Source organism: Grampus griseus (genome assembly GCF_964374135.1).
Source record: "Grampus griseus genome assembly, chromosome: 3".
Lineage (NCBI taxonomy): Eukaryota > Metazoa > Chordata > Mammalia > Artiodactyla > Delphinidae > Grampus > Grampus griseus.
The window spans coordinates 93738598-93861667 of NC_139019.1; the positions used below are offsets into that span (position 1 = coordinate 93738598).

The following is a 123070-nucleotide window of genomic DNA, read 5'->3' on the forward strand; positions in this document are numbered from 1 at the left end:
GCTCAGTGGCCATGGCTCACGGGCCCAGCCGCTCCGCGGCATGTGGGATCTTCCCAGACCAGGGCACGAACCCATGTCCCCTGCATCGGCAGGCGGACTCTCAACCACTGCGCCACCAGGGAAGCCCTGATGCCATTTTTAGATTCTTGCTGGAACTTGATTATTTCTGGTACTTTCCAATCAGTTTAAATATCACCAGAAAACTAAGCACATCTACCTAACATTTTCTTCCCTTTCCATAATATGCTTTTTGGTTTAATTCCATAAAATGTTAACTGTTAGGAAGAAAGGCAGTAATACATTAGCCAGAGTTGTCTGTTATGGAGATATGTCACAATATACCTTTCCTACGTGACTTTTCAACACCCATTTGGGATAATTTTTTTTTTTTTTACCATACAAATGCTATGGTTTATTTTCAGTATAGATCTGTATTAACCCTGAGAATGTGGGGCAATAGATCTCCATTTTTTTTTTCTTTAAGTCACAGCTACCTGAGATTTTATTTTTTTTATTTTTGGGGATAAATTCTTTAAATTTCTTCTTAGAATGAACCAACTTGGTCAGCTACCAACATTTGTTTTCTCCTCTGCATCAGAATAAGGATTTTTTTTTCCTCCAAATGAAATGCTGGTTACCTCAGCAACATTAAGAAGAGTTTTCTTTTTAAGTCCCCTTTCCCTTGAGGTGAAAAGGATATTGTACTTTCTAGCAGTTTCTTTTCTTCAGAAGTTTATCACAGACAATCTTCGGCCCAAACAGGGGGGCAAACTGCTTTGGGGTGGTTTGTTTAAGGACAGAGGATCAATTCTTGTCTCAGAGTTTCCCAAATTGCAAAGTTGGAACTGCGTGCACATATCCTAAATTCGTCCTCGGAGGACACTATTATTTCTCTAGCAAGCAAGACTTGGTCCAGGAGGAAGCCTAGGATGGCCAACTCAGGCTATCTTAGGAGACTGCGGTCGTACAAGACATGCTGCTGAGCAGAGACTGCACTGCCTGCATCCCACGTCCATTCCCTGAGTCTTGATATGTATACCAACAACATTCATTCATTCATTAAATATGACTGACCGCCTACTGTGTGCCTGGCAGTGTTCTGGCAGTGCAGATTCAGCAGTGAACAAGATAAACAAGATTCTTAAAATATAAATGTCCTTTTAATACCATGCTGTGTTTTGAAAGCTTCAATTTTGTATTAGATTTTTTGATGCTGAGGTAATATGATCTTGGTAGGGAGGGCAGAACCTTTTTTTCCTGCAAGGTACACTGTGAAATGATATACCATTTCTTTCCTAGGAAATGAGATATGCAAAGAGATCATTGGTTTGTTTGTCATTAGATATGCTAGAACTATATTGGATAACCAGGTTTCTCTTAACTAAGGTCCTAACCACTAACCCCACCCCTATCCCCCAACCTGCTCACATTGGGGCATAATTCTTTGGCGGATGACACCTTCTATAGGTACGGGGAAGGGAGGGTTAAGAGAGAAAACTGCCTCTGATCAATACAGCTGCATCATCATCATAAATAATTTAACCACATACTCCGTTTTTAGTTTCTTTGATCTGCTTCTATCATGATGCCTGGTTGTGTTACTGCCACAGAAGTTTGCTCTTTGCGAGGCTAAAGAATCTCCTTGCAGGACCTCAGTCATCCTCCTGGGGCAAAGGTCCACGTTGTATTATTCCTCCTGCCTCATAGCTCAGCATCGATGTTTTTTTAACCATCCTGAAGGATCCTGAGTGCATTGTTGCTTTGAGATGTTATAAGCCAGGGATAAAGGAAGTTACTTATTAGTGTTGGGAATAAGATAAATGGGCTGGTTCTCACGACCATCTTCCTCTAATTCCTTGTTTATTTTAGAGGGTTGTTTGTTTTGTGAGAGTTAGGGGAGTAACGATATAGGAGGAAGGAGAAGGGATCATTTTCAGGACCTCATATTCAGATCTAGTATTGGTTTTGGCGGCAGTGAGTGAGGAGATGGGGGTGTATTCTGAGGAAGAAATTAGTGTAAGATTATCATATAGCAGAGTTTATTGGCTCTGGCAAAAGTGATAAAGTGTGTCTTTGTTTTATTTTGCCACAAAGACATATTTTTAAAATCTCCTTCTTGTGTCACTGGTCCTCAACAAAGAACACAGCTCATATCTCCATTAATTTGAAGTTAAAAATGTTAACAACATCAATATTGGCCACTGACTTATTGCTTAATCTAAGTATTTGCTAGGGCTTCGAGCACTGCTGTTCTATTACAGAGGGGAGAAATATCTGGGAAGGAATTTGCAAAGTAGAAGAAAATGCTAAGAAAGGGATTCTATAAGCATCGTACTATAAAAATAGTGTCGACTTTGAGCAGTAGGAAGGACAAGCTTTTGGCCAAGAAGCAGCCACATTTTCACCTACAAACTGGCCAGCCAAGGCAGAGGGAAGCTATGGTGTATGCTTAAAAGTTTTAAAACAGCACCTTTTTCTGAATAAGATTAATGGCACAACGGGAAAACACACTGAGAATTGTATTTATTAACCTGTCTGCTGCTTTTCTGTAACTACGATATGTACTCCCTTCCCACAGAACATCTCCTTCAGAGTCTGGCTCTTCTTGCTCAGTTCTCCTCAACGACTCGGCTTTACTTCAATCTGCTTCTTATTTGAATCCATAATTGAAATGGAGGGATCTGAGTCTTTTGTGATGTGAAACAGATATACTCTCTTTTAAGGGCTCAAACCACTTTTGCGGCCCCTTTCCTAATGCCCACGTATCTTCAACTACGTCCCGAAGCTCCCAGGAGCTCCAAGGTTCCCCCACAGACACTGCTGCCCATGTACTCTGGCAAAAGAAAACGGGGAATTCCATAGTTTGACTGGTGTGGCCAGTGTCAGAAGGTAATTACAATCAGTAACAAACTGAGAATTAAACCACAATACCGCAGGCACAGCCTCACGCTCTGACTCTGAACTCCTATCTCTTCATTTACTGAGACATGCACAATTTTGAATTCTATCAGGGGAAACATTATTATGACACTTCCCATTATAGAGGATTCTACTATGATTTTCTTTCTAACATCACTTCTGGAACACAGTGACACTATAAGTATTTCCCTAGAGAAGTAGCAATATAGCTACATTAATATAAATGAGAAGAATATTTGCTGCAAATATATCTATTTTAGAGTTCCGTCAGCTTGCTAGGGGGGAGCGCTGTATTTCACATTGGCATTTCATAGTATATTGTTTACTCTTAAAAAGGAAAATTGTTAATATTTATCTTCTAGTATCCTTTCATGTAAAGATTCACAGTACGCGTTTTACTACGTGTAATGTGTACCTAGCTGAAATCTTTCTATCTCATGATTCCAGAAGGAGTTTTAAATTTCTTTTTTCAATATTACAAATTTGGTTTACCTGTACGAAACGAAGTACTTTCTATTTAACTGTAAAAGTACTCACTGAGTAACAAACTCTAAATAATTTGTTACGTTACCCCATTATTTTGTTAACAATGAGACAAAAATGACTATCATATATAAAGTATCCAACACCTACTAAGCCCACAAATATATATTCAATGAATGAATGAACATATCTACCTTACAAATGGAGAAACTGAAGTCAAAAGAAAGGTTTTAGCCATAATCATGTATAACTCAAGAAATCCCCTGAAAATCTGATTCAAATATTCTTTTCCCTTCTTTTCTTAAAAGACAAGTGAAAGTTCTAATAATGGACATTTACTCTTTGAAAGGGAAATCTGAGAGTAATGTTTTTTGTGTGTGTGTGTGTGGTACGCGGGCCTCTCACTGTTGTGGCCTCTCCCGTTGCGGAGCACAGGCTCCGGATGCACAGGCTCAGCGGCCATGGCTCACGGGCCTAGCCGCTCCGCGGCATGTGGGATCTTCCCGGACCGGGCACGAACCCGTGTCCCCTGCATCGGCAAGCGGACTCTCAACCACTGCGCCACCAGGGAAGCCCAGAGAGTAATGTTTTGTAGATAAAAAACCTTCAGATTAAAATTTCAGAAAATAAGGAAGAAAATTATTTCATCTAAACACCACTTTTGTCTTTCTTTTAATTGTAAAATATTGAAAAGACCATTTAAATACTATGAAGTTACAGAGTCTCATCAATTATAACTCGAAATTGTGGATAAGAAAAAGCTGGAAATCTTCGTCAAGTTCTAACTTTTTAAAAATTGCATATACCACCTTGTCTTTTCTAAATGACTACTGCAAGTGGGAAATAAAACCAGAAATACAGCCTTGTCTTCACCTGCTACCAGCACCACAGTTCTAGTCTGAAAAACTATTTTACGGCACTTCAGTCCAAAATTTATTTTCTCCCCCTTCTTTGTTACAAAACCTTGATTAATGTGCTCAACTTAACAAACAAATGAACAAACAAAAAACAAGCAAAAACACAGCCTTCTTTGTAGCTAGGGGTAGCCAATGAGATGTCACTGGAAGTTGTTAGGTGGGGCTCCTGGGAAAGCCCTCTGCCCCCTCCTTCCTTCTCTTCTAACTGAAACACAGTTCTGAGGCCTGGCATTCCAATCCCCATCGTGGACTCCTGAGGAGAACCTGAGGATAGAAGTCATGCACTAGGACGGCTAGAGAAGAGAAAGAGATGAGCCCAAGTCTCTAGGAATCATGGGGCTTCCATTCTAGCCTTGGACTACCTACCACCCACCTTCTTTCACTCAAGAGAAAATAAAACTCTAACTTGTTTAAACCATGTTATTTGAGTTCTGTTACATGCAACCAAATCTAGTCCCAACTGATAAAGCCACATTATAGCTATTTGACCTTTAGCTATTCATTTAACTTCTCTGTATTTCAATTTATTCATCTATAAAAATGGGCACAATAATAGAGAGTTGTTATAAGGATTAAATGAATTAATACATGTAAAGTGATTAGAATTGTAACCAGAGCAGACTGACCACTCAATGAATCCCCACTCAATGAATAGTAACAGAATCATCTGTTACTATTATTCACTTGCACCATCTATAATATCATACCTGGAGTTTAAATGTGAAGGGAGAGGGTGTGTGAAGAAACGAAATCACTGCATTTGTTTCTTGCCCCATTCTTCAGGGACGGAGACCTGAGCAAAGAGCAGAACAGAACCCTGATAATACGATAATGCACGCTTCTCAATTAAAATCACTTTACAGATTACCAAGCACCTTCACATAACTGAGTTCCCCTAAGCCTTACCAGAGCTCTGAGATGAGGGTGAACGTTGAAGCTTGTTTGTGTTGGCAGGTTATTAGCTGACTGTCTCAGTGGCCAGAGTCCAAGTTCACTGTTCCAGTGAGGGCCAGTTGGCTGGATTCCATTTCATAGCCCTCGATTGTGCAGCATACTTAGCCGTGGTTAACTGCTCTCTGAACATGATTCCAAGTTTAAATCGTGTGGGAGAAGACATGAGGGAGTATAACTCAGCCATGCTGGAGAAACTGAAACTAAGTGTCTGCCTTCTCCACCAGCCAGCAGGTACATGTGGGTTGTAAGTGAGGCTTTTTTTTAAGAGAGAGATTTCCTGAATCTTTTTCAGAAATCTGACGTTTTTTTCAGCTAGTTTATTTAGAAAGCTTCTGAGCCTTAGGGTTTCTTTTTTTTTTTAAGAATTTATTTATTTATTTATTTATTATTTTTGGCTGTGTTGGGTCTTCATTGCTACGCGCGGGCTTTCTCTAGTGGCGGCGAGCGGGAGCTACTCTTCGTTGCAGTGCACGGGCTTCTCATCGTGGTGGATTCTCTTGTTGCAGAGCACAGGCTCTGGGCACGCGGGCTTCAGTAGTTGTGGCATGCGGGCTCAGTAGTTGTGGTTCGTGGGCTCTAGAGTGCTGGCTCAGTAGTTGTGGTGCACGGGCTTAGTTGCTCTGTGGCATGTGGGATCTTCCCAGACCAGGGCTCGAACCCATGTCCCCTGCATTGGCAGGCGGATTCTTAACCACTGCACCACCAGGGAAGCCCGAGCCTTAGGGTTTTAACTTGAGAATGCCTCTCAGATTAGCTCCACTCTAATCTTAATATAATAATGATAACAGCTGATATGTACTAAGGCACTCACTCTGAGTCAGCACTATTGTAAGCGCTTACTCCTACCATCCCATTTGATTCTCATGAAACTCTACAAGGTAGGTAGTATTATATCCGCCCTTCAGAGAAGGTCATCCTAAGCCACAAACAGTGGAGTGACTTGCCCAGCATCACCGGGAGAGGCAGTGGCAGAGCCAGGAGAGAGCCCATGCTCTTAGCCAGCACCTTGTATCTGTCTTGGAGTCATAAATTCTCCACTTTCTGTCTTTACACTCCAAGCTTCAGTCCCTGCGGAAGGAGGGCAGAGGTGTGATTCTTTGACCAAGTGCCTTTGATTGTGGCCATATTTTTATCACTTGTCATTCCGTATTCCACTCTCTCTTTACTCACAAAGGATGGTAAACTCTCTCAGGCAGTGCTTCTACCAGATCAAATACCAGGATTGTACTGTTTTCTGTGCTGGGGGCGCTTACTGCCTTTGGTTGACCCTTCATCTGAGCTCACTATGAAAAGCCCATGAGAACCTCTGGTCTGCAGCTCCAAGTCAACTTCTCCAGGGAGATTTTTTTCTGAAGAGTCCATTCCTGCTAGTGATACCCAGTTGGGGAAAAGTATTTCCTGTAACACACACAAGAACAGAGCCTATTTCCTTGATCCTAATTGGCACTATCAATGTAATAACAGTGTTTGGGCAGAGTCAGGGGGCGATAAGGAGGAAGTGACACAGAATTTTTAAAAATCAGAAAAGTATAAAAATGTACTTTACTTCTGTGATATTCCTCCCAAAACCCATAACCCCAGTCTAATAATGAGAAAAACATCAAACAAATCCCAAAGGAAGAACATTCTACAAAATACCTGACCAGTACTCCTCAAAACTGTCAATGTTATGAAGAAAAGTCTGAAAAACTGTCACAGCCAAGAGGTGACATGATAACTAAATGTAATGTGGTATCCTGGATAGGATCCTGGAACAGAAAAACAACACCAGGCAAAACCTAAGGAAATCTGAATAGAGTTAATAATGATAAGAATGCATTAATATTGGTTAATTAATTGTAGCAAATATACCCTGCTAATGTAAGATGTTAATAATATGGGGAACTGGGTGCAGAGTGTTTGGGAACTCTCTGTATTTATCTTTGCAATTTTTCTGTAAATCTAAAACTTCTAAAATAAAGTTTATTAAAAAAACAAACATGGGCAGTGTTGTCAAGTCCTATTGTATATGTAAAATTCTACTGGGCTGGCTGACATACTGTCCTCACATTTATGGAAACCCTGAACCCAACACCCCTCCTCTCCTCTGAAGAGCTTTGGGCAGTTTATAGAGAGAGACACCTTAGTTTTTGTTTTTGTACCAATCTACATGGCACATTTTATGATCCCCATGTTATAGAGTAATGAGATCCGGCACATGCAATGGCTTGCTCAAGGTCACCAGGATGGGGGCAGAGCTGGGCGTGGAGCCCTGTTTACCTTTCCTGGTATCACTGCAGGCTGGGCAGGGAAACCGGCTTAGATGAATTCAATTCCATTCAATTCAACCGACGTTAGCTAACACGTACTAGTATTGTGAGCACTGGGAATTTTAAACTGAATGAAATTCAGCTCCCTGCTCAAGGGCCATGTTGTGGTGCAGTGGGGAGAGACAAATACATCAAGAGTTATTTTCAATACAAGAAGCTAAGTGCCAAGCAGACATGTGGAGAGTGTTGAGGGAGCTGGGAGGAAAGTCTCCCCCAGACATGAGGTGGCTATTTAGCCCTAGGAAAAATCTCAGCCTGAAGTGCAGGTGAGCCCTGATTAGGGAAAATGTGTTTCTTGGTTCCTTAGGGCCCCTGCTGCATCCGATTTCTTACAGTCCCAAAGGCTCTTCTGAAAGTTCACTTGGTGGCAGGAGTGGGACTGCAACACTGAAGCCCATTTTCTGGCAGGGCATAAATCTTACATTCAGTGGCCCAGATCTTGTGAGAACATGAAAGGGCTTTGATTATACATGAATAGCAAAATAGCAAAAAGAAGAAAAAAGGCAAAAAAAGTTACAGTCCAATTTACTCAGCTTCCTCCTGTGTCTGTGAGGTATAAATGAAGGGAGATCCGTGCAGGATTTTCTGGACTGTGAGGTATGTTGGCATTCCTAAGAGAGTGTGACAGCCTGAATTTTCTGTTTGTGCTTTTAGTGACTGATTAGCTAGTCGGGACAACGTAAATTAATGCTATTTTCTTATACCCTTTGATAGTGGGGCATAGGCATTTCTTCTGTAGGTTGTGAACCACTTCCTGGGCCGACTTCCTCCCTGTGGGAGATGTGAGGAGCCATGGTAACTCGTCAGTCCCCTAGGCCATGATCTGAGGCACTGTACAAAGCCCATTTGGCAAATGCAAGAGATTTTTTTCTTTCTTTTTAATAGTGAGTGTCTGAATTAAAGAAGCAATTTCCTAAACTGGAGGTTCCAAATCAGTTGTTTCTGCTAGTTTTATTCTGTATATTTTTGAAATTATTTGCTCCCTTTCCATGTTTTCTGAAGATGGCGAGCAGCCAGCTGTTGGGTCCTCTTCTGTCATTGCTTGGAGTCTTCTCTGTCACCACCAGGTCCTCTCTGGTGTCCTAGAAGTTCCTGCTCTCAAAGACGATGCCCACATCATATCCTGAGAGAGTTAACATCCTTCCCCTCACACTCATTTTCCTAAACTCAGAAGAGAAGAGAAAAGAAACTCTATATGCTTGGCTTTGTTCAGCGGCTGGTGTGGTCTCACAGGCTGCAATTCCTTGGTAAATTACCCCAATGATTCTTCAGCCATCAGGGGGAAATTCGTCTTTTATAACATCTTCCTTTAATGAGTCTTCCTAACACCGTGAAATGACCTTAACACCCAGAAGAGGATTTTAAAAATGGTGTGTACGTGCCGCGGAGCGGCTGGGCCCGTGAGCCATGGCCGCTGAGCCTGCGCATCTGGAGCCTGTGCTCCACAACGGGAGAGGCCACAACAGTGAGAGGCTCGCGTACCGCAAAAAATAAATAAATAAATAAATAAATAAATAAATAAATAAATTTAAGATGGTGTGTAGAAAAGGCTGGCTGAGGATGTGTGTGGACATAAGTTCACCATACTTGGGGAAGAAAAAGGATACAATACAAGAATGTGATTTTTAAAGTGGATGCAGACCAACTAGGAGTCAGGATTTTTTTTTTAGTGTTTTTAAGGAAAAAGTGATCAGTCTTTAGTGTTACATTTTTGGAAAATAAGCAATGAACAGTGATTTAGTAGACAGTAGTCATATCAGAAGATGTTTTTTATCTATAACTTATTTGATATGATTTAATTTCTCTTTTCAATAACTTCGTTGCATTTAAAGTATATTAAATTGTGCAAAGATAGAACATAATTTTACATCTGGCCTGAGGGATAAGAAATGGGTTTACATGCTATCCTGCATTTCATGAAACTGGCCACAAATCAGAGGAATAAAAACAGAAATATTTTGAAATGATTTATACATACAATATGCACTACTGTTTTAGGAAAATTACTTTCCAGTAAAAATGGCCAAGATTCGCTGATTGATTTTTCCAATAAGCATGACTTTCACACCTACCATGTGCTGTGTCACAACTTAAAAATTCAAAAAAAAAAAAAAAGAATAAACCAAAGCTGCTGACAGCAAGCGCTCACGGTCTGCCTGAGACAAGGGACAGTAAACAAGTAATTACTGCCCAGCGTGCAAAGTTCTCTATCAGAAGCACATAAGCAGAACCAGGGAGCAACAGGGTGGGAGCAAGACTATAATGGGCCAATGTCTTGCTTTGTCTAATTCAGCTGGGCAGGTGAAATTGGACTTTTAAGTTGACAGTTGAAGGATAAGAGTTCAGAAGGGCAGGTAGAGGACGTTCTAGGCTGAGAGGCGGTCTGAGCAAAGTCAAGAACAGAGAGAGCAGAGTGCCTTCAGGTATCACGGGTTGAGCAGAGGGGAATGACCAAAGGTGAGGCTGGAAAGGGAGGCAGGGCTTAGGTCTCCAGGGCCTGACACGGCATTATGCTAAGGAGATACATGTTACCCCGTGGACAGCACTTCTAACTTTAAGGTTCACAAGACTCACTGGGGAGCTCATTAAAATAGATGCTGATTCTATGGGTCCGAGCGTTACCTTTTCTAACAAGTGCCAGGTGATGCTGCTGCTGCAATGAAGTGGTTTTCAGGCCTCACTGAGGTAGCAGATATTCGCCAATTCCAATAGCTGAAATGGATCACCTGTGTGCTAAGATATGCCACCTTTAATCCTTTGAGAGGAAGGGTTTGGGGTGGGACCTGGGCCAACAGAGCCTCTAGGATTGTGCCCATAAGCTGCCTCCTGGGCTTACTGTGGGTGCCCTACCATCTTTTCTGTGTTCTATGATGTGAGGAGGGTGGAGAAGGCAAGTCAGTCCAAACAAGCAGCTCTGCACTGTAAGAACCACAATCTGGTTTTCTACGGAGAAAACACAGTGCTGCAACAAATAGCCCGTTACCCAAAGCAGCTGATATTGGTTGTAGGCGTGGCCCAGAGCCTTCCCTCCTCAAGCATTAAGCATTAGGAGATTGAAATCTTGGTTCTAGTTCACCTCTGCAGGGGACTCAGTTCATCCAGGCTGTGGTGGTGTCTGTGGCAGCCCAGGTCTACCAAGCTCAACGTTTCCACTACGCAGGGGCAACAAAGGAGTGGTGGAAATGAGAAATGAGAATCTTGTTCTATGACTTTCCAGATATAATCGTTTATTTTTTATAAGTTATTTTAAGTCATTCCTTAGTCCTTTCTCAAATTATAACAGAGATGATTAAATTGGCCATTTTTCCTAATAACCGGTAACAGAAATCTGGAAAAGGAAAATGCCAGGCTGCGTAAAATAAATGAAAACTTGAATTTCTGCTGAGTTGATTGGTCTTGAGGTCACCATCATATGTAAGCATGTGAATATAAACACATTCACACATATGTGGTTGCATGTGCAGGTCCTTTTATAGAAGCTGGTCACACATGTTGCCTCTGCAGAGGGCTGCAGAATGGGGGTTGGTGTGGGAGGAGAGTTCCTCATCAACAGTACCCTTTTTGTCCTGTTTAAAGTTTTTCTGATATAACTGCTTACCTTTTAAAAAAAAAGAGAAGACAGATGTCTCAGTGGTTGAAAAGCATGATGACACTTGCAGCACCCTTTAGTCTGCTGGTTTGGGCAGTAACACTTTCCTCCTGGGCCACCTCGTCTTGAAGCTCTTTTTGTTCTGTGTGTTTAAGGGGAAAAGATGAAAGTCATCAGGTCTCCTGAAGCTAAATTACCCAGAGCCTGAGTAATTTATTAAGGAACTAAACCTTTGAAATAAATTCCCCGAAAGTCAGAAGTTTTTTCAATTGTGTCCTCAGTTGACAGTTTCTGCCCTCTCTTCAGAAAACGGTGAAACATAATAGAAATGAGATGTAAGATTACAAAATAAAAATGAACTGGAAGGAAAGACATATCTTTTTAACACAGGGAAACATCTTCATTGATGCCCTTCCTACCACCTTCTCTTCCCCAAACACACTATGACAGATCTCTGGGGAAAAGCATATTCCAGATAGATGCCATACTGACTATTAACATTTAATGGATAACTTTCATTATGGTATTATATATTTATAAGCAGAGAAGAAGCATCGTGTCTTCCATAAACACTATGAGTATTAAACATACAAGTTATAACCCAGTTTGCAACCTGCTCTGACTTAAAATCTCATTTTAGTGAACTGGAGTGAGCTCTCTGAAGTCATTTAGACACTAAGGTAATACTGGTACATGCCTGTTGTAGAAATGAAAGCTGAAATAATTTGGTTTGGAGCTCTATGTTCTGTAATCTGTATTTCCTCTCCTCATAGAAGGTAGTACAATGTTTGAAAAAAACTTAGAAGTAGTGCTTCCTGAAACTCATTTGTCTACTTACATATTAATAGGCCTTCCACTTAGAAATTCTCCCTGCATTTTTAGGTTTCATCTAGGAGGGATTTAGAGATAAAATCTAAATATTTCAACGTAGTAATTAACATTGAGCCAGTCCCCACTTCCTCAATGTTTTCAATAAAAACATCTTCCTTCTCCAGTGTTGGACATAACCGCATCGAGCTAGGTCTGACAGAGAAAAATCCAAGAGCTGCTGGGATCCTTACCTCTTTTGTTCTCTTCCAAATCTTCAGGCTTCTTAGTACTGAGGAACTTCTGGTGTTGGGCAGGGTGGGGCGGGGCCGCGTGGGGAGGTACATACATATACTTTGCCTCCTAAAGACCCTACTCCCAACTACCATTTAAAAGACATACATTTGTCAACCTGAAGTCACCTTAAGCTCATCTACTCTCCATGTTAGAATGGACCTTTTGAGTTATTTAATAGTGATTCTTAAACCTGGCTTCTCATCAGAATTACCTGTGGAACTTAAAAAGATTCCTGTCTCTACCATAACCTTCTGAATGAAAAGCTTTGGAGGTGAGTCTCACCTTTTTAAAGTGCAGTTCTGAATTTGTCAATCCAAATTCTGAATGTATCTCTATAATATGAGAAAAAAATTTTGTATAACACAAACCATTATCACAACTAACAAAATTTAAAATAATTATTTAATATCACTAAATATCTAGTTCATATCAAATTTCCCTAGTCCTCTCAAAAATGTCTTTTGAAAGTTAGTTTGCTTAAATTAGGACCCAAGCCCAAGTCAGGTCCATGTGTTCCTATGTCTCTTACATTTCTTTTAATCTAGAACAGTCTACCTTATCCCTCTCCTTCCACTTCCTTATGCCATTGGCTTGTTGAAGAAACCAGATTTATCTTTAGGATGTGCTACCTCTGACACAGTAGGATGCTTCCTCGTGGTGCCATTTTACTTTTCCCATTTCACTGGTGAGATCTAGACATTAGCTCTAGCAGATTGATTAGCTTCAGTCTCTGCTGGTTTTGGCAAGGATACTTTGTAGCTAGTACTGTGTACCTCACTCTGCATTAATCAGGAGGCTCTTACTGATGGTTCTCCTTTTAGAGACAGCAGCGTTGATTAGTGGATTCAGGTGCTGGCATCATGAGCCTTCCTTTTTTTTTTTTTTTTTTTTTGTGGTACGCGAGCCTCTCACTGTTGTGGCCTCTCCCGTTGCGGAGCATAGGCTCCCGACGTGCAGGCTCAGCAGCCATGGCTCACGGGCCCAACCGCTCCGCGGCATGTGGGATCTTCCCGGCCCGGGGCACGAACCCGTGTCCCCTGCATCGGCAGGCAGACTCTCAACCACTGTGCCACCAGGGAAGCCCGAGCCTTCCATTTTAACATTCTCCATCACCTTTTCTCCTAATGGTTTCAGTATCCACTGATGGTTTTAGCTTAGAATCTATGAGCATTTTCAAAATAATTCTTTTCTGCCATCATTCCTTTTACATTTAAACTGAGAATTTTTCTGAAAACTGGAACTTTCCCTCATCAACTAGGATGATTTGTTTACTCTGAAAATGCAGGTTGTTCAAGAACAGGCAATAGGAATGCTGACTTTTAGAGAAATGAGGTAATGCTCTAAAATAATGGTGTCTGTTTTCCTGTTTGACACTTCCCTGTCCAAACTGTCAACTGAAAGTGAGTCTAGCTATGCACTGCCAGCCTGCAGTCCTCTGCTTCCTCCCTGGCTCCCAGCTGAGCTTACCTTCTCCAGGGCAGGGAGCTTACTGGTTCCATTCCAGCTTCACACAGCTCTGACGTTGCAGTCCTTTATTTTTCTCACATACGGATTCATTTATCAATTCCACTATTCGAAAAATATTATTTGTTGTGCATGTTTAAAGTTTTGAGCAGTCCAGTTACTGGTGGAGCCAGAATGTGACTAAGGAGGGGTATATGCTAAGATTAACCCCTAATCCTCACATGCTCTAAAGCCAGCTCAAATGATCACACAATAAACAGAGTTCGGTGATATGCAAATCAACTCCAAGGCAAGTCCCCTAGGCCTCACCTTCTTAAGATGGCCACCCCCTAAGCCCCCACTAAACAGAAATTCTAGAGTTGGCACTGAATCTAAACCTTACTCCACAGAACGGCTCTTCAGCTATTTGAATATGATAAATATGGCCCATTTCTCCTTGCCCCCCTAGAAAGCCTGATCTTCCCACTTCTGACCTTTTTAATATGTGGTACCTTGAAACCAACAGTACACAGTGGTGTCATCACCTCCTTCATTTTAGCTGCCCTACTTCTATTAAAATGATACTTTAATAGGCAGGGATAGTAACTTTGAAAAACTGTTGATTTTTTTTGCCTTTGCATTTCTTGTTCCACCAGAGGCACTCATTTACCTTGAGAGGTTTAGCATATTACAGCAATGAGGAAGGGAGGGAATAAGCAGCTTTAGAGTTTGTAGCAAAGTAAGAATCATAAAGCTAGCCTTTGTCATTTGAGAAAGGATTTTATAAATTAAACTGCAGTTTAAGGACTTCCCTGGTGGGGCAGTGGTTAAGAATCTGCCTGCCAATGCAGGGGACACAGGTTCCAGCCCTGCTCTGGGAGGATTCCACATGCTGATGAGCAACTAAGCCCGTGTGCCACAACTACTAAGCCTGCACTCTAGAGGCCACGAGCCACAACTACTGAGCCTGTGTGCCACAGCTACTGAAGCCCATGCGCCTAGAGCCTGTGCTCCGCAACAAGAGAAGCCACCACAATGAGAAGCCCACGCACAGCAACGAAGACCCAATGCAGCCAAAAATAAATAAATTAAAAACAAAAACAAAAAAAAACCCCTCCAGTTAACATGTCAAGGCAATGGTAGAGAGAACTCAGAAAATGAAGAAAGTCCCTGCCACAAACGAAGGGGAGAAATCTTATTTACTCCCAGCCCTGGGAAAGTGTGGAAAGGATGAAAGAGATGGGCAGAGGAGAGGAGGTGCGTGGAATGCCTAGTTGCAAGGTCTAGACAGGTGTGAAGGAAACTAAGGACATAGGGCCTGGTAGTCTGTCAGTACAGCCCTTAGATCCAGGCAAGAGCACCCCATTCCAATGCTCCCCATAAGACTGGTGGGTCCCCTTTCTAGAGCATGCCCCCAGCTACCAGAGATCATGGAATTCCCATGTGAGCCCACTTCCAGGGCCTCCATGGGGTTCTCTCTTGGGTCCCTTTTGGACTGTGCTGCCAGGGTGTGTGTTCACACTTGGGTCCAAGGTGTGATGATGGAGCAGCTGCCTGGGGGAGGTGGAGATGACATAGAGCTTGTCAAGGTGTGGGAGGGGGCCTAGGGTGGGGAAAGAGGGCTGGCCATGGGCTGGGAACCCTGAGGAGGCCAAGATTTCTAGATCTGAGCCTGAGTTTCCTTTGAGATGCTTGATAGGGTGATGTTGGTAGGGTAGGAGGCTGGACATGTATGTGGGCAAAGATCACCTGACTCAGACTGTGTGGGGTAAAGAGAAGCTTGTGCTCAGATGGAGGAGGTGCAGGGGGGTGGAGAGAGATCAAGTGGGTGTGAAAGAGCCACCCCCTACACTCCCTCCAAGAAGAAGAAGTGGATGTGGAATCTGTGGATCTCTCTAATGACTGCAGGGAGCCAGGGCTGGCAGGCTAGCAAATCAGGGAGAAATCTTTCCCCTTTGCCTGCTCTGCTCCAGCCCAGCAGCACCAACTGCCAAATCATGGCCTGGGGTGGAAAATGAAGTTAATTGTGCATTTATGCTATTCACAATTATTTGGTATGACTTGCTTTCCCCCCACCAAATCTGTTATTATATTTGTCAGTCTAGGAGGATAGAACATAATTTTCTGGTGTGATTTGTAACTCTTAAATATTTAGACATGTGGTACATGAGGTGGCCTTCTGACCTGCTTCTCCAGGCTTCCTAGAAGAGGCTGCAGTCCTAGGAGAAATACTTTTAGCTTACCTCTACACCCAGGGTGGCTCAGTACCATTAAGTGGAAGGGGAGGTTACTAGATAAATGAAATGACAGTGTTTCAGGAATAAAGACCTAGGAGCTTCTGCATAGGCCGAAGAGATGGGGTGGGGTGGGGTGTGTGTGTGTGTGTGTGTGTGTGTGAAGGGGACAGGAGGGTGCAGATACAGTGTCACTAAAATCAGGGAGATGGGCGGTGGCCTGGGATTAGAGCAAAACGGCCATAGCGCTGGGACTGTGCAATTAGCGGCAAGTGGCAGCAACCCACCTGCAAAGGCCACACTAGACCGGCGGCAGACACCTTAGTAGACACCAGATCAGAGCAGCAACCTGCAACAGAGGCCCCCACGAACTGCCAGGAGGCACATATACTCAGCCAACAAGGAGCAAGAGAGAAAAAAAAAAACACTGATATCAGAAGAGACTGAGATTGTTAGCTGACAAATTTAAATGGCCCCGCTCCTTAGCCTCCGCTACCTCTTGATAGATGAAGATACGGGCAAATGAAGATTGGGTCCATTTGAGAAAATAAATGTCATATTTTCTTTGCATAGCTGAGCATTCATTACATTTCAACCCTATTACCACAGACTAAGATCACATTAGCTTTTTTGGGGTGGGAGCAAAGAGCACATTGTTGAATCGCACTCAGCTTACTGTTAACTCAAACTTTTTAAAATTTACATTTGCAAATAATTATGGGGCTCTTACTTGCTTCTCCTGCGCAAGCTGCTTTTTCTAAATCAGCGATTGGTTCTCAAATTTCAGTGTGCATCAGAGCCATGTGAGGGCTTTCAAGAGTTTTAAGATTTTCTCATACAGGTTTTGGACCTCAAGGTTACATATACGTTTCTTGTTTTTTTTTCTTTTTTTGCAATCATAAAAGGGATCTTCTCTTCAAGAACATCTTCTAACTAGTTTAGGTTTATATACATATATAGTCTTTTATTCTTTTTAGTAAACATTTTTATTGAACTGTAATTATACGTACAGAAAAGTGCACAAATCATAAGTGTACAGCTTGATAAATATTCATAAAGTGAATGCACCTATGTAACCAGCACCTAAATTATGAAACAGAACATCGCCAGCACCAAAGACTCTGCATTGTACTCTTCCAGTCCCTGTGGAGCAAAAGAAGCCAGTTGAAAACTAACGCGTTGATTATGATTCCACTTAAAGAAAGTTCAAAACCAGACATAACTGATGGTGATTTAAGCCTTGATAGTGCTTACCTTTGAGGAGGGAGGTAGTGATTGAATGAGGGCACTGATTTCTGACACCATAGACAATTTTGCCCATTTTGAACTTCATCTAAATGGAATCAGAGTATGCACTCTTTTGTGTCTGGTGAAGGCTACTGATAGTTGTATGTTAGTTGTATGCAGTTGCTACTTTACTAAGTTCTCTTATAGCTTTTCAACAAATTCCTTTGTGCTTTCCAGATATAAAATCATATTTTAAAAGTTTTCCTCTTCCTTTTCAATTCACCTCTTTGTTTTCTTTTGTCTTATCTCATTGACTAAATCCCCCAACACAAAGTTAAATAGTAGAGGAGATAGTGGGCCTTGTTCCTGACTTTAGTATCGACATTAAGATGCTGGCTTTTGGGCACAGGTACACTGTCAATGAATTACTCATCAATTTCTACTTATTAAGTGTATTGAACATAAATGTTAATTTTGTCAAGTGTCTTTTCTGCAAAGATGGAGATAATCATATGATTTTTCTCCTTAACTCTTTTAATATGATGAATATTAATGGATTGTCTAATAATATTCTTACATTCCTATAATAAATCCAACTTACTCATGACAATATTTTTTGAAAGTGCTGAACTGATTGTTAATGTACTGTTAACATTTATGTACTGATATATTCATAAGTGAGAGCGGTCTATAATTTTCTTTGGTACAAACTTTGTCAGGTTTTAGAAACAATGCTTATCATGTTCACTTTACAAAATGAATTTAGAAGCCTTTTTTGTGTTTTTTTGCCCTCAAGAGTCTCTTTATAGCCCCTGGAAATGTTTAAACAACATTAGGATGATTTAATCATGACAGTTTGGTAGAAATACCCTTGAAACAATCGGGGCCTGATTTTTTTTGTAAAGAGTCCATTTGTTTTGAATTTCTGTATCTACTTTGGTAATCTTGGCAATTGGCATTTTTCTAAGAAAGGTTATCATTTTCTAATTTATTATATAAAATTACTCAAAGTAGTGTTATAATTTTGAAAAATTTCCTGTTTTATGTTCTCTCTCTTGTCATTTAAACTTTTGTGTTTTTGCTTCCTCCCTTTTTTTCTTGAAAAGATTGTCTGGTGGTTTGTCTATCTTGTCTTCCCTCCTTCCCCCTTTTAATTAATCCCTTCCTTCTACTTCCTTTTGGTTTGCTTTTTCCTCCAGCTTTTAAGACTCGATTGTGTAATTCTTGGCTTTTCTCATTTTTATTGATATTGCTCTAAAATTATAAATTTCCTGTCATAATGGCTTTTTTTAAATCAATAAATACTAGGTTTTCATCAGTCTTGTGGTCATGTCCTGCTGGTGTGCTTCCAATGTCTGTGGGGATATTGGGCTGCTTATTCTTTTATTCCTTAAAACAACTTTGAATGGGCTTTGACTGTAATCCTCAGGTTTTGGTTTTGTTTTTGGGTGAAATGAGTTTTCCTGTACTTTTAGGAGGAAGGGGTGCCCTAGGACGACTTTTCTTTGCTCTACGGCCCTAAAGTTCCTCTTTCATTTTCACAAAGTGATTTAAAAGATTATCTATGTCCACATATAATGTCTAGGTATATTGACTTTCCTTCCCAACATTTATCTGGACTCTCTCTTCTCTTTGTCCTATTGTACCTATCCCAATTTGGATTCTCATTCTAGCTAGGCTTTATCTCATTAGTCTTAAGATGTATACAGGACGGGCCCAGACTGCTCTTAGCACAATCATCAGACCATATCATATTGCTCTAACACTTACCTGCAAATGGGGACCTGTAGAACCCCTCCCAGTTTCAGCTTTTGTTCTCAGACTGGCCCACTGTACTTTCTAGTGAGAAACTGGGGGCAATGCTATAGTTCTATTCTCAAGGCTGTCAGAAACCAGCTGCCTGCCTTTCACTTCCTCCCACAGAGATGCTGAAACTATGTTGGTCAGTGGTTTGTCCTTATAAAACTGTATTCTAAAGTTCATGGGGACACCCTGTCATCTAGTTTTGTAGAATAGCTATCCTAGTTACTCTGGATTCGAATGGGGAGATTCAGAAACTACTGTGCTGCCATCATCTTCCTCGAGTTTAAACTCTGTGGGATCTCTATTACAGAAAAGAGAGGTTTTAAAAACAATTTTATGATGGTTATGACAAATTATAATTAGGAATTTACTTTATTTACTTAGTACTATGCTAAGTACTTTATATGTATTACCTCATTTGATCTTCAAACAATCTTGTGAGTTACATTTTTCCCCCCTCATTTTATCAAAGGGGAAGTTAGGGTCCAAGATTACACTGGTGAACTGGCAGATCTAGGATTTAAACCCAAGTCATCTGACTCCAGAGCACCTCCTTACTACACTGACTCTCAAATATTATCAGGCCCAACAGTTTCAAACTATGTAGCACTGTCGGCAAAACTTCTATTTGAATTTGAATATTTATAAATAATTATTTAAAGATCTAATTAAAATGTACACATAGTATAGGTCAAATCTAAAAGCACTGTAGATGATAAATAGGTTGAATTGTGTTATATGACCTGATGAACCTTGTTTTCATGCATATGCTCAAAACAAGGCCTCTCCTACCATAGTCTAAAAAATACCATACTGGAGTTGGCCGTAGAGCATAGGGAGCAGAGTTACTGAGACTTCATATTCCCCTCCTCATTCTATCACCACTGCTAAAGAACCAAGTATATATATGAAATAGTGCTTATAATTTATTTTATTAATACTTTTCTTGTAGGTAACTATTTAGAAAAAGTTGGGAATAGTTTCTCCACAATTCACAATGGGCTGGTATGTTTTTGGTCAATATGCTGCTGTGGAATGTGAACATTCACTGGCCCATAAAGTTTCACAAGGAGGTCTCTCACGAGTATATCAATTAGAATCATATTGTAATATATAATCTTATGCTATTAAATTACACAAGGAGTTAGAAAATATTTAGTATTTTGAAATACTTTGACCTTGGAATTCTCCTTCATACGAATACGGTTACTATTACTAACTTTTTAAGCTTCCAACCACTAATGGCAATTCAGGAAAAAAAAAAAAAATGGGGGCTTTTTGAATAGTTCTAAAGCCGTTACATATATGCCATTTTAACTCCTGATGTCTACGAAATGAGTTAGTTTGAGATGTAGATGTCTTAATTTGTCAGAATTTAAACTGGTACAAACTGGAATAACTCATGGAAGGATGACATCTGTTGTTAGGCTTATTTTATCCCCACCATCAGAAAACTGATTTTATTTCTAATTAAAAAAAAATTTTTTTTTGACTTTGGCAAATTGAGGTTTAAAACTAAGCATGCCAATAATAAATGCATCATTTCTCCAAGTATATACTACGTTTCCTTTGGGAAGGACCATTGTTTAAGGGTATTTTTTCTCCACTCTAGGAAAGAAATTAAAAATTTAAATATTACAATACCTAAACAGTGATATTAGTAACTTAGTTTTTATACTGATACTTGTAAAACTAACAATCCAACATTTATTATCACCAAGACTTTAAATGAAACCCAGTCCCTCTGGTGAAGAGACTTCCTTCTCCATTTCAGCACTACTCTCATAACTTTGAACGTCATAGAGCAACAGTGACAGATGTAATTTATTGATAAATTGACTACTAATAAAAATGAGTTTTTATACTAATTCCTTTACAATTAGCTAGGTCACAGAATGAAGAAAACAAAACAAAGAAAAGCAAAACCCCAGTCCTTAACCCCTAAATGGTACATTTCCTTCCCACTTACCTGAAAATACAAAAATATGAATGACCGTGTACGGAGCTACACCATTAACTTTACTTGAGCGGTGCTATTTTTTTACTTAAATGTTTACTTATTTCATTTGAAAAAATTAGAAAATCATCAGTTTGAAATTTGAGCAGCTAACACACTGGGGCAACAAACTAAAAATAAGAATCCAAATGGCTAAAAATAACTCAGTTATAAAAGTACAAGTATAATTTACAGTATCACATATCTCAGAAAAAGAAACAAAACCATTAAATGGCTTTCCTTCTAGATAAGACTGTTTTCTCTGCAGAAAGGGAAAAAAAGGAACTAATGATTTGAGATTAACATCAAACATAACTGTTATTTACCCCAGCAACATCTAAAATAAATGACCTGCACAGCACAAAACTTCCCCATTCACAATCACATACAGTTATATTACTTGTCCCTCAGTTACATAATAGTCTTCTTAAAACAATCTCCCTTTAGAAAATTATTGTATTAGTTAAGCCTATTCATTCTTGCTATGAAGTTAATTTCATTTGTATAGGCCACAAAAGTTTAATTGGCACATTTTAAGTCAAAATAAGTCTTCTTTTTAAAAATTATGGGATCATCTGTTTTCAAAGAATAATCCCAGATACTTAATTCATTAAAGCAATGTTCTACCATCAGCAGTCAAGCTTTTTAAATGATCACTAAGTGTTCACCTGAAGATTATCAATGCTATGTGAACTGTAAACTTCTTTTGAAGATTTGTATTTATGATACAATTTTGTACTGAAGAGCTTTTTAAAAAGATAACCTTCATACATACAGTTAGTTTGCCTCAGAGAACTTAGAAATACAGTATATAAACATTTAAGAACCACAACAGAGTCCACTGTGGTTCAAACTTCAACAAAGATTTCCTTGAAACCTAGTACGAAGGTTACTGGCTCAAGACCATATACCAAAGTGACATCAGCACAAGATTCGATTGTAAGACTCTACCTCTTAAAAAAAAGAGCACACTTGGTTATACATGGCTTTTAACCTTGAGCTACAGTTAGGCTACAAATCCCCCCACCCTCCCAATCTAAAGTTAGTCATGTGGAGATGTGTACATTCTCTGAGCACTGTTTAGAGTCCTTGGTTTTCCAGCTCTGATGGAGATCTCGAAGGCGCTCAGAAGTCCGTGTGCTTACGTTCAGGGCAGGATGAACTTTACAAATGCCACTTTCCTCCATTAGTGACAGGCCACAAATTCCAAAGTATGCATGCAAAGCATCTGAAAATAAGGCAGTTTTATCATAACAGGCATTCTTATTTGTACAAAATATTTTAGCTACTTATCAGCCCATCACTACATTAAAAATAAATTTAGAAAAATACTAAATACAGTTTTTGAAATATTTGCTGTCTCAAACCCCAAATTTTTAAAAACCAGGTGATCAAAATCAGATGATACATTATTCAAGAAAACATCACTAACAAAGGAGAACAGTTCCTAGCTGAAGAAGTGACACTACCAACATCCTCTGTGATTAAAGAACAAAAAGGAAGAGTACCAGTGATATAAAAGACTTCTCACTCTAATGGGTTTTCCCTTTTGCTTACTACAGAATATGGAAACAAGGAGCTTTATATCATAAACAGAAATTTTTTCTTAAAAGTGAAAATAAACCTCAGAATCTAAGTAGCATTAGCCCTCCCCCCTAAGTTTTACTTCTGACAGTTCCTACACCATATATGATGACAATACTATGTTAAATGAAAGAAGCTTAGGCAAAATAATCCATTCTGGAACGCTGTACCATATTTAATTTCCCTATTTCAGGTAATGTCAGTCATTCTAAAAATATATGACCTGACAATAAAAACAAACTCACACATTCTATTTGGTCATAATAATGTGAGTGTTCATACCATAACAATTCTTCTACAGTGGCCTCACTACTGTTTCCCATCTTTCAGGGGGCAGCAACTTTCTTCCATTAAATGGCCACTGAAATCACAAGACTGTTGCTTGCCTGAGAGCCTTATATGACTTCTGAAAGGGCTCAGAGCTCTGCAGTTATGGGAACGCTACAAAATGCAGATTTTGTAGCAGTCAAAATTTTTTTCTGTTTTTGAGTTCGTCATCATTTATGGTCTCATGAGCTATTAAAGTTCAAAACATCTTTTGTGTCAAAAGAATTAAAGAGAAAGTTTTACTCACAAAAGTATCATTTACTTTTCAAAAAAGGAATGACAGATAGTTGTGCTTACTCAATGTCATTTGTGCAAAAGTTATTTCACCAATGAAGGTCCATGTTAATCCCCTTTTATGTCTTTTTAAGAGAATACTTAGGTTTCTTCTAGCTCATTTTCCTCTAATTTTCAGACCACAAAAAATAAACTTGATTTTTCCTATACTATTATAGTTTTCTTGCAGTTTTTCTAAATTAAAAAGCAACATTACATTTTATTGTACAGAAATAAGGAAACTTTTCTAGGAAAAGAATGCAACAGAAAATACACTTAGAATAAATAAAATAGGATCTTACACTTTCCAGTAATGTAAGAATTTTTTTTTCTCAAAAGGATGTTTTGTAAAAGCTAATGAAATAGAAGGTAATGTTTCAATCCTCAAAAACAAAAAAAAAAACCAAAAAAAACCCTCTTTGTCTGTAGGTGATGACGTATTCAAGCACTTTAGAGTTGAAATATATATTTTCCTCATAATAAAACTTCATTTTTTCGTAAGTTTTTCCTATAAATGTACATAAAATCTCTGTGTGTCAAATCTGCTACTAGATTGATTTATTAGAACCAAGAATAAGCTAATTTTAAAAACTCTTACTAAAATGACTTTTATAACAGCTCTGGGAACAGATCTTTTCCACATAAATTCAATTTATCATACAAACACTTCCTATGCTCTGTAATGTACAGGATCTGAAGACATTGTAACATATCTATAAAAAATATTACATCCAAGTATTTACTCAAATGTTAAACAACTGATCTCTCTAGAAAAAAGCTCCAATAATTTTCTTTTAAAAAAGCTACTGTAAAAAATCAAAATGTATCTCAATATGTTTATATAACAAATGCTTTTCAAGAGACTGTCATTTCCTTATTCCCATTATTTGTTAAAACAGTACATTATTTTTTAAAATAGTACCATGTACTGATTGAAAACAATGGAATCAATACCAAAAGAACTGTTTTCTGGAGGCACTTTTCAAACATATTTACAGCTATGTGTTATAGATATCAAAATTTAAAAATATTATTTTGCTTTAGAAATTAAAAGCATTGTACATTTTTTAAAAAGAAGCATAGTTTGCATGAAAATACACGTAAATATGGATGTCAGGAAATATTCCTGACATGATTCCATGAGCCCCTTATTTGTACTTCAATTCAGGTACATATTCTGACCATAACTGTTTTATGACAAGAGAGGACGTGAAGAGGTTCTAGACTAATAATAAAAACCATGACACTACTGCAATGCTGCAAAAACAATCATTCCTTAAATCTAGTGTCATATATTTATAGCTAATACTTGGTCAATTTCCTTATCAAAAGTGTCAGTGTTCTGACTTATTTTTAACAAAGTCTTGAATTGAGTTTTTTGGAAGCTATAAATAGATTCATTTTGTTGGAGGTGAAACCTAAGGGGGAAGGGCAAGCAGCTTGGAGAACGATGCTAGCGGTGGGAGAGGAGCCAAATCCTGGGAGGGCCTTGTGTGCAGTGCCAGCTGACTCTGAGTGCTAAGAAAGTTTTTCAACAATTGTAACAGACTTAACAGAAGAGTTTAGATTAGAGGTTCTCTTTTGCATCAGAGATCCCTTTGGGAGTCTGAAAAGAGCTTTGGTCCCTTTCCTCTCATTTAAGCAAATGTACATACACACACACAGTGTCACTAGGAGGGGCACTGGACTAGAGGAAGACTGGTAAGACATTTTCAGAATCCTAGGCCTGAACTTGGGCCTAGTGCCACCAAAGTTTTGGGGCAGGGCAGAGCGCGGAGATGATGAGCTGTGTTGGCAGGCTAGGCCTGAGGGGTCTGTAGATGGCATCCATGTAGTTACTGACTTTATTATATTAGAGCATGCAGCTTAGACTATGGCCTGTCTAGGTTTGGAAAATAGAATTATCCACATATTTTGAAGAAATGTCATTATTTCTGAAGAACCCTTTTAAAAGTACTTATGAAATACAAGAATCTTTTGTTCTTCACATCTATGCCTTTCCTGAGCTGGGAAAGCATGGAATATTGTATTGTCTGAATCTATTTGGTTCCTGAGTTTTAGAGAGTGAATGGTTTGAGAGTTCATATAGCAAAAGTATTCATCTAAAAAAAATAACCTGAATCTGCCAAAATTCAGAGAATAAGAGTATGGACAGTGAGGGGCACCTGTATTCAGGATTTGAGATTTCTGATTTAATGACTTATGAAAAGAGTAAGAACTAGCTCCCTTTTGGATTTAAGAGTAATTTATTCTGCAGAGCTCAAGTGATAGCTAGTAATCCTAAAGATCTTGGATGAACCAATTCTATTTTGGACAGGGACCATTCAGACCATCTGCCTTACTGCCCGCAACAAGATGAAACACTGCTAAGTGAAATATATGGAAAAAAGGGCAAACTATACCAACACATCTTGATAATCAAATCCTTCCTTTACACCCCAAAGACCCTAAATCTACCATAAACTTAAACAATTTACCTTTTTAAAAACATTATTTAAAGTAAGTTTACAACTGTGCCTATATTTTCTATCATATGCCCTTTCTGACAAAGATGCTTGAAGATCTACTCAAAAAATAAACAAAAGTTGCTCTGGATTTATACAAAAAATAAATTACCTGGATGACTATCTGGCCACTTGGCAAATCCCCCTACGAGGCGATCTTGAGTTGATAAGATATAATTTCTATTTTTCTCGAAGTTAGTATACTGGAAAATTTTCAGAAGCTGAAATGACATGACAAATATAAATTTATTGACATAAAACTTTCATATTGACCTTTGGCTCAATTTTCAGATATATGTAATTTAAATATGCTTTTCTCTAATTAAGTAAGGCTCTCAGAACAAGCCTAGGGGGCTTGAGCATTTAAAATTCTCAACCACATTAACTTTTTTTTATCATCTTATCAAATATACTCTCCTTTTCTTGACCCACTATTTCCTTCTTTTGAACCATACCCAACTGACTTCTCTGCATCACATTTAGCTACATTCAAAACACAACTTCCCAGTATGCTCAACTTCATCAGTTATTTTTAAAAGGGCAATTTAATTAACCTATATCCTAACTCTTATGACAGGCTTTTTTTTTTTTGCGATACGTGGGCCTCTCACTGTTGTGGCCTCTCCCGTTGCGGAGCACAGGTTCCGGACGCGCAGGCTCAGCGGCCATGGCTCACGGGCCCAGCTGCTCCGCGGCATGTGGGATCCTCCCGGACCGGGACACGAACCCGTGTCCCCTGCATCGGCAGGCAGACTCTCAACCACTGCGCCACCAGGGAAGCCCATGACAGGCTTTTGAACTATTAGTTACAAATTGCTGGTAATGAAAACTAAAAATATTTCAAAAAAGAGCAACAAAAATTATTAACCACGTGCTAGAGACAGTTTTGTTTGAGAATAGTAAAAAATTAAAGCTCTTTAATTAGGAAAGATACAAGGTGAGACAAATACAATTTTAGCATAAAAAATTATGTAGCTTAAAGATTTAGGACATGTATTTGTCCTTTCTCTGAAGATCCCATTCAATAGAAAAAAATAAAGGATTGTCAAACTGTGAAGAGAACGGAGTTGGGGAGTGGTGAGCAGTAGATAAGAAAGTTCAAGAAGTGTCACAAAGCAGCTGAAAGTGTGTCAATAAATCAGAGAGCCACGAAAGGTATTAATGATTAATAAAGAAGCATTATTTCTCAAAAAGAGAAACAAACCCAATAATAAGGTTATGGTACAAATAAGAAACCAACTTATTCATTCATTTGGTTTAATTAATAGAATATAAGCAGAGACTCTTTAGACTCCTGATGCTAGAAACATTTTTCATCAAGTGGCACATAAGTCATTACATAGAAAGAAGGAACAATAATCTTAACACTGTACTTGGTTTAGCAATAAAAAGTATTTATACAGCCCTAATATGTGATTACTGGTTTTCAAATTTTAAAATCAACCTAAAGGCAAAGCATAAAATATTTGATCATTGTTACTGAACAAAATATGAATGTCACCTAAGCTGATGTTGTAAAAGTAAAGGTAAGCTGAAAGGTTTAGAAGGGAGAGGAAGAGAAATGGTTCAGAACTAAAAAAAATATATACCAGTAACAATCTGCTGGAAAAAGGGGAGGCCAAATCTTCATTTTTTATAGTTGGGAATATGTTTTCATAGCTGGGATAATGCCTAAAGGTGTTAAGTCAAGAAATCAGCATATTTAAAGTTATTATTTAAAGTTATCCATAAGAATTAAAAATTTTAAAAAGGTTTAAAAGTAGTTGCCTTTAGAAAGTTGTCAAAGACCACCAAGGTCATATCAAAAAGACTCAAGAAACAACTTGAAGGGGCTCCTACTGGCTAAAGATGGGACAATTTGAGCATTAAAAAGAACAATGTAATGGACTAAAATGGATAAATATATTAAAATCTATGAGTTCACAGTGATACTCAAAGGTTAAAAAAAAACCCCTAAAACCCAATTATTTTATTGGAAAACTTTAGAGGATGCTAGGGAACCAACTCACTGACTGAATGAACATTATTAAAATTAAGAGAAAGAATCATCTGCCTTTCTCTGTATAACCATACCTTAAGTTAAAGTGAAATTCTTCTTTATAAAAGAATCCTAGTTAATAAATTTAGAGGGAATGATAGAATATCACCATATAGCAACCCCCAATGACATAATGGACCTAAGTAATGATCCTCAACGGCTGCTAAAACCATTCCGTAAGAAGATGATGAAGCTTTTATACATCGGCGACAAACAATCCAAAGAAAACTAGGAAAGCAATTCCACTCATAACAGCTTCCAAAAGAATTTAAATACTTAGGAATAAACCTATCTAAGCAGGTGAAATATCTGTATGCAAAAAACTACCAAACACTGGTGAAAGATTAAAGATCTAAATAAATGGATAAACATTCCATTATCATGGATAGGAAGACCTGACATTGTTAAGATGTCAACAATACTCAAAGCAATCTACAGATTCAATGTAAACTCTGTCAAAATTTCAACAGCCTTTTCCCTAAGAAATGGTAAAGCCAATCCTTAAATTCACATGAAATTGCAAGGGGCCCTGAAGAGCCAAAACAATCTTTAAAAAGAAAAATGTCAAGAACTCATACTTCCTGACGTTGAAATTTATTACAAAGCTACAGTAATTAAAACAGTAAGGACCAATGTAATAGAATGGAGAGCCCAGAAATAAACAGATGATTTTCGACAAAGGTGCCAAGACAATTTAATGGGTAAAGAACTGTCTTTACAACAAATGGCATTGGGAAAGCTGGATGCCCACATGTAAAAGGATGAAGCTGAAGCTCTTGCTTTATACCATATACAAAAATCAACTCAAAGTGGATCAAAGACCTAAGTTCAAGAACTAAAACTATAAAACCGTTGGAATAAAACATCGGGGAAAATCTTCATAACATTGGATTTGGCAATGATTTCATGGAATAACAACCAAAAGCACGGGCAACAAAAGAAAAAATAGATAAATTGGACATTTCTCTAAAGAAGATACACAGGATGGCCAATAAGCACATCAAAAGGTGCTCGATATCACTAAATCATTAGGGAAATGCAAATCAAAACCAAAATGAGATGTCACCACATAGCCATTAGGATGGTATTATAAAAGAAAAAAACAGAAAAAACAAGTATTGGTGAGAATGTAGAGAAATTGGAACGCTTATACATTGCTAGTGGGAATGTAAAATGGTGCAGCCACTGTGGAAAATAGTTTGGTGGTTTCTCAAAAAGTTGAACATATAATTACCATGTAATACACCGATTCCACTCCTAGGTAATTATCCAGAAACAGATATTTATTTTACACCAGTGCTCACTGCCACCATATTTACAATAGCCAAAAGGTGAAAACAATCCAAGTGTCCATCAACAGATGAACAGAAAAACAAAATGTGGTATATATATAAAACAGGTATATTTACTCAACCATAAGAAGGAACGAAATTTTGATATATGTGACAAAATGGATGGAGCTTGAGAAATATAAGCCAGACACAGGACACAGTAGATTATATGATTCTACTTATATGATGTACCTAGTATAAGTAAATTCACAGAGACAAAAAGTAGAATAGAGGTTAGCAGGGGCTGGAGGGATGGGAGAATGGGGAGTTACTGTTTAATGAGCACAGTTTATGTTTAGGATGATGAAAATGTTTGGGGTATAGACAGTGGTATTGGTTACACAACACTGTGATTTGTACACTTATAAATAGTTAAACTTTATTACATTACGTATATTTTAACACCATAAAAAAAAAGTGAACAAAGAAGGCTCATGGGGAACTTTATAATGGATGAATCAGTTTTGACAACTCTGGAGCCCTTTGATCAAAAGGAGAGACAGCCAGAGATTATATTATATGCCTCTTGATGTGATGCAATAGGAAATATATATCATCCTGACTTGATATTTAATGATAAGGAACTATGGCTGATTTCTTAGAAGTGATACTATGGTTCCATTTTTTAAAAAGCTCTTTTTGTTTAGCGATTATACTGAAAATTTTCCAGATAATATAAAAAATGGTATCTGGGATTTGCTTTAAAATATTAGTCAGTGAGGGTGAGGGAAGTGGATAGGTATATGGATGAATGAAGGCTGGCTTTGGGATGACAACTGTTGAGATTGGTTGATGAACGTATTAAGGGTTCATTATACACTATTCTCTCTTCTTTTGGGTATGTTTGAAATTTTTCATAATTATAAAAATTAATATGGTGCACCTGAGGAATGGCACTAAAAGTGAGGAGACAGAGGCTATTGCCTTCATTTTAAATTGTTCTATTTTCCCAATTCATTTCAACCACATGTATGAATTTTGTTTAAGAGAAAAAAATTAGGATATTATAGTAAGTCCCCACATACGAACCTTTAAGTTGTGAACATTCAAAGATGCAAACGTGCATTCACATGTCCAATCGCGTAAGTCAGTTCACATGTCTGGCGTACATTGTCACATGCGTGCATCCTCTACAAGTGGTTGTGCTTTTTGTGTACTCTACTGTACAGTACTGTATAGAGTACAGTAGTACAGTATCTTTATTTCAAGCTAGATCTGTAAGAGGACGACTTCATTGAATTCCTTGGTGTGCAACAGGAGAAGTTTACTAATGAAGACCTGATGGAACTGGAGGCCCAGAGAAAGGATGAAGAGAGACAAGAGGAAGAAGTAACTGAAGAACCGAAGAGATTCATGATGCAGGAAATGGCAAGGGGATTTTCTTTATTTGAGGAGACACTGTTAGTTTTTGAGGCACAGGACCCGAATGTAGAACGGTACACGAAGGTTGCAGCAGCCATTCAGAATGCAATCCAGTGCTAGCGTGTCATCTATGACGAGAAAAAAAGAGCTACTAACCAGACATCTCTGGATCGTTTTTTCAAGAGGGTAGATAGAACTGAATCCAGCAAGGAACCAGAACCTGTGCCATCCACGTCAGGCGTGAGTGAAATTGCAGCTTGCCCTCCGTCTCCTGTTGCTGACGATCCTTTGGCTCTACCATCTCCCACCTCCTCTCCCTCCTCCAGTCAGTAACTCTTCTTGCCTGTTCACTCGATGCCAGCCCCTGTATGCCAGCTGTGGTACTGCACTATAGTACTTTTCAAAGTACTATACTGTAGGATTAAAAATGTTTTACTTTTTGTGTTTGTTTTTTACATATTATTTGTGTGAAAAGTATTATAAACCTATTACAGTACAGTACTATACAGCCGATTGTGTTAGTTGGGTAGCTAGGCTAACTCTGTTAGACTTACAAACAAACTGGACTTACAAACGCACTCTCGGAATGCAACTTGTTCATATGCAGGGGACTTACTGTGTATAGATGATGAACATAGACTTTTGTTAGATTCCTGAATATCAGGCCTAGGTGATATGTTTTAAAGACAAAAAAGGCGATTTTAAGGTATTGAAAACTTGTGGGTATACAATGGCTAACAAGCTTATATATTTAGGTACATCAAAAGGTAGTAGAGATGGGGAAAATGTATGAACATATTAATCAATACATTTCAGAAGGCTGACACAAATAAATTAATACAAAATAGAAAACCTTAGATGGTTTCTAAAGGAATGACCCATGGTTTATCTTTTAAGATTAAATTTTCCCATAAACCCTTTACTGGTATGTTCAGACAGATCTCCCCACTAGACAGACCACCGATCAGTTTCAGGTAAAAGTTTTTTATGACATTACACCTACTTTCTTACATAGGTTCTGGGACACTAGAGCTTTATAAGAATAGAAATTTCTAAGTAGTACAACAGATAATTGAATTCTGTGGAAAAACCATACAGAGACTAGCTTTGCCAGAGCAACAGGAAAAACCTTTTGCCCTAAACCTAACAATATTTAATGAACATTACAAAGACCAAACCCTTTACGCACAGTTTTTTTATTAACAAAGAGTAAAGGTTTCTCATTTTTATTATTTCTCTTACCTTTAGAGTTGCTCCCACCCAAAAAGAATAACAGGTGTCGACAGGCTTATTAGGTCTTCCATGATAACCATTTTGTTGTCTCATTATACACCACCTCTTTATCCTGTTCAATTCTTTTTCTGAAAAAACTTCTTCTAGTTTACCCATCAGGCACAGTGATGCAATGCCACAAAAAGTTGATCCTCCTGTTAATTAAAACCACACAATACTTTAAACTTATTAGATGTCTAGGAAAATAATATGAAATGATTGAAGAAAAAAAGGGTTAAATAACTCTAGAAAATAGTGAAATAAAATTAAAAGACAATTAATTTTACTTTTATTTCACTATTTTATTTACCTTAATTTCACTATTTAAAATAACCACTAAGCACTGGAGTCTTCAATATGAACTTGATGAAATAGAAAAAAATTAAAATAACTTAAGGCCGTAAGAACAATTTTTTAAATGAAAAAAGATTTAGAAAGTAGTTCAAAATTATATGGTTAATGGGAGAGTTGAAACTAAAATCTAGAACTCCTACTCCCTGTCTACTACTCTATCACCTGAGTCTGATTTTAATTCCCTTAAAGACAGTGTATTGATTATGAATTGAGGTTCCATCTGCCTAAAGCTACAGACTGATTTTCACATATAACATAAACTAGAAGTTTATATGTCAGCTTAAGAAATTTAAGGAAGAAAAGTTTTAGCAAAGGGCAAGTGTGTGTGTGTGTGTGTGTGTGTGTGTGTGTGTGTGTGTGTTGGGGATGGGGGTAGTGTGGAGAAGAAAACTGTATCTGGAAGTAGATGCACAATACAGGTCCATGCTCACTATGGTAGACTGACTAATGCCCCCCAGTGATATCCAGGTCCTAATCCCTGAACATGGGCATGCTACCTTATATGGCAAAAAGGACTCTGCAAATGTGATGGAAGTTAAGGATCTTGAGACGGGGAGATTATCCTGGATGGGGTGTACCCTAAGTGTAACCACAAGTGTCCCTATAAAAGGGGGGCAGAGGGAGATTAAACCACAGTCAAAGAGGAGGCATTGTGACTATGGAAGCAGAAACTAAAGTGATGAGACAAGAAGTCAAAGAATGTCAGCAGCCACCAGAAGCTGAAAGAGACAAAGGAACAGATTTTCCCCTGGAGCCTCCAGAAAAAACCTGCTCTGCTGACATCTTGATTTGAAGCCCTGTAAGATGCAGTTCAGACTTCTGGCCTCTGGAACTGTAAAAGAATAAATTTGTGTTGTTTTATACCCCTAAGTTTATTAAAATGTTACAGCTTCAATAGAACCAATATAGTCACAAAGGTAATTACTTTCCTTGGGAAATGAAAAGTCAGTATTTTTCCATAAAGGAAAAAACAACAACAAAAAAACCCCCACCACTTTCCATTGGCGTTATCTGCTGTCAACTCCAAACAATTTGAAAATACTTATATTTCCAACTTATTACAACTTGACCTAGTGATTTTTATTAATTCCATCTCTTTAAATAGATTGTTCCTAATATGCCTCAACCTGTAACTTTCCTTTTGGTGTTACAAATCTTGGCTGTATTCTCTGGCAAAGGAAAAGTGAGCATTCTCTCTAGAAAATGCAAGGCAGCTATCACATTAAAAGGGTCACTGTCAAAAAATAAAAATAAATAAATAAAAGGGTCACACTGTAAGAACTATTTAGTCTTCAGAATTTTTCCCAATGGAAAAAAAAAGGGAGATCTATGTTAGTCATGAGTGAATTAAAACAAAAGTAAAACAAATTTATCATAACCTTTTAGAATAATTTCTATTCAGCAACTATCAATCTTATTTCCCCTTCAATGACCTACTAGTTTCAATTTCTCTTTCATGAGAAGCTGGCCATGACTTCAGGTATTATTACATCATTAAATATAAAGCCTCTAAGAGAAAGTACATAATCTTTAAAACTATCTACCAAGAAATAAAGACACACTTAATTGTTACTCTCCAAAATAACTGTTCGGATTTTTTAAAGCAAACTGGCACAATTCAAAATAAAAATACTCTTTACTTTGCCCAAATGACCAGATTTTGAAAATGACAATTTCTGAAGTAAGCCTGGTCTCTGAGTAGCCAAACACAGTCATTACAAAGTCTATTCTTTAAGCTAAAATTCACTTATCAACATTTACCCCTGAGAGGTTCCTGTGTAAACAATTTTAGAACACCAGTTCTAAAAACCTGGATTAAAAGTAGGATGTTAGAAGAGTGTTAGAGGCAGACAAAAACAGCAAGAAAAGACAGGTAACATTATGACAATAAGTACAGTAAGAAAAAGCAGGCACAAGACCTCAACTAGAATATCCTTTTGGGGCTAAATAGGATTAGGTCAATGATTCCTACAAGCTTCAAAAATCTTCGAGAATGTTATATCACTATATATATTAAAGTACAATTTAAGAATTCCTTCTCATAATAATGATCTGAATTCATCAAGAAAAGATTAAATTCTGTTCATTATGCCCTGGTTGAAGAAGGTTATGAAAATAACCTTCTGTATCGAAGGCATGTAAGAGTACGAGAATATTAAGGCACATACAAATAAGAGAAAGATTTCCACCTGAAACTGCTGAAAGTTTGCCACCTAAAGTGGAATGCTTCAGTTATGTGGATAATTAATGTACACAGAATACCACTGTCATAAAAAAATCACAGCTGGGAGGGACTGGTTCTCTCTTTACAACCTACCCCAGTTCTTCCAGTTGCAGGGTAAAGGAGATGTTACTGACTCTGGTTCTGTTTGCTATGCTTTACTTATGTTTTAACTTATTGTTCCCGTAAGGTTTTAAAGCTCGTTTTTAAGCATTCTCTTAGTATCTATTTGTATATACCAAATAATTTGAAAGAATCTATGTGCTCTGAAATGTGTAATTTAAGATGGTCAACAAACATACAGCTAAAGTAGAAAGCTAAGTAAACAGGTACACAAATAAGTACATCATTTTACTCTTAAACACCACATGAAAAAGGTAAAGTGAGGGAGATTCAAGGGAGTTGAATGCTTAGACGAAATCAGGCCAAGTAAAGTTTAATACTTCTCTTCTGGATTAAGGAGTAGAGATATTCTAAAAGAATCATGGAATCAAATGAAGATATGTGAACTTTTACATTATGAATCTCAAGAGGAAAAGTAGTTTCAATCCTAGCGAAGTAGGAAAATCTAATTCTTCCAAAACACATGAACATTTTCCCTTAAAACTGTACTATCATAAAAGAATCACTAGGATAAACAGAATCATAACATTTGATAATCATGGCCTAGAAGGGTACAATGTGCCTATTTAGTTCTCGTGACAAATGGACTCCAGGCTAAGCAGGTGTTGGAGAACAGCAGTTGAGTTAAAAAGAAAAAGAAAACAGTGTATTAAGCAGCATTTAGACTGCGGAATTAGGACAAAGAACACATGAAAAAACTTGATTAACATCAAACTGTAGCAGAAGTACACATTCTAAATTCAGCCTTCCCAGCTTTCGGATGCAGAGTGGAATACAGCATAACTAACTCATCGAATATGTACTGGACAACTACAATATTCAAGGGCATATGGAGTATGACATAAATAAGACACGATCAGTTTACAACCTAGCAGAGAAGGTAAACAGAAGTAAATGGTACGAACCAAGTATTACGGGAATATAAGAAAAGGGAGAAATTGCTTAGGGCTGGGGGGACAAGAAACAATGAAAGATTTTACAAAGAATGTGACAGTGAAACTAAGCATAGAAAGATGGGTAAAATTTGAAGTTTAAGGAAAGGGAAATGAAGAGAAGTAAAGGGGAAGCATTTCAAGTATAGGAAAAAGAACATTAGTAAAGTCCAGGGGTGAGAAGGCATGTAAGAACATTTGGAGAATACATTTTCTCTGCAACCTAGAGCACATGGAAGGGATCTCTCACATTACAAAGCTAGGCTGGCACTGGACCACGGAGAACTACACTAAGAGATTTAAATATGGGCAGAATGGTACTGCTGAACAAGCATAGGGTTTCAAGACACTTACCTGATATGTGAGCCTAGGAGTTAAGTTACTTACCTTCTCTGGGTAAAACGACAATAATCACTGTGGTGGTTTTATACTGTGTTAACCTGGCTAAGCGAGAACTGTTTCCCAGAATCCCCTTCTTTATATGGTCTGAAGCTAGAGAAATCTGTGTGAGATCTCTAAGGTGGAAGTGAAGCAGTAGCCATTGCCCTGGTTGTGGGCACAGAAGGTAAGAGACAAGGGTAGAGGTGCTGTGAGAGTCTAGCTTGCCCTTATTCTCCCATATACTTGGAATCCAAGTTCTTTCTACTTCTTGCTCTAGTGACACCAGGCCCACGAATGGATGTACGAACAACAGCCTTCCAGTTACATTCTGGCAGCTGCATGCACCTGGCTGTCCAGATTCCCCTGCAAGGTCTCACTTGTCCACCTGTGCCAGTGCCTCAGGAGAGCTTGTCAGTGACTCTTTCCTGATCCACCTGCTACCCCTTTCAGGGCCTTACTTCTCCATCTTCTTCCACAACCATGTAAAATCTTACTCCTATAATAAATTCCTAGTCTTTAATATTCATAGTGATTTTGCTTCTGATTGAATCTAACTAATACCAAGATGTCCACTCTCGGAGGGCTAGTGTGAGGATTAAGTGAGAAAACTGTTAGCTGGCACAGAGCAGCTGCTTAATAAATAAATTCTTTTCCTTTTAAGTCTGTAAAAGGTTATAAACTGGTGACTAATGGAGGACTGGTGTGACTGGCAAGTTAAGAACAACAACAACAAAAAACAGAACAGGAGATTAAACACCCCTAATTCTGGATTTCTGGCTCTCTGAAAAATCAGTAGATCAGAATAGTTCCACATTCCTGAATAGCAAAAACAGACTTGGAAGGAAGGAAAGAGCAGAATGATGGTTTTTAAAAATGTGCAGCTTGAGAGATATAAAGGTAGCTAGCTCTGCCTGGCAGGCACACAGAAAGGCAGTATGCAGCTCAGAAGCAACAGTATAGATTTGGAAACAAAGTGTGGGTGCCATCACCCCAGGGATGATTGACAGGGAACCATCTGTTAGTTCATTTAACTATGTGCCACGTGTTACAAGTGTGGGAGATAAAACAGTGAATAAAATAGGCCAAAACCTCTGATCTCATGAGGCATATATTATGTGGAGACAGACAATAAACAAATAAATAAAATAAAAGTGATATGGAGAAAAATAAAGCCAGAAAGGGGGACAGAGAATGGGGTATGTATCTGTGGTTGGTTTGCAACTCTAAACAGGAGGTGTGTTTGTGGGTGGTTTGCAATTTTAAAAAGGGGGCTTTTCCAAAAATATCATTTGAGCCAATACCTGAAGGATGTGAAGTGAAGCCAGGTGTTTGCTAGGGATGGGAGTGGAGGATTCTATATAGAAGGAATAGCAAGTATAAGAGTCCTGATATTTAGAAAGATGAATGATCCAATGAAAAGAAGGAAGTTGGACTAAGATAAAGAGGTGAGAGGAAGAAACAAAAATTGTGAAGGAGCCAGAAACAACTTGTCAGGAAGAAGGACAAGAGGAATTGATACTTCAAGAAAGAAGGGGAAGAGGCTAACAGCTTCATTTGCTTCAATAAATAGAAGATGAGGAATGAGAAGACACTGGATTTGAAATGTAGACCATTCATGACTTTAAAAGAAATATTTCATTTAAGTTGCTGAATCTTACACAGAAAAATTAAAGAACAAGCCATTTGTGTAGAAGGGCAAATAGTATACCTGGACCACTATTCTAAAAAGATTAATAAAAGGAGAAAAAGGGAGAACACCATGACTTCAGAGTGCCCAATCTGCAAGACTACTTTTTAGAAAGAGGTTTCTCTTGCCAGTGTAGACAGTGATAAGATAGGGAAGGGAGGTATACCAAAGCCTTCTAGAGTAGTACTTCTCAGCCTATCTAACCTCACAGCACACAAGAACATTAAAACGTCTGACATTTGCAGAACACACAGCGGTGACCTGAGGAGCGAGCTCCTGGTACCTAAACGGGAGCTCTAGACGCCTAGGTCTTGGCTGCTCCAAAGGCTCAGGCAGCAATAGCTTGGCATGCCTATAGCCCATTTGCAGCACACCCTGTACTGTGGCACCCTGCGTAGGAAGCCCTCCTCTCGGGCTTTAGACCTTAAATCTACCAAGACAAAAAGAGTGTAAAAGGAAGATGTAAGCTTTTTGGCATGAACCACAGCCCATCAATGATGATCTTGCTGGGTGTGATCCTACTCGAGTCATACTGACTCCAAATCACTACTTGTGTGACTCAGCAAGACTTTTTTTCCATCAGAGAGTATCATGTTTGAGCGGCCCTCTCTGTTTCATATCCCAGAGAACGTAATCCCATTTTCTGGGGAACAACAGTGTTTGTTCCACAGGTCTCCTGCACTGCAAAGTATCTCCTCCACCTGAGTGCCCATTAACATCCTTTACAATAGTGAGCCCAGACCTCGTCTTCTCAGAAATTCTTATAGATGCCAGATTTCCTCTTTGTGCAACTACAAGTATATCCCTCCTTACCAAGTAGTGATGACCAGTGACATAATTGCTACTGCCACCCCCAATCTCATATAGACATACACAAGAATTATGATGTCCTAATTATAGTATGGCTTCAGAGGAAAATCCAAGACAGTTTTCTATACGCCCCTTAGTGACACGTATGCTCTACAAATACCACCGAAGGAGGGAGTGAAAATGTCAGAGAGGGAAGAGATACCTGATAGGATAGGTCCTAGGGAAAGCACAAGGAATGTGTTTTAAAAAAATGTTTATACATGGTTTACAGTTTACAAACCAGTTTCCCTCGTATCTCTAAAAATAATTTTAAAGAAAGATATAATTATTTCTACTCTGTTGATGAGGAAATCCTCAGAGATTAAGTAAGGGGCCTAAGCCACATAGCTAGTGTTAGGGCTGAGACCTGAATATTGATGTGTTCTTTCTACTCTATCGTGCTAGCAGAGGGATGGACACACAGGTGAGCACAAAAACACTGCTGTGATGAAGAGGAAACAAGGATTTCACTCAGAGAGCCTCCCTGATCTGGGCTCTTCTTTAAAAAAAAAAAAAAAAGGAGCAAGGAAGTGCATTTACTTCTACACGATATATTCCACTTGAAAGAGTTCAGGCTATTGATGTTTTGACAAACTAAGTGACTATCGCTCACTCTGGTTCTGCCAAAATTGAGGAAAAGTGTGAAAGGAGAAACTGTATTAATGTACGCAGTGAACATATGCTATGTGGCAAAATGTTTTATCACTATGACTTAGGACAATTATATTAAGGAGGTAAAAAAAATTTTTTCTTCACAAATTCATTGATTCATGTTTAATATTCTGTATCTAGCTTTTTAGTATTACACCAAAGAAGAAAACGTGCTGTTTTCTAACAATATTTTAAATCATCCCAAGATGTTTTCATGCAACTAACAGCTGAAATGATCACCAGAAAGTACTGTTTGAACATTCTGGTCTGAATAATCTCTGAATGGTTACTGACCTAGGAGAGGCTCGAGTTGGCACAGCAGTGTCAACAGAGAGAAGTAGGAAAGAAGACAGTCAGGCTGCACCAAGAGTTGAGACAGACTTCTGAGGTCCTACATGTTGAAGATACCATGATGTTATTTGAAGGAACAAAAGAAACTACATGTCCATTTATTTTAAGATGCCTTACCATGAGATTCAAGTCCAGCTCCCTGTGCCAACCCATTGTCATAGGACTGAAAAAGAAAAATATGTTCAGTTTAACAGGGAAATAATAATAAATAAGTAAGTTGTCATTATGCTCATTTTTTGTCTCTTGATCTAATTTTAGTTCTCCTTTATATTTTTCAAAATATGCACTCTTTCCCACAATGAAATAGATCTAGGCATTTTCAAGTACCTGCTCTTGTCTTATTCACCAAGCCAAATCAGTAAATGTATGCACTAGGCATATTCTGAGAATACTGTCCAAAGATGGCACCTACATATTTAATTTCTACCCAATAAGAAGCCCCAACCTTTATTCCTCTCTCACTTTCAAGAATATATGAATTTAAGGAAAATGTAAGGATTTTATACTCCTATAACATTATAAACACAAATCTATTTTGAGGCTCTTAGGTAGCCAATGATAATGGTGCCTGCCTAAATTTGAATCTCCCCACATATCCCACAAAATCAAAACAGGATAAGAACAATACAACTACATAAAACTGAAACCTTGTCAAAGCTAGAAGACATGCTCAAGCTTCAAATTTCCTTTCTACAGAAGAAGAAACATCAAATCCCACACTCCTGACATACTTTTGCAGAGAGCAAGGGCAATCTATGAAAACTTGTGAGGAAGAGAGAGGAGGGGCGCTAATGGCAGGTCTGAGATTACCTAAAATCACTAGCTTAAATCACTAGGAAAAGCCTCAGTGTGAAATACAGGTAATCCTTGCTTTGCACAGTTCCAATATACACAAATTCCAGGTACCCCCGCTTAGTTAAGTAACATAGTATGGTTCAAATTTCAGTAATAACAATATATTAACAGTTAGCAACTGCATAAAGTACAAACTTGCTGCTAGCTCCTCAGTCCACAAACCATTACATACATAATAGATGTGTATCACAATCAGTGACCAATCACGTCACCTTTTTCAAAGTCTGTAGTAACTGGTCACTGCACATGTTTTTCAGTTCACACAGACAGCAATGTATGTGGCTGTGCTGTCTCTTTGCCTTTTAGTGATAAACCCACATGATGTTTTAAAAACAATCAAAAAAGGAGATTGGCTACCAAAGATGAAAGTGCAGTAAAGAAATGAAAAGCAGTTAACACTGAAAGTGAAATTGAGATCAAACAGAGTAATATAAGAAACAGCTATCATGACAGTGCTGGCTGATTGAGACTAGATATGCAGTCAGAAAAATCAAGTGAAGGCGAAAGAAATATCTACATAAATGAGGAAAGTGGCTCTGATGAAAAAGATGGAGATGTTCTAGAGAAGAGATGCTGGCAAAAACTTCACATAAAAGGAACTCTCAGATATTTCACAATGAAAATGCAAAGGACAGAATGTTGGAAGCTGATACAAACTTAGAAAGGAGTATGATCATTTACCAAGACAGAAAAGATGCCTGCTCCATATTATAAATTATATAATGAGAAGACAAACAGTGCTGTTCAAGCTACTACTGATGAATGTTTTTACACAGAAAACACTTTAATTTTCAATATTGCTAATGTTTTAAATTATGATGTACTAATAAATAAACATTGGTTTTACCATTTAAAAATTCTGTGTACATTTATAACGGTAATAGTTTTTAATGTTTTGGCAAAAAATTATAAAGGTCACAGAACAAGTGTCATTTTTCCCACTGATGATTAAAATCACTGTGCATCATTTCAGCCTGCAAGACCATCATTACAGCCTGGCACTACCAGGCAAAGTGAGGATGCTGTACTGTAGGAGCTCTGGTAACACTGAACAGTGACTACAGAGAAAAGACCGAGGAGAGTGTGCAAGTCAAGGTGGCAGCATTCAATGGGCATAAGTCTGGTGAAGACAGTTAAAAAAGGAAGGGAGAAGGGCCCACTGAAGACCAAATAAATGAAAACTCCAAAGAACAAAATGCAAAAACCCGGGAAACAAAAGAGAACCTTTCTCCTACCAGAAAATGACAGAACTCACAAACCTTCCCCAATCACTAAATAAACAAACAAACAAAAAGACACTCTAAATTAAAGAAATCATACTTTGTTTCTCTGCACTGAAAAGAGGGCACTCTTAAACTAGGAATTCTTGTAAGAAAAAAAAAAATCCACTAATGACTAAACAGAAAAAGACAAATCTACACAAAGTAACTCTGAGATGAAAACACAACAATCAGAATGAAAACATCCCAGTATAGGAAAATCTGCCTTCACCTCCAAAAAATGGTGATAAAGCAAAGGAAAACTGTAATACAGCACCCCAAACTCAACTGCATATCCTCAAATAAGCATTCGGGAATATGAAAAGAGATTTAACGTTAAAAAATGAAAAGGATAAACAGTAGGAAGAAATAAAAATTAAATGATTTCAGGAAAACACAGTAAGTGACATTTAAGAAAGGCTGAAAACAGCAAAGAGAATAAAAATGAGATAAAGAAGTAAAAAGGGTCAGAGAGAAAGTGGTTGAAATGAAAGATAAGCAAAGAAAGAAAACACACTAAATTGGAATACCTAAAGAAAAAGGAAAAATAATGGACTACAAGTAGGGGTCAGCAAACTGGGGACTACAGGTTAAATTTGGCCTGTGGCCTGGTTTTGTACAGTCCTAAAGTTAAGAAAATGGTCAAACTCATTCCTAATAAAATAAATGCAAATTAAAAACACTGAGATACCATTTTTCACCCATCATATTGGTAAAAATAAAAACCGTGTGAAAACACATTCTATTGGTGACACTGTGTGGACACAGGCACTCTCATACACTGGTGGGAATATAAATTGGTTCATACCTTTTGTAGAGAAAATGGGCAATATCTGATAAACTTTATGTATGCATTTACTTTTTTTATACAGCAGGTTCTTATTAGTTATCTATTTTATACACATTGGTGTATATATGTCATTTCCAATCTCCCAATTCACCATACCCCCTGCTTTCCCCCCTTGGTGTCCATACTTTTGTTCTCTACATCTGTGTCCCTATTTCTGCCTTGCAAACTGGTTCATCTCTACCATTTTTCTAGATTCCACATATATGTGTTAATATACACTATTTGTTTTTCTCTTTCTGACTTCACTCTGCATGACAGTCTCTAGGTCCATCCATGTCTCTGCAAATGACCCAATTTCGTTCCTTTTTTATGGCTGAGTAATATTCCATTGTATGCATGTACCACATCTTCTTTATCCATTCGTCTGTCGATGGGCATTTAGGCTGCTTCCATAACCTGGCTATTGTAAACAGTGCTGCAATGAACACTGGGATGCATGTGTCTTTTTGAATTATAGCTATCTCTGGGTATATGCCCAGCAGTGGGATTGCTGGGTCATATGGTAATTCTTTTTTTTTCCTTTATGTTTATTTTTTCATTTTGAAAAAAGCATAACATATGCTTTTTAAAAATTATTAAAATAAAACCCTAGAAAAGCATAACATTTTTTAAAATTTATTTTATCAAAGGTATATACATTCATCATTTAGAAAGTTAAATGGTACTGAAAAATTTATAACAAAAATTTATAACAAAACAGTGATTCCCTGCATCATTCCTCACACTCCTCCAGTACCCTTTTCCAGAGGCAACCACTTTTCAGTATTTGGCCATTTCTTCTGGAGTATACATCTTGGTGCTTCCAAATAATATGCCTAGATCATACTGTTTTAAATTGTGACTTTTAGACATATTCTATCATTTATTATGGTAGATAAGCATCCAACTCTCTTACACCCCATTCCCCTCTGTTCCTGTGCCCCATGCTCCGAGGATACTACACTTTGCTTAAATCAACTTCTGTGATTATGTAACCTGTCTACGAAAATACAATTCACAGTTGAGCATTGCGGACTATGGTTGTTTATTTTCTTATTTTTCCTGAAATTAACTGTTACCTTTTCCCCCATTTGTGTGTTTTACTTTGTACTGACCGTCTAATAGACACAGCTTCTGATAGACACAGTCAACCACCATTAGACACCTACCAATGTCTGTCTTTGTCTTGAACAGAGCCCCCCACTCCTCCATCCTTGTCCTATCTGGGTTGAGTGCTCTCCACACTGTTGCAGAGCTGTCATCTGGGGACTTCCCTTCACTATCAACCTTGGAACTTCCTATGTTTTTCACCTGAGTTGGATTTCTTATCTCTTCCTCTTTCTTGGTTTACTCTTTTGTTTTGGTGGAGAACATCCTCTAAGAGTCAAGGCAAAGAAGGATCTTTCCTTTGTTCCAGTGTTATGAAATTTCACAGTAATGTTCCTGGGTTTGAGCCTATTTTCATCCACTATAATGGGCCCTCAGTGGTCCTTTCAGGATATCTGGAAACTCAGATCTTTCCCTTCTGAGAAATCTTCTTGAACTTTTTTTTAACATCTTTATTGGAGTATAACTGCTTTACAATGTTGTGTTAGTTTCCGCTGTATAACAAAGTGAATCAGCTATACGTATACATATATCACCATATCCCCTCCCTCTAGAGTCTCCCTCCCACCCTCCCTATCCCACCCCTCTAGGTGGTCACAAAGCACTGACCTGCTCTCGCTGTGCTATGCAGCTGCTTCCCACTAGCTATTTTACATTTGGTAGCGTATATATGTCAATGCTACTCTCTCACGTCGCCCCAGCTTTCCCTTCCCTCTACCCGTGTCCTCAGCTCCATTCTCTATATCTGCATCTTTATTCCTGTCCTGCCCCTAGGTTCATAAGAAACATTTTTTTTTTTTAGATTCCACATATATGTGTTAGCATACGGTAGTTGTTTTTCTCTTTCTGACTTACTTCACTCTATGACAGACTCTAGGTCCATCTACCTCACTACAAATAACTCAATTTCATTTCCTTTTATGGCTGAGTAATATTCCATTGTATATATGTGCCACATCTGCTTCATCCATTCATCGGCCGATGGACACTTAGGCTGCTTCCATGTCCTGGCTATTGTAAATAGTGCTGCAATGAACATTGGGGTACATGTCTCTTTTTGAATTATGGTTTTCTCAGGGTATATGCCCAGTAGTGGGACTGCTGGATCATATGGTAGTTCTATTTTTAGTTTTCTAAGGAACCTCCATACTGTTCTCTATAGCGGCTATATCAATTTACATTCCCACCAACAGTGAAGGGTCTTGCAGTGCACTTATTGTTTGTAGACTTTTTCATGATGGCCATTCTGACCGGTGTGAGGTGATACCTCATTGTAGTTTTGATTTGCATTTCTCTAATGATTAGTGATGTTGAGCAGCTTTTCATGTGCCTCTTGGCCATCTGTATGTCTTCTATGGAGAAATGTCTATTTAGGTCTTATGCCCATTTTTTGATTGGGGTGTTTTTTTTTTTAATATTGAGCTGCATGAGCTGTTTATATATTTTGCAGATTAATCGTTTGTCCATTGCTTCATTTGCAAATATGTTCTCCCATTCTGAGGGTTGTCTTTTCGCCTTGTTTATAGTTTCCTTTGCTGTGCAAAAGCTTTTAAGTTTCATTAGGTCCCATTTGTTTATTTTTGTTTTTATTTCCATTACTCTAGGAGGTGGGTGATAAAAGATCTTGCTGTGATTTATGTCGAAGTGTTCTTCCTATGTTTTCCTCTAAGAGTTTGATAGTGTCTGGCCTTACATTTAGGTCTTTAATCTATTTTGATTTTATTTTTGTGTATGGTGTTAGAGAGTGTTCTAATTTCATTTTTTTACATGTAGCTGTCCAGTTTCCCCAGCACCACTTACTGAAGGAATTGTCTCTTCTCCATTGTATAGCCTTGCTTCCTTTGTCACAGATTAGTTGACCATAGGTGCGTGGGTTAATCTCTGGGCTTTCTATCCTGTTCCATTGATCTATATTTCTGTTTTTGTGCCAGTACCATATTGTCTTCATTACTGTACCTCTGTGGTATAGTCTGAAGTCAGGGAGTCTGATTCCTCCAGCTTCGTTTATTTCCCTCGAGATTGCTTTGGCTGTTCGGGGTCTTTTTTGTCTCCATACAAATTTTAAGATTTTTTGTTCTAGTTCCGCAAAAAATGCCATTGGTAGTTTGATAGGGATTGCATTGAATCTGTAGATTGCTTTGGGTAGTATAGTCATTTTCACAATATTGATTCTTCCAATCCAAGAACATGGTATATCTCTCCATCTGTCTGTGTCATCTTTGATTCCTTTCATCACTGTCTTATTGTTTTCTGAGTACAGGTCTTTTACCTCCTTAGGTAGGTTTATTCCTAGGTATTTAATTTTTTTTGTGGCAATGGTGAATGGGATCGCTTCCTTAATTTCTCTTTCTGATCTTTCGTTTTAGTGTCTAGGAATGCAAGAGATTTCTGTGCATTAATTTTGTATCTTGCAACTCCACCAAATTCATTGATTAGCTCTAGCAGTTTTCTGCTGGCATCTTTAGGATTTTCTGTGTATAGTATCATGTCATCTGCAAACAGTGACAGTTTTACTTCTGCTCTTCCAATTTGGATTCCTTTTATTTCTTTTTCTTCTCTGATTGCCATGGCTAGGACTTCCAAAACTATGTTGAATAATAGTGGCGAGAGTGGACATCCTTGTCTTGTTCCTGATCTTAGAGGAAATGCTTTCAGTTTTTCACCATTGAGAATAATATTTGCTGTGGGTTTGTCGTATATGCCCTTTATTATGTTGAGGTACGTTCCCTCTATAACCACTTTCTGAAGAGTTTTTATCCTAAATGGTGTTGAGTTTTGTCAAAAACTTTTTCTGTATCTATTGAGATGATCATATGGCTTTTATTCTTCAATCTGTTAATATGGTGTATCACATTGATTGATTTGCGTATGCTGAAGAATCCTTGCATCCCTGGGATAAATCCCACTGTATCATGGTGTATGATCCTTTTAATGTGTTGTTGGATTCTGTTTCCTAGTATTTTGTTGAGGAGTTTTGCATCTATATTCCTCAGTGATATTGGTCTGTAATTTTTTTTTGGTAGATCTCTGTCTGGTTTTGGTATCAGGGTGATGGTGGCCTCATAGAATGAGTTTGGGAGTGTTCCTTCCTCTGCAATTTTTTGGAAGAGTTTGAGAAGGATGGGTGTTAGCTCTTCTCTAAAGGTTTGATAGAATTCACCTGTGAAGCCATCTGGTCCTGGACTTTTGTTTGTTGGAAGATTTTTAATCACAGTTTCAAATTCATTACTTGTGATTGGTCTGTTCATATTTTCTATTTCTTCCTGGTTCAGTCTTGGAAGGTTATACCTTTTGAAGAATTTGTCCATTTCTTCCAGGTTGTCCATTTTATCGGCACAGAGTTGGTTGTAGCAGTCTTTTATGATGCTTTCTATTTCTGCAGTGTCCGTTGTAACTTCTTTTTCATTTCTAATTCTATTGATTTGCATCCTCTCCCTCTGTTTCTTGATGAGTCTGGCTAAAGTTTTATTAATTTTGTTTACCTTCTCAAAGAACCAGCTTTCAGATTTATGGATCTTTGCTACCGTTTTCTTTGTTTCAATTTCATGTATTTCTGCTCTGATGTTTATGATTTCTTTCCTTCTACTAACTTTGGGTTTTGTTTCTTCTTCTTTCTCTAGTTACTTTAGGTGTAAGGTTAGATTGTTTATAGGTTTTGGATCATCGTGTTTTTGTTGTCATTTGTGTCTAAGTATTTTCTGATTTCTTCTTTGATTTCTTCAGTGATCTCTTGGTTATTTAGTACATATTGTTTAGCCTCCATGTGTTTGTTTTTTAAGGTTTTTTTTCCCTGTAAGTTATTTCTAATCTCAGCGTTGTGGTTGGAAAAGATGCTTGATATGATTTCAATTTTCTTGAATTTACCGAGGCTTTATTTGTGACCCAAGATGTGATCTATCCTTGAGAATGTTCCATGTGCACTTGAGAAGAAAGTGTAACCTGCTGTTTTCAGATGGAATGTCCTATAGATATCAATGAAATCTATCTGGTATATTTTGTCATTTAAAGCTTGCGTTTCCCTATTAATTTTCTGTCTGGATGATCTGTCCATTAGTGTAACTGAGGTGTTAAAGTCCCCCACTATTATTGTGTTACTGTCAATTTCCTCTTTTATAGCTTTTAGCATCTGCCTTATGTATTGAGGTTCTCCTATGCTGGGTGCATATATGTTTATAATTGTTATTGTCTTCTTCTTGGATTTTGGTCCCTTCATCATTAGGTAGTGTCCTTTCTTGTCTTTTGTAACATTCATTAATTTAAAGTCTATTTTATCTGATATAAATATTGCTACTCCAGCTTTCTATTGATTTCCACTGCATGCAATATCTTTTTCCATTCCCTCACTTTCAGTCTGAATGTGTCCCTAGGTCTGATGTGAGTCTTTTGTAGACAGCATATATATGGATCTTGTTTTTCTATCCATTCAGTGAGCCTGTGTCTTTTGGTTGGAGTATTTAATCCATTCACATTTAAGGTAATTATCAATATGTATATTCCTATTTTCTTAATTGTTTTGGGTTTGTTTTTGTATGTCCTTTTTTTCTCTTGTGTTTCCCACTTACAGAAGTTCCTTTAGCATTTGTTGTAGAGCTGGATTGGTGGTGCTGAATTCTCTTAGCTTTTGCTTGTCTGTAAAGCTTTTGATTTCTCTGTCGAATCTGAATGAGATCCTTGTCAGGTAGAGTAATCTTGATTGTTGGTTGTTCCCTTTCATCACTTTAAAATATCCATGCCACTCCCTTCTGGCTTGTAGAGTTTCTGCTGAGAAATAAGCTGTTAATAACCTTATGGGAGTTCCCTTGTATGTTATTTGTCATTTCTCCCTTGCTGCTTTTAATAGTTTTTGTTTGTCTTTAATTTTTGCCAATTTGATTACTATGTGTCTTGGCATGTTTCTCCTTGGGTTTACCCTGCCTGGGACTCTCCGCGCTTCTGGGACTTGGGTGGCTATTTCCTTTCCCATGTTAGGGAAGTTCTAGACTATAATCTCTTCAAATATTTTCGCGGGTCCTTTCTCTCTCTCTTCTCCTTCTGGGACCCCTATAATGCAAATATTGGTGCATTTAATGTTGTTCCAGAGGTCTCTTAGGCTGTCTTCATTTATTTTCATTCCTTTTTCTTTATTCTGTTCTGTGGCAATGAATTCCACCGTTCTGTCTTCCAGGTCACTTATCCATTCTTCTGCCTCAGTTATTCTGCTATTGATTCCTTCTAGTGTATTTTTCATTTCAGTTATTGTATTGCTCATCTCTGTTTGTTTGTTCTTTAATTCTTCTAGGTTGTTGTTAAACATTTCTTGCATCTTCTCGATCTTTGCCACCATTCTTTTTCTGAGGTCCTGGATCATCTTCACTCTCATTATTCTGAATTCTTTTTCTGGAAGGTTGCCTATCTCCACTTCATTTAATTGTTTTTCTGGGGTTTTATCTTGTTCCTTCATCTGGCACACAGTCCTCTGACTTTTCATTTTGTCCATCTTTCTGTGTATGTGGTTTTTCATTCTGCAGGATGCAGGACTGTAGTTCTTGCTTCTGCTGTCTGCCCTGTGGTGGATGAGGCTATCTAAGAGACTTGTGCAGGCTTCCTGATGGGAGGGATTGGTGGTGGGTAGAGGTGGGTTTTGCTCTGATGAGCAGAGCTCAGTTCAAACTTCAATCCACTTGTCTGCTGATGGGTGAGGCTGAGTTCACTCCCTGTTGGTTGTTCAGCCTGAGGTGACCCAGCACTGGAGCCTACAGGCTCTTTGGTGGGGCTAATGGTGGACTCTGGGAGGGCTCATGCCAAGGAGTACTTCCCAGAACTTCTGCTGCCAGTGTCCTTGTCCCCATGGTGAGCCACAGCCTCCCCTCACCTCTGCAGGAGACCCTCCAACACTAGCAGGTAGGTCTGGTTCCATCTCCTATGGGTCACTGCCCCTTCCCCCTGGGTCCTGATGCGCACACTACTTTGTGTGTGCCCTCCAAGAGTGGAGTCTCTGTTACCCCCAGTCCTGTCAAAGTCCTGGCATCAAATCCCGCTAGCCTTCAAAGTCTGATTCTCTGTGAATTCCTCCTCCAATTGCTGGACCCGTATGTTGGGAAGTCTGACATGGGGCTCAGAACCTTCACTCCAGTGGGTGGACTTCTGTGGTGTAACTGTTTTCCAGTTTGTGAGTCACCCACCCAGCGGTTATGGGATTTGATTTTACTGTGATTGTGCCCCTCCTACCATCTCGTTGCAGTTTCTCCTTTGTCTTTGGACGTGGGGTATCTTTTTTGGTGAGTTCCAGTGTCTTCCTTTCGATGACTGTTCAGCAGTTAGTTGTGATTCTGATGCTCTCGCAAGAGGGAGTGACTGCATGTCCTTCTACTCCACCACCTTGAACCAATCCCCCCGTATGCATTTACTTTTTGATTAAGCAATTCCACTGCTTGGAATTTATTCTGAAGTTATATCCCCAACAATACATAAGCACACATGTAGAAGGTATGAATTTCAACACTGTTCGCATTTGGAAAATATGTAGCCTATATATAGAAGAGCTGGAAAAAGCTATGACGTGCACGTGATGGAGTACTACAAAACTGTTAAAAAAGAAATGAGGAAAATTTCTATGACCTGATAGAGTGGTTTTCAAGCTATATTGTTAAATGTAAAAAGCAAACTGAAAAAAGTACTCTTTTGAGTAAGAAAGCAGAAATAAAAATGTACATATCTGTTCATCAAAAAGAAGTACAGGGAGGCCTAACCAAAAACTAATGAGAACGTTTACCTACAGAGTGAATGGGAACAAGGTGGCAAACATGGGAGTTAGGAAGGGGGTGGAGATAGAAGGAACAGGAAGCCATGTGAGTTACACATCTCTGAATATAACTTTTTGTATAGTTATGACTTTCAAAACCGAGTTAATATTTCACATATTAAAGAAATAAAATCAACAAAGTTGGGGGGAATCCTAAAATAGAATCCAAACAGAAACAAATAAACAACTTTATTTCAAATAAATTAACATAAACAAACTAAAGGTTGGGGGTGGAGGGAATAAAAGAAGTAACTCAAGTGTTTCTTAAATATAACATTTTGACTATATACCTTCAGGCTCTAAACAAAAAGAACCAATGCATTCTGGATAACAGGAGACAGGTTTGTCACTCTCTGAGAAGGGAGTTACAAATGAAAAAAGGAAGGTTAAAATGAACCTAGTGGTATTGGATTAAAATTTGAGGTATTAGTGTGAACTCACGGTTTTTGATTGATAGATAGATAAAAAGATATAGATGTGTATAAGTGTGTAAGGGGGATGTCTGTGTATATATATATACATTTCCTACCTCTGAGAGAGGGGCCAGAAGCAGTGATATCCCAGCACCAATAAGCATATTTTGTGCCCAAATCGTGGTTTCTAAACATCATCCTCCAATAAGAACTAGAACTCCTTGAAGAAATGACCAATTTCAGAACTGAGGCTGGGAAATTAAACTATGAATCTGGAATATCTTGTACCAGAAGACAAGGAGGTGCTCAAAGAATGAAGGGGACACACCAAAAGGGCACAAGGGGTTTTTGCTGGCTGAAGGGGTGAAGGGGTTTTTGCTGGCTGAATCTGGGACAGCATCAAAATAAATCATGATAGTTACAGATAATAACCCATTGAGTAAAACAAGAATCTAGAGTGCCTGTTTAAATTAAATAAATAAGTAGATAAAGGTGAAGGGAAAGCTTTCCATAACTATAGAATTTTAACTGATAATTACAGAATGAATGATAGAGCTGGAAAATATCAATGCATACCAATACTAGTGGATAAGTTTGATGAGGGACAGGATATTTATACAGTCTCCAAGTATCTCACCATGAGATACTAAATAATTACAAAGGGAAAAATGCTAACTTTACAGAGGAAAATCTGGCATACACCACCTTAACCAAGTGATTAAAGTTAACATCACCAATAACAGAGCAAATTAACATGTTGTACCTCCAAATACAATGCACTGAGAAGAACATGGTGTTATTTCTGCAATATTCATGCCAAAATGTATATCTCCCACCTTTGTCTATAACATAAACCTCCTTTCCTCTTAAAACTCCTTTTATAAAGCACATCATTGTAAAGCAATTATACTCCAATAAAGATGTTAAAACTCCTTTAAAGGTTTCGTCTTTCTGCCTCCACAGGCTTTTAAAAACCTGTGCTATTATAGATTCTATAAAATCTGATTCACATTCACACATTCAATTAAAAATAACTCCATTCCTCTAAGAACTTACATTTTTGTTCTGAAATATGGACTAGTAAAAGTTGAATTAACAGCCTAAAATATTCTAATCTATAAAAATTTCATATTTAGGAAGTAAAATAGACCTGGGAAGCAGCACTTCTATTTCTCTGGTTGTATATGAGAGACTAAAAAGTAGAGCAAAGGATAGTTCTGGCTGAGACTAAACTAAGTTTTCCTTACTATTGTTGATAAAAAGATTAAATTGTATTGTGTGAAAGAATAAAATTTCTACTTGATATTCTCCTTAAAATAAACCTTAGATTAAAAAAAAACCCCACATAAAAGTATTAAGAAACCAAAAGTGATCCAAAAATCTACTGTCAGCCTAGTCAATCTTGCTAGTCAAAATAGCTTAAGGAACTCACACCTCACACCCAATATAGGAATAATCTCACCAAGGGCACTGTAATTCTCCTTTATGCTTGGCTGCGACTTCCCAATGATCCCTATTAAGATAGGTTCAACATTTACCTTTGAGATTTTACTATTTTTTGCTTCTAAGGCTGACTAATGTCTTTCTGCTAAAGACAGTTTCTTTGGACACAATCAGATTACATTTAAAATTTAATGGCTAAAGAGTCAAACTTTCCTTGAATATTATTCTTAAATGGCTATTCTGATATATGATGTACCCAGAAAGCAATCTTATTATCCTTATTTCCAAATTATTGCTAGAAGAGATGAGGCATGCCCCAGTCCCCATATATCAGCAGTAATAACTTAAAACAAAGAGTCAATTTATCAACACAACTCACCATACTTCTTCTAATATAGTTGATGGCTTTTTTCATATCCATGCCAGACCAGTTGTTGAGCATATAGCAAATACAGGAAGCACAGTATACAAATCGCATGTCATTTTCACTGCCTTCAGGTACTGCACAAAAACTGAAAATAATAACCATATGATTTACTGTACTATAATTTATTTTTTTGTAGGGGGGTTAGTTAGAAACACCTACTTCATGTCTTCACTCACAGAAAAAGCTATCACTAAATACAGATTTAAAAACCATATACTACTTGTATTATTCAATAAAGGACTATTAATTTGAATAATATAAAACTATCTCTAAATCAACACTGTACTCCCAAGTTCAATTTCTGGGTAGCTTAACATACTACCACAGTTACTCTTTCCCAGATGCCACCACTCAGAGTAAGTTTCTTTGCTCTCAGCCATGGAAAGCTATGGCACAGTGGCTTGAGAATTAATAGCAGAAAAAGTAGCAGGGACCTATTGGGTAGTAAGAAATTCTCAAGCCCAAGTTCTGCTTATGTGAAATTTCTTCTCAATGTATATATAGATAACCATTAATTAACTGATCATATTGGTTTTTGTTTTTGTTTTTGTGGTACGCAGCCCTTTCATCATTGTGGCCTCTTCCGTTGCGGAGCACAGGCTCTGGACGTGCAGGCCCAGCAGCCATGGCTCACGGGCCCAGCCGCTCTGCAGCACGTGGGATCCTCCCAGACCAGGGTATGAACCAGCGTCCCCTGCATCGGCAGGTGGACTCTCAACCACTGCGCCACCAGGGAAGCCCCGATCATATTGTTTTAATTTAATTTTCACATATTTAATTAGTTTTAGAGAAGTACATAATAGTTTGTATTTCATATCTATTCTTTTATTTATAAATAAGGATAAGACAGCAGTGACCAAAGACTATAATGAATTATTGAGAAATTAGTCACATGTACTTGCTGAGGTAAATATTTAGTTTTATAGTATTTCCAATTAATGTCAATTTATCTTATATGTTTCCACTAATTTTCCCCTCATCAACAGCAGTGTTTTTAAAATACTGACAGGAAAATAGACACAGCAGTAGATGGACTACAGCTATAACAACGTGGCAGGATTTGTTTGCAAAGTCTTTTCTTTAGATAGCATCACTACTGCTTTATCACTTCCTAAACGTAAAAAAAAGTTTCACCTTAAAACTTTTTTTTTGTTAGACACACCACTCAAACCATCAAATATTAATGAACTCACTACTTTTTCTATCCTTTAATAATATCACAGAAACTACCTACACTAGAATATAATAATATTCAATGTTCATCCCTTTTTCCCCCATCACTATGTCTTAAGGCATAAAAGTTTAGATTAAATGTATGTCTGCTTCAAAATGTCCATTTTTTTTACCCAGAATGTAAATTAAAGTAGATCCTAATCCTGAAACTATTAAACCATTTATTTATGGATCTATTATCGCCTTTAAAAAAAAGAAAAATGAACTAAGAAAAAATGGAACTGTTATTGTGATTACTTTTATTTTCATTCACATAAGAAATATTTCACTGATTAGGCACTTAAACCGTATGTATACAGTGAACTCTAGGTGGTTCTAATAAGAGTTTATGATAAACTCTACAATTCTAGTATAGGATTATATCTATTTTTAATTCCAAATGATTTTTCCTAAAAAAAAAAAAAGACAAGTAACGAAGAATGACCCATACCTTCCATCTTCTAGCTGAAGGGCTCTCAAGCCTGCTAAGCAAGCTTCTTTATTTACTCGGCTTAGGTCATCTCCAAGAATAACTAAGCATGAAAGGCCAGTGTAGGTCATTGCTATGTGGCCACTATCATAAGGATGAGCTGTTCCAGGATTCTAGATTCAAAATTAATATAATGTTAATTAGAAAACTGAAATGAGATCTTATTTCATTATGCAATTTGACAAGAGGTTTTAGTAAACAGTAAAATTAAATGTTGTTTATACTGATTTGCATAGACATCTGATAGAGACAAACAAAACTCAATTTCGTGTATGTCTCAACATAAGTATTATTGCATACTTTCCAGGCTACATAATTTTCAATTTTATCCTCAAGTTTATGGAAGTAGATCTGATATTCAAATAAGCCAAATTATTTCAACTTCCTATTTGACCAACCATATCACTTATAATTTAAGTCTTATAAAGTTAGAAAAGCATGTAGAAATAATTATTTTTTATGCTGTACAAATTCAAATTAAATACCACAGTAGTGATCACCATTTAAAAATCCTACAAAACAATACAGTTGAAAAACATTATTCTATTCTCATATGGTTTAATTATTTGAGTCTCTAATAATATTAACACTTAGAATGACAAAAAAATGCAAAGAAGAGCTCAAGATACTAATATTGAAAAATTCTCTAGAAATAAAACAATCTAATTTTTAAAGTTTAAATTACCAAATGAGCATTGATTGCAAAAAGTCTTTTGTGAAGACTGTTAGACTAGTAATTGCCCAGGCAGAGCTGGGGAGTCAAACTAGGAAACTCATATAACCAGAATATTTATTAGATTAGCTTCACTGATTTGACTGTTTCAACAAAACTATCAACAGTTATCAAAGTCTCTTAAGGTTTATAAAATATGTGACGCCTTGTAGGAAATCCTGTAGACTCTAGCTGGCACTGGTATAGATAAAATTAATTAAAAAACTTATTAAAGTAAAAGTAAAAATGTAAAACCAAGTAACTTTACATTCTGCAATACACAAAGCATTTAAAGTTTTATAATTATTTTCAAATAGCCAATCCTGTTTGGTTATTTTAAAAAGATGATTTCACTTAAAAAATGTAAAATTTCACATTGTACTATTTCTCAGTTTAAGAAAGTTTTAATTTTGATAGAATAAGAGTGTATTTTAAATTCATCTTTCTCACAGGATTTCCTTCTGTTTTAGTTTGGGCTCATCAATAATTGCTTCAAATACTAGAATAACTGCCCATAACATTAGAAAGTTAAAATGAAGCTTGTACCAAGATTCTGGTTAAAACAGACTCCTCTGCTTTCTACAATAAATGTTAGCTTCTACACTACTGTAAGGCATCAAATCCTGGCTCTACTACTCACTGCTGCATTTTCTCATTCTGGAAAATGGAGATATTAGTACCTATTTCACAGGGTTACTCTGAGGATTAAATAAAATTACTGTCTATACAGATGCTAGTTATCTTACTGATGATGATGCAAGTGCAAGGCAAATATCAAAAGGGCCACTACTTCTTTGGAGTCACGACTCAAGGGTCTTGAAACCACTAGTGACTTAATCAGAATACTTTGCTGCTCACTGACCTTCTGTAGTTCTTCATAGAATAAGTTTGCAAAGGTGTTCAATATCCTCTATAATCTGAACTCACCCCACCTACCCAGCCTTACATATACAATTCCTTATATGGTCTCACAAATATGACAAGCAAATTTTTACCGTGGTATTTCTTTTATTCTGAGCTCCTCCTTAGAACTCAAGCTTTAATACTCCTGGATATCCTATTCCACATTTATAACTGCCTTCTTAGAAATCCTGTAACGTTTCATTTTTTGGTACTCACACTAAATATCTGCTATGTTAAAAACACTGTGCGGAATCCGAACAGAAATCAAATGTGGACCTTAACCTTGAAGGGAGAAGAGGGCTACTTGAATAAGTACAGTACAAAGTAGAATGCTGTATGTGTCATGATGGAGATACAATAATACCTGGATAAAGGATTGTTTTCTGCAGCAGAAGAGGAGTTTGGTTAGGTACAGATGAAGAGGCGGCGTTACAGGTAGAAGAAAAAGTAAAAGGAAAGCAGAGAAGGAAGATTCCAGGCTATGTAGTATGTGTTAAGGACAGTACATAATTTAATACAGAATATGGGATTTGTTGAAGGAAAACAGTGAGAAAAGGGGGTTGAGAAGATCCATTAGTGTTTCTCAAAAAGTGTTCTATGGCCACTAAAGGTCCTGGACATTTTTCAGGTAAGTGAATGGCCCATAGGTGGTTTCAGACGAAAAAGCGAAGATACTATTTACATACTGTATTGAAAAATCATATGTGCCTCCTCAGATTCTCTTGGCTTCATCTGTCTCCTGGATTCTCAGCCACCACCCTAAGTGACAACTCCTTGTGGCCCTATATGATTCCAGCTAGAGTCTCTAGCTCCCTCTAACACTCAAGATTCAGATTAATGCAACACAGAATGGAGTGAGACCTAGCTTCCCCAGAAAATGCCAGGGTCTCGATGAATTAAGGGCCCAAAATGGGTTTCAGGAGACTCTGTGAATCAAAGGCAAAAAATGTTTTCTCCTTACATTTTATCCTTTTGTTTCGAAAATGCCTTGGAAGGGGGTGAGGGGAGTAAGGGGGCTGTCTCTTAAAAGTAATGTTATCAAAGAACTGTTTTACCCCAACAAGTTTAAGTATACATCTGTATAGGGTATGGTGCTGTATAATGGTCATTATTATCAGTGTCATGACTTTTAGATATCCTGTCCATTATGACTAAATGGAGAGTTACCTCTATTCAGGACTGGCTTAAGTTGGAAAGTATTATATGTATGGGGAAAAAGGACAATTTTTATGGATCCTTAGTTTCTAGATTCTCTGTTAAAAGCAATTGGCATACATGATTGGAGACACCTTAGCAAAGTCATATGACTTTGACACAGGCATGCTGGTCTACAGCTTAGGGCAGAGGAAGAAAGTTGAAGCAGTGCCTCTATCAAATCATGTCACCTTTTCCAAACTCACTGCTATTTATTCCGAAATTTTGAAGCAGAGTATGGAAAAATTGGCAACATGTCATTTACCTTCAGCTTGGAAAGGGATATAAATCTTGATGTACTCAGTGTAGCCAGATATTGGCTTGTAACCATTATATAAGCAGACTGACCCCCATCAAGGAAAAAGTTTCTATTTTGTGAGGTCTCTTTCCACAAAATGATGAAGTTTTGCTCTGCTTTCTATTGTAGAAAAATATTTTACGCACAGATGAAACACCTACAAAAGTTTGTTTGGGGTCTGCTTCTTTGAAGAAGAAAAAAAGCTTCTCATATGTTAGGATTCACTGCTTTCTATACCTGCATGTGCTGGTACCAAAGCCTCTGCCTATAAGTCTGAAGACAGTCTGCCTACCGTCAGGAATGTCATCATAATTCATCACTACTTGGGTCTCCAATCACTGCTTAGCAAGAGCTTTCTCTTTCATTCCTAAGAAATGTGAACCAAATATAAAGTCCTTCTGTAACACACGGTTCATTGGTTTCTTAGAGAACAAGTATCATGTTCTTGAGTGCTTTATTTCCATTTTCTCCAAGAAATCACCAATAATTTTTACACAAACACACACACGATAGTAAGAAAGACAATTTTTTAACAACAGGAATTTCTGTTCATTTATATATTGTGCATTCTTCCAGAAGTAAGGTGGGTATAGCTTTCCCTTAAAAAGTTCCAGTTCACAACACACAGTATTAGACAGTATTTATCTACACTGAAACTTGGAGGCCTGGTTCTTTCTGTTACTTTCTTAGTTTTCTTTCTTACTAAAATCTCTCCACTCCCTCTCCTCCTTCCTCCTAATGCAAAGAGAACTAACCTTTGATGGATTGAATGGAATACCCAGGTATGAAGAGCCTCGGAAACCACAGCGATTTAGATTTGATCCTGGAAAATAAAAATAGGTACTTATTTTAAATGTACCTTATTTTTGTACAGATTCTAAAGCAGTTCAGTTATACAGTCTCTCAGAAACAGAGTATTTTAGTACCAAAGTTTTGTCACTGTCTCCATTTTCATGCTAGGCAACACTGAATGTCTGCTCTAGGAGCTTTATGGGAATTTCTTCATTTAATTTCCAAACCAGTCCAAACCAAACCAATGACCTCCTACCAGGTACCTTTAATTTAAGCCTAACTCACTGAGTACAAAATGCTTTCATACTTTTCCTAAATGACCATTTTCATGTCATCAACATATTCAATCCCTCATGTTACAGAACAGAAAGCAGAAGCCCAGATGTTAAGTGACATGTTCAAGGTAATAGCTGGTTAGCAACATAAAAGGATCTAGAAACCTAATGTCCCATCTAGTGCCTTTTTACTTTAACTCATGGCTTCTTTACAGGGGAGCAAGGTAAAGGTATAAACTGCTCTACAGTCACAGAAAATATATGTACTTTGTATTTTAGTATTAGACCTTCATTCTAAGTCCAATACTTTGCTTTGAAGTACAAAAGAACACTGTAAGTTAGCACTTAGTCTCTAGTTATTCAAACTATGTTTACTCACACTGATATTTTTCCTACCTAAAATTTTTCAAGATGTCAATGGAATATAACTGGGAACTTAACAAAGAAAATATCTACATCGATGAAAAGGGAACTCTTGTGACTACTGCTGGGAATGTAAATCGTTGCAGCCACTATGGAAAACAGTATGGAGGTTCCTCAAAATATTAAAAATAGAACCACCATGATCCAGCAATTTCACTTCTAGGTATATATATCCCCCCCAAAATGACATCATTATCTCAAAGAGATATCTGTACTCCCACGTTCATTGCAGCATTATTCACAACAGCCAAGACGTGAAAACGACCTAAGTGTCCAAAGATGGATGAATGGAGAGAGAAAATGTGAGCTATATACAGATAAAATGTCATATGTGTTACACATACACAGACACAAACAGACACACACACACACACACAGGAATATTATTCAGCCATCAAAAAGACGGAAATCCTGCCTTTTACAACAACATGAATGAGGCTTGAGGGCATTATGCTAAGTGAAATAAACCAGACAGAGAAAGACATATAGTGTATGTTCTTACTTATATGTGTAATCTAAAAAAGCTGAACTCACAGAAATAGAGAGTAGAATAGTAGTTGTCAGGGCTGGCAGCGGAGATGTTGGCCAAAGGGTACAAACTTTTAACTATAAGATGAATAAGTTCTGGGGATTTAATGTTATGTACAGCATGGTGATTATAGTTAACAATACAGTATTGTATACTTGGAAGTTAAGACCTTAAATAGTAAATCTTAAATTTTATCACCACACACACAAAAAGGAAATTATGTAAAGGGAATGGAGGTGTTAACTAACTTTATTGTGGTAATCATTTCACAGTATATATGTGTATCAAATAATCATGCTGTACACCTTAAATTTATATATATGTCAATATTATCTCCAGAAAGCTGGAAAAAAAATTAAAAAATATAAATGAAAAAAATGGTCATACCCACAATAAGAAAATAATTATGGTTTTGAGAACTATTATAAAATCAGCATGATAAAAATAGAAGGTAGGAACGTAGTACCAACAGACTGTACATGCATTGCTAATAAAAAAAAAAACCAAGTTGGGCTTCCCTGGTGGCGCAGTGGTTGAAAGTCTGCCTGCCGATGCAGGGGACACGGGTTCGTGCCCCGGTCCGGGAGGATCCCACATGCCGCGGAGCGGCTGGGCCCGTGAGCCATGGCCGCTGAGCCTGTGCGTCCGGAGCCTGTGCTCCGCAACGGGAGAGGCCACAACAGTGAGAGGCCCGCGTACCGCAAAAAAAAAAAAACAAAAAAAACCAAGTTGACTTAAAAACAGGTTCCGAGGTGAAGAACTAGCTTCATATCTCTTATGACTGGTACATGACTAATCATAATAACTGGTTTTCAGGTACTATAAACTATTCAGCTTTATACACCTGAAATACTTAGAATAGTAGCTTATACATTAATTCTTTGAGTAATTTAGGAAACTATCCCTAAATTTAAAACTCTCCACCAAGCATCTTCCCCCATTAACAAAAAAATTATTTAAAAAAGAATGTTATCTAATGGTGATAACGATTTTGATGAACGTGGTTCTCTTATCTTTGCTTAAGAATTTTAAATTGGTAAGCCATTTAAGACTTGCCAATATATAATGAGTTATACAAAGGCTCATACCTTCTGACTGGTAATGATGCACCTGAAAATCCACTCCAGTAACTTCAAATATGAGATGGTCATATGCACAGAAACACTCACTATAGTATTGTGATGGTAAAAATTTTGAAGTGACACAAAAATCCAACAGGTTAAATATAACATACTATACTCAAAAGAACATTATACTGCTATGAAAAGTAATGATTAGGGAAAACTACATAGTAACATAGAGAAATATATATGCTCAAGTTAAGAGAAAAAGCAGGATACAAAAATATATGTGTATTATGTTTATAATTAGGCGAAGTGGGCTTATCATCGAAGCCTGGAAGAGAATAAATAAAATAATACTGTGTAGGAGGATACGATTAAAGGTGAATTTTGTTCTCTTTATTAGTCATTGTTGTCATCACAAATTACTACAAACTTAGCAACTTAAAACAACACCCATTTATCATCTCACAGCTCTGTAAGGTCAGAAGTCCAAGGCAGGTCTCACCAGGCTAAAAATCAACGTGCTGGTAGGGCTACATTCCTTATTAGAGACTCCGGGGAACAATCTGCCTTCAAGTTCATTCAAGTTATTTGGCAGAATCAAGTTCCTTATGGTTTTAAGACTAAGGTCTCCATTCCTTTGCTAGCTGTCAGCTGGGGGACCCCCTTAGCTCCTAAAGGGCACTCTTGCCATTTCTTGCATCTGGGCCTCTGTATCTCAGAATCAGCAATGGTGCTCAAATCCGCCTCATGCTTAGACTCTCTCTGGCTTCCCCTTCTGCAGCATCTCTCTTTTGCCCTCTTTAATCTGCAGTTCTCTGACTGACTCTTCTGCCTTCTTTACTAAGGGCTTATGTGATTATACTGTGCCTGTATGTATAACACTCATCGACCATCTCCACATTTTAAGGTCAGCTAATTAGTAACCTTAACTTCACCTGCAAATTCTGTAGAACTCAGTGTTTGATTAAATAACCAGGGAACAGGAATTTTGGTGGGAGAGGGGGCAACATCTTTAGAATTCTGCCTAATACTCCTTCCAATACTCCAAATTGGATGTTAACACTGTACTTTTAAAATCTAAAATTAAATTATCCCTTCCTTACCAAGCCATGGGTGCCTTTATCCTTTTATCGTCACTTGTTTTAATCCATCTTTAATTGGGCGAGGGGTAGCGTCAAAAGGTATATTTTCCTAGGCTCTATATTTGATCTGATGCCTAAAATGTTTTCCTATTATGACTTAAAACTTTTGCAATCAGTTTTATTTCCTTCAGACTGCCTTTTTAAAAGTTATCCTTTCAAGCTACTGATTTGCTGATAGTTTTCTATGAAAATCAAATCCTATTTCTACTTTTGATGGAAGAAAGCTCTGATTCCACGTTTCAGGTCTGAGTTTATACTTCCCTTAGGAAGCCTTTCTGGAGCCCCCACTAAGTTAGTTAGGCTAACTAAGTAACTTAGTTAGCCTCTGTCAGCCTTACAGAGGCTGACATACAGTAGGGGTTTAATAAATATCTGTTTCTCAATGAAATTATTTCCTTAGAAATAAATGAATGGAATTTCTATTTGCTCATTTCTGTGTTTTTATGTCACTTAAATTATTAACTTTTCTGAAAACTAGCAGAAATATTGATGCTGAAAAATACCACATAAGGTTAGGAGCTGTGGCATGGACACTTGGAATCAAACTCAATATCCTATTCTTGCTAGCACTGTGTTCTATAGGCAAGTAACAACCTCTCTGAGCTGGTTCCCTCCATTTTTGAACTAGGAACAATAATATACTACAATCAATATTTAGCAGGGTTCTTCTAAAGGTTCAAGGGCATGTTTAGATGGTGTTCAGCACAGTGACTAAGGCTCAATAAACAGTAACCATTTAACATCAGCTAATTAGATGTTATCAAAAGTGAAATAGGAGGAAATTAACAGCTTCTGTTACAATTTATCAAGGAACGTTTTCTTTAAAATAAAAATACCTTTTCTTCCATTTTCAAAATGGAGTACATATCATCATCTTAAAAAATTCATTAGGCCATTCTTTCTGGTTCCTGTCAAGATCTGTCTGCTATTGTGCGTTCTTTTATAATTCTAGTAAGCTTACCTATTCATGATAATTATTAAAATATAAACATGCAATTTATTCCAAATTTAACAACTGCATGCAAATTCAGGATACAGTTTAAACCTCTTTGGAGGTTTTTAGATAGCACCATCTAGTGTTCCTATTCAGTAATAACGAAGCGAACGAAGTGTGATCCGGCTGACCAACAGAATCAAGTACAGTTTGGAAAAATATAGATGCTCTTGGGTCCTAACCTCGGCCCACATCAAAACTCTCACAGTAGGGCCTGAACAATCATATATAAGAAAGAAAAATAATCCCTGCCTGATACACAGTCAGAATTGAGAACCACTGATTTGGTGAATGCATACATAAAGTCGAACTAGTTTCCTTGTTTTATGGAAGCAGTCTAGATAGCTATGTATCAAAAAAACCCAGATTACTTTAAAAAAATGAAACTGGGTCTATGGAAAGAAAAGGAAAATAGCAAAAATGGGCATATGCAGATGGATATAATACATATATGTGTATTTATGTGTGAGCACGTAGAGGGATGTGTTATTAGAGAATATAACATGTTTAGCTATCAACCATAAGGAAAACAATCCCTTTATCTGCATGCTTGCACATGAAAGTCAATTATTAAGCTACAAGGCTGACTCCTGCTTGATGACTGCGTCATATCTCATTTACAACCTAGGATTTTACTACTAAGCTCATATAAACACCAATTATATGTCAAGCATCAAAAAGACAATGCATTTAGATATTCTCTAAAAAGCAAACAAAATGATTATAAACCCGCAGAATGTAAAACTTTAATGAGTTTAAAAAGACATTTTAATCAGCAGTTATTTTGCTTTTCATAAGAAAATGTGTTTCCCCTCTTTTAGGAGAAAATTTTATTGTGAATGATAAAATAAAAATACATTAAAAATTATATTTAGGTGCTTCTAATAAAGGACAACTCTTGGGCTAAAATATCATATTACTAATGGTGGTCATGCTGCTTAAATATAGTTCAAAACTTGTTTTGGTCATCTTCTTAACTTTCTAATTCTCATTTTGAATGTTAGGTTTTTGCAATAAGCAAAGAGAATTCAAGAGAGGAATGTGGTGATTTAAGGTAAAAATGGACGTTTATATTTTATGGCTATAGAAGTAATTCCTCACAGGTCTCAAGAAACACAAGGTTTCCTAGTAAAAGGACACACCTTACATAACTGTTTCAGGATGTCAAGAGAGACCCAGACAAGGTACATAAAATATTATATAATTTAAAAAGTGGTTTTTTTTAAATCTATTTTCTAAATTTCACAGATTAGTTTTAGAACAGGGCAATTAAACAGAAGGCAGGTGGGAGATTTTCTCTCATAGAGATTAGAAATTAGTGTTTCATCCAACCAAATGGTAAACTGATTATTTGGAATTGCAGGTGGACTGTGAAAAGACCTGTAGTACAGCCTACCAGACATGTGACTAGGGGCAACTGGGGACATCAACCGACCAACCACTGTGAGACTATCTTTGCAAAAAGTTCTTGATCTACAATGCTTCCCAAACAGGTGCTCTATAATTTCTAAAATCTGCAACATGCTCAATTTAGCCACATGAAACTATACTTACATTTTCAGCATGTTGTTAAAAAAAAGGCACAAGCTGACTGAAAAATCTACTAAAAAACTGAAATCATTCAACATTTTACCTTTTAATATTAAACCACCTTATCTACAATTCCAAACACTTAATTCTAATGTTTTATGAGCTCTGTTATGGAAGAGATGCCAGATTTATTTTCCTTTATCACCATAAGACAGCCTCAGAGTTCTCATGAAAAAATCCATATCTTACAGAAAAACATACATGATAAACAGAGCATCTATTGCATGGGACTAGTATTAGAAAAACTGAAAATAAGAAACGGAAAACTGTATTCTAATTTTGCCCCTAGCATTAACTAGCTGTATGACTGTGGACAAATCATTACTCTCTCTGGATCTTAATATCCTCATTTGTAAAATGATGGACTATAATATTCCTTGTTTGGTTCTAGTTCCAAAATTCTCTGGTTGTGTCCCTGATCAGAGAGGGTAACACAAAATTCCCAGCCTGATCCCTTGTGTTTCCTAAATACTTCCTGATATTGATGAAAAGGGCCCCAACTCTCCAATGGTCTGACCACACACTTATTACTAGGATACCACAGGGTCTTTACAACCCTGGAATTAAGTGGAAGGCCAGGGTTAATTGTGATTAAATATTCACAATGTACTTAAGTTCCATTCATGATAGTCTCCACTAGGGCCCTATATACTTCACCAGTAAAGCAGCACTGGGGCCTGGAGTCAGAAGCCAGGGATTTCAGTCTGACTCTATTACTTTCCATCTGTATATGGCCTTGGGCAGGTCTCTTAATCACTCTGCCTCTCATCTTCTTCTCCACTTCTGGGGAAGGCAGATTAGGGGAAGAACAAATTTGATGATGTCTTTGAAAATTACAAAATATTAAATAATGTACAGCATTGCTTCTGCCAGTAGCAAAATATGGATATTTGTGTATAATCATATAAATGGGTTTAGTTTTTATTTTTGTTGTGTTTTGAAGAGCGGTTAAGCTAAAATTTTTAAAGTTGAATTTTAATACAGAAACATATTTATTCTAAGCATTCAAACAATGCAGATATATAGAATAAAACTAAAGTACCTTATCCTGCCATCCCCTACCTCTGTTTTCATCTACTTCCCCCTCCACAAAGACTGTCTATGCACGCTTTCAGAGTTTTTCCTATACATTGATGTTAATAGATCAGTAAAACAAAACACCCCTGTACATGTTGGCATTTATCATTTAACTATATTTGATGAACAGTTTCATGTCGGTACATATATAGATCTACCTTAGTCACTTCACTACTGGGCTGTACTCTTTACTGAACCATAGTTTATTTAACTGTTTCACTTTTGGTGGATATTTGTTTCTAATTTCTTACTGTAACAAACAATGCCAAAACATTCTTCTATACAGATTTTTGTGCACATGTATTAGTTTCCTGAGGTTAGTAACAACTTACCATAAACCTGGTGGCTTTAAACAACAGAAATTTATTCTCTCATAGTTCTGGAGCCCAGAAGTCCAAAATCAAGTTGTTAGCAGGGTTGGTTCCTTCTGGAGGCTCTAAGGGAAAATCCATTTTATGCCCCCTCTTAGTTTCTGGTGGCTGTGGGGAGTCCTGATGTTCCTTACCATGTGGACCCATCACTCTAATCTCTGCATCTGTCTTCATATGGCCTTCCCCTCTGTGTCTCAAATCTCCCTCTCATTTCTCTTGGAAGGACACCAGTCACTGATCTTGAGATCCTTACTTTAATTATACCTGCAAAGACCCTTATTCCAAATATGGTCACATCCTGAGGTTCTGGATGGGCATATATTTGGGGGGCCATTATTTAACTAATTACAACACACACGAGAATATGTGAGGATAAAAAGTTACACTGCTAAAATGCTCTTCAAAGGCTGCAATAATTTTTACTTTCACCAAAAGAATATTAAAGTGCTCTTTTCCCTACATTCCTACAAACTTTTAAAAACTTTTTGCTAAATTGATTTGTTAGATAAAAAAATGTTAACATCCTTGTTTCTATTGCATCTCCCTAATTCCTAGTATCCATTAATCCTCTTTTCATGTATTTAATGACTATCTGTACTTCTTTTGCAAACTACCTATTCATAAATTTTGTCATTTTCTAAATCGCAATGTGTCATTTTTTTTTTATTGTTAACAATTCCTTATAGTTTGGATATTAATATTTTGTCTGGTATATATATTGGCACAATTTCCTCCAAGTCCGTCAGTTATCCAACTTATTCTTTCCCTACATAACATTTAAAAATATTTATTTAGTCAAATCTACCAAATTTTTCCTTTACGGTCTCTGGGTTTTGTTTAACACTTTTAAGATTTTTAAATTCCCTAAGATTTTATGTGATATCACAAAGTAGGACAAATACAGAGCTAAGAGTTACAGAAAGCATGTTCTATGCAGTCTGCAAATGTCTTATGAATGAGAAAATATTTGAGGAGCCAGAGGACGCTCTAGGCTAAACGTGAAAATAGAGAAAAGAAGAAAAGTAGGAAAAGGTGTAGGTAATTTAGCAGTCCAACAACTGTTGATAACACAAAAATGCTCTAGGCACCAAAAGGGAAAAGAAATGTAAGACTGACGCATTCACTGCCCTCCAGAAGTTTACAATTCAGATGTAAGCAAAAATATTTTAAGCAACAGTTAAGCAACAATGACTAAAAAAATTAAAAAATTAGCAATGGGCTTCAATCCAATAAAGTCCATGTAGTTGAAAGTACAATGGGAAAGAGAATTCTGATGGATCTTAAGAGATGGTGAGTACACCCTAATTCAAAAAAATTTTTAACTTTCATCAAAGTTAACTTTCATCAAGTAATGAACTTCTGCAAAGTAAACTCACCTGTATAACTAGCACTCAGCTCAAGAAAAAGTGCATGACCAGCAACCTAGAAGCCCCATCCTACTTCCTTCTTGTCACTCCCCAAAAGCTCAGATTCGTTTTACCTACATTTTCACTTTGTATTAATAGAATAATACACTATATACTTCTTTATCTCAAAACATGTTTGTGACATTCATCCAAATTTCTGCATGTAGGTCTAAATTGTTCTTTCCCATTACTGTATACTATTCCATTGTGTGAATTATAATATATCATTTATCTATTATACCAATGATGGGTAGTTTGTATATTCCTACTCTGGACTCCTGTGAAAAATACTGCTATCAACATTCTAATACATATCTTTTGGTGAATACATTTTTTCATTTCTGTTGGATACCTACTAGGGAGTAGAACTGCTGGTTCATAGAATGTACATATGTTCAGTTTTAGTAAATATTGCTAAATAGTAGTTGTAAAATAGTAGTTACAGTTGTGCAACATTCTCATCAACATTTGATATTTTCCATTTTGGCCATTCTAGTGAGTATGTAGCAAACACAATTATTAGGGATAATATGAAAGTCCAGATAACAGCAAAGCTCTCACAACAAAAGATCAAATAATGAGAAAAGTAAGAAGGCTTCAAAAAGAATATGGATATTAATTAGCTGGAGCTGGCAAACAGTCCTTAAAGGTAGATAAAAATATAAGAAAAGACAGAAAGTAGGAAGCATAGTGAATAAGTGACTAGTGTTCTGGTAACTGTAACCTATAGCATGAGTCTCTCACTAAAATGCTATGGTCCCTACATTTCTAGAGAGACAATAGCTATTTTATTCCAAGGAAATGAATATCATAAATAATTTTAAAAATAATATATATTTTAACAAAAACTTATACAATAGCTTTCCTATGTACCACAGTGTATAATTTCATATCTGTATCAGTAATATATTTAAGAAAATACAATGTATAATTTGATTAGGACATGTATTTTTAGTAAATAAAAATTATACATAATCTATAACAAAACTACCTTACATCTGTCTAATATCTAAGTTTTTAAAAAGTTCCAGACTTTCACTTAAACTAGTGAAAAAAAAATCCTGATTAAAAAAGGAAAACACAAATTATTCCCATTTTGTAGGTGACTAGAACTGTGACCTCACCGCAGCCACAAGCTCTCAGGGAATGAGAACCATATCTTATAATTTATCACAGCCCCTCTCCACAGGTTTAGCAGAGTACTCTTAGCAAAACATTCAATAAATCCTACTCACCAACATGTTAGAATCTATAACTACTCAGAAATATATCATATATGCTGCTTCATGTAGTTGGTGAAAAATGATTAGATATTTATGTAATAAAATTCTGATAGATCTAAAAATGCTTAATCATTTTTTAACAAGAATTCATCAACAGGCACAGATTTTTTAAATTATGTATTAAAAACTACTACAGGGCTTCCCCGGTGGTGCAGTGGTTGAGAGTCTGCCTGCCGATGCAGGGGACACAGGTTCATGCCCCGGTCCGGGAAGATCCCACATGCCGCGGAGTGGCTGGGTCCATGAGCCATGGCCGCTGAGCCTGCGGGTCCGGAGCCTGTGCTCCGCAACGGGAGAGGCCACAGCAGTGAGAGGCCTGCATACGCAAAAAAAAAAAAAAAAAAATACTACAAACTTCAAGAACAATAAAGTAGAAAGTCACAAACCATGTCCAACAGCATCTGCTAACAGATCAAAGCACTTTATTTCTAAATAAAGCTTTAGCTTATTATTTCCCCAAAGTTCACCTGGGTGAGATTTATACATGATTACTCCAACCAATGAACCACACAGTTAATTTATAAATGCTGACTCTTAAAAGAAAGGTAAGTAGTGACCACAGACAAAAATTGCATGATTTTCTGTGAGTTTATCTGCTTGCTCTAATTCAATTCAATGTTAGAATTTCTAACATTCATAAGTTAAATAGATATTAGGTATTTTACACTTAATGGAGTGAACAACAGAGTTTATAAATTTGTGTGTATTTAGCTGATCAATAATTTATGAATTTTGAGAATTTATTTAATTGATCAAAATGTATAAAGTTTTAAGAAGCATAAAAATGACTGAAGTATAAATAAGAGCTCTAAGAAACCATTAAAGAAATATTAATGGAACTTTAGAGGGAAAATGGCCAAGAGATTGGAATGAAACTTTTTGACAGCAATGAGTTTTTCACTGAAGAGACAAAAAGAATGGTTGGGAATGAAAAATAGAGTGAACGCTACAAAACTAATCAAACATAAATACGGACTACAATACTGCTCAACAAGCAGTCGTGAGCATGGAAATATGCAACACAGCATGGTGTACAACTGTGAATCTCCATCCAACCTTAGACATCGCTAAACTGTTCTCTCCAGAGATTAATGACTAACTAGACTTGGTCAGCACTGTGTTTGAACAGAAAGAGAGTGTTACAAGGAAAACACAGATGAATAAAATATGTTAATAGTTTAAGAACAAATACTAAGATTTCCGAGTGCAACACATGTTATGCCAGGTACAACTAGTCACACTAAAAACAAAATGCTAAAAACTCACTCACTGTCTTCTGTGGGAAGGACCTGCAGGGAGTAAATCCACTCGATTATATCATCCTTGTTCACCACATCTAAGGAGTCCAACATATCCAGCCCGGAGAGCGCAAAAAATGCAATAGTCAATCTAAAAGAGAAAAATATAAAATTCCATCTTAAGTATCAAACCAATGAAGTCTTTCTGGTTCAGAAAAATAATAAACTCATTCCAACTTTACGATAATTTAAACAATATTCCCAACTTGCAAAAGCCGAAAAAACCAATTTATTCTTATAAGTTAATAGTATCAATCAAACCTTTGTTTTAATTTTTAATAAAGGGACATTTAAGGGTTAAGAAATCAACCCTACTCATCTGAAGTATACATGAATTCACTGAAACCAGTTTATGAGCAACCTGAAGGCTAAAAGTAGATTTGAAAAAGAGAATTCCCTGCACCTAATCAGTATACATAAGGCCAAAAAGGTGGAAAATATATAAAAATCTCAATTTTCACTGATTTGCCAAGAGCAATTATGCTTGTAGCTGGTACTTAATTCTTAAGGATGTTAGAATAAATCTATCATTATTCAAATTTGTTTATGAATAATGTGACCCCTTGGAAAAAATTTATAATGAATTTTGGGGAATAAGGAACACTTTTAAAAATGCAAATGCATTTCAGTTTCCATTTTCCTAGAGACGAACATTTTTCTTCATTCTTTTTTTTTTTCTTTTTGCTGTACTCAGGCCTCTCACCGTTGTGGCGTCTCCCGTTGCGGAGCACAGGCTCCGGACGCGCAGGCTCAGCAGCCATGGCTCACGGGCCCAGCCGCTCCGTGGCATGTGGGATCTTCCTGGACCGGGGCACGAACCCGTGTCCCCTGCATCAGCAGGCGGACTCTCAACCACTGCGCCACCAGGGAAGCCCGAGACGAACATTTTTGATGAAATGGAACACTATAAAGCAATATTTTTCCCCTCCAAGATTGTGCACTAAATCAGAAATCTATGCCTTGTGCTTTCATATAAAAACTAGTCCCCTTAGTGGTAGCTTTTTACTTAAAGAGTTTGTTTCATATATTTCCTTTCCTGTTGAGATGCATTCTACAATGTTGTTTGATTGAGCATGGTTATCTCGTTTCCATATTCTAATAATTCCTATGACTAATACTGATAAACTAATACTTCAAATTATCTGGTCTAAAATCTTCTAGCAGAGCCACTTGATGCATTCTATAACCTTCTAAACAGAGATTCCAGGAGAAAATTAAGCCTTAATGCCCTAAGGCAACCATTGTATATAATTAACTTCTCTGCATCTAGAATGGTATTACCAACTTTAGGAGAAATGAGAAAATAGTCACTCATTTTTTTAAAGGGTATAATTCTCTCTCTGATCCCTGGTTGAAAAGGCTGGCATCCATTAGATAACAGGAGGAGAAATCAGAGAGCAATTTAATTCCAACCAAAGCTTAAAGGCAAAAACTAAAACTGAGATACTGGTACACTCAAGAACAATACATTTTAGGGCTTCCCTGGTGGCGCAGTGGTTTAGAGTCCGCCTGCCGATGCAGGGGACACAGGTTCGTACCCCAGTCCGGGAAGATCCCACATGCCACGGAGCGGCTGGGCCCGTGAGCCATGGCCACTGAGCCTGCGCGTCCGGAGCCTGTGCCCCGCGATGGGAGAGGCCACAACAGTGAGAGGCCCGCGTACAACAACAGCAAAAAAAAAAAAATTAAGAAAAAAAGAACAATACATTTTAGGAAACTCACATTATCGAGAGAGTATTACTATGTATTAGGCACTGGGCTAGGAAATTTCTCATATATTATCTCAATTTAATTCTAACAACTCACTGAAATCCACTTGAATTAGGGAGGTGATTTATCTAGATAAGATCAGAAATAAATTAAGGGCAATGGAACACCTTTATGTGGGGAGCAGGAGTTCAGAGCCCAGATCTGCAATAAAATGAGCTAGCCTCAAATCCTAGGTTGGTCAATTTCTAGCTATATGTAATCTGGTTAGGTTACCAAACCTTTTCTAAGTCTTTTCTAAGTCAGCTTCCTTATCTGTAAATCATTAAACTTCACACAGTTATTGTGCTTACCTGCTCAAAAGCAAGCACTAAATAAGTGGAAGCTATTATTATTGGTATTTCCCTGATTTGAAGGGACAGGACTAACTTACACCATACAGGCCTTTTCATTAGTTGCCAACTTCCACCATCCCCCCAGTTGCTCTTCTCCAAAACAAAATATTTTAGACATGGGGAACATTTCTACCTAACAGTACTCACATGCGAAAATCACTGCTCTTGGTGCTAATTATGTTTCATGAGATAAGGTCTGCCTTGTGCATGATATGCACTCAATTTATTGAATTACCTAACAAATAAAAGACCTGCAATACTACATCTAGCCCTCCTGGAGAGCTATCATAGGGTTCAGTTTGGCTGTAATCTATAAAGTGAATGACGACAGTCTGGTAAAATTAAGCATCTAATATTTGAGTTTATTAAATCATTATTACAGAGAAAAGCAAAAGGAAGAGAGATAAAAGTGAGGAACAACATGAGGTGTTGATAAAACAATCATCTTCCTGTTACTAAAAAATGTTGTAAGAAAACATATCCAAAGGGCTATAAAAATAAGTAGGTATTATTTCCTAAGTTAAAAGCAGAAATTATCTAGTCCATCTCTTTAATTTTCTAGTTCAAGATAAGAAAGTCCAAAGAATTCAAGTAACTTGAGATTTCAATGCTAGATAACCAATGAAAACTACTCAAGGAATTCTGAGTCCAAGGGGTGTTTCTCAAATGTGGCGCAATTAGAATCAGCTTAAAAACAAACAACTTAATACACCACCAACAAAACCAGGAGAGGCCTAGGTCTTACTCCACGACAAAGGTATCATAAATTCTAGATGGAAGGTAGGGTCTGGGACCTGGTGTTTGGGTAAGTGGGGACGGGGTGGAGGATGGGGAGCTTCCCAGATGATTCTAAAGGGCAGCCAGGCTTTAGAAGCACAGCGATTCTCCACTAGGGCAATACTGTTCCCCAGCGGACATTCTGAAGACAATTTTGGTTTTCACCACTAGGGAAGGGTGCTATTTGGCATCTAGTTGGTGAAAGCCAGGGATGCTGCTAAATGTACTATAATGCACAAGACAGCCCCAGTCAACAAAGAAGTGTCTGGCCCAAAATGTCAACAGTGCTGAGGTCTAGAAACTCTCCTCTAAAGTCACACTGTTATCTGTATATAAGAGATACCTGAATGATCTGTTTTTTTGTTTTACTTGCTCCACGGTATGGATGCAAACACCAGAATTCAGTCATCCAATGGTAAACTATTTTGAAGTCCTGCATACTTAACTATTAAAAGCTTCTCGAGGTCCAGCATTTTCAACTCATAGCAGTTTAGACTAAGGTTTATAGGATTAACAACACTATAGTGAAAAGCCTGTTTATCAAGTTAAGCACCCAGCAGTGGCTGGCAGACAGAACCAAGAAGTCAGTTTGGAGCAAACATCCAGACTTCCTCTAAGGATAATAAGAAAGTATTCCTTTTCTGACCACACTAGAGTTCTCAAGTAGTCCTAAAACACTGAGAGGGAGAGAATTAAATAAGTCACATGGAATAAAAAGGAATTCTGGGCTGTGGGCCTCTGGGAGAAATAATGTAGGGTTTTGTGGTGCCCAGTTGACTGCTGCTTGGGGCAGAGACTGCTAGGCAACCTGCCTTGGTTCAGGCATCTAGAGGGGTAATCTTGCCAATGCATGCACCTAAAATCAGGCCAGTGAAGTGATTTTTACTTTATTACTTCTTTGGAGAGCATCTGTCTGTTTTCTTCCTTTCTTCTTTTCCCTAGAATTGAACTCTGAAAAACTGAACTAAGTCATGTCTTCCTGCCCCTTCTCCTCCTCTGGACAGTATATATAAAAAGTTTATCTTACTTGGACGAACAAGTAACATCCCCCCCACCGCCCCACCCCCACAATCAAGTTGCTTCACCAATAGATCAATTTGCAGGTAAACTAAATGATGTTTCTAAGCGCTACTACAGATAACATCCTCTTCCTTTCTAAATCTGCTCCTTTTGCCTCTTGTTCTCTAGACCAGTTGCTAGTTTCAACCCTAGAATTCTGGGACTCCTCCTTCTTTCTTCATCCCCTCCTTTCTGTCCCTAATTTTGCTGTCCCAGCACTTGACTCCTGGACTATTGCAACAGCTTCCTAATTGGTGCTCCTGGTTCTGGTTTTGTCCCACTTGATACAATAACCAACCTCAAATCCAATGATCACTCTAAAATGCATATCTAACCAGAAAGATCCACTGCTTGGCAACTGCCCGTCACTTACATGATATCAAATTCCCAGGTTTTGACATGGCAAAGAAAACCTATGTCTACCTCTCCATACTAAATTCCTACCACACCTGCCTTACATTTTGAACCACTGTCAGAGAACTGACTGGTGTTTCCCTGCTCAGTACTCACTTATCTATCTTTATTGTCTTTATTTATTGTCCTTTTGCCTATAATCCACTCACCCATACAAAAACTCAACACATTCTTTAATATTTAGCTCCAGGGTTACTTCTTCCAGGAAGCCTCAGACTCTTCCTCAGAGTCTCTCTTCAGGTTGATTACATAGGTGCTTCCGGAATGCCCTGTGAATATCACAATCACCGTGCAAACAAAATCAACGTGGGCCAGGGGATCAGCAGCATCAGCCTCACCTGGGAGCCTGTCACAACTGCAGCATCTCAGACCCTACCCAGACCTACGTAATGAGAACCTGCATTTTAACAAGATCCCCAGGTGATTCATATGCACATTAGAGCTGGGAAGCACTGTTGTATTAAATCATCTGTTTGTACTTTTGTTACTCCTATTAGGCAAACCGTCTCAAACTTTAGTGTGCATCAGAACTACCTGGGATGCTTATTATGAACCTAGACTCCCAGGCCCATACAGAAAGTCGAATGCAGTAGATCTGGGGAGGGGCTCAGGTATGTGTATTTTTATAAGTACTCTGTTATCACTGATTAAAAGCCTCCCTCACCAACACACTTTGAGAGACACACTGCCAGACTGTGATATACTTCAGATAATGGAGAGAACAAAAGGAGAAGTTGCTGGCTGGTAGGCAGCTCAATGGTTACAACACAGGATACAAAGGGGATACGGAGGAAACCAGAATAGAAAGATTGTGAATGTCTTGGGGCGGGGGAAAATCATCTAAACCCTTCCTCTAGAAGAGCTGGGTCTGTAAAAATAACATAAAAGAAAATGGTCAATATTTTGCTCCCCAACTTAAAAAGGCCTACTCTAATGCCCACTGCCCAAACACAAATGACAACAATATCACATAACCAAAAAGCTCTCTAAGCCACTCATGAAAAGAAACCTGTTAACTGACAAAGCTCACAATCCAAGGTCTATATTCACTTGAGTTAACTAGTAACGATCACTTTTCAGAAGTTAATATAAAAGAAAAACTCGAGTGAATCAACAAACAGTATACCTTATAATTTTCATAAAGCCACTGCTATTAGAAGAATTAAAATTATTCTATTGATCGGGCTAAAAGAAGCAGGGAAATAGAATAATTTTGTCAAAATGGTGGGTCAGAAAATAAGGGTCTAAATGTCTAGTTCAATATTAGCCTTCCTAGGAGTCAGCTGTTTCACATCTATCAGTAAAAAGAAATGAACACAGGAAAACCTGAATCATTGCTTTATACCTATCCCCATACCCAGATACATGGTACCCCTCAATAAATGCTTGTGGAATTGAACTATAATACTAGCTAAGAATTATGACTCAGTTAATACATTGTTTTATCTTAAAACTCTATTAGTAAAAATTTCGTGACCCAGTCACCTTTGCTTAAAAAGTTGGAGCTTCTCCACAAGCATCTTAAAGTCAATTATGAGTCACATACACCACAAAAGGACTTAATGCTGAACTAAGGAAAGTAAAGAATGTGAATCAGGAAAGACAAAAATTGAAAAACTTAAAAAAAGTCACCACAAAACCCAGTATGTGCATATTATCTTAAATGTGGTTATGAATTGGGCCATTAAAAAAACCAAAATGATAAAACATACTTAAGTGACAAACATGAGGCATAAAAAGGATATAATTAATATCTCTTAAACTAGTGCACTGTGATATTACATATCTACTATCTAATATACAATGCCTGGTGTAAATCCTAAGATCATACTAAGTTATTAAATCTATTGTTAAGTTAGTTGTTTAATCAGACAATTTATGCTGTGAGCAGGATTACAGTTTACTGCCAACATGCGTTAGTCTGTATGATTTTGTCCTTGCTGAATTTTATAGACCAAACACACTAGCATTTTGAAAATGCAACCACAGACCTGTGATAGCTACAAGCAAAGTTCAACTGTTTAACAGTCAAAATAGGATGGATGTTTTTCTTTATTCAAATGCTTTAAATTAATATAAAATTAATCCTCGTAAAATATGTGATTTATCAATGTATTTCTAAACAACCCATATCATTACAATCAATGACTGAGTCTTGGAAATGTTAAATTAGATCGAGGTATGGGCTCTGCTAGTCAATCAATATACATAGATGGAGAAAGGAATATAAACGATGCTTCACTCTTTCTTTAGCAAAAATCTGTTCCTCCTTCAGGGCTCAGCTCGGAATAGTTATTCAACAAATATGTCCTTATTGCCTTCTCTTATGCCAGATATTAGTCAAGGTTCTAGTGCAATGCTGTCCAGTAGGACTTTTTGAGATGACGTAAATGTTGAGATAGAAACAAAAGCCACAGGCCAATGTGGTGACCGAGCACTTGAAAAGTGGTATCTACTGGAAACAGATGAAGTGAATTTTTAATCTTATTTTATTTTAATTAATTCAAATTTAAATATCGAAATGTGGCTACCAAATTGGACAGGGCAGCCCTGGTATTACAGAGATAAACAAGAAAGACAAAAATCCTGCCTTCATGAAGTCTACAATCCTGTGTGAAAGAAGGGTATCATCAATATATAATTTCAGGTGGTGACTGGAAGTAGTCTCCTTTGGAAAGGGTGATTAGGGAAGGTCTCTCTAAGGAAATCCGGGTTAGGAACCTGCCCTATTGAAACTGCCTGTACGTCTTGTTCAGCTGTCCTCCAGCACCTACCATAATAAATATTTCTTGACCATGCATGCGAAAGTAATCTATAAAACTTCCAAAACTGAAGTGTTCAAAATACACCACAGACTCAGTTACGAAAATACGGAAAATATTAGAGCAAAACCAATTGGCTCTCTCTTCCAAGCCAGTCCCATGAAGCTTTGGAGTCTCACTTCAAAACACAACAGTGCAAAGCAAAGATCGCCGCCTCCTTTCGTTATTCTCATCCCCAGACGTTTACTCTTAATGACTAACTAACAGTTTCTTAGCCTCTGCCAGATCACAGTCCTCAGACCACCCCAACTCACAATGCTATTGCAAATAAACTTTAACAGGCTGCTTCCAGCAACACTGCACCTCTTTCGCCAATCCTATCATTAGATTTACGATTCCTGGAAAGTTCTTATCTACGCAAACCTTAGAGGCTCCCTACCGCTCCTATACACTGAACACCATACAGGCATTCAATTAAGAATTAACGACTTTATGGACGAAAGGGAAGCACTGGAGAGGCTATTTAGGTAAAATACGATGACAAACCCTTTGTCTTTTTCTGTTTATACTCGGAAGCGAGGCCAAGGGACTCACAGGTTCGGAGCAGGGTAAAAAGGAAGCTCAAAGTTGAGACGAAAACATGGTTGAGAAGTGAAAAGGGCGAAACCTGTAGATTCCAAAAGCCCTCGACTTACAGCTCGCCCCAGCCCTCTCGCCGTAGCTCGCGGGAGCGAGGGTGACTGCAGCCCGGCCCGGGAGGGTAAGCAGTGCCGGGTGGTCGGTGGCGCAGCCCTCATGGGGCGCCCACTTAGCCATCAGGCTCCGCAGCGCCTTTCCGGGGGGCCGGGCCCTGTGTCGGCCTCGCTGGCTGTGGCCACCAGTTACCTGCTGGTCTCGAGCGAAGAGTAGCGCTCCGGCAAGACCTGGAGGCAGCGCTGGAAGAACCGCACGTGCCGGTCCCGTAGAAAATCCAGCCGCTCTCCCTCTCCACTCCCAGCCGGCCGCTCTTCCTCCGTGGCCGCCATGCTGCTACGGAAACGACGTCCGCCGCGACCCGGAAGCAGTTGCCTCGCGGCGCGAAGGAAACCCAAGGGGCAACACCTGGGGGTCGGGCGGGGAGGGCAAGTGCGCCCTCCGCTTCCCACATCGGTGATTGAAGCTACACGCTGTCAACGGAAGGCCTTACGCGGCGCTTTCTCCCTCCCATTTCTCCGTAGGTAGCGCACGACCCCGCCTTTTCTACGCTAAGCTCCAAAGGTTTGGAAACACCTCGCAAGCCTTGTAAAATTCAGCCCACAAATCCACACATCCTTCTAGAACTTTTATCTTGGATATTTGGGAGGAAGTGCAAGGTCAGTAGCTTCAAGTTCGCTTTGAGAAAAGTAAGGCCCTAAAGAACATGAAGATGGTACATATGAAAATAGAGATGGGCCAGTATAAATTTGCCAACAGACTCATTTTTCGAAGGCCACAGTTTTAAGCTGAATGGATGGAGAAAATCTACAAATCAAATTATTTGGTTATGGGGATAACCAAATGCTTATTAAATAATTATCGACACACAGACACACACACACACACACACACACACACACACACACTCCCTGTTCACTAGCATGCGAGGATTTGTATCATTTGCTTTTACGGGACAAAGATTTTACTCCTTGAGTCAATGTGTCATCCAGCATCAATGTTGGATCAATTTGCAACGGAAAATATGCGCAACGTGTTCTCTACGCATATGCTAAAAAAATGAAATAACATAGGCTTCTAGCTTTTTTTTTTCTTCTTCAAAAAGAGGGATTTAAGTTGCTTCAACCATATAGTCTTCCCTTTAAGTTTACGATTCAGTCTTGGGGGAAAAAAATCCACGCAAGGATCAGGCCTGAACTTGGTTTTTATAATCAACTAATAGAAGTTTGGGCATAATTTCAATTGTTAGCTTTCTTAGAAAATGTATTTCTTAAAAAACATACCATGTGGGCTGGAGTTATCCTAATTCACCAATCCAAAGCACCTTGCATAATGTTAGGTACTAGTAACTAATTATTCACAGGTACTCCTGCATGTCTTTAACAAATACTGCATTAACAACTGCCAGGTAGGGGCAGAGGGCTGTCCTTGGTGCTTCCCTACAAATACAGAGGCCAACAGTCCTTGCCCTTTAGGTATGCCCAGTTTAGAGGAGTTTTCACTCCATTATTACAATGAAGATCTTTCTCTCTCACTTACACATATACACCACAAAATGTCTGAAGATGTTCAAAGTGAAATTACATCACACACATATAACTTACTAGAATCAATTATGCACATTCTATATAAGCTCAGAAAGACAATCCTATTCAACCTGGCCCTTAAAGGGGAGCCAATATTTCATCTGATTCTCAGCCCAAGAACCACTAATCTGATCCAAATCTGGAGGAAATACTTCTATGGTGGACTCACTGAGAGATAATATACCTCCTAGGTAAGTAATCACCCACCTTTTCATGGGTGATTCTGACCATACAAGATTTTTGACATACATGTGACAGAATCTAACCACCTACATAAAATGTCACTCTACATTATTAGTTAAGAAGTATAAATAGCACAAGTCTTCAAAGTATAGGAATGATAGAGTATCTATAAAATTGAATACTATTTATCCATTAAATGATAATGTTTGAACTATACAGAAACAGAAAAATATGTGATGTAATGTTAAGCGATTACAGTGTAATATCTAAAATGTATTCTAAGACTACCTATTTAAAATATGTAGGTGTATTTCTGGAAGAAATTACCTTAGGGTAGTGGAATTATGGGTGCTTTATAACATTTTTCCTTTAGTGTTTTTTTCTAAATTTCTTATTAATATACTTTTTAATCTGGTATAAGAAATGTTTATTTGACATCTCTTCTATGAGCCTGTAACTGTAGACATTATTATGTTTATTGTACATCCTTTATACAAAGGATCCATATGATAAATTCCTCATTTATTTTATCAATAGATTCAGTTAGAAGGACTAGTTTCTTCAAAATACTTCCATACTTACTTTTATTTAAAAAATAAATAAATAAATAAAACAAAAAGCTATAAGAACCATATCACCCAGTAAGCTTACCTTAGATGCAGGAAACTAAAAGCTGTATTTGTGTACAACAAAAAGCAACATGTTAGAAAGTAATGTATAAGAAACCTTTACTTTTCTGTATCTTGTCGCTGTTCAATTCTGTTTTTAAATTTCCTTGTCCTGTTCTTTGTTTTATTTCTAAACTGCCTCAAATCATTTTAAAAAGTTAAGGAGAACAAGTACAATAAATGAAATGGGCATTCCTGATTAAGGATGTTTTATATTAATTCTCTCATTTTGCACCAATAATTGTATAATCAGAATTCAGTTTCCATAATTTGGAGGCCATCTACTTTGAATATTAACTTTGAAATATGAAAAGGTTTTGACTACTACTCATAGTAAATTTCTGAGTCATTTGACCTAAATGTATCAAATTACAATTAAAGATACTCTAATATAAAAGTTATAAGAAATGAGTTTCTATATTTATTATGTATATGATGCCTTTCCTATAAGATGGGAACTAATTAAAGTTAGGAACTAAGATTTTTTTAATAAGAAAAGTTGAGTCAAATTAAGTTAAATTGTGTTTTCATTTACAAAAGTTTGGAGATTTTAAAATTAACTCTTTTGACCAAATATATTAGTCTAGCAATTTTAAAACATTTTAAATACCACTAAGAGAAATCATAGTATTCTAAAGCCAGCTTATTTCAGATAATGTTTGAAAACAGAAGATTTTCATATTTTGAGGCAAACAAAGCAGAAAAGAAAACTGCATCAGCCAAGAAGATGTGAAAGACACAAGATTTTATAAATGTGTGGAGTCCAGAAAGGCTGAAAGGAGATTTGGAATAGCTAAAGGAAACCAAAAAGATTAAATATCAATAATACAAATAATAGGGTATATATGAGATGAGAGGCATATTTTTAAAATAAATATTCTCTATATAAAACAAAGCATGCTTCAAACAAATACAAAATATTTGGTACACAAAAATGTAGTAACTGACAAATTACCGATTTGTTAAACTTAGAAAAAGTACCAACTTATTTCATAACTCAAAAAAAAAAACTTTACATTTTTGTTACTCAGGCTAATTTAGCTCCAAGTTATAAATCTTACAATTTTGGTTTAAAAATGTTACTGTATGATTGTCTCAATTTATTTTGCTATGCAGTGACAAAAACAAAGTATCTTTCAAATGTTCTAAGTATTTAAATGAAATACTGTTTCTAACATAGACTTATTCAAGGAACTTTTACATCAATAATAGGCCAACTTGTACATTAATTACCCTCTTAGTGTAAACAGGAAACACTAATGACAATGCCTCATGGAACTTAATACCTGCCAATTCACATGCAACACAATAATCAATCTGACTAGGCTAGTAATATTTCAAGAACACAGTCACTCTCTCCTATAACAGAATATGCTAACTTTCTCATCAACTGAATGCCAATTTCATTATCCCATATTCTTTTCTAAACTCCTTGTCTCCAGGTTGGAATAGCCCTAAGGAGAAGAAGAAAAGAGCAATTACAAATATATAGGATATTTTTTAAAAGTTCTGATTAAATGTTAACTTTAAAAAAGTATATAGATTTGTTTCATCAACTTTTTATTATAAAACACAATATACATACATAAACTGCATAAAATATATACAATTTATATGCAGTTTATTAAATTATTATAGAGTGAACACCCATTCTAACTCCTTTTTACCTATGTGGGATATGTAGAAGTGGCCCAGAGCCTGTTGGTCCTATCTTTTTGGTGCGTTCTTCCCAACCTTTGGTAGGTTTGTAAACTCTAGAGGGATCTCTACTAATGTTGTTTTCAACCTGTAATCAGAAGTAAAATGAGTGCCAGTTAATTTATATGAACTATTAAGTTTGTACTTGTAAGATCCTTAGTAACAGACAGCAGTTTTAAGGAAAATACTTGATATTCGCTAGACAGAAATAAAACCGTTTCAGTAAACTTATAATTGTGCTCATATAGCTAAAATAAAATTTGGATTATATCAATCTATTAATAAAGTGTTAATTTAGGGGTTTTTTCTAGTTCAATTATTTTTTTTTTTGCAGTACGCAGGCCTCTCACTGTTCTGGCCTCTCCCGTTGCGGAGCACAGGCTCCGGAGGCGCAGGCTCAGCGGCCATGGCTCACAGGCCCAGCCGCTCTGCGGCATGTGGGATCTTCCCAGACCGGGGCACGAACCTGTGTCCCCTGCATCGGCAGGCGGTGGGAAGCCCAAGTTCAATTATTTTATTCTACTTCCACTGTTGTATTTTTTTCTATTTCTATCATGAGGGAAATGTAATGCAGCAAAGTATGATAGTGATATAGCCAGACAATAAATTTAAGATAAATAAACACCAGTAAGTCCTTTGTTTTATCCATGAGAGTCACCAGTATCTTTATCACCAATGAAATTAAACAATGCTCATAGCTGCTATAGGTCTAAAATATAGGCTCATATAGGAAGAATGAAGAAAAGAATGAAGAGTAGGAAGAGAGAAGGAATTTAGGGTAAAAGAAAATGAGGTGCTTATAATGTGAAATGGTAGAATTCAAACAACAGCTGCTTAAGTTGTACCAAGTTATTTTTTGTAATATGTAAATAAATAAGTGTGAAATAAAGGAGATGGATAAAAAGAAAATGGATTTTATGTTTGTATCCTTACAAATCAATGAATTAGGATAATAACAATGAAAATAAATTAATCTCAGGACTGAGTACCTTTTCTTTTAATTTTGCCAGTTTTCTTTGTTTTTCTGCCTTTTCATCTTCCTTTGATTGTCTATCTAGAATTTTCAATTCAAGTTTATGTAAATCCTAAAAGACATATACCAACAAAAAAGATAACATTAAGAAATTAAAATCAGCTAGAATCTGTTTCAAAGTTTATTAAAGTAAACTTTAATAAAGTTTAAAGTAAAATTAAATTACCTTAAGTAGCAATACTCCTTTAATATCAACTTTTTCCAAAAAAGGTAAGAGCTTTATTTTCTGAATATAAATGTAATACATGCACATCCTTTCTGAATCACCTTCTTTTAGGCGTTTCTTGTTTTATTTTATGGCTCAGTCTAAAACTTCCTTTTAATGGGTGAGTTAGCCTATTTTCACTTATCAATACAGATATGTCTGGTTTTAGACCTCTCATATATTTTCTGTATAACAGGTTTTCTTTTTTTTCCTAAGCCTTTAATTATGTGACCTGCTTGCCTTTTTGGGGAGTGGATCTTTTGTTATTTAGGGAGATTTTTATATATGAACCAAAAGAAATCCCACTAGTAATGTGGTTTTTTCCTATTATTTTTCTTTGTATTTCCCTTATTTTTGCTTTATGAGTGTTGTTCCTATGTATTCTGATGCATATAACAATTCATAGCACTTACCTCTCATTTGTACTCTTTTTCATTTTAAAGTACCCTTCCTTGTCTTTTTTAATACATTTGGACTGAATTCCACCCTGTCTGATAATAAGATTGCAACTTCTTTCTTTGATTAGGATTTTTCTTATATACATTTGTTTAAAATCACCTATAATCCTCTCAGCAATAACCTTGATTCCTTTAAGTATATGTTGAGTATCTATAATGTGCTAGACCCTAGGGTAAAGGATGAACAAAAAGGGCAAAACCTCTGCCTTCATGGAGCTTACATTACGGTAGGGAGATGGACAGTGAACTAGTAAGCAAATCACCTATAGGGAAAAGCCAGCCAGTTCGGCAAAGGAAACAAGACATTCATGGCCTGGCCTGTGGCTACCTTTCCAGCCTTGTCTCCTGCTGGTTCCCATCTCCCAGTTGATGCCCTAAAAATACTGAAGTGTTTACAGTTTCCCCCACAAACTACTCTGTTACACTCCTCCAAGCTGCCCATTCATGTTCACTGTACTAAGAAAGATCTCCCCTTTCCTTCCCCTTTCTTCTCTTCCAAGACTCAACTCAAGTATCACCTTCTGTCTCACACTCACAGTTATGGTAAGCTTTCTTTCTTGCACATCCACCTCCGAAAGTTCTCTGTCCACACCTCAATCACCACACTGTTTACCATATTATACTGAAGTCCTCTATTTGCACACCAGTCTTTCCCAGTAGACTATAATCTACTAGAAAGCAGGGAGCATGGCCCACTTATTTTGGTGTACTAATGCTAGGTCCAGGCCAGATATATAAGAAGGATTCAATTAATTTTTGCTGAACTGAACCTGGAAGTAATACCTCCATGTGTATCACTGAAAAATTATTTAGGAAATGTATTTACTCACTCTTTCTTGAAACCTGGAAATTTCATCAGCAGCGGTTTTTCTTTTTTCTGCCTTTTCTGTCTTTTCCCTAATCTCCTTTTCAAGTCTCAAAAATTCTTCCTGTTCTTTCTTCTGCTGGGTATAAGTTTCTAGCAGCAATTTTAGTTTACATTGGCGTTGACGTTCTTTCTGCTGCTTTTTCTCCTTCTCTTGCTCTTCTTTTAACTGGGAAGCATATTTCATTGACATTTCTATACTTTTCTGTTTTTTCCAAGCTTCAACTGCCAATTTCTGCTTCTTTCTTTGTTCTTCTTTTTGCTTTTGATTATCTTCCTGTTTATTATGAAAAAGCATTGGTATGTTCTCCGCTTTTTCCTTTATCTTGAAAATTTCCTCCTTTTTTTGCTGCTTTTTGGTTTTCCAATTCTGAATAGACTAAATGGTTAAAACATAGCAAGAAAAAATACTTTTAATAGCCAAAAGCATTTTATTTTTTAATTTGGCCACACTGTGCAGCATGCGGGATCTTACTTCCCCAACCAGTGATTGAACCTGGGCCCCGGCAGTGAAAGAGCTGAGTCCTAACCACTGGACTGCCAGAAAATTCCCACCAAAACCATTTTAAAATACAACCTCAAATCCATCTTTCTTTCTAGAATAGTGATGCAGGATGCTAGTTGCTTAGTTTTTAAAAGTGTTTTTTTAAACCAATGCAGGTTTTTTCTATTTCTATTTGTAAAAAATTTAATGTATCTTTTAAAACACTGAATAATGGCTATTCCATCAGCCTTTCTCTTCCTCTTTTAATCCCCAGGTACACAAGGACAACACCTCATTAAGTATCTTCCTCCCCTTTACCTCCTTCATTTGTGTTCAGGGGAAACATCCCTTTCCTCTGATCATTTCACTTCTGCTTCCAAATCTTCTTTCTAGGCTTAGAATCCTTTCTGAGTGACCTATCTCTGGTCAAAATATCAGAAGAGGAATTAAAAGTGGGGTAGTTGAGAGTATGTGCTCTGAAGCCAGGTATTTGGGACCAAATCCTGGTTTTGCCATTTACTAGGTGTAACCTTGGACGAGTCACTAAATGTCTCTGTCCTCATTTTGCTCATCTGTAAGTGGTAGGCAGCACTTCTCAAACAGGGTTGTTGTGAAGTTTAAATGAGTAAATGCCTGGCACATAGTGCTTCGTAAGTGTAAAAAAAAGTAAAAAGTAAAATAGCTTCAGATCTTTATATATGGGTATGTAAAGATTAGTTAAAATTCTAGCAGCCTTCTCTGACATAAAGGAAACATCCACTGAATTACTTTCCCCTCAAGTTGGGAAATCATTTCCTCATCTTTCCTTATGGTGTATCATTCATTTTCATTAAATAAATCCTTATGCTATGTGTACTATACGCAAGACAATGTGACGGGAACCATAGAAGATTAAAACAATACCAAATGCCATCTAGTATAGTGCTACTCAAAGTACTGGTCCACAACAATATCAGGAATTCATGCCAGGATGTACATCAGTGTACTGCTTCCTCAATGAGAAAGTTTTCTGTGAAAAAACAGCCACCTGAACTAAATAGTGTACTTACTGGGTAGCTGATTCTCATGCAATCATGATAACTCACTGAAGACCAGAATAGTTTGCAAACTAACATCCAGTCCATGCACCAAGTTTGAGCAGCATTGCTTGAGGTGAGATATGTACATAAATACTAGAATGCAGAATGTGCCATCACACATCACACAAGACATATAAACAAGTACTAGTGAAATTCTGAGCAGACTATTTATGTTTGAGTGAGCAGAAAGGAAGCAGCATCTGATCTGGGCAGATTTGGGCAGGTTGATAGTGGAAGGGGGAAGAAAGAAGGAGGTTCCAAAAAGTGAGAACAAGATAAGCAAGGGTAGTTGGGCCAGAAAGTTCATGGAATGTCTGAAAATAAGTATGTTCATTTAGGCAAAACACAGGATATATTAAAGGAAATGGGAGATAAAAATGGTAAATTTCCTACTCAACATTTTAAACTCAACAGATTTGAAACTGCATTCCTGATGCTTTACCCCCAAACTTCCCTCTTCTCTTCCACCATGTCCTACTTCAGTAAATGACACCTCCACTTTCACACCCCCTCTTACCTCACCCCTACATCCAATCAATCATCAGATATCAGGAAACAGAGTGGCTGGGAATAAGAAGAGAAAGCCGGAATCCAGGTGGTTTACCTTCATTACAAGAAGCACTGTGTCTGTTCCTTTTCCCTAGATAGGTGGTTCTCAAACTTTAGCTTGTTAACATAATAACCTAGAGTACTTGTTTAAACACAGATTTTGGGGCCCCGCCCCCAGAGTTGAGATTAGGTCTGGGGTTGGGGCCTGCTAAATTCTAACAAGTTCCCAGGTGATGCTGACTTTGCTGGTCCACGGACCACTTTGCTGGCCTGTGGACCTCAAGTTTTCAGTATCGTGGAGAAAAAAATCCCAAATAATTCTTAATTGCTTGTTATTTTGAGTTTTTAAAAATGACTTATGTTTCAAAGTTTTTCTTAAAGTTTCAAGTCTCAACCTTACGAACATTCAACTTATTTTGGGCAGAAACAACTGCAACAACAAATGCCAGCTATTTCTTCTAAAACTTTAGACTACACGTGCAATCAAATATTTCTTTAATGCTCCTTAGGTATGCTGTTTGTTGAACTGTCATACCTTTCTTGTTAAACCAATCGAGTTAAAGTTTATCTAGCTGAAGTCTACAAAAAAGTGACTCAAACTTAGACTATCTAAACCCATGGTTCTTGACCAGGGGCAATTTTTACCCTCCAGGGGACATCTGGTAATGTCTGGAAATATTTTTGATAATCACAATTCAGGGGCTGCTACCAGCATCTAATGGGTGGAGGTCAAGGATGCTGCTAACCATCCTACGATGCACAGGAGAGCCCCCAGAGCGAAGAATTATCCAGCCCAAATGGTCAACAATGCTAATGTTGAGAAATCCTGATCTAAACCAGACCCAGAATAATATTTTTGTGAAAATGGAACTTTTTAGGTATTTGCTGCAATTAAGAGTTACCCCTTTACTCTGGAGTTGCCAAAATTTTGAGTCTTTTAAAATAAACAATGAGGCTGAAGTGCCAAAACTAAAAGAAACTTTTGAGTCAAAGAGCTTTCTTTCTACTGCCTCTTTAGTTTCTGTTGAAAATAATGTGGCCTTTGCTGGTAAGATGACTTTTATCAAAAGCCTGGGTAAATCTGCATTTCCCACACTTCTAGTGGACACAGAGGGTGTTGCCCACTGTCAGACATTTTCTGACCCACTGTATTATTTACTGGAGTAGATATGCTGGATGTTGAGGATGTCCAACTATAGTTCCACTAAAATGACTTCACTTCTCAATGCCTCAGTTTCACCCTCTATAAGATGGGGGGAAAAACTGTAACACATCTCACGGGGTTGTTGTAAAGTTAATAATACGTGTTAAAGAGTTTAGCACAGTCCTAGAACACAAAAATATACAACAAATAATAGCTATTATAATTGTTATTACCTCTTTTTTCCTTTCTTCTAGGGCCAGAAATTTTTGATACCATTTCTCATGCTGTTGAACTTCATCCTGTGTTCTTCCAGGAAGGTGTTCAAGAACTTCTCCCATAAATGCTGGCTTCCCTTTATGCTTGTTTCTCACCTTTACAAAGTTCTGGTGATCATAATCATCCCAGCCCCCTTGTCGCCCTCCTGCTTGCTGAAGGAATTTTTCAAACTCTACCACTTCTTCTGGAAGAGTACTTGGTGTTACTTTGTCTACAGGAACTTTGCTCGACATTGCTCTGAAAGCTTTCTCTGTTTCCGAATTATCCAAAGCCCATGTGTCAATTTTTCTTGATATGGCACACAACTCATTATTAGTTGTCTTCTCTTCTTTAATAAGCTCTTCATAGCTAAAATTTTAAAAATAAAGTTTGAAAAATAAGATACAAACCAATCCATATTAACCCTTCATTTTTCTTCAAATTTTATTATTCCCAACTCTTTTGATGTCATCTTCTTCACTTTACATTATTAACATTTATAAATCTAAGCCTTAAAAGAGTTTCCTCAGAGAAAAAACAATCTTTCAAATTCTTATTTGAGATTTTATAGTGTCCAAATATAAATGAAAATTCACTTCAAACATGAAAAGCAGTCTAAAACCTAAAGTAAAAGAAAAGAGGTTTTATATTGCCTTTGTGTAAGACTAGTATTAAATACATAACAATAAAATAGTTTACATACAACAATCTAGTAAAGAGTTATTGAAAAAAAGGTAAATAATTGTATATTAAAATGTATTTAAAACATACATCAACCTCTGCTCTTCCTTAAAAGTGTTAATTGCATTTTCAATTTCTTCCATCATTTCTCTGAGCTTTTCAACAACTGTAAAAAGAAAAAAAGGAAAAATTATGTCATACTTTATTATGACTAAGGATTAAAAATTAGGAAGAAAATTAGAATGTTCCCTTAATTTAAAAACATTTCTTAGGGGGCTTCCTTGGTGGCGCAGTGGTTGGGGGTCCGCCTGCCGGTGTGGGGGACGCAGGTTCGTGCCCCGGTCCGGAGGGATCCCACATGCCGCGGTGCAGTTGGGCCCGTGCGCCATGGCCGCTGGGCCTGCGCGTCCGGAGCCTGTGCTCCGCGGCGGGGGAGGCCGCAGCGGTGAGAGGTCCGCGTACCGCAAAAATTATATATATATATATATATATATATATATATATATATATATATATATATATATATATATATATTAAAAAAACACATTTCTTAGCCTAAAGGATAAGAAAAAAATGTGCTTTTAAAAAGTGAATTTTTATGATTGCAGTTTTTTGTTTTTGTTTTCTTCTTTTTTGCGTTACGCGGGCTTCTCACTGCTGTGGCCTCTCCCGTTGCGGAGCACAGGCTCCGGACGCGCAGACTCAGCAGCCATGGTTCACGGGCCTAGCCGCTCCGCGGCATGTGGGATCTTCCCGGACGGGGGTACGAACCTGTGTCCCCCGCATCGGCAGGCGGACTCTCAACCACTGAGCCACCAGGGAAGCCCCGATTGCAGTTTTTTTATTACAGATTTTTTCCTATGTACATATCTTAAATATTTTTCCCAAAAAATATTTTATACCACATATATTTTTTTGTGACATGCACTTTTTCTTTAACAAAATGCTGTAGTTAACTTTCCATATCAATATATATATGGCTACTTCATTCTTTTTATGGCTACATGGTATTTCATTGTCTAATGCTACCCTAATTCATTTAATTAATTCTCCAACTGATGAACCTTTAAATAGATGCAATGCTGTAGTAACTATCTTTGCATACATATTTTTGCATGCTCAAATAAATATTTTTAATTTTTATTTTATATCAGAGTATAGTTGATTAACAATGTTGTGCTAGTTTCAGGTGTACAGCAAGGTGATTCAGTTATACATACACATGTATCTATTCTTTCTCAATTCTTTTCCCATTTAGGTTATTACAGAATATCGAGCAGCATTCCCTGTGCTATACAGTACCTTGTTGGCTATCTATTTTAAACATAGCAGTGTGTACATGTCAATCCCAAACTCTCAGTCTATCCCTGCCACCTCAAATAAATACTTTTAGAGGATAACTGATAACCTTCAATGCTAAATCAAAAAAGTATGCCCACTTTACAGTATGCTAAATACTGTCACACTGTCCTTCAAAGAGGCTCTATCTCTTTACAGTTCTTGAGAGTGCTCCTTCCCATGTAATTCTAGCCAGTTCCAAAATAACCAAAAATTTATTGTCATTGATTTAATTGACATTTTTATAATAATTAATAAGCCTGAGCACCTTTTCACATGTGTTTTGTGTTTCTTTTGCTATAATATGCAACTTACAATCTTTGCCCATTTTTCTGTTGCTCTAATTTGTAGGTACTCTTTACACATTATGGATATTAGCTTTTTAAGTCACATATATACTGCTAATATTTTCCTAATTTGTATTTCAACTTTGCTTATGGTTTTGAGGTATTTTTTAATAGTCAATTATGTCCACTTTTTTCTTTATGGTTTCTGATCTTTGTCATTCTTATAAATTATAATACAATTATAAAAATATTAACCCATGTTCCTTTCTAATATTTTAATGGTTTCATGTATTAATTTAATAAATAATAATTATATTTACTATTTTTTATTGCTTACTATGTTATAAGCAGTGCATAAATGCTTTATGTGCATTGTCTCACTTCATTCCTGCAACAACTCTATGAGTTAGGTTGTATGATTATCTCCATTTTAGAGCTAAGTAAATGAAAGCTCAAAGAGATCAGGTAACTTGCCTAAAATCACTTAACTGATAGTTCAAGGATTTGACCCAACATGTGTCTGATTCTTAAGTCCATACATCTTGAGCACTTTACTGCATTGCTTTGATCTCTCAGAAATGAATGCTGGCTTAAGCAAGGAGGTAAGGATACAATTTTGTTTTTCACAAATGACTAGAATTTGCCCCAATACTACTTAGCCATTCCCTTAGGTATTTGAAATGCCTCTGAAAGGCAATAATTTCAAAAAGCAAATGATGGGAAAACACTAGGCTAAGAATCAAGAAATCAGTCTTTTTTTCCTCTTCATCAGCTGAATCTGAATCTTTGCATACCACAGATTCTTCATCCTGTATGTGACACTATTATCTGTTCTGTCTACTTCATAAGTTGTAAGGGTTTGATAGCATTTTAAAGATAAAAAAATACATAAACACCAGATATTACAGTTTTCTGATGTATCCTTATTAATCCCTAACCAAAAAGTAGGGCTTAGCTCCTCCATTAATGCCAAATAGAAAAATTCTTACTAGAAAAATATAAACTTTTCTAATGAACAAAAGAAAAAACTAATACATGAGAAAAAATATAAAATCTAAATTTACTTACAATCAGGTGTAGGCTTCACATCTTTTAACTGATGCTGAAGTTTCTTTACATTGTTGTGTATTTTGGCCAATTGTTGCTGGATTTTTACTCCTGTAAGGGAGAAGTATGTACTTTAAAATAACTCTATGACAAATTGGTTCAGGATTCTTCACACAAGACTTATTATATAGAGATTATACTGCTCATGGGACTCCCTTATAGTCACCACTTATGTCACTCCCTTATGATCACCACTATTTAATAAATGATAGTGAAGAGCAATTAAATAATGAACAAAAGATGGTTATTTATAAGTGTCAAAACAGCCTGAACAAACTCTTGCTCTAACTAAACCATCTCTCAATTTCCTCTAATGTTTTAAAGCACAATAGGCTAAATCTTACTATAACCTGTGCCAAGGAAATGTCCTTGGAAATATTTTTTTAAACTCTAGAGACTGAGTTATTGGACACTCAAATACATGGATCAGTAGCATAGGTTTAGTCATGTTTTGTTCTTTAACAGTTTTTTTCTTTCTCTTTTAATTTGTTTTAATTTATGGACATAGATTTTGACCTCAACTACTGTTGGAATATTAAAACTGTCTAACCAATATTAATTCTATGAATACTGACAAACTTCCTAGTGAGAATTAACTTCATCTAACCACATCCTCTAAGATGGGGCTGGTGATACCCACTGGTGTCACAGTCATGGCCTTGAGGAGATGTCTCAGGTGCCATTTACTGGTATGTATGCTACAGGTTGCCAAGCTCAGCCAAAGGACCAGTCTGAAGTAAAGTGTTAGGCCCACAATAAAAGCCTGAAGAACAGAAGAGGGTCTCAAAGCCATTTTCAGATGTTCCGTATCAGCAACAGGAAGACTGGGTTCTTCTTTCATATTTTCTTTCTGAAGTTTAATATTTACTTAAATTATTAGGCTAAAGTCAAATATTCACATTCATATACATATTCATATATAGTAATATTTTATCATCTTTGGGTATTTTACTTATGCACCCCCCTCTCTTATTTTTTTGCAACTTTTCCACAAATGAACATGAGGCACCAAAAAGCTCTGTTCAAAAGTCCTTAAAAGCAATTATTTTTTAAAAAGTTTACCTTTAGGCCTGAAGCCAGTGCTAATATTCAAAACAAACCTCAAATATGTGTATGTGACTTTGGCTTGTTCTATTTTTTATTAAAATTCAAATGTTCCATAAAAGTAGAAACTTTATCCAATGTATTTTACAGAGTCTTACTGTTGAAACTTTAGGTCAAGAAACTTCCCTAGTAAAGTAATCAGGAAAGTGTTTTTTGTTATTTTATTTTTGCCACAGTTTGATCAGCTACAGTGATACTGCTACAGGGCAAATGATCTTTTTATTTTTTTAATTAATTAATTAATTTATTATTTTTTTTGGCTGCGTTGGGTCTTCTTTGCTGTGCGTGGGTTTCGGTAGTTGTGGTTTGCGGGCTCTAGAGCACAGGCTCAGTAGTTGTGGCACACGGGCTCAGTTGCTCCGCGGCATGTGGGATCTTCCCGGACCAGGGCTCGAACCCATGTCTCCTGAATTGGCAGGCGGATTCTTAACCACTGCGCCACCAGGGAAGTCCGGGCAAATGATCTTTTATTAATTCATTTGGAACTGACATTCTGCACTGCAGGCAAACCATTCAAATACAATATTACATAAATTCAGGCTAAAATTGTGGCATGATATTTGATGTAAGGAATATGTTTTTTGTACTCCTGAGCTGTAATATGTGAAGGGGAAATTTCTATATCCTTATACTAACACAGTGCATTCCTTCTTCTCCTAGATAAAATAAACACAAAGTGTGAATAAAGAGAGGCAAAATTGTAGAAGAGAAATAAAATGATAAAAATAAAGTTGCCTTAAAAGGGGGAAAATCAAATAATTTAAAATGCACAGAATGGAGACACTCTACTTAATGGCATGACTGAGAGACAGAAAGATCAGCCTTGCTGTTGTCTGTAAAAGAACTGAGGGACATTAAGAAATATTAAACAAGGGATGCTTAGATTCCTTTATGAATCAAAGAGGAGAACTGGCAATTTGGCATTTATGTTAGGTCTTATCATTCCAACACAAGAGGGAGAATGATTCTTGCCACTATCTCACAAAAGATGACTTTTTAAAATAGCGCAATCTTACATTCTGAAAGGAAAAACTTATTAAAATATTCTTTTAATTGACTATAAGGGAGTCCCATGAGCAGTATAATCTCTATATAATAAGTCTTAATATTTTATAAAGCTCAGTGGGTTGATAACCATTATTTTTCCTTTAATCAAAGCTAAGATGTTTTTATTATTATAACATAAGGACTTTGCAGCATATAAAATCTACTCTACAAGGAAACAAAGTATTCTTGTAGAATTCTTTTTTAAGGCCAACATTTAGTACACTGTTAACAATGATTAATATTCATAACAAACAACAGAACATATTCATTGTACAACCTCTAAGGCACTTTCTTATATATTATTTCATCAGATGCACAGACAGCTCTACTATGGTAGAAATGGTAGGTTTTATATCACAGACAAGTAAACTCCAGTTTAAGCAATTATGTGACTTGACCACTTCATACCATTAAGTACAGGCTCTGAATCTGTTGATGCTTACTTAGTCCGGGGCTCAGTCAGTAAGATCGTGGTGATGAGCTAAGATCAGACAGCCCAGGAATCAATTTCCCTTTACTTTAAAAAAATTTAATAGCATTAATTGATTTGACAACCAGAAAACAAAACCCTCTTTTTCCTATTAAAATTAAAGAAATACACACAGAAAACAATCCAGTCAGAATAACTAGTGACCCCAAAAAATAAATACATACCCCTAAAAGATAAACTCATTACCAGCTAGAAAGTACCTTGATAGAGAAAATAACACAGTCAATGAACAAAGACAAAGCACAGGGCAAAACTATAACTTTATATCTCAGGTTTTGTTCATCATGAACTCCACTTACTGTCTGTTTTCCGGCTGTTAATCAATTTATTTTCCAATTCTTCCAGCATACTATGTTCAATTCTGAAGTCACTTTTTTGGTTGTAGAAATGATTGTGTTTATCTTTTTCTATGTTAATAACTCTTTAGGGAAAGAAACAAATAGTGTAAATATGATTTAAGTATATTTTTAATTGTTTAAAATATGAAGATACTTACAATCTGTACTTTATATTTGGATTAATTCATCTAAGGATTCAAAATATAATTACTTGGATCAATAAGGCTAAGGAGTCAAAATAGTAGTTAGAAAACTGTTAAGTTCAACTAAAATCAACAGTAATTTGAATTGTTACTTAAGTTACAAAATGTTAATTTAAGAAAATTTAATCATAGACTTGCTTTGAAAACACATAAACTTTTGGCTATTGATTCCAACTCAATCTCACCGTGGGCTGAAAATTGTCACCACTGCTGATGGCTGCTTTCAATAGGAGATACTGTTAACTTTGTAGCATAAGCCAAGACATTTAACCTCTCCAGGCATGAACATCCTCATCAATAAAAAGTGAATAATAACAACTCACCACTACCCAACAGGGCTGTGATTAATATTGTATGAGCTAATATATGTGAGGGATCTTTATACAGTAAAATGCACTATGGAAATGCAAGTTATTAATATTAGTAAAACTAAAACTTCAAAAGGCAAACAATCTAGGAATTTTTGTATATTTAAGGGATACTGTCTACATTTACTTCAAAGCTTCCTTCGTCTCATCCTTGCTCCTTGGCTTTAGTCCATCTACCTATTGGTAGGTAGGACTTTTAATGTTAGCTTGAACCCCGGGGTAAAACAAGACTATTACCATCAAGAAATTTTTTTAGTTGGACACAGAAATTTACTTTCTCAACGCCTGTTTTCTTTCTCCCACAAGGTGGAAATTAACATGACTTCTCCACTAATCCTGAATTTAATGAGTGGTGGAGTATCTCTGGCCACTGACTTAATTTCATATAACCCGAGGGGCAACTATCTAAGGTAGAGTTTCCCAATCTTTTTCACTTGCCACATATAGAGAAAAATTTAATATCCATAAGGCATACTGGGGTAAACAGATGAGAATGTCACAGGCCCTACCTGGCTGCCCCAAAGGCTGAAGAGGTCATAACTTGCACGTATGTTGGGAAAGGAAGGAAGGGGTAGAACAGAGACGTCAAATAGATGTCAGTCTGCAGGTCAACTCTAACAGATTGAGGGTAGCTACTGGAGTCCTGCACTGAGGACTCCAGCCCATCTAGTCTCTGGTTGGGGTGGGGGAAGTTACTATGATCAAATAGAAATGTTTGTCATGGACACAGGATATGTGACGACAGTAAGTATGTTTTGATATTCCTGGATTAGAAATATTAACCTATAAAGACATTCAAAATGTAGTAATGGAGACAAATTGCCAAACATATGAAAAGGTGTTCAACCTCACTCATAATACGAGAAATGAATATTAAAACTATACCATGGTAACACTGTATACCTATCAGACTAGGGAAAAAAATCACAACTTTAAATAATATATTCTGATGATAAAACTGTGATGAAATGGGTCCTCTCATATATTGTTGGTGAAATCATAAATTGCCTATGGAGGACAATTTAGCAATATTCATCACATTTGCAAATTCATATACCTTTGACCCAGCATTTCTACTTCTAGGAATTGTTCCTAAAGATACACTCACACATGTGCAACATAATGTGAACCTATGTGGAAACTGCAATTAATTCAGCATTATGTTATAACATAAGATTTACTATAACCCAAATGTCTATCACTAAGGGGCAGGTTAAATAAATGATGGTACACCCCTACAGTGGAATACAATGCAGTAGTACCGTGTTCTATGTACTGATAAGAAAAGATCTCCAAGATACACTCTTTTTTAACAAAGGTTTTATACGAAAATGTTAGATATACCCAAAAGTAGAGAATGGTAAACCGACTCCCCTCAGATAGCTTCATACAATATATACCTCATATCACTCTGATTCACTCAACAGTTTTACCTTTTTCCTTCTTGGTTCAGCTACCTTTTCTTACCTTTTCTCTTCCTTTTTTGCTTAAGTATTCTAAAGTAAATCTACTACATTATATAGTTTCACCACAACATACTTCAGTGTGCATTTCTACAGATTATGGATACTTGACATATATAATTATAATGCCATTATCATGCCTGACAAAATCAATAACTCCTTGGTATCTAGGATATATTCTTAAGTTAAAAAAACAAAACAAGATGCAGAACAGTGTATACAGTATGCTACCATTTATATAAAAAAGGAACCATCTGAATATGTCTTTTTATTTCCTTGTAAGTACATAAAAGATCTCTGGAAGGATACATAAGAAACTAAAACTACTAGCTGAGGGGAACGGAAGTGTTTGAAACAAAGACCTTCCACTGTAGACCCTTTGATATGAACTGATTTTTGAATTATGTGAATGTATAACCTATTCTGAAAATAAAACAATTATATTACAAATGGTGTTCTTTCCTTTGCATCCAATGAGAATTGTTGGATTCAATTTCAATGAATTTTTCTAATACTCTTTCAATGAGTTTTTCTAAAACCTTACAACAGATGAAGGAAGATTAATCAGAGTTACAAAACCTACACACAGTGATAGACAAGGTATCTATCTATACTGGCATAATCTACTGGTTTGCTATATATATGGACATTAACTGCCTGGTGGATTACCCTATCTAGAGAGAAACATGACCAGAATTCTTAACCTAGAGTCCAATTCTATCTAAGGTAATGCATTTTGGAAATTTTTAAAAAAATGTATTTTATCAAATTCTGAGTATTAAAAATATAAAAATTATACAAATACAGTGAGAATTCAATCTCACAAGACTACAGTACGGTCTAACTTTTCAAAATTCGAACAGTACACTTTTTATTGGTAGAATTTCTAAACAGACCCAACTGCCACTAATTCTGGTCCAGAGACTATTTCTTACAAATGACTCCTTTTCTCTTGGTTCCTTAGCAAACTGATATTGTATAAATTCAGAGCAGTGTTTGTACAAAGCCTCCAGCTATAGGATAGGGTTGGGTGTTCTGAATACTAATTCTTTTATCTTTACTCATGATATTCATCATATCATATGGTGCTACCGATAATGTTGAACATTGAGTAAATATCACTGGTTATTTTAAAAATACATATACACTAAAACTTAAAATAAATGCCAACTTCTCAATCATTCTAGTCATAATGTGCAGGATGGATCTGAAAGGGCAGAGACCAAGGAAGGGAAACCAATGAAAAGGCCAATAAAAAAACCTCAAGGGTACAGCACAGACGTTTCATTAAAATTATTCACTCACTCAAAAAGATTTACTGAGTGCTCACCTAGGTAAGTAAAAATGTATTTAATCTGTTACTTGATATATGTGATCTAAAGAAATAACTTTTGTTTTTGTTGATATACACTGTCTCAAAATGGTAAAAATAAATAAATAAAATTTAAATAACTATACTTAAAATTAACTTTATACTAAATAGCTTATTATCATATGTCTATTTCACACTTCTCACCTTTCTCTTGTTTTACATCTGAAAGACTAGTGACTAGAATTTCATAACTTAGTGTGGGACTGGATAGGGTGTAGTAGAATTTTTATGCTGTTCACCATAAAGTGGCTAGTAATGTTATCTGAAGATAATGTTTTTATACTTACTGATTTTTAAATTTTTCTGCTGTACGTACGAATTCTGCTTTCTTAGTCCGACTAACTTTCTGCTTCCAGTTTTGAAGCTGAAAAGGACGAATTCCACCTGAAGTACCAAAACAGCCATCACTCTGAATAGAAAACAAAAATAAATTTATCCTCAATAATAAAAATGGTAGGAGATGAAGGTGGAATTTTTTTCAGAGAAAAAACATCAATGATGGAGTTTCTCAGGGGATAATTTGGGGGCCAATCTTATTTAATTTTTAAAAATACATTTTGTGGAAGAAGGAATATCTATCTTAAAATGCTAAATTAGTAAGTAAGATATGTAAAGTCTTCAGGGATTTTCAGAAAAAGATCTAATTCTTTCATTCAATCAGTCATTTACCAATATGTATTGAACACTTATGATGTGACAGGTGCTGCACTAGACACTAGGGAAACAATGATAGCCCATGATAATATGGCGCTTGACTTAAAGTCTAGTGAGGGGAACAGACTTAAAAAGAAAAGAGTAAAAAAGCAATAAATTAAAAACAAAAACATGGTAAGTGCTACTAAGGAAATAAAAAATGTTGAGATGAAAATAATGGGGCAAAGCATTATTTTTTTTTATTTTTTTTTTTCAGTTAGAATGGCCACAGAAGGTCTATTTGAGGGGATGATGTTTAAGGAAGAATGGAGCCAGCCATGCCAAAAACTATAGGGAAAGGTGTGCCAGGCAGAGGGACTAGCACGTGCAAAAGCCCTAGAGCAGGAAAAACCTTGGCTAGTTAAAGCAGAGAAAAGGCAACTGTGACACGAGATTAGTAAAGTGCAGAGTAAAGTAGGAGATGAGGATACAGAGGTAGGCAAGTGGCACATCACTCCAGCATTTTAAGTCACTAGGGGAGTCTCGATTTTACTGAAGGGTTTAGAGTAGGAGAATGCCACGATACACTTAATTTTTTTTTTTTTTTTTTTTGCGGTACGCAGGCCTCTCACTGTTGTGGCCTCTCCCGTTGCGGAGCACAGGCTCCGGACGCGCAGGCTCACAGGCCTAGCCGCTCCGTGGCATGTGGGATCCTCCTGGACCGGGGCACGAACCCGTGTCCCCTGCATCGGCAGGCGGACTCTCAACCACTGCGCCACCAGGGAAGCCCATATACACTTAATTTTTAAAGGAAATCCTTCTGGCTAATTTTTTGGAGAATAAATTGATGGAAGGTGGAGGAGGAGGTGAGGAAAGACTGGAAGCAGGAGAATCTATGAGGCAGGTGACACAGCAACACAGACAAGGAAAGATGGTGTTCAGGGCTACCAGGGTGACGGTGAAGATTAAAAGTAAGAAGACTAAATATATCTGGGAGGTATAACCAAGAGGAATTGCTGACAGCCTGGATGTGGGAGAAAAAGAAAAAAGGAAACAAGCCTTTAAATTTTGAGAAGCAAGCAAGAATAAAGTAATGAATTTAGGAAATACTTCTAAAATTGGGATATAATCCACATACCATAAAATGTATACATAAAGTTTACAATTCAGTGGTTTTTAGTATATTCACAAAGGCGTGCAACTATCAACAGTATCTAGTACCAGAATATTTCCATCATAACCAAAAAGAAACCCTGTACTTATTAAGCAGTCACTCCCCATACCCCTAGGCAGCCATTAATCTATTTTCCAACTCTGGATTTGCCTATTCTAGACAATTAATATAAACAGGATCATACAACACACAACCTGTTCTGTCTGGTTTCTTTCACTTAGTAAATTTTTTTTTTAATTTATTTAATGTATTTTTTTTTTTTTTGGCTGCGTTGGGTTGTTGTTGCTGCTCGGCCTTTCTCTAGTTGTGGTGAGCAGGGGCTACTCTTTGTTGCGGTGCACGGGTTTCTCATCGCGGTGGCTTCTCTTGTTGCGGAGCACGGGCTCTAGGCACGTGGGCTTCAGTAGTTGTGGCTCGCAGGCTCTAGAGCGCAGGCTCAGTAGTTGCAACGCACAGGCTTAGCTGCTCCATGGCATGTGCGATCTTCCTGGACCAGGGATTGAACCCGTGTCCCCTGCGTTGGCAGGCAGACTCTCAACCACTGAGCCACCAGGGAAGTCCCTAGTATAATGTTTTTTAAGATTCATCCACGTTGTACCATGAATCTGTACTTCATTCCTTTTTATGGCTAAGTCGTATTCCATACAGATCTAGCATATTTTGTTTATCTACTCATCAGTTAATGGACAATGGGATTACTTTCACTATTTGGTCAATATGAATAATGCTACTAAGAACACTTGTGTACAAGTTTAAGTATGAACATATGTTTTCAATTTTCTTGGGTATATACCTAGCAGTGGAATTTCTGAATCATAGGTAACTCGTTTTTACTTTCCCATTTAAAAATTTCGTGTTTTTTTTTTTAAGCTGTGAGCCTTCTTATAAGTCCCTTATCAGATAAATGATCTGCAAATATTTTCACCAATTCTGAGTTGCCTTTTCACTTCCCTGATAATGTCTTTTGAAGCACAAAGGTTTCGAAAAAGTGCCAAACTGTTTTCCACACTGGCTGCACCATTTTACATTTCCACCAGCCACCAATGGGGGTTCCAGTTTCTTCACATCCTCACCGATACTTGTTATTGTCTATCTTTTTTTATTACAGTCATCCTAATAGATGTGAAATGGTATCTCACAGTGGTTTTTCGTTAGTCCATAATGACTAATGATACTGAGCATTTTCCCATGTACTTATTGGCTATTTCTTTGGAGAAGTATCTATTTATCTCCTTCCCTATATTTAAAATTGGGTTGTTTTTATTTTTGAGTTGTAAGAGTTATTTATATATTTTAGATATGTCCTTATCAAAATATGATTTGTAAATATTTTCTCCCATTCTCTGAGCTGTCTTTTCACCTTCTTGATAATGTCATTTGAAGCACAGAGTTTTAAATTTTGCTGGTCCAATTTATTTTATCTTCAGCTGCTTGTGCATTAGATGTCATATAGAAGACACCATTACCTAATTAAAGGTTATGAGGACTTACATCTAAGTTGTCTTCTAAGAGTTTTACAGTTTTATCTCTCAGATTTAGGTTTCTAATCCATTTTGAGTTAATTTTTATATGTGGTGTGTGAGAGAAGTCCAACTTCACTCTTTTTTATGTGAATACACCATCTGTTGAAAAGACTATTCTTTCCTTATTGAACTATATTAGCACCCTTGTTGAAAATCAATTGCCCACAAATGTAAGGGTTTACTCTTAACTCTCACTGGTATGTCTATCCTTGTGCCAGTACCATACTGTTTGATTACTGTAGCTTCACAGTAAATTCTGAAATTAAGAAGTGGGAGTTCTCCAACTTTGTTCTTTTTCAAGATTGTTTGGACTATTTTGGGTCCCTTGAATTTACCACATGAATTTTAGGATCAGATTGACAGTTTCTGCAAAAAAAACAACAAAAAAAGACAGCTGAGATTCCGATAGGGATTGCATTGAATCTGTAAATCAATTTAGGGAGTACTGCCATCTCACGAATATTAAGTCTTCATATTCATGAACACAAAATGTTCGTTTAGGTAGGTTTTCTTTAATTTCTCTCAATGATGTTTCTGAGTTTTCGAAACATATGTTTCAAAAACTTAAACGTGTTGCACTTCTTTTGCTAAATTCATTCCTATGTATTTTATTCTTCGTTATACTATGGAATATTAAATTTTTTAATTGAAGTATAGTTGATTTACAGTATTGTGTTAGTTTAGATGTACAGCAAAATGATTCTTACATTTTTTTCAGATTCTTTTCAATTATAGGTTATTACAAGATATTGAATATAGTTCCCTGTGCTATATAGTAAATCTCTGTTCTTTATCTATTTTATATATAGTGGTATGTATCCATTAACCCCATACTCCTAATTTATCCCTGCTCCCCCTCTTTCCCCTTTGGTAACCATACTTTTTTTGTTGTTTTTGTTTTTTCTGTGAGTCTGTTTCTGTCTTGTAAAACTTGATCTGTATTATTTTTTAGATTCCGCATATAAGCGATATCATATACTATTTGTCTTTCTCTGTCTGACTTACTTCACTCAGTATGATAATCTCTAGGTCCATCTGTGTTGCTGCAAATGGCAATATTTCATTCTTTTTTATTGCTGAGTAATACTCCAAAATGGCACTATTTTCTTAATTTCATTTTTGAACGGTCCATTACTACTGTATAGAAGTACAACTGATTTTTGTACATTGCTCTTGTTTCCTGCAAGTTCCTGCAAACAGCTGAACTTGTTTATTAGCTCTAATAGTTTTTTTGGAGGATTAGTTAGGACTTTTTATATACAAGATCATGTCATCTGCAAATAAGGATAGTTTTATTTCTTCTTTTCCAATCTGAATGCTTTTTGTTTTTCTTGCCTAGTTGCCTGGCTAGAACCTCCAGTGAATAAAGTGGTGAGAGTAGATATTCTTGTCTTATTCCTGATCTTATGGGAAGTCTTCAATCTTTTGTCATTAAGTATTATGTTAGAGGTTGGTGTTTCATAGATGCCTTTAACAGGCAGAGGAGTTTCCTTCTATTGCTAACTTGTCGAATATTTTTATCATGAAAGAGTGCTGGATTTTTTCAGTTGCTGTTTCTGCATCTATTGAGATGATTATATGGTTTTTGTCCTTTATTCTATTAGTATGTTCTATTATGTTGATTGATTTTCATATACCTGGAATAAATCCCAACTAATCATGGTGTAAAATCCTCCCCTATGTTGTTAGGTTTGGCTTGATAGGGTTTTGTTGAGAATCTTTGCATTTGTATGCATAAGAGATACTGATCTGTTATTTTCTTTCTTGTGATGTCTAATTTTGGTATCAAGGTAACAATGGCCTTATAGAATGAGTTGAGAAGTGTTCCCTTCTCTATTTTATGAAAGAAATTTGTTATCAACAAAAAAAACCCTGACATTTATATTTACCTCTACATTTGTCTTTATTATTATATATTACAAATATATTTATATGTACCTTTATTATAATAATATATTATCATACATTACCTTTATTATTATATACCTTTACATTATACTTTTATATTTACCTCTATATTTACCTTTACCAGTACTCTTTATCGATATTATTCTTCACTTGGATTTGAATTATTACCTAGTATCTTTTTACTTTTGCTCGAAGGACTTCCTTTAGTATTCCTTGTAGGGCAGATATGCTGGCAATGAATCCTCTCAGTTTTTTAAAATCTGGGATTGTCTAAATTTCTCCATTTTTTTCACTAAAGATTTTTACATTGTACTTGAGAAATGTGTGTAGAGAATACAATTTTTAAAAATTTGTTCATTAGCTTACAAGTATAATATAATCTTGATCATATGGGGAAATTATGTTTAGCTGAGGAAAATATGCTCCAATTCTGAGAAGTACTATACAGTTGACCCTTGAAAAATACAGATTTGAAGCAGGTGCACTTATACACAGATTTTTTCCAATAAATATACTGGAAAAAATTTTGGAGATTTGTGACAATTTGAAAAAAACAGACGAATCACACAGCCTAGAAATATCAAAATAATTAAGAAAAAGGTATGTCATGAATGCATGAAATATATGTAGATACTAGTCTATCCTGACATAGGCATAAGGTGAGTGAAATTAAAATTAAAATAAAATTAATAATGCGTTAGTTTTCTTACTGTTTTATAACTTTGCTTTCAAAGAATTACATTACCGTACAGTATGCTTTTCTCTCTCTTAATTGGAGAAAGTGCCTAGCAGCCTAACATCACAGGTAAGTGGTTTTTGAAAAAAATGGAACAATGTTCCCAATGTTACATTATGAATATGATGATAATATTGTATGCCATAAAAATTTTATAATGATTCATTCACTGGTGTATAGGCTAGGCTATTGTGAAGCAAACGTATCGACTATATTAGGCTACCATAAAGCAATCATATTGCTGCTCTTCATTATCAGTGCATGGACCATTATATTTGTAAATAAATATGAATTTCTTCTTCACATTATGTTTTCATTTTTGATGTCTAGTGTTAGTAATACATACAACATCTATAGTGTTTTGTATAAGACAATACTGATGTAGATACTGACTGGCAATTCATCTTATAAACAAATCATGTAAACTTACAGTATCGATAAGTACAGTACAGTACTGTTCATGTGTTTTTGCCTCCTTATGATTCTCTTAGTAACATTTTACTTTTTCTAGCCTATTTAATTGTAACAATGTATACAACAGTATACAACAGTATGTATACTGTAACAACAGTATAATAACTATATACAGTCATTATATGACTGTATATAATACAGTCAAATTATATGACTGTATACAATACAGTATAACAAAATATGTGTTAACTGACCAAAAGATCAACAGTAGGCTATTAGTAGTTAGGTTTTTGAGGCGTCAAAAGCTATACACAGATTTCTGACTATGCAGGGGTTGGTGCCTCTAACCCTCGTGCTGTTTAAGGGTCAAGTGCACTTACTTGTTCTAGTTATGTGAATTCCAGGGATGCGGACTTCTAGGAGAATTTACATGGGAGCCAATAGAGGACCTGTGCATATGTTTTCAATTTTCCATAGTCTACCATTATCCATTATATTTTACTGCCATTATATTTTGGGGACAATAGAGTGAAGATGTCCTTATAATTAGTGGCAGCAAATTTTGTAACCTAGGTTTCCATTTTATATGTTTTTTATGAAAAATAACTTGGCAAACAATAAAGTCTTTGGGTTTTACTAGGCTGTAAGGGATAAAACTATCTATATTTTTAACAAATCAACTCACTTAGAGCTTGAGTTAGCATGTTTCATTGGCAGAAACACTATGCTGGAAACAGAGCCCCTATTGAGATGTATATCTAATAACAGAAATCGAGGCAAATTATTTAATATCTTTAAGTCTCAACTTTATTTTTAAAGTTATTTTTATGAAAATATTTTATTGGATAAACTCCAAGCTCCCTTTGAATTCCAATCTCCTTTGATATTTAAATTGATATATAATTGACATATAACATTATATTAGTTTCAGATGTACAATATGATTCAATATTTGTATATATTGCAAAATGCTCACCACAAGTCTAGTTAGCATCCATTACCAGAGTTACAAATTGTTTTTCTTGTGATGAAAACTTTTTATATCTACTCTCTTAACAACTACTGTTAACTAGTCACCATGATGTACATTACATCCCCAGGACTTATTTATAACTAAGTTTGTACCTTTTGACTACCTTTATCCATTTTGCCCAGCCCCTATCCCCTGCCTCTGACAACCACCAACCTGTTCTTTGTACCTATGAGTTTAATTTTTTTTTTTTAGATTCCACATTTAAGTGAGATCATATGGTATTTGTCTTTCTCTGTCTGACTTATTTCACTTGACATAATGTCCTCAAGGTCCATCCACATTTTTGTAAATGGCAAGATTTCCTTCTTTTTATGGTTGAATAGTATTCCAGTGGTGTGTGTGTGTATCATATTTTCTTTATCCATTCATCATTAGTGGTCATAGGTTGCTTCCATTTCTTGGCTATTGTAAATAATGCTACAGTGAACACTGGGGTGCATGTATCTTTTCAAGTTAGTGTTTTCATTTCCTTCAGATAAATACCCAGAATCGGAATTGCTGGATCATATCGTAGTTCTATTTTTAATTATTTGAGGAACCCCCATACTGTTTTCCAGAGAGGCTAAACCAATTTATATCCCTACCAACAGTGCACAAGGGTTCACTTTTCTCCACATCCTCACCAATACTTGTTATTTCTTGTCCCTTTGATAACAGCTATTCTAAAATGTGCAGTTTTGATTTGCATTTCCCTGATGATTAATGATGCTGAGCATCTTTTCATGTACCTGTTGGTCATCTGTATGTCTTCTTGAGGAAAATGCCTATTCAGTTCCTTTGCCCATTTTCCAATCTGATTTTTTTTTTTTTTTTGGCTATTGAGTTGTACAAGTATATACTTTGGATATTAACTCCTCATATGACTTGCAAATGTTTTCTCTCGTCAGTAGGTTGGCTTTTCATTTTGTTGATGTTCCCTTTGCTGTGCAGAATCTTTTTAGTTTGATGTAGTCTCCTTCATTTTTAGACAATTACTTTTCTGGACACAGAATTCTTGGTTGAGAGTCCTTTTCTTTCAGCATTTTGACTATGTCTATCACTCCATGCCTTTGGAGTCCAAGGTTTCTGTTGAGAAACCAGTTTTTACTGAGGATCCCTTGTATGTGTTGAGTTGCTTCTCTGTTGGTGCTTTCAAGATTTTCTTTTTGTCTTTGTCTTTTCTACAGTTTGATTATGACATGTCTAGGTATGGATCTCTTTGAGTTTATTCTACTTGGAGTTCACTGAGTTCCAACAATGTGCAGATTCATATTTCACCCATCATTTCTTCAAATATTCTTTTCCCCCGTTTTCTCTTTCCTCTCCTTCTGGGACTCTCATTAGCTGTGACACTTGATGGTATCTCACAGGTCTCTAAGGCTCTGTTCATTTTTCTTCATTCTTTTTTTCTTTCTGTTCCTCAGTCTGGATAATCTGAACTGACCTATCTTCTGCCAGCTCAAATCTAGTGTTGAGCCCCTCTAGTGAATTGAGTTCTTGTATTTTTTAACTCCAAAATTTCTATTTGATTCTTTTATTATAATTTTTCTCTTTATAGATATTTTCTATTTGGTGAGACACCATTCTCATAGTTTGTTTTATTTCTTTAGAAATGGTTTCCTTTAGATTTTTGAACATATTTAAAGTAGATGATTTAAAGTCTTTGTCTATTATGTCCAACATTTGATCATCTTAAGGGACAGTTTCTTTTTACTGTTCTATTTTTTTTTAATTCTTCTGTGTGTGGACCATACTTTCTTGTTTCTTTGCACATCTCATAATTTGTCTGTCAAATACTCAACACTTTAAATAATATAATGTGGCAACTCTGAAAATGAGATTCTTTCCCCTCTCCAAGGTTTGTTGTTGTCACTGTTTGTTTAGTCATTTTTCTGAACCAATTCGGTAAAATCTGTATTCTTTGTTTGTGTGGTACTGAAATCCCTGTTTTGTTAGCTTAGTTGTCCGTGAACAATTGGTTGGTCAAAGATTTTCTTAGATGTCTTGAACAAATTAAGCCCCCAGTCTTTGCTGAGGCGGTCTAAGTACATGCTGGAGCATGCCATCAGTACTCGGGCAAGCAGTTTAAAACTCTACTTTAGCCTTCACTTCCTGTTGCACAGAGTTTCAAGACCAGCCAAAGGTGAGAGCTCAGGCCTTCTTAGGCCTTCTCTGGTTGCATTCATTTCCTATCACTACTATAACAAATTTACCAAAGATTTGTTTACCACAAACTTAACAACACAAATTTATTCTCTTACAATTCTGGAGGTCAAGTCTAAAATTAAGGTGTTGGCAGGACTGTGTTCTTTCTGGAGATTCAGAGGAGAATCTATTACTTCCTTACCTTTTTTTCAGCTTTTAGAGGCCACTTTTATTCCTTGGCTCATGGCCCCTTCCTCACATAACTTCACCCTCTTGCTTCCACTGTTACCTCTCCTACTGGTTCTGATCCTCCTGCTTCCCTCTTACAAGGACCTTTGTGAATATATCGGCCCACCCAGATAAACTCCCCATCTAAAGATCCTCAATTTAATCATATCTGCAAAGTTCCTTTAATCATGTAAGGTCACATATTCACAGGTGCTGGGGATTAGGATGTGACTATCCTTGAGGGGGGAGGGGGATTCTGCACTCTAACCACACACACACAGCCCTATTCATGTGTGTGATCTTCAAGAGGAAATCCATTTTGAGTAATAATTTAAAGTCAGAAAAGTAATGTGCTTATTACTGAAGGACCACTCCAGGCAGCCAAATGCCATAAAATACAAGTCATCACAGGAAGGTCATTAGAAACAAATCAAACAGAAGACACAGTTCTATCTTGGTACAAAACCAGAACGTACACTAGGTGATACTGCTAGAGATACTTCAAAAAAGTTATAATTCAGCTGCTGGAAAGATCAAGAGGGAAAGGGCATCTGAGAGGACAATCAAGAGATTCATGGTCTTCGGCCTTGAAAGGCAATGGCTGAGGAGAATTATGGACAAATAATATACAAGTATTAAAGTACATAGATAGGGTACATTATTTCTTTCCAAAATGAATGAGAAATTTATGGGATTCCACACTCTATGGAGGTTGTAAAATAAAACACAATATAAAATAGTTCTAAAACTTCAAAGATAATTTTTCCAAAATAATTTAAGGAAACAGTTACGGACTGAATTATCACCCCCCAAATTCACGGTTGAAGCCCTAGATTTGGAGGAAGTAATTAAGGTTAAATGGGATCATAAGGATAGAGTCCTAATCCATTAGGACTGGTGTCCTTATAAAAACAGGAAGAGGGCTTCCCTGGTGGCGTAGTGGTTGAGAGTCTGCCTGCCGATGCAGGGGACGCGGGTTCGTGCCCCAGTCCGGGAGGATCCCACATGCCGCGGAGTGACTGGGCCTGTGAGCCATGGCTGCTGAGCCTGCGCGTCCGAAGCCTGTGCTCCACACGGGAGAGGCCACAACAGTGAGGGGCCCGCGTACCACCAAAAAAAAAAAAAAAAAAAGAGGAAGAGACACCAGAAAACTCTCTCTCTCTGCATATGCACATGTGAGGACACAGCACGATGGTGACTGTCTACAAGCCAGAAACTAACCCTGACAGCACCTTGATCTTGGACTTCCCAGCCTGCAAAATGGTAAAAAAGTAAACTTCTGTCATTTAAGCCATTCAGTCTGTGGTATTTTGTTATGGAAGCCCTAGCAGGCTACTATAGGAACTTTAGATATTTTGGCAGACATCTCTAATATCATGAGGAAAATTATCTCTTCTCAGGAAAACATTAGTTGGTTTCACCGTTAGAGTCAATAGGAATACTCATTCATGAAATCCTATGACAAATATCCAAGTTCAGTGCTAGGATGTAGAATTTGAGTGTATAGTGTGTATGTGTGTGTGTCTGTGTGTATGTGTATGTGGTATGTTGGGGGGAATACACAGAGGGATAACACATAGTTAAACTCCTCAAAAAGCACAGTATGGTACAGTAGAGATTCTAATTGTTTTTTTTTTTAAACCCAAACACCCTTGAGAAATTCTACCTCACTACTGCTGTGACTGTCAGTCATGAGGCTCTGCCTTCCCTAAACTGGTGAGAGGGTATAAAGCAGGGTGTCTCAACCTCAGCACTACTGATATTTTTGACCAGGTAATTTTTTGTTTTGGGGGAGCTGTCCTTTGGCCTGTACCCACTAGATGCTAGGAGCACACACAAACACCCCACAGTCCCCCTGCAGCTGTGACAACCAAAACTGTCTCCAGACATTGCTGAATGTGAGAAACCGATGTCACAGTTGAAACAGCTCCACAGGTGATTCTGGTCCAACACCAAGGAAGGCAAACCTCTGAGAATCACTGTAGTCGGCAAGAGTGTGCATCAATAACAGTATTAGCCAACTTGTGAGAAATGCAAACCAGGAGGTTAAAATGGTTATAAGAATTTGGAGAACAAATCATTTTCAACTAAAGTAAGCCAGAGAGAGCCACCAAGAGGACTAAAACACTAGGGCCATACATTTTAAAAAAGATTTTAAAAGTATTTTAAATATATCTGAAAAAATTATATATCTATTATGTATTTTTCTGTATTTTATATTTTTTTCCTGAGACATTTGGGCCAGAGTTAGAATAATAAAAAGAAATACAGAGGATGTGTGAGAAAATTTGTCTGAGGTGGAATTTCTTGAATTTCTTGAAACAGGTAAAGACACTGTATTTCCTTAGAGGAAGAAAATGATAGAAGCTGTCCTCAGCTCATAACAGCCTTCTTTCAGGTTTGGACTAATCCACAAATATTTAATGAGCATCTACTATGCTCCTGGACTAAAGAGGCACAGCTTTTGGTACTGGGAATACAATAGTGAATAAACTTCCAAAAGTTTCTTCCCTCATAGAGGGCAGGGTTTACATTCCCAGGCAGGGTGGAGAAAAATTTAAGAGTAAGCATAAAATATGTAATATATTATATGGTAATAAGTGCTATGGAGAAAAACAAAACCAGAAAAGACAACAGGGTGTGCTGGGTAGGGGGACTCAGTAAGGGGAGGTCAAGGAAAGAATCACTGAGCTGATGGCATTTGAACAAAGATATCTGAAGGCGGTGATGGTGTTGGCCATGAGACCATGAGGAAAGAGATTCCAAGCAGAGGGAACAGCAACTGCAAAAATCCTGAGAGAGGAGTGTGCTCCACCTGTCTGAAGGACCACCAGGAAGCCAGTATGGCTGCAGCCGACTCAGAGCAGGGGACTGGGGATGAGGTGACAGGGAGGTGGTAGGGGCAGCTCAGAGGCCCTGTGGACCACGGTAAAAACGTTTGTTTTTACTCTGAGGGATCTGAGCAGACAAGTGTCATTACTGGACTCAATCACCTGACTGTTGATAAAACTTGAGGAAGGCAAGAGTGGAAGAATAGAAACCAACTAGGAAAGTATTTCTGCTGGGGGAGAAATGATGGTGTGGACCACCATGTGAGGTGGTGAGAAGAGTGGGATTCTGGACTTACTCCGAAGGTATAACAGACAGGAACTGCCCATGCTCTGGGGTGTGGGCTGTGAGAGAAGGAGAGGTGCTCTTTGACCTGAGCAACTGGATCCAACAATTCTCCTTGGGGGATCCTCTGGTCCTCACTGCAGAGAAACGGGTCCTGAGAAGATCTCTGGAAACACATCAGCCTCAGACCATCCCATGTTTGACTCCTCCTTGTGTTCCCAGCGCTGATACAATAATACAGCAGCCACCAGTCACTGGGCACCGAATCTCTCTCCAACCAAGCATTGTACCAGGGGCTTCCCAGACAATGTGCACGGCTCGAGAAGCTGCATATTATCAGTCCCAACGTTTAGATTAGAAACTGAGTCACCGAGAGGTTAAATATGTTCCTATCACACGCTAGGAAGAGGCAGAGCCAGCGTTTCCACCCAGATCTTCCTCCACTCCAAAACCTCAAGAGAGGCGGCTCCGTAAAAGCAGTTAAACGCACAAGCGAACAAAGCGAAACGCTGGCGTGCGCCAGGCCCCGAGCAAAGGGAGGCTAACACCGCGCCTCCCGCCTCCCGGGGCCGCGCTGCAGAGCACACCTGTTCAGCCTGGGGCCCCGTCCAGCCTCTGGCGCCTGCAGCCTCCCGGCCCACGTCTGCCTCCTCCATTTACCTGTTGCGGCACAGGCGTTGCTCCCACGCGGGTCCCGGTGGCCGCGCCCGCCCCGGCCACAGCCCCCGCTACAGCTGTGGCCGCCGCCGCCACCACGACCGTCGTCAGGGCGGCCATCTTTCCGCGCCGAGCCGCTCGGTGCGCTGCGGCCCCCCAGGCCTGGGGTGGAGGGGTTCGGGCGTGGGGAGATTCTGGCTCTGCCGGGGCGGCAGGGATCCCCCGGCAGGGCGAACGCTGCCGAGATGTGGGGCGGGGCCGGAGCGCAGGGCGGGGCGGGAGTGCGGGGCGGAGGTGGGCCGCGGTGCAAGGCGGGGCGGGGTCGGGATCAGGGCGGGGCCCGAGCGCGGGCCGGAGCGCGGGCCGGTGGCGGGCTCGGCTTCGCTGTGCTCTGCGGCGCAGTTTTATTACAGTGCACGTTATCTACTCTTTATTTGGCAAAAAGTCTTTCTCCCCGGCCCCTGTCCCCTAACCACCGGGAAAATTCATTGTTTTTCACTGTCCTACTTAAATTTATTCGTGTTATATATAGATATATGATATACATAGATATCTATATATCCATAGAGAGAGATACTTTACATAATAGAACTTCTTTCTAGGTTTCTACTAAGTTCTGGTGAAACTGAGTCTAAATTAAAAAACATTATTGATGAGCCTGAACAATATATTTCACATTTTCAAACAAAACACAGCACGCCCTACACTATCAGATATCAGACGCAGGGATGTCACACTCCTAGGACTTGGCCATTTAGAAGAGAGACTCCAAAGATACAGTGTTGGGAAGGTGGGGAAAAGCCAGAGATGACTCCTGCAGTCAAGGCATTGGCAACCAGTGGCAATTCAGCTGATTTGTGGATGCATTGCGTTTTCCTCCTTTAAAGGAACGTATTCATCCATTCATCGATTCATTAATTCAATCAATATCCAGCTGCTACTATATGCCAGACCTTGAGAATTAACTGTTGAATTAGACACACACACGAAGTTCCTTCTCTCCAAACTTCTATCAGGGAATTCAAACAAGTAAACAAACAGGGTGTTTATCGAGCACTTACTTTGTGCCAGTACTGTTCTAAACAATCTAGTGAAGTAGGTACTATTATCATTTTCATTTCACGGATAATGTTAAGTAACACAAGACCATATACAAGTAGGAACTGGGATATAGGCCTAACTGGTCTAACTCCAGAGACCATCCTGGTAGAGATGTTAAAACAGGCAGATGGAGCCCAGGAAAGAGACTAGAGTTAAATATATGAATTTGGTCTTCATCTCCAAGTAGAAAACATCTTAAAAAGTGAATGAGATTACTCAGGGAGAGTATAAATTGAAGTCTGGGAACTGAGGCCTAGAGCCCTCCAACACAGATGACACAGACAGGAGGAGTTGACAGGAGAGGTCTGTGAGAAGGGAGGAAAGCCGGAATCCTATGGAAGAAAGTGTTTCAAGAATGATCAACTGTGTGGTCTGCTGCCCAAAGGTTGAGTGACATGAAAACAGACAGCTGATGGTTGGATTTGACAATGAGGAGGCCACTGGCCACCCTGACAAGAGCACTGTCAGTGGGGTGGTGAGCCTGGCTGAGACAGCTGAGGAGATGATGAAGGTGAGGGGTGGAAATAATGTCTTTAGACAACTATTTTGATGATTCTGTGATGCAGGTGATCAGTGAAATGAGGTGGTAGCTTGAAGATGTGTGATCAAAGAAGATACATGTGGTGTGTGTGTGTGTGTGTATGTTTCAAGCTGGGGACTAGTGGAGGGCATCTGTACCTTGGAGTCTAGGTCACAGATGGAAAGTTTGATGTCTGAGAGGGGCACCTGCTCTTCCTTACTAGAGGGTTGCAGCACAAGGTGGTTGGTAGATTTGGAGACAAAAGATGGGCTGCTCTCCTTTCCCCATGCACTAGAAGGAAGAGGGAAGCTTCCGGGTATTGAGAAGGTAAGACCTCTTTAATTTATGTACTTACCTTTCACCCAAAATGAGGTGTGTTGTCACAGCACTGTCTGAGTTCCTGTAACTGTTAGTCTAGAATAATCTGGTAGCCTCAAGGGAAAACAGTCAACCAATTACTTGAATTGAGTGGTCTCTGCCAGGGACAACACTGGATTGGATACTATAAGGGAATATATTAATAGTAACAACACGCAAGATGGCCACTTTAAGATTTTTACTGTTTTATTAGGATGAAAAATTCCAAAAAATGATTAACAATCTCATAAACAGAAAACCAGAGCAGGCCTTTGCAACATGAAGATTAGGCAGCTGCCTGGGCCCTCACTTTGGGGCCCTTTCAGTGGCCAGAGCTACAGAATATATTCTCATTGTATAGTTTCATTTCTTACATTTTGTACCAATTCTAACATTACATCAGAGGTTTGTCATTCCTTAATTTCTTTTATATTTGTATTTCTTTTCTCTTAAACACTAAAAATCTTGGTTCCTTAGAATATCAACATATTTACTTATTTGCTTTTTCTTGCAACAATTATGTAGTTTCAAATTACAATTCTGAAATTACCACTAACAGTAAACCTACTGAAAGAAGTTTAAGATCATTTTGTAGTTCTTTTTGCCCTTAGAATATGTCCCGCACAGGATATTCAGTCAGAGTGTTGTGTTCAAGAGTTTACTGAAATTTCTCTTTTCTGGGTGGTAATAGAATCTATTTTTAGGTAGTCAGATTCTTTTGATTGTTTTTGTCTTCACTTTTAGTGTTTCCTCTATTTTTTTTTCTTTATGGTATCCTTTTTAAAAACTATGTAAAACATATGTAATGTATGTAAAGTCAAAATGATATGACATATTTAAGGAAATCTTGCCCCCAAACACACCCTCTCCATGGCCTTGTCAACTGATCCTCTATATGTGACCATTTTTTATTAATTTCTGGCTTGCTCTTTTACATTTCTTTTTGCAAAAATGAGTATATATATATGTGTGTTCTTATTTTTCCTTTTCTCTTACAAAAACATGTAGCATATTGTATTATTTTGCTAGTGCTGCCATAACAAAGTATCACAAACTGGGTGGTTTAAAACAATAGAAATGTATTCTCTCACAGTTCAGGAGGCCAGAAGTCCAAAATCAAGGTGGCAGCACAGTTGGTTCCTGAGTTCCTTCCTCTCCTGAGAGTGAGTTATCTGTTCCATGCCTCTCTCCCAGCACCTGTGGTCACTAGCACCCTGTAGTATTCCTTGGCTGATGGAAGCATTACTCTAGTCATTGCCTGTATGGTTGGATGGCCTTCTCTCCTATGTGTCTGTGTCTCTGTGTCGAAATTTCCCTCTTCTTATGAGGACACCTGTCATTGGATTAGGGCTCTCCCTAATCCCGTATGACCTTATCTTTACTTTATTACATCTGTAAAGACCCTGTTTCCACATAAGGTCACATTCACAGGTACTGGGCATTAGGACTTCAGCATATCTCTTTAGAGGACACAATTCAACTCATAACACACATATAATACTCTACACCTTACATTTTTCACTTAACAATATATCTTACAACTCGCTTGATGTAAGTTCACAGAAATCCTCCTCATTTTTTTAATGGATGCATAATACTCTGTTTTACTCAACCAGGCATCTACTGACAGATGTTTGGGTTATTTCCAATCTTTTGCTGTGACAAGTATTGGGGAAGAAAAAATATTCCTCTACCTTTCTAGGTTCTTCTGAGAGTCTAATAATTAAATTGACATGACACAGATTAACAGGAGACAAATTTTAATTTCATACATATGGGAGTTCACAGAAACAGGAGACTCAAAGAAATGACCAAAGCAGGCAGCTTTTATACTTTTTAGACAAAGAAACAATTAATTTGTGAAGAACTGACAAAGACACTTAGGCTTGGGTATTAATTAGTGAAGAAACTAAGCAGAATTAGTTTACATAGCCTTTTCCACCCTGAATTTTCTATCCCTGGAGGTAAAAATGTCCCTAAGTCTTGGTGCTCAGAGGTTGCCTTTCAGATGGGAAATTCATTTCCTGCTTTCAGGCAGAAAGAGGGCAGGGTCAGGGAGTCCATCTTGCACTGGCTGTTTCTCAAGTAACTTGAACTCAAAGCAATCAATATGCCAAAGTAGCATATTTTGGGGTGGCCTGCCCTGAACCCCATCACAAGTAATGATAAGTATTTCATATTTGGGGAAGTGTATCTTCAGTGGAATTGCTGAGTCAAGTGATAAATGCAAAGGCAATGTAGTTAGATATTGTTAAATTCCTTTCCATAGAAGTTGTACCATTTTGTACTCCAACTAGCAATGCCTGAGGGTGCCTGTTCCTTATTATTTGCCATCACAGTATTTCTTCAAGTTTTTGTATTTTGGGCAATCTGAATAGGTGAAAAATGGTAGTCTCAGTAATTTTAATATACCTTTCTCTTGTTATGAATGAAGCCTTTTTTCGTAAGTTAAAGAATGTCAGTTTTTTCTTTAAACTGTTCACATCTTTCCCCAATGGTATTTAGTCTTCCTCTTCCCAGTTTCTTTTTTTTTTAATAGATCTTTATTGGAGTATAATTGCTTCACAATATTGTGCTAGTTTCTGTTGCACAACAAAGTGAATCAGCCATATGCATACATATATCCCCATACCCCCTCCCTCTTGAGCCTCCCTCCCATCCTCCCTATCCCACCCCTCTAGGTCATCTCAAAGCACTGAGCTGATCTCCCTGTGCTATGCTGCTGCTTCCCACCAGCCAACTATTTTACATTCGGTAGTGTATATATGTCGATGCTACTCTCACTTTGCCCTCCCATCCCATGTCCTCAAGTCCATTTTCTATGTCTACCTCTTTATTCCTGCCCTGCAACTAGGTTCATCAGTGCCATTTTTTGGGGTTTTTTTGTTTGTTTGTTTGTTTGTTTTTAACATCTTTATTGGGGTATAATTGCTTTACAATGGTGTGTTAGTCTCTGCTTTATAACAAAGTGAATCAGTCATACATAAACATATGTTCCCATATGTCTTCCCTCTTGCGTCTCCCTCCCTCCCACCCTCCCCATCCCACATTTTTTGTTTTTTAGATTCCATATATATGCATTAGCATATGGTATTTGCTTTTCTCTTTCTGACTTACTTCACTCTGTATGACAGACTCTAGGTCCATCCACCTCACTACAAATAATTCAATTTTGTTTCTGTTTATGGCTGAGTAACATTCCACTGTATATATGTGCCACATCTTCTTTATCCATTCATCTGTCAATGGACATTTAGGTTGATTCCCTGTCCTGGCTATTGTAAATAGTGCTGCAATGAACATTGGGGTACATGTCTCTTTTTGCATTATGGTTTTCTCAGGGTATATGCCCAGTAGTGCGATTGCTGGGTCATATGGTAGTTCTATTTTTAGTTTTTTAAGGAACCTCCATACTTTTTCCATAGTGGTTGTATCAATTTACATTCCCACCAACAGTGCAGGAGGGTTCCCTTTTCACCACACCCTTTCCAGCATTTATTGTTTCTAGATTTTTTCATAATGGCCATTCTGACTGGCGTGAGGTGATACCTCATTGTAGTTTTTATTTGCATTTCTCTAATAATTAGTGATGTTGAGCATCTTTTCATGTGCCTCTTGGCCATCTGTATGTCTTCCTTGGTGAAATGTCTATTTAGGACTTCTGCCCATTTTTTAACTGGATTGTTTGTTTTTCTGATATTGAGCTCCATGAGCTGTTTGTATATTTTGAAGATTAATCCTTTGTCTGTTTCATTTGCAAATATTTTCTCCCATTCTGAGGGTTGTCTTTTTGTCTTGTTTTTGGTTTCCTTTGCTGTGCAAAAGCTTTTAAGTTTAATTAAGTCCCATTTGTTTATTTTTGTTTTTATTTCCATTACTCTAGGAGGTGGGTCAAAAAAGATCTTGCTGTAGTTTATGTCAAAAAGTGTTTTTCCTATGTTTTCCTCTAAGAGTTTTATAATGTCTGGTCTTACATTTAAGTCTTTAAGCCATTTGGAGTTTATATTTGTGTATGGTCTTCCCAGTTTTTAAGAGCTCTTTATCAATTAGGTGATTGTTATAGAATTTTTTCATATAAATTGAAAATATTTTCTTCTAGGTTTTTAATTTGTTTAGTGCCTTTTTCTTTTTTTTTTTTTGCTTTGAAAAAGTTTTCTATTTTTATGTAGTCAAGTTTGTCAATGTTTTAGTATTTTCTTTGATGCTTCTGGATTTGTAATCATAGTTGGAAAGGCTTTTCTCACTCCCAGTTTATAAAGAAATGAATCCTTGTGTTCTTGTACAGTTTTACTTTTTACATTTAGATATCTGGATAATTTGGATTTCATTCTGATATCCAGGATGAGATATGGATTCAATTTTACTTTTTCCCAAAAGGCTATCTAGTTATGCCAAAAATATTTATTTAAAACAGTATATTTCCCCAGCGATTGAGGTGTCACTTAACTTTTCACATATAATTGTTCTATTTTGAATTTTTTGCCTATTCTATTGTTCTGTATATCTAGTTATGTATCAGTGAACATGCTTTTCTTATTTATAGGGAAATTATACAGTGTTTTAATATCTTACAGGGCTAGTTCCTCTCATTGTTCTTATTTTTGGGTTTCCCTTCCTTTTCCTGCTTACTCATTTCCCAAAAGAACTTTAGACTCAACAGTCTACTTTAAGAGAAAAATCTCAATATTTTTAATGGAATCACATTAAATTTCTTTATTAACTTGGGAAGAATTAACATAAGTATGATGTAGAGTTGCCCTACCCATAAACAAGGGATGCCTTTACATTTGTTCCAGTCTACTTTTGCATCTTTGAACAGTAAACATTTTAAGCTTATTCCTAAGTTTAAAAAAAATATTCTCTTGCAACTACAAGTGTGATTTCTGCTCCCTTGACATCATCTAGCTAGTTATTCTTCGGATATATGAAACTATTGATTTTTCTTTATTAGTTTTTTATGCTGCTACTTTAATCAATTCTCTTAATTTTGGTTTTATTTTTAGAATGATTATCTTAGGGTTTCCTTTTATTCTATTACATTATCTGCAAACAGAGATCATGTTATCGCTTTCTTTCCAATTCTCACACTTCTTCCATACAGGAAGATAGAAGAAGGCTGTCAAACCTAAATGTCCATCAACAGAGGAATGGATAACGAAGATGTGGTACACATATACAACAGAATATTACTCAGCCATAAAAAGGATTGAAATTGGGTCATTTGTAGAGATGTGGATGGACCCAGAGACTGTCATACAGAGTGAAGTAAGTCAGAAAGAGAAAAACAAATATCGTATATTAACGCATATCTGTGGAATCTAGAAAAATGGTATAGATGATCTTATTTGCAAAGCAGAAATAGAGACACAGACGTAGAGAACAAATGTATTCATACCAAGGGGGAAGAGGGGTGGGAGGAATTGGAAGATTGAGATTGATATATATACACTATTGATACTATGTATAAAATAGATAACTAATAAGAACCTACTGTATAGCACGGGGAACTCTACTCAGTGCTCTGTGGTGACCTAAATGGGAAGGAAATCCAAAAAAGAGGGGATATATATATACGTATAGCTGATTCACTTTGCTGTACAGTAGAAACTAACACAACGTTGTAAAGCAACTATACTCCAATAAAAATTAACTTAAAAAGAAAGGCTTTCAATTTGGGTTCTCCTGAAGTCAGATCATGAAACTAGGACTTAGAAGAGGCAAATATTTTGTTTTAATAATTATGTAGAGATCACTATTGCAAACTGAACAATGGTGGAGCAGTTATGATCCATCCCAAAGCTACATAATAATATGCTGAAAATGTGTGGAATTGCTCCAGACAGTTAGGCAAAATCAAATAGACTCTTATGCCTGGGCACCAGATTTATTCTTTTATATAGGCTTAATTATTAACAAAATATTTGTATTACTGTCTTAAATACACTAACAAATGGATAATTTTATGGTGAGCTATAGAATTCACCAGTATAAACTGACAGGTCTGGAATAAGGTTGCTTCATATTGACTTCTGAAATCAGAATAAAAGCTAATCAATAAGGGAACCCTCTTGCACTGTTGGTGGGAATGTAAATTGATACAGCCACTATGGAGAACAGTATGGAGGTTCCTTAAAAAACCAAAAATAGAACTACCATATGACCCAGCAATCCCACTACCGGGCATATACCCTGCGAAAACCATAATTCAAAAAGAGTCATGTACCCCAATGTTCATTGCAGCTCTATTTGCAACAGCCAGGATATGGAAACAACCTAAGTGTCCATCGACAGATGAATGGATAAAGAAGATGTGGCATATATATACAATGCAATATTACTCAGCCATAAAAAGAAATGAAACTGAGTTATTTGTAATGAGGTAGATGGACCTAAAGTCTGTCATACAGAGTGAAGTAAGTCAGAAAAAGAAAAGCAAATACTGTATGCTAACACATATATATGGAATCTAAAAAAAAAATGGTTATGAAGAACCTAGGGGCGGGATGGGAATAAAGATGCAGACCTACTAGAGAATGGACTTGAGGACATGGACGGGGGGAAGGGTAAGCTGGGACAAAGTGAGAGAGTGGCATGGACATATATACACTACCAACTATAAAATCAATAGCTAGTGGGAAGCAGCCGCATAGCACGAGGAGATCAGCTTGGTGCTTTGTGACCACCTAGAAGGGTGTGATAGGGAGGGTGGGATAGGGAGGGTGGGAGGGAGGGAGATGCAAGAGGGAAGAGATATGGGGATATATGTATATGTATAGCTGATTCACTTTGTTATAAAGCAGAAACTAACACACCATTGTAAAGCAATTATACTCCAATAAAGATGTTAAAAAAAAAAAAGGATACCTCTTGATATCCCTAATGGAAAAAAAAAAAAGCTAATCAATATTACTTATGTAAGGGGTGATAACTTCCTCCACAATTTTTATTCTCAAATAAAAACAATTGAACTCCTTCCACTGACCTTTAAATGACTATCCCCATACAAAATGTTCAATTGTTTAAACTTAACTATATTTATAGAAACTGAAAAGAGAAAGTCGTGTAAAGACTTCCCAGTCTTTCAGCTCTTTTTTTATAGTTCCTTGATAATATCAGAGTTCCCTAATCAGATACTCTCCAACAGATTGTCAGTTCCCTGATGGGGCAAAAATATTTATTGTTGAACAATAACAACAACAACAGCCAAAGCAACAACAGTGAATCTTTACACCAAATGTAGCTGTTAAGACAATTTAAAGGTAGGTCTAGATAAAAGGAAAAAATGTGAATATTTACTTTAAAAATAATAATCCTTACTTTTGATGGCCTATCATGTGCCAAACACTCTTAACAACACACACAGCTACTCTTTGCTGTAAATAAATAAAGTTTGAGAATCTTAGTCAATAAACTTTCTAAGATAATACAGCTAGAATATGGCAGAGCCAAGCATCAAGCCTGGATCTGACTTAATAGTTAAAACTTATTTTCCTAAAGCAAAAAAAAACTCCAAGTCTATTTTTCTTCTTTTGAAAAATAATTTTTTTCCTGGAGGCCAGCAGAAAATAAAGAAGATAATCACTTGTGTTTGAATGGATGTTGATTATTCTTTTGCAGGTAGTCCCAGGTTTACATCCTTCAGATCAGACTCAGGGAAATGAAAAATGTTCAGTATGGTTGACAGTTTTATGACTATACCATTTAGTCCCAATAGAGCACTTTTCCCTGAAAATTCAAACCCATTTGATGAACATGAACCTATCGTTAAAAAATTAATTTCAGAAGTTATCACAGGGTCATTCTTCTACAGTTAGATAGAAAATTAAACTCATATATCATCTATGTATTCCCTTGGATTTATGGGAAAATTTTCAGGAACTCCTAGCTCACAGGAACAAAATAACTTTTCAATTAAGTATTTATACTCTTGCTTGAGAATTTTAAATCAAAAACATATATCTGTATATAAATGTGGAAGTTAAGGAATTGTACATCATGAAAATGATAAAGAAAATATTACTGAATGGTTGGGACTTCTGTAATGTTTCAGATTTTTTACAATTATCATGTATTAATTTGAGCAGCTGTACCAGCTGCCTCCAGGCTTCCTTTTATGTGAGAAAAAGAACTATTTTTAAAACCAGTGCTTTTTGAATTTTTGTTACACATAGACTGAGATAAACTTAACATTTTAACACTAGCTGGTGCTTATAACACCAGTAAATGTCTAGTGATGGGCATAATCTGGAGCACAGAGACACTGTATGGCTTGCTCACGTTGGAAGGAAAATCAACAAGCGTTAGGCCATTATCAGGGAAAGACTGTAGACACCAAACCAGGTTTCCAAGGACAGAGAAATACAAGGAAGTGCCATTCTGACTTGGGCATGGAAGTAGGCAGCACTGAAAGACTGCTCAGAGGGTGTTACACAACTGTCTGCAGGAAGTACTTGGTGGAAACCTCAGTGGAATCAAAAGAGAAAGAAAGAAAGAAAAAAGGAAAGGTTTTGGTTTTGTACAAATATGTAAAGCCAAGCGTGCGCCTGACTTGGCTATTGGTCAGTGTAAATGAATAAGACATTATGACTAGTTCTTGCAGATTTCTTTTCCCTGCCTATCAATATTTCTGCAAGGACTAGTTCTTAGCTGGGGAGGCAGGGATGTTCACTTTCTTGGCAGAGCTTGGGACTGTAGCTGTCAGACACCCATATCAGAATTGCTCTCCTTCTTTAAGGCTGCCAAGCCACAGGGAGACTACCTGGAGAAGGTCACAGACAAGGGGCTTTCAATAAAGAGTAGACTAGATGACAGATTTTTAAGGTAATTCTACTTGACATATCCTGAACTCTATTCACTGAAAACAGGGACCATATTTTATAACACTCATGAAATATTCACAAAGATGACCATATATTTAGGCCACAAAAACCTCAGTAAATGTCAAAAAGCAGAAATAATGCAGATATAATTCTCTGGTCATGAAAGAAATCAACTGAGAAGACAGAAAGACCCTATCACATAAAATTTTTAAAATCCTGAGTCAAAGAGGATATCAAAACTAAAATTGCAATTTAATTAGAAAACATTGGTAACATTACAAACCAATATCCAAGTATTGGTTTATTGGCTAAAGCCATCCTCAGCAGAAAATCAGCAGTTTCAGTAGTTACCTTAATAAATAAGAAAGAATAAAAATAAATGAACTAACCACCTAGCTGAAGAAGATAGGGGAAAAAATAATCAATAATCAAAAACGGAAAAAAGGAGAAATGAATTAATGCGAAAGAAAAAAATAATAAAATAAAAACCAGAGGAATGATAATCCTAATGAATAAATTTAACCAGTTAAGACAGATTAACCACTAGCTAACCTGATCAAGAATTAAAATTAAGAAAGCACAAATATACATAATAAAAATACAAAGAAAAGAATCACAGGAGACTATTTTTTTCGATTATCTGCAAATAAATGTGAAGATCCAGATGAAATGAATCATTTTTCTAAGAAAACACCGTCTACTAAAGTTGGCAAATTAAAAATCTAAACATTAAAAACCTAAGAAAAAGGAAAAAATTTTTAAAATGGTAGGCTCCCAAAGAGCTCCAGGCCCTGAGGGCTTCATAGGCTGATTTTAGGAAATTTTACAGAATAAACAGACTCTAATGCTTTTTAAACTGTTCCAGAGCAGAGACAAAAAGAGGAAAACTTCCGAATTCTAATAACAGTAGCATACGTTTGTTACCAAAAACTGACAGCAATAACACGAAAAGCAAGCTACTGACAAAAATCAGTTATGAATATTGATGCAGAAAATGTTTACCAAGTTTCAGCAAACTGAATCCAGCAGCATCTTAGAAGAATTAAAAGAAAACTAGTTCCCCCCACTCCCAGTATCATAAGAATGATTCAGTTTCATTTCCTATGTTAGGAAGTGGTTGGGTACAGTTGGTCAGCTCACTCAGCATCTATTTCAGCCTCTTTTTAGTGTGCCATGTATACTGCAGAGGCTGAAAAGTTCAGAACCCTCATTTCCCAGGCTCCCTTGCAGCTAGGTTCCTCAATGTAAATTATGTTTTACTAATCAGATACACTTGTGTGAAATTCGATTTCAGAACTCATTTAAATAGGGGAAGACATAGTAGCAAGGCACACATTTTGCTGGGACATATTATAGCAGACATAGTAAAACTCTGCAGCTGACAGTTCTAGCATTAGTTTTCTGATTCAGAGGTAACAGATAAGAAGGTGTGTTCTGGCAGCTAAGAATTCTGGTGGCAACTTCTCATTCCCAGATCACATTAAGATGGTGTGTTCCTGGAGCTAACGGTGGGAGCATGACTTTCTACT

General features: G+C 37.1%; 2 protein-coding genes across 3 annotated transcripts; both read right to left on the minus strand.

Moving 5' to 3' along the window:
• Positions 1-16953: 16953 nt before the first annotated feature.
• Positions 16954-77527, minus strand: PGGT1B (protein geranylgeranyltransferase type I subunit beta; the record flags this gene model as incomplete). The annotated part of the gene is made up of 9 exons (XM_082650158.1): positions 16954-22206; positions 25779-25887; positions 31640-31824; positions 39336-39381; positions 52285-52417; positions 53996-54147; positions 57897-57964; positions 69361-69479; positions 77388-77527. 9 exons carry the CDS (start codon positions 77525-77527, stop codon positions 22025-22027), a joined length of 1134 nt encoding a protein of 377 aa, XP_082506284.1. The 3' UTR covers positions 16954-22024.
• A 2833-nt stretch (positions 77528-80360) lies between these two features.
• On the minus strand, positions 80361-110974 carry CCDC112 (coiled-coil domain containing 112). 2 transcript variants are annotated; one of them, XM_082652045.1, is made up of 10 exons: positions 110748-110974; positions 97488-97609; positions 93756-93877; positions 90777-90866; positions 88174-88249; positions 87381-87771; positions 83857-84270; positions 82320-82415; positions 81300-81418; positions 80361-81086 (listed from the first exon to the last, which is right to left on the minus strand). In XM_082652045.1, exons 1-10 carry the CDS (start codon positions 110862-110864, stop codon positions 81056-81058), a joined length of 1578 nt encoding a protein of 525 aa, XP_082508171.1. In that variant the 5' UTR covers positions 110865-110974; the 3' UTR covers positions 80361-81055. The 2 variants fall into 2 exon arrangements, with proteins under 2 accessions (XP_082508171.1, XP_082508172.1); XM_082652046.1 differs by lacking the exon at positions 82320-82415.
• Positions 110975-123070: the final 12096 nt, after the last annotated feature.

Coding starts and splice junctions, on each gene's coding strand:
- CCDC112 (XM_082652045.1), bottom strand. CDS start 110,864: ATGGCCGCCCTGACGACGGTCGTGGTGGCGGCGGCGGCCACAGCTGTA. Junction 81,419..82,319: donor TGGCAAAATTAAAAGAAAAG/GTACTCAGTCCT, acceptor TTCTGATTACAG/GTTGAAAACAACATTAGTAG. Junction 81,087..81,299: donor CTTCTACATATCCCACATAG/GTAAAAAGGAGT, acceptor TCTTCTCCTTAG/GGCTATTCCAACCTGGAGAC.